Source organism: Canis aureus, chromosome 4 (genome assembly GCF_053574225.1).
Source record: "Canis aureus isolate CA01 chromosome 4, VMU_Caureus_v.1.0, whole genome shotgun sequence".
NCBI lineage: Eukaryota > Metazoa > Chordata > Mammalia > Carnivora > Canidae > Canis > Canis aureus.
In genome coordinates, this window is record NC_135614.1 from 9434512 (window position 1) to 9556407 (window position 121896).

At 40.3% G+C, this 121896-nt stretch overlaps 3 protein-coding genes and 1 non-coding gene across 8 annotated transcripts; 3 read left to right on the plus strand and 1 right to left on the minus strand.

Annotated features, from left to right (window-relative positions):
- Positions 1 to 35386: 35386 nt before the first annotated feature.
- Positions 35387 to 92720, plus strand: EGLN1 (egl-9 family hypoxia inducible factor 1). Of its 2 annotated transcripts, XM_077894516.1 has the most exons (5): positions 35415 to 36449; positions 83203 to 83322; positions 86204 to 86340; positions 88963 to 89030; positions 90209 to 92720. In XM_077894516.1, exons 1-5 carry the CDS (start codon positions 35508 to 35510, stop codon positions 90271 to 90273), a joined length of 1332 nt encoding a protein of 443 aa, XP_077750642.1. In that variant the 5' UTR covers positions 35415 to 35507; the 3' UTR covers positions 90274 to 92720. The 2 variants fall into 2 exon arrangements, with proteins under 2 accessions (XP_077750643.1, XP_077750642.1); XM_077894517.1 differs by lacking the exon at positions 86204 to 86340 and having other exon boundaries at positions 35387 to 36449.
- On the plus strand, positions 70291 to 70376 carry LOC144313187 (small nucleolar RNA SNORD35). The gene has a single exon (XR_013378910.1). It is a non-coding gene; the product is annotated as a small nucleolar RNA SNORD35 (small nucleolar RNA).
- Positions 92721 to 93377: 657 nt separating the features above from the next.
- SPRTN (SprT-like N-terminal domain) lies at positions 93378 to 115427 on the minus strand. 4 transcript variants are annotated; one of them, XM_077894515.1, is made up of 5 exons: positions 114770 to 115427; positions 113696 to 113795; positions 108317 to 108445; positions 104597 to 104861; positions 93378 to 93894 (listed from the first exon to the last, which is right to left on the minus strand). In XM_077894515.1, the coding sequence occupies exons 1-5, from the start codon at positions 114988 to 114990 to the stop codon at positions 93839 to 93841; spliced, it is 771 nt and encodes a 256-aa protein (XP_077750641.1). In that variant the 5' UTR covers positions 114991 to 115427; the 3' UTR covers positions 93378 to 93838. The 4 variants fall into 4 exon arrangements, with proteins under 4 accessions (XP_077750641.1, XP_077750638.1, XP_077750640.1 ...); XM_077894512.1 differs by lacking the exon at positions 93378 to 93894 and adding an exon at positions 102104 to 103675 and having other exon boundaries at positions 114770 to 115422; XM_077894514.1 differs by lacking the exons at positions 93378 to 93894; positions 114770 to 115427 and adding exons at positions 102104 to 103675; positions 113905 to 114761.
- Positions 115428 to 115509: 82 nt separating this feature from the next.
- EXOC8 (exocyst complex component 8) lies at positions 115510 to 120388 on the plus strand. The gene has a single exon (XM_077894511.1). The coding sequence runs from the start codon at positions 115655 to 115657 to the stop codon at positions 117836 to 117838; it is 2184 nt and encodes a 727-aa protein (XP_077750637.1). The 5' UTR covers positions 115510 to 115654; the 3' UTR covers positions 117839 to 120388.
- Positions 120389 to 121896: the final 1508 nt, after the last annotated feature.

Below are 121896 nucleotides of genomic sequence, written 5' to 3' on the forward strand. Positions count from 1 at the left end.
TACTTATTGATAATTATTTTTTTACCTTTGCTAGTCTTCGACCTCTACTTGATCTCTAACATTTCTAGTAAATTTAGACTCTACCTTGGGCCTCTCTGTATGTACTCCCTCCCTAGGTGATTGCATCTATTCCACAGCTTTCAATTCCACTGAGAAATTCTGAGACGGAAATGGTATGGATGTGATGTACAAATGGAAGGATACTTATGGACATTACTGGGACAGCAAGTCAGCTCTGCTCCAGAGCTAGGCTCTCAGGGAGTACTAGAGAATCTCTGGTACCTGTAGGATGCTCTATAACAAAATACTCAGACCAAGTCTTTTCTAGCTGCCACATAATCATTTTACAAAAAAACCAAACAAACAAACAAAAAAGGAAAACAAAATGTACTCAGACTGTCAATATTTTTTTTCATCATTTTCCCTTCCTCTCCTCTCTCTTATCAATACTGTTTTTGTCTTTATTCCTTAATACCAACAGTCTAAAGATTGTGTACCTTACTTGTCATGAGATGCTTGAAATACCTCTAATGAATCTGAATTCGCAAGTGCCCTCCAGCTTCACCCTCTCTTAGTCATCCCCTCTCACTAAATGGTACAAACATTCACCCAGTTGGTCAACAGAAGCAAAGGAAATAAATAATAATAATAATAAAAAGAAACAAAGGAAATACCTTCAGGTTTTCTCTTCAACCCCTTATTCAATCTCCCACAACAGCAAACATTTCGCTGATGAATGAATGAAATGAACTAACGAAGGATTTGTTGGAAAGGAACACATTTCATAGTGGGTTTATTGGTGACATTTTTTGATAATTTACTCATGTAAAAAATTTATTTTAACCATCTACTGTGGGTAGAACTGTTAGGGGAGCTAACAGAAGAAATAAGCATGGTACACACACTTAAAAAACATTCTAGCTAAGTAAAATAAGACAATGCACAAGGCATTCTTCAAAAATGAATTAGCTTAAACTTCACTTAAGACTGTGGAATGCAGGGCAGCCCGGGTTTAGCACCGCCTTCAGCCCAGGGCCTGATCCTGGAGACCCTGGATCGAATCCCAAGTCAGGCTCCCTGCATGGAGCCTGCTTCTCCCTCTGCCTGTGTCTCTGCCTCTCTCTGTGTGTCTCTCATGAATAAATTAAAAAAAAAAAAAAAAGACTGTGGAATGCAGAAGAAAACACTTGAAATATGAGCAAAGGAAGAGAAAATGGAAGAAGGAGATAGTGGTAAGTACAGACATACATAAAGGGAACTACTTGATGGATGGCTTTACTGATTAGCTGAGGATTTTACATCTGTCCTAGAAATAGCAGGGAGGCATTGCATTATTGTGCATGGAAGTGACTTGATATTTTACAGTAAGTTCATTGACAATCTGACACAACTTTATTAAAAGCATTCACAATGTTTTAATTTATTTTTAGATGGTCTTTAGGTACTTTTCCAGCTCCAAGTTCAATAATTCTGTAGCTCTCTTATACTGAAATAATTTGTGAATATTCATGGAATATTCATCCACACTCCTCAGCCTCCGTGCCTGATATATTTGAAAGGTGCTCCGCAGACGGACTTTTCCTTTTGGACTGATGGACGTAGGAAGCATTTTTTGTGCTTAGGTACCTAGGGTGGAAACTCAAAGCCAAGATAAGGTTTGGGAAAGGGTGGCTTGGGTATCTTGAGAGCAGAGAGCTAGCTGGTCAGCAGGGTTGACCAATATTCTCAAGTGCATTGCTGAAATTAACCTCCAAGAGGCAGCTGGAGTGGAAAGAAAAACAACTAGGCTTGCCTCTGAACACACTCAGAAATACCTGGGACTCAGCCTTTAGAGGTAGGGAGCTAATGAATCAGTAAATGTGGGTATTAATATCATTATCATCTCAATTAAATCCACAGGCTGGTGAGAGGGTGATATTTGAGCAAAGACCTAAAGGAGATAAAGAAGGAAGCCATATGGATACCTATGGAATACCATTCTAGGCAGATCCTAAAGTGAAAAGGCCCTTGTGGTGGGGTGCCTGGGTGGCTTAGTCAGTTAAGAGTCTGCTTTCAGCTCAGGTCTTGATCCCAAAGTCCTAGGATTGAGCCCCAAGGCAGGATCCCTGCTCAGTGGGGAATCTGCTTCTCCCTCCCCCTCTATTCCTTCCCTCAGCTCATACTCTCACTCCCTCCCTCAAATAAATAAATAAAATCTTTAAAAGGGTGGGGCGGGGGGGGGTACTGAAACAGAGGGTTGGAGTTGGGAGAGCATGCTTAAGCATTCAAGGACCAGCAAGGAGTCTGTGTGGCCCAGTGATACCAGGGAGGATAAAAGCATTAGGAATGTGATCCAGAGGAGGTGGTTGGGAGGTAAATCACAGTGAGCCGCAGAGATCACGATTAGTTACTTAGATTTTTTTTTTTTTTTTTTTAATGACAAGGAAGTTCACGGAAGGGTTTCAAGCAAAAGAATAACAAGATCTAACATTTTAGAATGGATCTTTTTGTCTACTCTAGAGAGCATATACAATAGGGGGTGAGGGTAGAAGCAGGAAGACCAATGAGGACGCTATTGTAATGGTCTCAACAAGAGGTAAAATGCACTTTGCACTATTCTCTCAGGAGTCGAGAGAAGTGTTAGGTTTGAGATATAATTCCAAAGTAAAGTTAACAGAATATACTTGCAGGTTGAGTGTGCTGTGTGACAGCCAGGTTATTAGCCTAAGCAACTAGAAGAATGGAGTTGCATTTTATAAGATGGGAAAGAAGGGAGAGGGGCACAGAATGAAGAGTTTAACTTTGAACACGTTCAATTTGAAGTGCCTACTAAACGGGTATCTAGGAAACGTAGAATAGGGCACTGGATATAGGAGACTGAAGTTCAAGGGAGATATACAGGCTAAAAATAGATTTCTGGAAGGTATCAGTGTATAAATGGCATTTAAAGCCGTGGGACAAAAAAAATAAAAAATAAATAAAAAATTTTAAAAATAATAATAATAAATAAATAAAGCCGTGGGACAATTACAGGTCATCAGGGCCATGAGTACAGGTATGAAAGAGAAGAGACAGGCAGGCTGGCTGCTCGCTGCTGGGCTAATAGGCAATTTTCTGTTACAGCCACAGACAGAATATTGTGTGGATTTTGTAAATATTGTGAATATTGAATTCTTGTAAATATTGTGAATTTTGTAAATCATTCAGCTGAATTTGTTCCCAAACCTATTATGTCAGTTGATCTGTTTCCATAATTACACCATACAAGTGAACATTAGAAAAAGTAATTAATACTCATCCAAAGTAAGACCTATTTCTTTACTATAGGAAACTCTTGACTATAGAGAACAAAGGGAGGGTTGATTGATGCAGGGAGATGGATGGGGGTGGGCTAGATGGGGGATGGGCATTAAGGAGGGCACTTGTTATGATGAGCCCTCGGTATTGCATATATGTGATGAATCACTGAACTCTACTCCTGAAATCAATATTTCACTGTATGTTAACTCACTAGAATTTAAATAAAAATTTGAAGAAAGAAAAGGAAAAAAAAAAAGATCTGTTTCTTTGAAAGTTTCAGATATATTCAACAATGGCAAATGGCTAAAAAAAATTTATTAATAAAAAAATGCTGTAGACTTAAGTGTGAGTAGGACAACTGTAAGAGATTAAGAAAAGATGAAAATCTGGATGAATCCTGTGTTCAAAAATGCTTCTCTTCACAGTGTTGTTGCTTTTTTTTTTTTTTTCTGCCTTTAGCTGTAGTTTCAAGAACTAAAACTGGAAATAAAAACTATGTACTTTGTGCACAAAAGATACCGTGAAACTCCAGTCAGTGAGGTTTAATTCAAAGGAAGGGTCTTGACCTTGCATCACCATAAACGGTAGTGTATCCTTGCCTTTCTGGATGGCAAAGGAGGCTAATAGCAAACTACTGGGAATTGTCACCCACATCCCCCCCTTACCTGCATGCTTCAGTTTGTAAGATAGTGAAGAGCAAAATGCAGGACAATGTCATGCTACTTAAAAATCCAGCATTTTCTTACAGCAGAAGTGACCGAGGAATGCAGCATGGGAGGGACAAAGCCAGATGTTCAGTACTTCCTCTCCCAGCACCAATCCTTTCTGACCCCAGGCTGCCTGGCATAGGGAATTTGTGAGCAGTAGGGAGGCTTAAATACCTACACTTGAGCATTTGGCAAAAGACAGATTATAGGACACGGAGGGAGCCACTGGCTCCACCAATTACAGCTGGATTTCTGTCTTTTACTTTAGCTTGCCTCTGAGTCATTCTTCAGTATAGTCTAATCAAAGAAAATTAATGTTTAAAATTTTAGTTGATCTTCACCTCAGCACATCTACAGTGTTTAAAATTCAGAATATTATGTTTAGTCGTCACATATAAATAGAGTCTCCTAACAACTTCACTGGAAATCCCCAGGAAGTTAATTTATCCTCATGACTTTGTTATGAAGCCCTACCATCACCTACCAAGAGCTATTTCTGGAACCAGATTTGGCAACGCCCCAGGATCACTGCCAAACTTTTGCAAACTTTCCTCATGATATTTCTGTTACTTCTATGTTTAAATTGTGGCAAAGTGTACATAACAAAATTTACCAATTATCCATCTTTAAGTATACAGTTCATTGTTATGCAACCTATCTCCAGAATTTTTTCAGGCCCATTACACCACAACTCCCCATTTTTCCCTCCTCCAGCCCCTGACAGCCAGTATCTTCTACTTTCTATGAATTTGACTACTCTAGGTGCATTAGATCATAATACTGTAAGTAAGATCATACAGTATTTGTCCTTTTGTGACTGGTTTACTACATTTATCATGATGTCCTTAAGATACATCTGTGTGTAGCATATATCAGAATTTCCTTCTTTCTTTCTTAAATCTGAATAATATTATTTGTATGTATAGACCACATTTTGTTGATCCATTCATCTGTCTGTGGACACTTGGCTTGCCTCTACCTTTTGGCTATTATGAATAATGTTTCTATGAACATGGGTGTGCAAATAGCTCTTTGTGTTCCTGTTATCAATCATTTTGGATATATACCTTAATTATAATTTTGATATAATTTTTATGGTTCTAAATTTTAACCTCATCTCATTATTATTTTATTTTTATTTTTATTTTTATGTATTTATTCATGAGAGACACAGAGAAAGGCAGAGACGTAGGCAGAGGGAGAAGCAGGCTCCATGCAAGGAGCCTGATGTGGAACTCGATCCCAGGATCACATCCTGAGCCGAAGGCAGACGCTCAACCGCTGAGCCACCCAGGCATCCCTCATTATTATTTTCTATGTTATTTTGTATAATTTGAATTATAGAGTTGTAAGGGACTTTACACATCTGGCCCAACTGTCTCATCTTTCAGATGAAGACACTAACACTCAGCAGACTTTAGCATATAAAGTCTCACAGATAATTGACAGCAGAACTGAGACTAGAACCCAAGCCTCTGAACTCCTAATCCAGAGAGTGAGCTATCATATAGGCCTGGCCTGTGGCCACCTGATAGTAATATCTATCCCCTCTCCTGCTTGAATCTAAACGTTGTCAAAGGCAGTCATATTCTTCCACCTATTGTCTTACTAGATATTTGAAAAACTGGGCAAAGTTTTACTTCCTGTACCTAAATTAATAATTTTTGTCTCTGAGAGATAATTAACCCAAAACTAGCAATGTACATGCCTCCCCAACATAGGCTTTTAGCGTCAAAAGCAAGACTCTCAAAAGCAGATACACTAACAAGAAACAGCTTTGTAACTGGTTATTTGTCATGACAAATGCTCAAGGAGGAAAAAGGAAATTCTAAGCTCACACTAGATGCTAGGCAAAGGTGTGCTGGAGTTTGCAGGAGCTAATTGTACCCATCTATCTCTGGTTCCTAGCTCAGTGACATCACTTTGGTAGCTTGAAATCAGCCATGTTGGAAGTATTTCCACCACAAAAACTGCGAAATGCTACAAATCACACCCATATTCTCACCAAGAACTGATTGTTAAGCATTTATCGGCACACTACAGTGCAAGAGATTATGCTCAGAGTTATGGAGTGGGGGTGGGGAGAGACAGTGTTATATAGCCAAGCTTATAATTGATAAACCTTAGTCATTTGGTTATATAAAGCAAATCATTTATTCTTTTTTTTTTTAAAGATTTTATTTTTTTAAATTATTTGAGAGAGAGAGCACAAGCAGGGGGAGAGAGAGAGGGAGAAGCAGACTCCTCATGGAGCAGGAAGCCCAATGCAGGGCTCTATCCCAGGACCCCAGGATCATGACCTGAGCCAAAGGCAGACATTTAACCAACTAAGCCACACAGGCACCCCTAAAGCAAATCACTTATTCTTATTATACTTGTTATATTTGTTTTCTCAGATGTAAAACAACAACAAAATACCCTTATCTCCAGGAATATTGTATTAAAGTAACTTGTTACTTTAAGCCAGGGTCCAAAGGAGCCCAATCTATATACTTGCCTGGCACATCAGGTCCAATTTGCATAAAGTGTAAGACTCATCAAAAACTAAAAAGCCAACAAATGTAACATATGGAAAGTAGGAAATTTATTCTGAGAAGAATGGAATTTACATACTTAGGGCACAAATTGATTACTGAAGCAAGGGGTGTTTTGGGTATGACTTTACCATGCCACTCAAACACCTTCCGAAAAAAAACCCAGAGAAATTACAAGGGAATTTAAGAATGTGGTAATGCTTTCTCAGAGGCTGATAAAGTCATAATCCAGGTGCAGAGAGAGCTTGATGGAAGTTGTGGAAGGAGTCACACACAGATCACCGGACTGGGCAGACTTAGGTAAGTCTAAGATGGAACACAGAGCAACAAATCTAGCATTTCTAGTAGTAAAACACCAAGAAAACTCAAATGGAGCCAATCAGAACTTATAGGTTACTTGGCCAAAATACAGTATCTAGACCGGTCACTAGGTCTCCATGACTCTGATGAATATGGAGTCTGAACCAAGCATTGCTTTTGTTATCTACTCTCTTATTTGTTCTCCCAGGGTGGGTGGTTTAGGAAAACAAAGGTCATAACAATTCAAGGAGGGATAAATGACAATTTTTCCCCCAGATATACCACATTTGATGTCCACATGTGCAAAGAACATGAGTGTCCTTTCTCCTCACCTTCAATATTTTTGTCTTGTTGGTCATCTTTTATAATATCTCTTAAATATAGTGCCAAGAATATAGTTGGCCCCTAATATTGCTTGTTTAATTAAAAAAAATTAATGGATCTCTTTCTTTCCATTCCCACCAACACTAACCAAGATCAGGCATAAATGAACATATCTTTAGTAACTATGGTGTTCAGGCATGTATTGAGTTAAAAAGACAAAAGTGGAAGTTCCTTTCCTCAAAGAGTTTAGGGTCTATAAAAATATATGAATCTACTATGGCAATAGCCTCATAATTGGTCTTCATTTCTTCGGTCTCTTCCTACTGCAACCCATTCTGAATGTGCCAGTTTCATCATCCTGAAATACCCCTTTGATCACATTCCCCACCCATCTATCTCAGTGCTACTCCTGTATTGATAACATATAGTCCAAGCTCCTCAGACCAACAGAAGTCAGATTACTCCAGGCCAATTCGTCTTTGAAGCTCCTTGGTGTTTCATATAACTCTACTGTATAAAATGCCTATTCCATCCATTCTAAAGTTATCACTGTTTATTAAATATGTCTCATGCTACTTTTCTACCCCTTTGAAATACATTTCTTTCCCTACAAATGCTCTTCACATTCATTTTTCATATCCAGATCCTTTCTACATTTCAAAATCCTGTTCAAATTAAACCTTACCGATAGAGTCTTGTTTTTACCTCATAGGTGACGCTCATTAATTCATTCGACAAGACATATTGAGTCTTCACTGGGTACAAAGAATATACTCAATGCTAGAGATCCATTCTTCTCACTGTACTTTCATTAATTTTTTTAAGCCATCACATTCTTATTTATTTATTGGTTTGTTTATTTATTGGGACACATGGGTGGCTCAGTCGGTTAAGCATCTACCTTCTGCTCAGGTCGTGATCTCTGAGTCCTGTGATCAAGCCCGGTGTTGGGCTCCTTGCTCAGTGGAGTCTATTTCTCCCACTCTCTCTGCCCCTCGCCCCCTACTTTTGCTCTCTCATGTGTTCTCTCTCTCTCATATATTTATTTATTTCAGAGCATGGGGAGGGGCCAAGGGAGAGGGAGAGAAATCATCAAGCAGACTTTCTGCTGAGTATAAGCCTGAAGTGGAGCTCTATCTCACAACCCTGAGATCACGACATGAGCTAAAACCAAGAGTCAGACACAGCTGACTGTGCCACCCAGTGTCCCTCCATCACATTCTTTTAACAATAATTATCTGCTGTCTTATGGCATCTATTTTGTTGTTTTATTTTAAAATAGAAATTGAGTTCTTATTATTGGATCCCCCACAGCACCTGGAAAGATGGCTCCTGTGTAATAAATTCTTAAATAATTATTGACTTGATGTGAAATAGAAATTCTGATCCTATTTAATCTTACCCAGTGAATGTCTATAAACTCATTAAAAATTTAATGAAAGGATTTAAACTTCCCTTACCCAGTGAATGTCTATAAACTCATTAAAAATTTAATGAAAGGATTTAAACTTCCCAAATTAAAGAATATTATTATATATCTCTGCCTTGTTTTGACATTTCATGGGAGATTATTTGTAATGTCTATGGAAATAACATATCTGTTCTTTTCTCAAAGTGAACAATGCTTTCTGCAGGGTGAAAAGTCTATCTTTTTTCTTACAGTGGCCAGTCTGAAGTCCTTTAAGCTTAGGATTTTAGTGCCTACCATACATTGTTCCAGTATTACATATTGCCTCATGTTTTGTGAGCCCTGTACTCTATAAGTCATGCTAAAAATAAGTTTGGTTTATTTATTTTCAGAATATACTTTGTTGCTTAGAAGACAAATATGTTGTAAAACTTTGAAAGTATTTCTATATATATTTAACAAGGGGTCTGTAAATTTCATTCATATTGCAACTTGCATGAACAGAAAAAAAAGTATATTTTCCTTTATAACTGATTTGGACTTCCTGACAAGCCCCTATTGTTTGAGTAGTATGAAATGACATTTAATTTTTATTATTTTATTATATGATAATCTTTGCCTGGTGCCATACCTTAAAGAGGCCTTTTTCATAAGGCCTTTTTCTTTATCTGTGTAAGATAAAAATCATCAGTCTCAGATTTCCTTTCTACCTTTCCCTTGCTTCTCTACAAAGGAAAAGATGTGGCTTACTGTGGCCTTGTGGCCACAAGGGATAAGCTTCCTTGGAAATGTGCTCTTTTCTCTGGCCTCTGCAGTGATGACAGCATCCTCCTGGTCGTATTTTGTCTGCCCAGTACCCTGGGGTGAGGTCTGTAGTCAGTGTAATTTATAGTTGGGGCTCTTAGCCTTGTAATGCTAGTGGAACTCCCTGTATAATTGTGCCTCACTGATAATGAAGACCCTTCTGCATTTTACTTTGTCTTCCTTTATGTTTTGACTCAGGGAACCACCACTCAGCTATGACTGTTTTCCATATATTAGGCCCCCATTGCCCCCAGTGCAGCTACCTGCCATATGCTTTATTAGGGGCTTCTAGGAACCCCTAAATCCTTCTCAGATTATCCAGACACTGAGGCTAGCTAAGGAAAGTTAAGGAGCTGCCCTTCATCCACCTTACCAAACTCCTCCACCAGGGTTAATGTGATATGGTCTTGACCCGTTTTGGTTGGCAAAAATGGACACTAATCAGGACCCATCAGCCTCTCCTTCCAGGTCTCTCCTTTTCCCCCCAACACTCCAAGACCTACAGCAAGCTTTCCCTCACTTCCATTTTCTCCTTCCCTAAACTCTGTGGTGTCTTTCCTACTAGCCTGGACCTAGAAATGCTGGGGTAAAGGGTTGAAGGGGAAACAAGACACCAGGCTCGTTAGTTGGTAGAGATGCGACACTCTTGGTCTTGGGGATGTGGGCTTAAACCCCACGTTGAGTGTAGAGTTTACATTAAAAAAGAAAAAATAGATGTGCTAAGGGGGAAATGAAAGAATTTGAAAAATCCTCTATCTTAACAAAGCCTCTCTTGCAACATTATTATCTTTGTGTCAAATTTCATCTTAAATATCACAAGCCGAATATGAACTCTACTTTCTTTTTACATGCTTCTGACACTGTCCTAACTGGCATTCCCTGATTTCCTGCAGATTACCATTTTCAGCTAAGGAGAGACACATGAATGCAGAAATATAAAAAAGAAAAATATATTACATGCTATTATCCCTGTTAATGATTATATTAACTTTGAGGTTAAGATAGTATAAATACTAGAAACCATATTGTAAAATATAAATATTTTATTGTAAAGTAGGCTAGAGTTCTAAGTCAGGTGTGGGAGACACAGACCTCAGAAAACATTCTACCTGCTAATCAATGCATACTATGGAGTTCCACATGAAGGGATCCAACCTGGGATAAACACCACTCTGGAGAGTTAAGTGATAAAACTATGAATCCTGACAGTCCCAATGGTGTTATCGTAGATCAGTTGTTGTTTTGTTTAATTAATCTCTACACCCAACATGAGGCTCAAACTTATGACTCTGAGATCAAGAGCGGCTTGCTCTTCCAACTGAGCCAATCAGGCACGCCTAGATCAGTGTTGTGGGGTTGTTGTTTTTTTTGTTTTGTTTTTTTATGATAGTCACACACAGAGAGAGAAAGAGGCAGAGACACAGGCAGAGGGAGAAGCAGGCTCCACGCACCGGGAGCCCGACGTGGGACTCGATCCCGGGTCTCCAGGATCGCGCCCTGGGCCAAAGGCAGGCGCCAAACCGCTGCGCCACCCAGGGATCCCAGATCAGTTCTTTTAAATAGTCCATAATATGGGCTAACAGTTATAAAAACACACACACACATACACACACAACAACAAAACACTAAGGCCAAAAAATGCAAAATAAGAAACTACAGAGTTCAGTAAAAAATACTAACAATATGCAATTAATTCTCACTTTCTTGCAAGCAGATTTTCACGTGGTGGGTGGTCTGAGTAAACCCAGGGGCATTTTCCCTTATTTTGACTTTCTCCCCATCCAGGCTGTTAGCAGACCATTATGAGATTATAGTCTCCAACTCTGAGCTACTACTGAGAGTTAGACAAAGCCAAGACTATGGTTTTAATCCTACACAAAGAAAATTCAGTTTGCATGGTGGAGGAAGGGGGTTGGGCAGATGTCTGCCAACATTTCAAAATTATATATCAACTATTTAATATTGGTTCATTTATTTGTTCATTCTTCATTCAAACCAATACCAATTCAATTTGAAAAATAGATATTTTCAAATAGACCACAATGGAGAGAATTTATCTCCAGCAAACCTGTATTATGAGTTTTTCAGGATGAAGGAAAATGATGCCAGATGAAACTCAATATATGCAGGAGAGAATAGTGAGCAGAAAAGGTAAACATGTGGTTTTAAAAATTGTTTCAATCTTCATCCCTTAAATATATTTTAATTTTCCTTTTAAAAATTATTGATGTTTGGGGCACCTGAGTGGCTCAGTCAGTAAAGCATCCAATTCTTGGTTTCAGCTCAGGTCATGATCTCGAGGTTGTGGGACCAAGCCCCAAGTCAGGCTTCACAGTCAGTGAGGAGTCTGCTTCAGATTCTCTCTCTCCTCTCCCTTTGCCCCTCCTTGCTCATGCTCTCTCTCTCTCTCAAATATATAAATAAAATATTTTAAAAAATTATTGATGTTTTAGGGGGACCTGGATGGCTCAGTCAGTTAAGCATCTGCTTTTGGTTTGGGTCAGGATCCTGGGGTCTTGGGATCAAGGCCCACATCAGTTCTTTAGGATATATACCCAGAAGTGGAATTTCTGGGTCATATGGTAGGTTTTTTTTTTTTTTAATTTTGCTTGATCCTTACTATTTAACAATTCTTTCTCTTGTTTATCTCTATCCATACCTTATGACAAACAGCTTAAAGAAACTGGATTAACACTTTTGACATCTGACCACAAATCTCCTTAGTTGGATCCATCACTTCACTATCTACTCCATCTATTTTCCATGTTATTACAGGTAGCAACACTGCTAACCTTTCCACCACTACATAGCAAATGTCTTCTTTCATCCAGCTTCCAATAACATTTTCTTCACTTCCTTGAAGCCTTCTCCAGAAGCCTCCTCAAGGTGCCATCAGGATTCAGCTAACCATATCTTTAAGACCCTACCTTCATCCCACTGCCACTACATATTTTATTATAGCAGCACCCTACTTTCAGTTAGCAAAATCTGTCCCAGTTATATATCCTGTATAATGATCATCCTATTCTTAATGTCTTAAAACAATAATTATTATATTATTATTTCTCATAATTGGGGGGCATGTTGAATGAGCATAGGGGTTCTTGCTTAAGATCTCTCATATAGTCAGATGGGGACTAGCATAACCTCAAAGCCTTCCTCCTTCACATTTCCGGTGGTTGATGTTGGCTGTCATCTGGACCACTCTTGGACTATTAGCTGGAACACTTACATGTGGCCTCTTTGTGTGGCTTGGGGTTCCTTCCTCTTGGCACTGAAATTTAAAGGTATACTTCCTAAATAGAAAGAGCTGGATGGGAGCTGTATTGCCTTTTATGACTTAACTTTAAGGTCTTATTTCTGAGGTCATCACAAAGAATCACCACACTCAAGGGTAAAAGACTTTCCACCAATTAATTGGATGAGAGGCAAGTATCTGGAAGAGCATGTAAGACTGGATATATTTTTGCAGTTTTGTTGTTGTTGTTGTTTTCAGAAAACAGCATAAATCTGCCTCGGATCTCATTTGATGAGGTGGTGACTTGGTCAGTTTTCAAATTCTAAGCCATTACTAGCCACCTCTCTTCAATTATAAGCAGACAACATGGTCACAGTTACCTTCACAATCAGAAGAGGATAGGATTCTCTAACATTCATAGAGGGTGGGCTAAAGGGGATATTGTGATAACTCTTTCTAAATGAAGTAATACAAAGGCCTGGATATGAGGCCAAGTTTTTGTCAGAAAGATCAGTGCTTGGCAAACTATTACTTAGGACCAAATTCAGCCCACCACACGTTTTCATAAATACAGTTTTATTGGAGCACAGCCATACCCATTCACATTGTTGCCTACAATGGTAGAGTTGAGTGTTTGCATTAAAGATCACAGGGCTGGGATCCCTGGGTGGTGCAGCAGTTTGGCGCCTGCCTTTGGCCCAGGGCGCGATCCTGGAGACCCGGGATCGAATCCCACGTCGGGCTCCCGGTGCATGGAGGCGGCTTCTCCCTCTCTCTCTCTCTCTCTCTCTCTCTCTCTCTGTGACTATCATTAAAAAAAAAAAAAAAAAAAAAAAAAAAGATCACAGGGCCCTCAGAGCCTACAGTATTTTCTATATGGCCTTTTACAGAAAAAGTTTGCTGATATCTGAGACAAATTACTCATATCTCATCATAGGAGCAGATGGTGGATGTACTTTCCCAGTCTCAGGATCTCAGGATTGGAAAGATTTGCGCCGTCTCTTTTGGTCTCATCATTTTGATTAAGGTGCATGAGGGGAGGGATACTTTATCACTAAGAGGTGGGAGGATGGTGGACATTTTGGCCACCAACTCCATTGATGAAGCTAAACAGACCATGAAACAGAGGTAGATGTTTATATAGACCTTTCTTAAGAAGACGTCAGAGTAGGTAGAGTCCTATTCACAGTCTCCAAATCACTTCTTGTCACATCTATTTAACTATGAGTCGATGATGACAGGGATGCCTGGGTGGCTCAGTGGGTTAAGCACCCAATTCTTGGTCTTCATCTCACGGTCATGATATCAAGCCCTCCACGGGTGTGGAGTCTACTTAAAAAAAGAGAGAGAGAGAGAGAGAGAGAGGGCAGAGTCCATGAAACAGTTTTTAATGAGGGTTTTTAATGACTCACAAGAATGAATCAAAAGAATCGACTCAGAGGACTTCTCTGTGGAGGGACTGGAGGATCAGGTCTTCCTGACCTTCCATTGCTTTTAGAAGCTTAGTGATTGGGGGTGTTGGGGCGGGGGTGGCAGGGTTCTTTGTATTTTATGCTGATTACTTTTTTCTTCTCTTCAGAGAAGGCTCTTTCCATAGCATAAACAGGGAGTCAGTTGTCCACGCTCTCTTAATAAGAGCAAATTGCTATTCATGGAAACTCTTTGTTTTCTGAAATCATCATGTCTTGAATTCTTCTGCCTGTAAATTTTTGTTTCTTCTGTATTGACCATTTCTGTTCATTCTTCATATGCTTCATAAATTAGTTTTTTCTTTTTAAAGAATGTCTATCTGCTCAAGGAGTTCTTTAAGAGCTTCTATTTTCAGCTAGAGGGCTTTGTATTTCTTTTCCAGTTGTGCTTTAATTAATTGTCAACTCAAAAAAAAATTGTCAACTCCTTGTTCTTGTTCTGCCCGTTCATGTGTATAACTCATACCTTATCACCCATTTTGGACTGTGATTTGAATTGTTATTTTAATCTATTATTTTCAACTATAATATCTATAATATTCATATAGTTTCTGCACATAGGATGTAAATCATGTCTTTTTTTCTGGTTGTTTAGTACCTCATTCCGATGATCTTCCAGTTGTCAATTTCCACCTTTCATTATATATTTGCCACCTGATTCAGAATGAAGATCTAGCTATTTTATTGCACAATGCAATGATTAAAATGTTCAGCTTCATTTTCCTTGTAAACAAGAGTTCTTTTATGTCTTTCTGAGACTTCTGAATTAATTGCATGTCTTCTCAGTAAGTTCTGAATTACAGGCTGCTACTTCCTTCTACATGCTCTTCAGTCTTGCACTTTTCTTCCTCAGTAGGAAGTCCTTTCACATTGCCTTCATTGCCCCTACCTCATGAGGGATATTTTTAGATTTTTGAAAATGTTGTGGAATTCTTGTAACATGTGTATGGATTTCTGTCTTTTCAATATTTTATCCCAATTCTTTACAAAGTATTCTTTCTTGGTTCCAAGATGACAAGCACATATTTCAACATGTTTTGGCCATCTTCATCAAGCCCAAGGATTGTATCTTTTTAAAAAAGATTTATTTGTTTCAGAGACAGCTGGAGAGAGTATGTGGTGGGGGAGGGGCACAGGACAAGGGAGAAAGCATTTCAAGCAGACTCTGCAAGGAGTTCAGAGCCTGACATGGGACTTGACCTTAGGACTCTGAAATCACGACCTGAGCTGAAACCAAGAGTCAGAAGCTTAACTGACTATGCCATCCAGGCACCACATATCTTTTTTTGTTTTGTTTTTTAAAGATTTTACTTATTTATTTTATTTTATTTTATTTTATTTTATTTTAGAGAGATAGAGCATAAGTCAGGGGAGTGGGAGGGGAGGAAGGAAGGGGGGTAAAGAATCTCAAGCAGACTCTGCTGAGCACAGAGCCTGACACCCAGCTTAATCTTATAACCAGGAGATCATGACCTGAGCCAAAATCAATAGTCAGATGCTTGACTGAGCCATTCAGGTGTCCACCCAAGGATTTTATCTTTAATCCCAGTCCCTCCATCAGAGATACCTGTGTCTTTCTTTATTGGTTTCTTCAAATATTTACTCTTAATATTACATCTTTTTAAAAAAATGTGTTTGCCCTCCAGAATTTTAATCAAACCCCCAGATCTTGATTTTCAAATATTTGGAAGTTTCAAATTTTCTCACTACATCAGAATGTATTTCTTTAAAGAACTGAAGTTTTCGTCCAGATTATTTCCCACATTATTGGCTAGACATTCTTCCTGGACCAATTTTAACTTTGGCTTAATTAGGACTTTAATTAGGAGGAATGTTGAGAACCAATGCACTTCTGAACTATCATATAGTCCACTTGTCAAGATGAGGTATCTTTATTATAGGCAATGGTTTCATGGAATTACTTTTTCTTTACCCTATAGAGGCAGATAATCAGGTTATATCTAAGTTCCTTTAAATTGATTGATTTTCTCTATGAATTTCTTCAAGTTCTCATGACATACTTAACAGAATTCTATGTTAGGCTTCTTAGTAAGGGTGAAGATTTTTATTTCCATGGAGTTATTTTTTAGTCTAGCAAAATTCCTATTTAGTTAACAAATCAACCTCTCTCTCCCTCTCCCTCCCCCTCTCCCTCTCCCTCTCCCTCTCCTTCTCCTTCTCCTTCTCTCTCTTCCAGACAGGAAAAAAAATAAAGGGAGTCTCAGGCAGAAGAAAGAGCATAACCAGACATAGAAATGAGGAAACTGCACTTATTTGTGGAAGAATCCACATGAGCATAATGGGAGATGTGGCAGGAGCTGAGGTTGGAAAATCAGAGTGGAGCCAGGGTGGGGAGGGTCAAATATGGTCCAACCTTACGGAGTCTAACTTGTCTTGCTGTATGGACAACCATCTAAGTCTGTTTTTTCACAGGAGCAGTATGTAATTTCTGTGTTGAGAAAACTAATTCTGAACTAGTAGTTTTGGGATGTCGGTAGATAGTCAAAGACAGGTATTGGAAGGATGGATACCAGTCAGGAGATAGCTACAATAATTTAGGGATTGTTGAGTAAGGCCAGTTGTGTTCCAGCTCAAGCAGCATCTTTGAAATACTGAAGGGTATAAAGCTCCAGTGATTCCCATATGAGAGGCCCGACCTAAAATGCCAGTGAGGAGGAGGGAGAAGTCATTGGAAAGAATTGGATGTAGACTGAATTCTTGGTAGCCTGACTAGTGCCTGACTGCTCTTCAAGACACTGTCCCGACTGGGGGCGCCTGGCCGGCTCAGTCAGTCGAGCATATGACTCTTGATCTCAGTGTTGTAAGTTCAAGTCCCACACTGGGTATAGAAATTACTTTAAAAAATAAAATCTTAAGAAAAAAAAGACACAGTCCTGACTGAATTAGATCTTTCTGACTTTCCTAACTCTTGTTACCAACCATTGCTGCTCTCGTGCATTATTTAGTAAGTCGTGCTTACATTCATATACCCCTTGTGGATTAACTGGATCTGACTACAAATGCCTTTCCAATATCTGTCAGTGCAGCCCATACACTGCACCAGGTAAAAAAAGTGGTAATGAAACCACTGGAAGACTGCAGAGCCCTTTCATCACTATGACTGGTAGAGCTTACCCACCTAAACAGATGTGAGAGATAAACATCAAGAAGCCAAAGTTAAAAAAAAAAAACAAAAAAAAAAAGAAGCCAAAGTTATTCTAACATGTCCATTTCAGGAGTGCCTGGGTGGCTCATATCTAACTCTTGGTTTTGGCTCAGGTTCATGACCTCAGAGTCGTGGGATCGAGCCCCACATCAGGCTCTGCACTCAGCTGGGAGTCTGCCGGAGATTCTCTCCCTCCCCCTCTGCCCCTCCCCCTGTGTATGTGCATTCTCTCTCTCTCTCTCTCTCTCTCTCAAATATCAATCAATCAATCTTTAACATTTCCATCTCAGACAATGGCATGATTAGCAAAGACTTGAAATGAAAGAGGAGCCTGTGGGGAAAATGAGCCTTTTTTAAAAAATAAGATTTTATTTATTTATTTGCCAGAGAGAGAACATAAGCAGGGGGAGCAGCAGAGAGAGGGGGGAAACAGATTCCCCATTGAACAGGGAGCCCAATGTGGAGCTGGATTCCAGGACCCTGAGGTCATAACTTGAGCTGAAGGCAGATGCTTAACCAAGTGAGCCACCCTGGTGCCCAAATGAGCCTTTTTTAAAAAGAGATTGTATTTTATCTTCAGTAATCTCTACACACAATGCAAGGCTTGAACTTACAACCCCAAGATCAAGAGTTGCACACTCCAGAAACTGAGCCAGCCAGGTGCCCTGAAAATGAGCCTTTTCAAACTTCCAGAGTTTAATGTGCTTGTAGCCTATCAAGGTACAGATCCCTAGTAGATAGCTGGAAGTACTGATATTGTCTTCTCCACTTGGAACACTTAATCTGGAACCAAATACACATATGTCATGTCAGACAGTATGTAAAGGCCTAGCCAGAGGCCTCCTGTCTAAAATACTGACTGAATGTGTCACATCTTCTGTTTTCTGTTAGGGGCTTTCCAGCATTTCAACCTTTTAGCTTCCCACTCCAGCTTTTGGTATCCCCTTTGGGCACTTGTTTGACCAACCAGTTTGTACTGCCTTCCCTAATTTACAGACTACCCTGTTTAGTTGCCAAATTTATGATCTGTCTCTAAAAATGGTGGTGATTAAATAATGCCTGTCTTATTTGCCTCAAAGCAATTATTGTGAGAAGTAGACCTAAGTAGTTGAAAATTGCTTTAACTGTATGCTTCACATCATAAATAACTGCATGAATTTTTAATACAAGGTAATGATGATCTTTTAGAAGTTTGTCTTTTTTATTTTTATTTATTTATTCATAAGAGACGGAAAGAGAGAGAGAGAGAGAGGCAGAGACACAGGCAGAGAGAGAAGCAGGCTCCACACAGGAAGCCTGACGTGGCACTGGGTCCCAGGACTCCAGGATCATGGCCTGGGCCAAAGGCAGCGCTAAACCACTGAGCTACCCGAGCTGCCCTAGAAGTTTGTCTTAAATCATAATGCCTTCAGCATAATATTGAATTACTGTGTTTCTGTGCAATGCTATATAAATGAAGTGATGTGACTATATATTTTATTTGCATTTATTTACACTCTGCCTCAATAATTCAAATATGGCTCCATGAACCCATGAACTCATGGTGCCAGGACCAACATGCTGAAAGTCAATAAAGAACATGAGTAGAGGAGAGATAATTATCAGCCCTGATGGGAAAGACATAATTGAAACTCACTGAGGAGAGGTCATTCCCAGAGGACAGAGAGTACCATACTATGCTTCTGTTTTCACCGATTCCAGGAAACTTTCCCTGGCCATTGCAAAGTAGATTGGATGTGCCTCATCTGCAAACTCCTGGCACTGTACGCACCGTTTTATTTCAACATTCCTTATCTATACTGTGACCATTTGTTGGCCACATGTGCACTTGCCCTTGCCTACATCTCTGATCCATTTTCTATTCCTTTCCCACATTTGTATATTTTCTATTTGTCACTTTAAAAGAAACCTATGTGTTTTATGTGTGATAAGCTCAAAGACTATTAGGACTGGAAAGGAAAAAAAAGAACTGGAAAGGAATTTTGGGTTTTTAACTATTTGTATCAGACATATAGCAATGTACAATATTTAGCACCCACCACAGCAATATATAGCACCCATATATCTGTGTGTGAGTATGTGTGTATGGCTATGGCAATCCTATTTTTATATATTTGATATATGTATATATATGTATGTAGAGAGAAATAGTATGTACAGATAGCTATATAATATTGTACACTGCTACATTTACTATATATATGCCCAGACACACAGCATATGTGTGTATCATGCACTACAGCAATGTATAATGACCTCCAATGCAAGCATCTCCACTTTGTCATAGATGCAACTATAGAGGTAATAACCAAAGGTTAAGTGTTACACAGTGTATGAGGTTCTTTAACAAATGCACCATGATTAATTGTGAGGGAAATCTTAATCACCAGCCACAACCACAACCACAGCTTCTTTGCAATACACATTGTGGCTACCCTCAGGAGATGACTTGCACTTTAACTCCCTCCCCTGCCTCTACTGTCATCCTAACATTTCAAGGAAATTCACAGGTCACTCTGAGACATTCTTTTTATAAGGATTCCTTACACCATTCCTATCAGAAAATACTTTTTTTTCTCTCATCTTTCAAAAAAAATAAATAAATCTCTTGCTCCATTCCACTACCCCTTTCTTTTTTTATTTTTTATAGATTTTATTTATTTATTTGACAGAGAGAGAGAGAACATGCAACTGAGGGAGAGAGGAAGAGGAACAAGCAGACTCCCCACTGAGTAGGAGCCTGACATGGGACCAGGACTTTGAGATCATGCCCTAAGCCAAAGGCAGATGCTTAACCAACTGAGCCACCCAAGCACCTCTCTACTACCCCTTTCAATTACTGCCCCATTTCTGCCCTTTCTAGAATAAAGGTCCTATATTCATAATCAGCAGTTCCATTCTCTCCTGAACTGGCTACAATCAGGTGTGGACCCACTCCACTCCTAAACTGCTCACCTGGAGTCATCCATCATCTCCACTTTTTCAGAGCCACTGGCCACTTCTGAAGGCTCATCTTACTCATCATATTAGCAGCATTTGTCATAGTTGGTTGCTTTCTCCTCCTTGAATCACTTGCATTTCTTAGCCTGCAGGGCACTATCTGTCCTGATCCCTTTCCCATGTTTCTGCCTGCCCTTCTTTAGTCTTCTTTTTTTCCATATTCCTCCTTATCTCTAACTTGTAAATGTTAGTTCCCCTACCACAGTCCTTGGTATTCTTCTCTTTCCTATCTATACCCATTCACTTGGTGACCCTTGTTGAATGTCATGGCTTTATATATCATCTATGTGCAAGTGACTCCCAAGTATGTGTCTCCAGCCTGGACCTCTCCCCCAAATTCCAGACCTGTGTTTCCAACCGACTGCTTGAATCACCATTCAGAGCAGTAACACACATTTCAAATTTTGCAGATCTAAAACTGATTTTTCTTTTTCTTTGTTTCTTTTTTTAATGTAATTTCTACTCCCAATGAGGGGCTCAAACTCATGAGTCACATGTTCTACTGAGTCAGGCAGGTGCCCTTAAAACTGATTTTTTGGGACACATGGGTGGCTCAGCGGTTGAGCATCTGCCTTCGGCTCAGGGCGTGATCCTGGAATTCTGGGATAAAGTCCTGCATTGGGCTTCCTACCTGGAGCCTGCTTCTCCCTCTGCCTGTGTCTCTCAGAATAAATAAATAAAATCTTTTTTTAAAAAAACTGATTTTTTGATAGCTGCCTTTCTCAAGGGCATCTCCATCAGTTCCTTCCATTTCAGTGAATGGCAACTCCATTCTACCGTTGCTCAGTAAAAAAATAGAAACATTGGTGTCATTTGACTTGGATTCATTTCCCTCTCTCCCTCTCATCCTACAGCTGATCTGTTAGTAAAGGCTGTCACTTCCACCTTCAAAATAATAAGACCACTTCTCACCAACCCTATTATTATCACCATGGTCCAGGTCTCCACCACCTCTTGTCCAGATGAATACAAAAGCCTTTTCACCATAGTGAAAGGAAAGGAGAAAGTTAAATTAAGGGTCTAAAAAACAGGTTACACCAACACTTTCACCCTCCAACACTACCACAAAATCATTTTTTTAAAAAACTATACTTCTGAGGGAGCCTACGTGGTGGCTCGGTCTTCCAACTCTTCCTTTGGTTCAGGTCATGAGATTGAGCCCTGTGTGGGGCTCTCCCCTCAGCAGAGACAATCTGTCTATAATTCTCTCCCTCCCACTGCTTTCACTCTCTCTCTCTGAAATAAATAGAAATCTTTATAAAAAATAAAAAATAGAAAAATTTTAAAATATAGAAAAAATGTACTTCCGTATCTTGGCTGAACTCCATATCCCAGGAATAGTGAAATATTAAATCAACTCTATACAAAGCAAGTTTAAAAACATGAATACAAAAAAAAAGAACAACAAACCTTTTAGCTGATGAAAATTCTCCTCCCCAAACCAACCACAAAGTAGTATACTGTAACAAAAAAACCTCTATATTGAATTATATATTCTCAAACAAGCATTAAAGACAATTTTTTAAAAAACTACTTAGAATGATAAAGTTCAACACTAAGGATATTAACAAACAAACAAATCCAGGATGAAATGCAATAAGAATTGATCAAACTCAGGAAAGTACTGGATGATAAAGGCATAAGTGTCTAAAATATAAAACATAAACTATAATGTGCCCAAAGAAGAAGAAATTCAAACAAAAAATTAAAAGAAACATTGAATTCATTGATGGATGAATAGAATATTATTCAGCAATAAAAAATCGAGAAAATTCTACCATTTGCAATACCATGGATGGTCCTTGAAGGCATTATGCTAAATAAAATTAGTCAGACAGAGAACGACAAATACTGAATAATCTTACTTACATGTGCATTCTAAAACACATACGCACACACAGAACAACCAAACTCATACAAAAGAGATCAGACGTATGGTTACCAGAAGTGGAGGGTAAAGGAAGAGGAATTGCAGGAAGGTGGTCAGAAGGTACAAACTTTGAGTTATAAATCAGTACTAGGGCTGTAATGTACAACATGATGAGGATAGCTAACTGCTGTATGATATAAAGGACATTTGTTAAAAGTAAATTCTAAGAGCTCTCATCACAAAGAAAAACAAAGAAACATTAAAGAAAATGAGTAAAACAACAAGAAAATGAAATGGAGATAAAGATATTTCAAAAGAAATCAAGAGAATGTGAGGGAATGGAAAACAGACAAACACAAAAAATCAAGGTACACATAGTTGGAATTTCTGAAGAGGAGAAATGAAACAATGGAATAAAACTAGTGTTTAAAAAATTTTTTTAAACCTTCCAGAAGTGAATTTAAATATATTTCAATATAAATATTAAAAGGACCCACCACATACATGGGGAAAATGACCTGTTATAATGAACCCTGAGACATGTCTTAGAAAAATCAACAACCTTAAAGACAAAGGAAAAAGCCTCAGAGCCTTCAGGCATAAAAATATAATTACTTTAAAGGTAAGGAAATTAGGCTGGCATTAGACTTCTCAAGAGCAACATACAGAACTTTAAAACTTCAGGGCACCTGGATGGCTCAGTGGTTGAGTGTCTGCCTTCTGCTCAGGTTATGATCCAAGGGTCTGGGATAGAGTTCCACATCAGTCTCCGTGCAGGGAGCCTGCTTCTCCCTCTGCCTGTGTCTCTGCCTCTCTCTGTGTGTCTCTCCCGAATAAAAAAAAATTTTTTTTAAGTAACATAAAAACTTTCCAGACAAACACTGAGAAAATTTCTGCCCCCCCCACCGCACATTTTTTTTTGTCCCAGACTTACACAGAGGAAATATTTATGGAAGCTTATTGTGCTTAAGAAAAATTATACCACGAAAACATCACTCTATCAAAAGAAGAAAAACAAAAAGACAGAGGAAGTAAAGGGGCACAGGAAAGGAGAGGAATAGTAGAAAATAGGAGGTAGAGGAGAAAGAAAGGAAGGCGGGAGAAGCAGAACCAAGAGCAGAATAAGCAGGTAGAGAAGCAAAACAAGCAAAAGCAGAGAGAGCCTCTCTTTTTGTAAATGAATGGGCCATGTGCATATTTTTATGTATTTCCTACAGATAGTTTGACTCCACAATAGCAGAGCTGAGTGGTTGTGACAGAGACCAGTTTACTAACTGGCTCTACAGAAAATGTTTGCTAAACTGTTGTTTATATGTCTCAGATAGAGATTATCAGACTGGATATAAAAGCAAGATTCAACTATATACTATCCTCAGGAAATATGCTTAAAACACAGAGACATAAGTAAAAGGATGAAAATGATATATCATGCAAACATTAATTGTAAGATAAAGTGACTATATTAATAGTGAAGTAAACATTGGAATAGGTAAAATTAACATGAATAAAGAGGGGTATTTCCTAAAGATAAAGGGATCAACTCACTAAGAAATAACTATTTCAATTGTGTATTTAATCACAGAACATCAAATTATAAAAGCAAAATGTCTTAGACCAAAGAGAAGAAAAAAAAACATGTAACTATAGCTGGCGATTTCAACACTCCTTTCTCAACAACTGATAATACTCAGAAAATAAGTAAGAATATAGAAAACTTGAACCCTGTCAACCAACTTGACCTAACTAGCTTGTATAGAACACACCACTCAGCCACAGTGGAAGATAGTTTCTTTTCAAGCACCATCGACCATTTACCAGAACAAACCATTTGCTGGGTCATAAAATAAATCTCGATAAATTGAAAAACAATTGAAATAATAAAGAATATGTTTCCATCCAAAACAGGATTAAATTAGAAATCAATGGCAGAAAGATACCTGGAAATGCCAAACATTTAAAAATTCATACACACACACACACACACACACACACAGAAAACTTTAAAAAATAACCCATTTCTAAGTAGCCATGAGTCAAAAAAGAAATCACAAGGGATATTATCTCAAAATACATCTTATTGAATGAAAATGAAAATACAATGTATCAATGTATATGGATTGCAACAAATATAATGTTTATAGGGGAATTTATACCTTTAGAGTGTTCATATTACAAAAGAAGTAAGTCTAAACATGTTCCCAAGTTTCCACCTTAACAGACCAGAAAAAGACAGTTAAATCCAGAATGAATTGAAAAAGTAAACTATTCAGATAATAGCAGAATCAGTGAATAGAAAATAAACAATAAAGAAAAATCAATGAAACCAAAATTGTTTTCTTAAGATCAACAAATTTGACAAACCATTAATTAGCTAAATGAGTCAGGAGAAAAAGAGAGAAAATAAAATTATCAATGTAAAGAAACTACCTAAATATTCAAACACAGAAGACTGGTTGAATACACGATAGTATATTCACATGATGAGTATCTGTGCTGTTGAAAGCAAAAAAATGAGGATGGTCTCTGGGGAAGAAATGTGCAGTGGTTTCCAGAATATATTAAGTAAAATAAATGAAATGCAAATCAGCACATGTAATATGCTACCTTTTATATAAGAGAAGAGGAAGTTTAAAAATATACGTAAATCTGCTTATAAAGAAACTTATAAATTTGTAAATTTATTATATTTATAATTTCTTTTTTCTTTAAATATTTTATTTATTTTTTTTATGAGAAACACAGAGAGAGAAGCAGAAACATAGGCAGAGGGAGAAGCAGGCTTCCTGCAGGGAGCCCAATTTGGAACTTGATCCCAGGATCCTGGGATCACACAGACTACCACTGAGCTACCCAGGTGTCCCTATCGATTTCTCTATTGAAAGAAATACAAGAGAAATTACAACTGATATCACAAAAATACAAAGGATTATGAGACACTACAATAAATAAATATATGCCAACAAACTGGATAAACTAGAAGAAATGCATAAATTCCTAGAAACATAGAGTCTAACAACAATGAATCACGATGAAATAGAAAATCTAAACCGACCAATGTTTCACTCACATGTGGAATATAAGAAACAGTGCAAAGGATCATAGGGGAAGGGAGGGAAAACTGAATGGGAAGTAACCAGAGAGGGAGACAAACTATGAAAGACTCTTAACTCTAGGAAACAAACTGATGGTTACTGGAGGGGAGAGGAGTGGGGGGATGGGGTAACTGGATGATGGGCATTAAGGAGGGCATATGATGTGATGAGCACTGGGTATTATATGCATCTGATGAATTACTGAACTCTACATCTGAAACTAATGATGTACTATACATTGGCTAGTTGAATTTAAATTTTAAAAATAAATTAAAAATAAATAAATCGACCAAGAGGTGTAAGAGGGTTGAATCTGCAATCAAAAAACTTCTCAACACAGAAGCCTAGGACCAGGCGAATTCTACCAAGAAGAATTAATGTCAATGCTTCTCACACTCTTCCAAAATATTGAAGAAGAGGAACACTCCCAAACTCATTTTATGAGGATACCATTACCCTGATACCAAATTCAAGACACCGCAAGAAAAAAAATTAGAGGCTTGATGAATGTAGATGTAAAAATTCTCAACAAAATTACAGCAAACTGAATTCAACAGCACATTAAAAGGATTATTTCACCATGAGCATGTGAGATTTATTCCTGAGATGCAGGCTATTTCAATACCTGCAAATCAATGTGATATGGCATTAATAAAATGAATGATAAAAACCATATGATCATCTCAATAAATGCAGAAAAAGCATTTGGCAAAATACATTCTTTCATGATAAAAACACTGAACAAATTGGATTTAGAAGAAATAAATGTTCCTCAGCATAATAAAGACCATATATAACAGGCCCACGGTGAAACTCAATAGTGAAAGTTTAAATCTTTTCCTCTAAAATGAAGAACAAGACAAGGATGCCCACTTTTACCACTTATCCAAAACAGTATTAGATGTCCTAGCCTGAGCAAGTAGGCAAGGAAAAGAAAAGTCATCCATATCGGAAAGAAACAATTAGTTATCTCTGTTCACAGATGGTGTGGTCTTATGTATAGAAACCTTAAGGCCCCCACTAAAAACTGTCAGAACTAATAAATGAAATCAAGTGAAGTTGTACAATAAGAATAAAAAATCAACATACAGAAATCAGCTGTATTTCTTTACATTAACAATGAACTATATGAAAGAAATTAAGAAAACAATTCCATTTAAAATTGCATGAAAAATAATACTTAGGAATAAATTTAACCACAGAAATGAAAGGCCTGTACACTAAAAACTATAAGACATAAGACACTGATGAAAGAGATCAAAGACGACACAAATAAATAGACAGATATCCCACATTCTTGGATTGGAAGAATTCATATGGTGAAAATGTCCATACTACCCAAAGCAATCCTCAGATTCAAGAAATCTCAATCAAAATTCCAGTAGCATTTATTTTCACGAAATAAAACAAACAACTCTAAAATGTATATGTAATCACAAAAGACCCCAAATAGCCAAAGCAATCCAGAGAAAGAACAAAGCTGGAGGCATTACAATACCTGATTTCATGCTATATTATAAAGCTTTAGCAATCAAAACAGTATGGTACTGGCATAAAAACAGGCACATTTATCAGTGAAATGAAATAGAGTCCAGAAATAAACCCCTACACATTTTTAATAAGGGAGCCAAAAATACACAATGGGGAAAGGACAGCCTCTTGAATAAATGATGTTGGGAAAACTGACAGCCAAAAACAAAATAATGAAATCAGACCTCTATCTTACGACACTCACAAAAATTAACTCAAATGGATCAAAGATGTCAATGTAAGACCTGAAATCACAAAGCTCCTAGAAAAAAACATAGGAAAAAAGCAATTTCCTGGATATCACATGTAAAGCACAAGCATCAAATGCAAAAATAGACATCACCTAAAAAGCTTCTGCACGGCAAAAGAAACAACAGAGTGAAAAGCCAGGATGCCTGGATGGCTCAGTGGTTGAGCATCTGCCTTCAGCTCAGGTTTTGATCCTGGGGTCCTGGGATTGAGTCCTGCAGGAAGCCTGCTTCTACCACTGCCTTCTACCACTTCTACCACTTCTACCACTTCTACCACTGCCTTCTACCACTGCCTCATGAGTAAATAAATAAAATCTTAAAAAAAAAAAAAACAGAGTGAAAAGGCAACCTATGGAATGGAAGAAAATATGTGCAAACTATATCTCTGATAAGTTAATATCAGAGATAATATTAATATCCACAATATAAAAGGAACTTCTACAACTTAAGAGCAAAAACTCCAAATAATCCAATTTAAAAATGGACAAAGGACTTGAAACATTTCTCCAAAGAAGATATAAAAATGGCCAACAGGTACATGAAAAGAGTACAACATCCCGAATCATCAGGGAAATGAAAAAGCAAAGCCACAATGAGTTATCACTTCATACCTGTTAGGATAGCTGTCATTTAAAAAATGCAATTTTCCCTTCTTTGATTCCCCCATATTAATTTGCATTTATCTCTCTTAAGGAACTTATACTTTGCCAGGGGATTATAAATCAGATCCTTTACTTTAAGTCCATATCCTGTCCCTGGTGATCTTGGAAACTATATAAATGTAAAGCAGAGATGGTAATACCTACCACAGAGGTTTACTGTAAAGGGTAAATTAGATGAGGCATGAAAAGAATCTAGAACAATGTCTGGCTATATGCTATATACTACATAATTAAAGGCAATTATTCCAAACAGAAAAAAATCAATCCCCTAAAAATTGAAAACAGAATTGAAACTAAACTAACTACATCTCAAGTTGATAGCACAGTCATATAGAGAAAATAATTAGACCAAGTGACTTTACTTTTTTTTTTTTTAATTTTTTATTTATTTATTTATGATAGTCACACAGAGAGAGAGAGGCAGAGACACAGGCAGAGGGAGGAGCAGGCTCCATGCACCGGGAGCCCGACGTGGGATTCGATCCCCGGTCTCCAGGATGGCGCCCTGGGCCAAAGACAGGCACTAAACCGCTGCGCCACCCAGGGATCCCAACCAAGTGACTTTAAATCACACTGTTTTGACTATCTGCCCCTAATGGGATATATTACTAGACAAAGAGAATACAATAAAGTCTTAAGTAGGATAAAGCAGATAAGTCATTTGTAAATGTCATCGGGGAAAAAAAAAAACCTTTCATGTGAGAAAATAAAACACAAATACAAAATCAAATTAAGAGAAAACCCTATGTTAGATTTGAACTGGAATGTAGCATGAATTCAAGAATTTTTTTCTCTTGGAAAAAAAGCAGGATGAGTCTGGTATATCTAATACCAGAAGGCAAGAAAATTGTCAAGGATTAATGTGAACATATCTAAAGTACACAGGAACCAACCTGAATAATTTCTACTGGCCAAAATATTTAAGCATCAAAAATAACAACTAAGATGATTAAGATGATTCAAATATATGAAAATCCATACATCCACAATTTTTTAGAAGGCCTTATAGTCACAACTAAAGTAGCAAGAGCACCAGTTCACATTCTAAAAATTGATAAATAAAAAGAAACAAGTGCTATCTTTCATCTACAAATTGTGTTTCAAGGTAACAAAACAGTTGATGATAAGTTCTCTATGGTAGCATTCAGCTGGTAAATTAAAAAAAAATGATAAAACTCTTTATTGTGCAACTTCTAATAAAATATGGATCACAATCATCAGTTGATGCTAAAACAATCAGGTGAAATGTTGATGAAAAACATTATAATACAGGAATCAAGCTGATACCACTTGACCCCATGAGCAATATGTCATCATGAAATATGAAACTATAACATTTTGTGCCTCAAGATGTGATGCATTAAGAAGTATACAGCAAGTCCTATGAAATTCTCTTATGCAAAACATAGAACTGAATTTAAAAATTTTAGATCTAATTACCTATCTACAGAAATAAGAGGAATATCTTCAGAAAGGAATCGGCTAAATACAGAAAATGTAATATATCATTTTTCCAGTAAACCAATGCTATAAAAACAAGAGTGGGGTACTAGTAAAATTGAGTAACCAATGCTAGGTATGAACCTTGTTTAGATTTTTTTTAAAGATTTATTTATTTATTTATTTATGATAGAGAGAGAGAGAGAGAGAGAGGCAGAGACACAGGCAGAGGGAGAAGCAGGCTCCATGCCAGGAGCCCAACGCAGAACTCAATCCCAGGTCTCCAGGATTGCACCCTGGGCCAAAGGCAGGCGCCAAACTGCTGAGCCACCCAGGGATCCCTGATCTTGAGTAGAATTAAGTAACTGTAAAGAGAATCTCTAAGACAATCAGAAAAGTTTTAGCACTTGATGGATGATGGACAGTGTTGAGATTTTCTTAATTTTGTATATGTGATAATGGCATTGTGGATATGGTTTTATTTTAAGTCCTTATAAGACATGCATATTGAAGTTGGGATATGCTTTATGGTATTTCAGCCAAAAAAAAGGGACAAATTTGGAGACTACTATGAATTATACGCCAACAAGTTGGACAACCTAGAAGAAATGAATAAATTCCTAGTAACAGACCACTTACTAAGACTGAATCATGAAAAATAGATATTGTGACTATATATAGCAGAATATTATTCATCCATACAAAAGAAGGAAATTGTGCCATGTGTGACAATAATGGTTGGATCTTCAATGCATTATTCTAAGTGAAATAAGTCAGACAGAAAGACAAATAGTGTATGTTATCACTTATATGTAGAATTTAAGTTTTAAAAAACCCGCTAAGCTCATAGATGCAGAGAATTGATTGGTTATTCCTAGAGGTGGGGGTTGGTGGGGTGCGCAAAATGGGTGAAGGTGGTCAAAAGGTACAAGCTTCCAGTTGAAAGATAAATAAGTCTTGGGGTGTAATGCACTGTGTGGTGACTGTAATTAATACTCTGTTATATATTGGAAAGTTGCTAAAAGAGTAGATCTTAAAAGCTTTTATCACAAGAAAAAAAATTTAACTATATGAGGTGATAGATGTTTTAAACTTATTGTAGTGATTATTTCACGATATATACATGTGTTAAGTCATTATGTTGTTCACAAGGTTCTATGTCAATTATATCTCAATAAAAAATAAATTTTAAATAAGGCAAAATGGGGGCAGGACTAAGCTACGAAAATGTTGATAATTATTGAACTAATCGAGGTTGAGGTTGATTATACGATTATCTCTATTTTTATGTATGTTTACATTTTTTTCACACAAAACAATGTTACAGAAGAAATTATTTAGCTGTCTCTGGCCTGTGTTGGTATAAGTTACTTACTGGGAATACACTAAATGTCAGTTCAACGTTAAGTAATGCTTGTTGGGAGGGAAAAATGCCCTCATTGTGTAATTACATTAACACATAAGATATACTATTCCATTTCTGTGAGTAATAAAAAAAATTCACAATAGTGAGGGTGTGCCTGGGTGGCTTAGTCGGTTAAGCATCTGACTTTGGCTCAGCTCGTGATCCCAGGGTCCTGGGATTGAGCTTCACATGGGGCTGTCTGCTCAGCAGGGAGCCTGCTTCTCCCTCTCCCTCCACCTCCACCCCCAGCTTGTGCTCCCTCTCTCTCTCACTCTATCTCAAATAAATAATTTTAAAAACTCACGAGAGTGAGAAATGGTTTAAAGTTTTATGTTATAATTCTTGAGATGAGGTGATCAATTTTTAACTGGATTGGTGAATAAAAGCTGATAGGGACGCCTGGGTGGCTCAGCATTTGAGTGTCTGCCTTTGGTTGAGGGCGTGATCCTGGAGACCTGGGATCGAGTCCCACGTCGGGCTCCCTGCATGGTGCCTGCTTCTCCCTCTGCCTGTGTCTCTGCCTCTCTCTCTCTCTCTCTCTCTCTCTCTCTCTCTCTGTGTGTGTGTGTGTGTCCCATGAATAAATAAATAAAATCCTTTAAGAAAATCATAAGCTGATAAAGTTGGGCAATAGATAAATTTTCCTGAATATATATAAAAAGTCTTTGAAATACGTCACTTTCTAAAGAATCCTTAGTAGACAGCAGAGCTGGCTCTGCGCACGTGGGGAAGCACACAGCTTATGTGTGCATCTGGCAGAAACCCCAGTACAGAGAAGAGCAGGTGCTATTTCCCAACGACACCTATTTGTGCGCGTCCCAAAACTATAGTTAGAAAATGGCTCAGATTTTTAGTCGCTTTCCCAGAACTCAAAGATCGTCTTCCTGTTTATCTTGGTGGGATGCCTATGTTATACTTGTGATTTTTCTGTTCTCTGTGACATATTAAAACAAGATCGTCACAGATGGGGAAACAAGAGGTCATTAGTTAACAATCAGATGTTTGATTTTTATTTCCTGAACAGCAAAGATACTCTCTTGTGAATTTTTAAGAGATTTTTAGAGGAGAAATGGGGCTAGTCCCCAGAAGGAAAGTTGTTCCTTGGGCTTTCCTCAAGAGTCAACACAGCCATTTTTAAATCATTTCCTCACTTAACTCTGTCCTGGGCATTCACTCTCAGCTTCGTCTCAGTCTTAGTAAGTCTCTTGTCAGTTTGTGGTGGTTACTGCTTTATAGTCTACCTAATAAACATTGCCGGAAGATTGAAGGGAAGCCAGATAGGTGGTTGGTTAGCTTTGGCTCAAGCCAGTGTAGTATGGAGATGGCAGCACTTTTACTTTAATTCATCCTTGGGTTTCTAGAACAGTTGATCTGGATTAGGTTGGGTGCAGGAAAAAACTTGTTATAATTCCCAGCTTTGGGAGACACAAGCCTTTGTTCTCCCCAGAGTATTAGGTAACACTCCTAATGCTACTAATCATATAATCCTGAGAATTGGGAGGGACATTCATTCATTGCCTTATTCTTGTTTCATCCTCTGTAAATGAGCATAATAAGAGTACCCACCTCATAGTGTTTTTATGAGGATTAAAGGAATATTTGTAAGATGCTTAGAACAGAGACTGATGTAATAGTAAGCACTATATAAATATTTATAAGATAAACTCCTACATGACAATGTAAATCTTCTTTGTAATATCTGAATAACTAGTAACTGCTACAATGCTGGTAGAGTTCCAGAATCTTGTTGGTGAACTTTATCAGTGACTTCTGCATTGCCAGCAGATGGTTAGTGAAACCTCACGGACTTGTAATTAGTACACAGATTACTGAGCCTGAATAAATGAAAAATCAGAAACTGTGAATCTTTTGAAATAGTCGAAATAATATTTGATATTTGCTCTGTTCATGACAATTTTGGAAGTGTTGTATTTGACTGATTAAGTATTTTCGAGGCATACGTGTTCAGTTTGTGATTTTGTATACTTAATTGGAAAAGAAAGCTAATGAAGATTTTCATATGGACATCTGTTCTTTTAACTAGGTATCAATGAGGGACGCCTGGGTGGCTCAGTGGTTGAGGGTCTCTCTTCAGCTCAGGTGGTGATCCTGGAATCCTGGGAGGAGTCTTGCGTGAGGCTCCCTGCAGAGAACCCTCTTCTCTGCCTCTCTCTCTGTGTGTCTCGTGAATGAATAAAAACAAAAAAAAAAAACAAAAAAAACAAAAACTAGATATCAATGAAAAGAGCATACAGAGATGTAAACACACTTGTTTACACACCCATAGACCTTAATAGCAATTTTTTTAAAAGATTTATTTATTTATGTATTTATTTATTCATGATAGACACAGAGAGAGGGAGAGAGAGAGAGAGGCAGAGGTACAGGCAGAGGGAGAAGCAGGCGCCATGCCCGGAGCCCGATGCAGGATCGTGCCCTGGGCCAAAGGCAGGCGCCAAACCGCTGAGCCACCCAGGGATCCCCTAAATAGCAATTTTTAACAAAATCGTTGGACTACTTTTAGTACCTACAAATAACTAAGAAGAATCAAGTGTTTGTGGAATGAGTATTCCCCAGTAATGTTCCTGCCCCTGAGAATAGTTAAGAATCATTTGTAATTACTAGAGCAAAAGGAGGCTAAGAAATATTCGATTTTACTTGTATTGGAATTATACTTACGTAATTTACGTATATCAAAAATGTTTTAAAGTTTGCCTTTTTAAGCCATTGAATAGCTTCTTTACAGTTTTTAAGAATTTAACTAATTTGCTTGGAATCTTGCTTGGCGCAAAAGGCAGAGACCTGGCCATTCCATTTTCTTTGTTCCCATCCAATCCTATCCATCACTCTCTTAGGAAACTCTGTCCAAATTCTAGGTTGTCATTATTTGTTTATAGGTCTACCTGCCCCCCCAACACACACGCACTGGACTATATATATACCTGCCAAGTGTACATAGTATAACTAGTTCATTTGTGTGCCAAGGACAGTGTGGCATGCGGCATGTTTCTAACACCTTTGTTGAAGAGCCTAATTAGCAGTATCTGAAACAATATTTTACCGTATTTAATGAGGCTCTGGGAAAGTTGGATACACAACTGAGATTGATCCAGATCTTGATTCTTTCCAGAAAGTTGGACTTTAAGTTTGGTTTGGAATTTGAAGCTGTCAGCATAACGTTTACCTCAGTCTCCCAAAGTCCAAGCTAATTGGAATTACTGTCCTGTTTCACTAGACTGGATCCCCGGGGGGTTACTGTTTGTTTATGTAGAAGAATTCTGTGACACTTTCCTGCATAGTTGATGAAAAGCTGTGATGTTTTTGATTCAGGCCAGTTTTTTTTTTTTTTTAAGAAAAAAAATCTATAAAGTCGTTTATAATTATTCCTTATATTCTTCTGCCTTGGACCCACACCTTTCAACTCTTATGTGTTAGGCTTAAAGGCTATCATCTCAAGGGCCAATGAAGTTACTTTCCACCTATTCAGATACGCAAGCCTAGCACAGCATTTTCCACATTAGCAGGTGTTCAATAAAAATCGTGCAAACCTAAATTGCAGCTCTTTTTGTTCTCGGAATAAAATCTTTGGCTTACTTCTGATAAGGTTTTTATGTCTTACAAAACAATGAATTGTATTCATCAGCGTAGAAGATTCTACCGAGACTTTTTCCAAAAGTCGTTAATGTAGTGGTTCTCGCGGACAGCAAAATGCAATTCTCAGAAGTTAAACCCATCTGTTTGAATTTAATCAGCGCTTGAATGCGGGTATCGGAGCCACCGCTGATTAACTTGAACTTGGTAGCCAAACGTTCCTTCGGAGGGTTTGACAGTCCGCAAGATTTCATGGGGCTTCGAAGACGTTGTGTTGCTGTTGTTCTAGATGAAATTTCAGTGCCCGTAACCGTGGCTCAAACGGGGCATAGGGGCGTGGACGAGCACTGCAGCAATACTTGTTTTTGTTCTTAACCACTTCAGGCCTCGACACAGAGGCCGTGCTGGTGTCATGGAAAAAGCAGCCGTGGAATCTGACGGAGCCTAATTCCTGGCTTCAGTCCCAGTCCTGCGCGACCCTGGGCAAGTGACTTGACTTCTCTGAATTTCCGTTTCCTCCCGTGCAGGGCCAGGGCTGCGGGAGCCACCTCGCAGCGCAGGCGGGGGCGCGCCCGAGCACGGCGGCGGGTCCGCCGCAAGCAGCAGCCATCTTCCGGGCCCGCTGCCGCTGCCGCTCTCCGCCAGCAGGTGTAGGCGCCGCCGCCCCGCCCTTCCGTGCTCGCGGGCCTGCCCCTCGGCGTCCCCGCGCGGGCGGCGGCGGGCGGCGGCGGCGCACGGCCTCCGGGTCCCGGGCCCGCCCCGGGCGGAGCCCGCAGAGGGGCGGGGGCGGGGGCGGGGGCACGGGCGGGGGCAGGGGCAGGGGCAGGGGCAGGGCGCCGCCGCCCCCGGCTCCCAGGCCCAGCCCCGCCGAGTGCGGACGAGCGGAGGCGGCCCCGGCGCCGCCCGCGCCGGAGCGTGTGTGCGCGGCCACCGCCCCCTCGGCCCTCCTCCGGGCCGTCCCCTCCCCTCCCCTCCCCTCCCCTCCCCTCGGCCCCTCCGCCCTCGCGCGCCGCCCGCCCGGGTCGCCGCGGGGCCGTGGTGTACGTGCAGAGCGCGCAGAGCGAGTGGCGCCCGCACGCCCTGCGCTCCTCCACAGGCCCGGCGCGGCGGCCGCGGGCGTGGAGGCGGCGGCGGCCGGGGCGGCGGGGCGGCGGGGCTCGCGCGCCGGGGCCCGCGTGCGCGAGCGGAGGTCGCCGTGCGCGGCGCGGGCCGCGGTCCCTCGGCTGGCGGCAGCGATGAGGCGCTGAGGCGGCCGCCGGCGCCGCGCGGCCGGCCCCGAGGACGAGGCAGCGGCCGGGCCGAGGGCGCGGGGCGCCGGCCTCCGTCAGGCGGGAGCGGCGGGTGCATGACGCAGTGACGGCCTCGGCCGCGGCGCCCGCTCCCCGGCCCCGGGCGAGGCCCTCCGGCCGCCACCCGCCCCGCTCGGCCTCCGCCGCCATGGCTAATGACAGCGGCGGGCCCGGCGGGCCGAGCCCGAGCGAGCGAGACCGGCAGTACTGCGAGCTGTGCGGGAAGATGGAGAACCTGCTGCGCTGCAGCCGCTGCCGCAGCTCCTTCTACTGCAGCAAGGAGCACCAGCGCCAGGACTGGAAGAAGCACAAGCTGGTGTGCCAGGGCGGCGAAGGCGCCCCCGGCCCCGGAGCGGGCCAGCAGCGGCACCCCGGCCCCGCGCCCGCCGCCTCCGCGCCGCCGCCCGGGGAGGCCCGGGAGCCCAGGGAGGCCAGGAAGGCAGCGCCGCGCCGGGACAGCGCCGCCGCCGCCGCCGCCGAGAGTGCGGGCCCGCGGGCCGCCGGGGACGCGGCCAAGGCAAAGGCCAAGCCCGCGGCCGACCCCGCGGCGGCCGCGTCCCCGCCTCGCGCGGCTGCGGGCGGCCAGGGCCCGGCGGCGGCGGCGGCGGCGGCGGCGTGTGCGGCGGCGTGTGCGGCGGCCGAGGCGGAGCCCGCGAAGGAGGAGGACCCGGAGAAGACGAACCTGTACCCGCCGAGCGGCACGCCGGGCGAGGGGCTGAGCCCCGGCGGCGGCCTGCGGCCCAACGGGCAGACGAAGCCGCTGCCCGCGCTGAAGCTGGCGCTGGAGTACATCGTGCCGTGCATGAACAAGCACGGCATCTGTGTGGTGGACGACTTCCTGGGCAAGGAGACCGGCCAGCAGATCGGCGACGAGGTGCGCGCGCTGCACGACACCGGCAAGTTCACGGACGGCCAGCTGGTCAGCCAGAAGAGCGACTCGTCCAAGGACATCCGGGGCGACAAGATCACCTGGATCGAGGGCAAGGAGCCCGGCTGCGAAACCATCGGGCTGCTCATGAGCAGCATGGACGACCTGATCCGCCACTGCAACGGGAAGCTGGGCAACTACAAAATCAATGGCCGGACGAAAGTAAGTGCGTGCTAGGGGGCCGCGCTGGACATCCCTCGCCGGGGGGCCCTCCCCGCCGGCCGCCCGGGGCCGCCCGGGGCCGGGAGCGTGGTTTCTCTTTGTAAAAGTGGTTTTCCTCTGGTGTAGCACCCCTTCGGGAGAACGGATAGAATCCACAGATAAGTGTTCCTCTGGGCAGCCCCTTTATCCGCGCCCGCTATTTGTCACGTCCTGCCCGTCTACAAGCGTCTCTAATTGCATGGTTTTGTAGCTAGACCTAGGACCCTTCCTTGCACTTTGCTTCCCCCCCCCCTCCCCTTTTCCAATTTTTCCTTTTCCAGTGCACTGTTCGTCAATTCAGACATTATCGGAGCGTTAGCCTCCCGGTGGGGGCTATTAGGCTAGTAGAACCCAAAGCAAGTGCTGGTTCTGCATGTGCCTTGTGTTTGCATGTACCCCTAAATTCTCTGTATGGTGTTGGAGGTGCTCACCAGATCTGGTTTACAGAGTGGGATGCTGTTTGGTTTAAGACTCTGCCAGCCTGACCGCGAAAAGGTAAATTTAACACAAGTATGTAGTCGAAAGACTCCTCGCATTCTGGAAGAGCTTGGCTGCTCCCCTCCCTCTCATTGCTCTTCTCCCCCTCCCTGTCTCTACTGTTCTGAAACCCACCACAAAACGGGGAAAGAAGTATTTCCGTTTTTAGACCTTGCAGTGTAGGTAGGTTACATTTTTAGCAGAGGTTTCCTTTATTTGCTTTGTTAATATAATCCTTCTGTTGAAACAACTGTGGTAGCTTCCTGGAAAAAAACAAAAAAACAAAAAACTAAACCCATGGAATTGGAGCAGGAGGGAGGGCTCATTCTAAAGTCTCAATTTGGTGGAATCTCTTTGTTTTCTCTTTACTGTTGTAAGTTTTTTCCCCCAACACGTTCTTCTGCTGGTACCTAGTCTGATCCCCCTTCCCTTCTCTCTGTGGTAAGCAGGAGACTCTTCTCTCCTTAATACTCTCCCAGTTCTTTTTCATTTTGCTTGCTTGCCAGGTCTTAATCTTTTCTTTGTATCCAGCTCCTCCCCGGGCCGCCCCGCTCCACCCTCCTCCACCATCAATCTCTGTCTGATATTTTGAGTTTTAAGAGCTTGTCTTAGGAGATCATCACGTGTGTGTGTTTGTGCACACACACTGACTCTTCCCACTAGTTCTTTTGTGTGTTGTCAGGGCATCTCTTTTGGCAGTCCTTATGGGTGACTCTCAGGCTGCCTGAAAGGCTGAGCATAAGGCAATGAGGAAAGTTCTAAACATGAACGTTTTGTGGTGGGAAGAAAAAGCCTAATTAATATATTGCCATTCATTACTGGATGAAGGCACACGTCTTAATATGCAGTTTAAAAAAAAAATCAATAGGCGTTTAACATTAAGCTGAAAGAAAACAAGAGGAGATTGTTTAGATCTCATTCTCAGTCTTCAATGAGAGTTTCATTTATGTTTTTTAAAAAAAAAAAAGAAAAACAACTTTTTTCATGGATCAAATCTGAATATAGTCATGAACTCTAGAGCAGTTCATGGGAATATCAATATAGCTTGAGGGAATATCAATATAGCTCTCTGCACACTGACCAGAGTCATTAGTTGAGGTATAAACTTAAGGCGAAGACCCGTAGAAGTTAATGTCCTAAATCTTCTTTGATCTGCTTTCCTTGGTTAATTTAGCTTTCCAAGTTAAGTCCTCTCCTGTCCCCACTGTTTTCATCTGTCCTCAGGGAGGGGACAGTAGTCAGCCTAGCTCTTAGAGGAGTTGCTTCTCATGGGGAGGTTGTTGGAAAATACCACCTTATTCGTCAGGCAACCCAGTGGCTGAAGGGAACAGTATTCGGGGTGGTAAGCCACTTGAGTGCATGTATTTTATTTAGTTTTTTGAAAGGGATTTATTTATTTGAGAGCGTGTGTGCATGCAGAGGGGAGGAGGGAGAGTGAAGGAAGAATCTTAAGCGGACTCTCTGGCTAAGTGTGGAGCCTGACGCAGGGCTGGATCCCATGACCCTGAGATTGTGACCTGAGCCCAAACCAAGAGTCATTGCTTAACTGAGCCACACAGGTGCCCCAAAAGGACAGGTTTTAAACTCTTTAGATTGATCTTATGCTTACATTAATTTTTGGCACACAATTTGAGAATCTATGAATGATTTTAGGGAATCCCTTTCATTGTATCTGATGGAGAGAGTTTCTGTTAATCGTGTTTAATCGTGTGATTTTAGTATTCCTGAGAAACCCAAAGATCTTGCTTTGGGGGAATGGGAAGGCAGTAGGATTATTAGCCACCATGTATTGAGCCACCATAATGTGCTAGACACCAGAGCAGGCCCAATACAGACATGATCACAATAATCTTACTCCTATGCAGTAGGTAGTAATATTCCTAATTCACGTTTGAGGATATTTCAGGTCAGACTTGGCTCAGGCCTACCACTTATGCCGACTTCATTGGGATTCAAATTTAGGTCATTTATCAAGCCTCAGGCTTTTTCTACTACACTCCACATAGGTAGGATATTAGATGAGCTGGAGATTACTTAGTATGCTACTGGGACTAAAATTTGATATATTTTATTAATGGCGATAGCATTAGCCTTGTATAGGAATAACTGTACTTTATGGTTGGCTTCTATAAACTTTTTAATAGATGACTACACAGTGTTTACTTCAGTATCTGAAAAGCCACTTAATTGTTAACCCATTTGAATCATGCTCATTTCAGTGTAACTTTTAAGAGAGGCAGAATATGGGTATTATGTATGGGATTGAAGAGAGGGTCTTCCGTTAAGAATTTTGTTATTCTTTACAACGCTATAGTAATTTAAAAAGTCACTTGCCTCAAATATGTAGTTTTTCTCACTTAGATTTTCATAGCAACACTGTAAAATAGGTAAGAATTGTTGATATACTATTCCTGTGTGTGATTTAGAAAGATGAGCCTCAGAAAATCATGCAGCGTACCAGGACTTGTGTTGAAGTTTTCTGACCAAAATTCGGTTGTCCTTTTTTATTTATATTATCTACTCTGAGTAGTCTTTGTGTGTATGAGGGCCTGATAATCAGATGATGTATAATTTGGCTGTGGCTTGCTCAGTGTTCGGCTTTGATTTCCCCCAGGCTTCTACTTTAGAATGCTTATCTGGCCCCTTGTTTGTCCAGCTCCTTGAAAAGAGGAACCACAGGCGAAGGATGAAGTAATACACGAGAACACTGATGTAACTGAGCTTCAGTTTCCACTTTCTCTGGCCCCTTTCTCGGGATTTTCCCTATTTTGACCTTAAACTGACCTTTGATCCTTTTTCCTTTCTCACACCCTTTAGCTGGCGGTGGTGTTCAGTAGGAAGAGATCATGGTCTGATGATTGGTGAAGAGTAGTGTCGTGTGGGCTCAAAGAAATCCTAGGTGGCTTTACTTGGGTAGAGGAAGAAAAGGAATGCAGACGACCAGGGATCATGGGAAAATGCAGAACTATTCAGTTGGAGCTTCTCAGCTACTCCAAAGGAAAAGATTGGCCTGTTAGAATATAGATACCAGAATCATATATGTATTTTTGGAATTCATCCAAAATTTACTCTGTTCAGTTAAAATGTACAAAAAGAAAAGAAGTGATAAAATGGGTTGAGTCTAATAAGCAGATTATAATCCTATGATTTTTCATTAGTGTGGCAGTTGGTCAGCTCTGGCTGATGATAGCTTTCAGAGCAAAGAGTAGGATGAGGAAAATCCTGTTGCTTTTATATCACTACTGGAGAGATGTGGTGACAGTCCTTTCAGATGTTATAAACAAAACTTCCTTCTCACTCTAGTTCTGCCACTTTCTCTATACTCTTGGCATCCACAACGTACAAAAAGGAGTGGCTTGTTTAATGTTTTAATAGCTCTATCAGTCTTAAGGATCAAAGTCTGTTATTCCATATGTGAAAAGATAGAAAACATTGCAAGTGCAGTAATAACGGTTTCTCAGAGTGCTTTACCATTTTTAAAAGAGCTATGTGTGTACTGCAACAGCAGTCTTCATAGGTTGTGACTGAACCAAGATCAACTTTGTAGGAAAACATTTGGTATAGTGAATTCATTTCCATGTAGTTCACAATATAAGGTAACTCCTTTAGCTGTAAAGGAATTTTATTTTAAATGGAAAGGGATTCTGTTTTTTTTTTTTTTTTTTTTGCATGTTTACAACTCTTCGCTCATCTGTTGCTTAGTAAGCTGCAAAAATACCCTGCAAGGACTTAGTCACATGGGAGGATGACATCTGAACATGGAAGGATGGTGGACTTTGTGCTGCTATTCCATCTGGCTGGGATCCTGGATCTACCCCTACTCCTGTGTCCTTGAGCCAATTGCCTAATAACTCTGAGCTTCAGTGACTCCATGTGTACAGTGGTGTTAAATCATACTTGCCTTTTCTGCCTTGCAGACTTGCTATGAGGAGTACATGTAATTATGCATGTAAAAGCACTTTAAATTGTAAAGCCCATTGTGAAACTGTCGTTAACTATTTACTTATCTTAAAATTTTCCTGTTTTTCTGATTCTTTCTCTAAGAGTTCTGTGCTATTCCTGTCTTTCCCCCTTATAAGCTAGAGGGGAAAAAAGACGGAGCATGATCACCCACCCGTTTTTGATCTGACCACTCCCTCCTCCAACACATACATTTATTTTTTTTTTTTTGTTAATTTTAGATTTTATTTATTTATTCTTGAGAGATGCACACACAGAGAAAGACACAGGCAGAGGGAGAAGCAGGCTCCCTACAAGGAGTCCAGTGCAGGACTGGATCCCAGATCCCAGGATCACCCCCTGAGCCAAAGGCAGATGCCCAACTGCTGAGCCACCCAGGCATCCGGATACATTTCTTTTTAAACAGAGAAAATAAGTCCCAGAGGGGTTAAGTGACTTGTTCAACAACATAGAGCTACTTACTAACAAAACTGACTGGCATTTGATGCAATAGATTCTTATATCTGCAACTTTATGCTGCACTGCATGTAAAAATAACATATTCCTACTTAACTAATTGTGGTACTATGCCATTTTTGAGAATTGCTTGAACATTTATAACTTCTTTTTTCTTCTCCCTCTTACTCCTCTCATTATATACTTTGGCTTATCTGCCATTGTAGTTTAAATTTTCCTCCTTTAATTAATTCCTCCCTAATTTCCCTAGAGTTCTTTATTCACCTTCTCTTTCCTCCAACATTAAAGCTATTTTCCTAAAGCTGGCCTTCCCTCTCTTTTTGCTTAGTAGGAACTGTCTTTCCACTCTGCATTTCTGATTTACACATTCATTCTCTCTTTTCCTTTTCTTTTTTCTTTTTTTCCTATCAGGCTGCAAATCTACCTTTGTTTATCTTCTCCAATATTTTCTGAAGCCTGTGCCTTTCTGGCATGCCATTGGATTGATGTTATCAGCTTAGTTTTTATTCAATTTTTTGCTTTAGGCCTTTAAAGTGACACTAAATGTTTCAGTCTCCCTTTCACTTGAACAGATGCTTAGATGGTTTTCATAGATGCAGTTTACTACTATGCCTGCCTTTTTCTGCTGTGCTTGTATTCTACCTCCTTTCCCACTATGCCCTTGTTCTGTACCTGAAATGCTGTTTATAATTACAGGATGGCATTCATATCATTTATGAACCATATTCATAGCTTGTCTTTGATGGTTATTGCAGCTAGAACCTTTCTGTTCTAAAAGACTAAACAAAACAACAAACAGAAAACTGACAGATGGTTAACCTAAGTCCTTCCTTAAAATACTTTTTTTTCACACTTGTATTTCCTAGTCCAAATGCTGAACTGTTCTGCCACCTTTATTGGAATGTTTCATACATCATTATCACATTTTCCCAGAACCGATCCATAGTTCTGTTTCCAAAGATCTCGGATAGTATCTGTAGCCTCTATTTGCTCATTGAGACTGCTATAAAATTTTCATGAGTTTGGAATCCTCATTTTCCTCATTCAATGTCCCAAACCCCATTTCATTGCCAAGGCAAAATGTACATACTCTTGGTTCACCTTGTTGTGTTCTCTGAGTCCTCTTTGATAGTCTTTTCATTCATTTGTTCATTCACCAAATATGAAGTGAGTACTTGCCTTTTCTAGGAGCTAGCAATCTGAACAATGACACCACCAAAAAACCCTCATTCTCATTGGGCTTAAATTCTGCTTGAGGTAGGCAAGAAGTGGGAAAGGTAGTCACTAAATAAGTGTATAAGTAAATATGTCACATGTTAGGTGGCAAATATTAAGGCAAAAAATAAACAAGAACAGGGTGATAAGGGGGTACTCTTCTCTTAGGACCAATAAAGTTATAAGATGGTATTTAAGTAGGCACTTGAATGAAGTGAGGACCTGGGTTATGTGGATACCTGCAAGAAGAACATTTCTAGTGAAGTCATTACATAACAAATACAGTGGCCCTGACATGGAATATGCCAGATATGTCAGAAAACAAGAAGGAGGCCGCTGTGGTTACAAGAGTAAGGGAGGATCATGGTAAGAGCTTCGATCCATGAAGTGGTGGGTTAGGAAGTAAGATCACATCATGTAGGATTTTGCCTTGTAAGGCATGGCAAGAACTGTGGGTTTTACCCTAGGCAATGGGGAGTAACTGCAGACATGGGTTCTGGGTATATATAGAGTCAGTGAGATTTGCTGATGGATTTAATGTGAGGTCTGAAAGACAGGAAGGAGTCAAGAATAGGTTTTTGGCTTGGACAATTGGAAGGAAATAATGATTATTTTGTCTTGCCCTAACTCTTCTGCCTTTCTTCTCTTGCCCCACTTTTTCAGTTTCCATTTATAGCAGGTGGTTGACACTTATTTTGCAGCCAGAGCTACAGAAAAAAGTTCTCTGCTCTTCCTTTGCACATTCCTTCAATTTGGCTGTGCTTGCTGCTACTGTTGTTGACCTTAGAGCCCATCCTTTGTCCAGAGGCTTCATGGCTTCTTTGCACACTGTGCTCTCAGCCCTGCCATGGGGGCTGCCTGCAGGAATTACTGCAGGAAATCTTGCAGCATTTTGGGTGCTGTCAGCCAGTGTGGCCGTTCTGTCTTACATGAATTGCTCACTTAAGATGGCTTATAGAGACCTATAGTAGTAAGTAAAGAGGGGATAAATTTAGGATAGCTTAGGCTCCATATTCAATGATCTGAAAAATGCCAGAGGTATAGGAGTTCTCATCCCCTTGCTTTGGAGTCTGACACTGGAATTAGAAATAAAAGTACCAACTATCAAACGGGAACTTGATTGTGTAAAAATTAGAATATTGTATCGAGGACTCTGAGGAGATAGGAAGCCTCACTTTTGACGCCAGAGTAAAGGAGCAGCATGGAAATATGGATAGACATTAGGTTATCACGTATGAAATGGTTCTTAAAATTTTAAACCTGAAAAGTCAACATGAGCTATAGAATCCAGGAATCAATACTTTCAATTCAAATAACTTCAATTTAAGACTGAATTTTGCAGACCTCTGTTTCAGTTTTCCTTCTTTTCGCAACTTCTAATCTTAGTTTTCTTCCTTTTTTTAAAGATTTTATTTATTTATTCATGAAAGACACAGAGAGAGACAGGCAGAGGGAGAAGCAGGCTCCATGCAGGGAGCCCCATGTGGGACTCAATCCGGGGATCACAGGATCACGACCCCAGCCAAAATCAGATGCTCAACCTCTGAGCCACCCAGGTGTCCCTGTAGTTTTCTTCCTGAAGCTCATTTCTTAACTTTCTCCTCATCATTGTCAGAAGCCACAGGCGGGAACAACTTGAAACATCCACTTGTATTAGTTACCTATTGCTACATAACAAACTACCCCAAACCCTAGTGACTTTAAACAAAATCTGGGCACAGCCAAGCTTCATACTCTCTTTCACTCTCCCTTACCCTGCTGGCCACGGTTTGTGGTCTCCTCCCAAGGCTTGAATGGGGTGTGTCTGCTTCCAGGCTCACTCTGTGGCCGTTGGCAGCATTCATTTTCTCGTGGGTTGTTGGACTGAGGACCTCAATTCCTTGCCATGTGGGCCTCCAACACAGGAGCTCACTCCATCAAAGTGTGCAAGCCAGAAACGCCCTAGCAAGACTGAAGTCCCAGGCTTTTGTACCCTAACCACAGAAGAGACACCCATCACCTATACTGTATTCTTTTGTTTGCAGCAAGTCACTAGATTGATTCCACACTCCAGGGGAAGGAATTACACAAGGATCTGAAGGCCATTTCTTAAGTTGTTTCCTCCTCTGCAGTGTCTGCCCCTTAAATGTTATTGTTTCTAATGGTCTGTGCTTTGTCTTCTCTCTTTGCTCTAGTCATCACTTTTTCTTCCTGGCTGATGTCAATGACGTGCTTGGGAAGCACAGGTTCTTAAGTTAGTTTGCCTGTGTTCAGACCCTTGTTTAGCTACTGAATTGCATTCTGATTTTAGGCACATTTTCTAACAATTAAAGCATCAGCTTCCTCATTGGTATAATAGGAGTTAATGGCACCTAATTCAATAAAGTTTGAAGAGAGACGGATAATGCATGAGAAGTGCTCAGCAGATGATCAGGCAGGGTTTGTCGGAGCTCCTTGATCTGATGGACTGATGGATGTCTCCACCTGCATGTTCTGGAAGTACTGCAAACTCAACATGATCAAGACTCTAAGTTTCCTGCTGGAGGGTATAGGGCTTTCTGATGGGGAGAGGAGGGAACAGGTTTAAAATTGATCCTGTCTGTGGACTGCATTTATTTTTTTCAACAACTGTTTACAGAGTGCCCAGTATATGCCAGGACCAGTGCTGGGCACTGGGAGTTCTACAGCACTTGAGCCAAGGTAATTCTGTCTGCCATTCTGGAGGGGAAGATAGCCTTGAGCCTGCAGTCCTCTGCGTGGTAGATGTTGCTGAGATGGACAGGATCCCATGGGAACAGGTCAGAGGGGCCCTGAATTGGTCTGCAAGCCAGGAAAGGTCTCCTGGAAGCAGTTCAGTCCGGAGGAAGTGGAGGAAATCCACTGAAAGTCTCTAAGTCTGAAAAGAGAACCATGTTTTAGAAGAGCATACCTTCTTTATCAACATGGAAATTGTGCTCATTTAAAAATTATTTCCTATCTGTGTCTGGTTTCTGTTCCCACTTATGATTTGCTGGTGAGATCCATCTTCTCTGTCTCAATTATTACAAAAGCCGGTTTCCTTTTTGTATCTTTCCTTTCCAATCCCTTCTATCCTGGTGATACGTTTCCAAAATACAGATCGTATCATTATCCTGCTTGAAAATATTTGTTTCCTCCAAAGTCTTCATACGCTATACAAACTTTAAAAAAAATGTTTTTCATTTCTCATCATATACTTTCTCTTCTAGGCACTGGAGCCTTCTTGCAGGTTCTTTGAACCTGCATTTGCTTTCTGTGTGAAAAGGTGATAGGGAAGTTTTTCTAAGTTGATTGATTCTTGACTCAGTGCCTCTAAGCAGAATTACAGTGCTATTCTATCTGTTGCTGTGACACTTCGTAGCATTGATAGAACATTGTCCACTCTGGTGGGTTTCCTCTACTAATTGTGAACTTCTTGAGGATAGGACCCATCTTATGTGCGATGCTCCTTGCATCGGGCATCCAGTAAGTATTATATTTGAATTTCTACTGCGCTATTCCAATTGAGGTTTTTGATCACTTTATACCTGGATTGTTTCACAGTGTTATTTTTTTTCTTAATTCACTCTTTTCTGTGTACCACTTATATCCACCTCACATAAATTTATTAACATTTATAAAAATCTTACTCAAAAATATTTCTGAGTTTTATTTGTAAGGGTGCAGTTGATTCTCATGCATCTAATGCTCAGCAACTGCTTAGGCCCACACCACCTGCCCATTCTGATTTGCTACTCCTCTTTGAAGAAAACCACTATTTCTGCCAGATTATGTTCTTCCCCATTGCTGCCCTTCTCCCAGCATATCTATGAATTCTTTGGTTTATGACTCCAACACCCCTGCTCCAGCAATTTAAGTCTTTTACCTTCTCTAAGATCTAGCTTAAATCTCATTCCCAAATATAGCCTTGAACTCTGTACCTCCACCAATCTCTTTTTTTCTCGAAAACTTTGTATACCTTTATTCCTGAGGAATCTTCTCCAGAAAGATGTAAGGACACAGGACTGTTCTTTAGTATTCTGTCCTAAGGCATAGCACCTTTAGTTGTCATTCATATTTTTTATTGTTTGTATATTAACACTTGGTGAATTGTACTCACCTGCCCCGCCCAGTACCTTACCCTGCTTCCCCTTATTTCCATCTAATTTCTAGAACTACACTTTTTGAAAGTCTTTGAGGATTTTTGTCCTGTTGTGACCATCTCCTTTCTGTGTTTACTGTGCTGTTTCTAGTCTATTTTCTAGATAAAAATAACCAAGGCCAATATGGCCTAAACTATTTTTAACTGCAAGTTTGGGAAGAAAGGTCTACTGTGAAGGTGGAATGAAGTTTCATGCCCTGCCTAGCTTAGAGTCAGTCGATCAGGTTACAGATTGTGGTAGAACCCTGCACATCCATGAATCTCAAGGGGGAAGGGCCTGCATATCTTCCCTCCCTCCCCCCAACCAGGGGCATGAGACTCCCCAGGGAACACATGTCACTTCAAAACAAAGCAACATAATAGACATGTTGACAGTGACCTCTTGTATCCTCTTTTGCATGACCTCAAGAAAGAAGAGAAGCTTGCGGCTAGCAAGCTGACACAAAGTTCAACATGGATATTGCATTATTCATGTACAGAGTAAAAATTTTCAAGAACAGATTTTTAAACTTCTAAAATGATCATAGTTCCGATTTGGTTTTAGGACTGTAATTTATTCAGAATTTCAAATAACATGAAAGGAAGTTTAAGAGTAATATTTAACAAAAGAAGGCATGGGTTAAGCAAGGTGAGAAATATTCCTTCATGATCAGAAAACCTTCAGCTGTATTCAGGCATTTAATCAGCTTGGGGGGAAACAGTTGATTTAACTGTTCAAAGAGGGTAGTGCAGATGACAGTAACTGGACAGTGCAATTTGGATTTGATCTTGAAATGCACTCAGACGTTTGCATGCTTAAAAAGAGTTGCACTTCCTAATTATGCTGAAGTTTGGAACTTAAAATGTATTTTCATTCTCTGAATACGGTTTTTGGGTTGGTAAGGAAAGTAGCCAGAGATTTCATATTTACTGCAGATAATTTATGTGCAAAAGAATGGTGGTAGTTTGGGGTGCATGCAACCCAGAGTATTTCATATAAGAAAATTTTCGCTAAAAATCATATATGATAATAGCATTCCTCACCAAGAGCTTAGAAGTTTTTTCCAAGATAGTTATGTAAGTGGCTCATGACTTTGTTTTGCTTCTGGACCCCTTTAAGAATCCTTTTTTTTTTCTTTTTTTTTTAAGATTTTATTGATTTATTCATGAGAGACACAGAGGCAGAGATATAGGCAGAGGGAGAAGCAGGCTCTCCATAGGGAGCCTGATGAGGGACTCCATCCCAGGACCCTGGGATCACGACTTGAGCCAAAGGCAGATGCTCGACCACTGAGCCACCCAGGCATTCCCTCCCTTTAGGAATCTAATGGAAGCTGTGTACCTTCCCATCCTAATAAAGAACAAGCACATAATGTTTTGCTTATAATAAGGCCCATCCATAGACCCTACATTAAGAACACGTTATAAGAAGAGTTCTAAAGAATAAAACAAAAAAACATTTTTAAGCATTTAATATCTGGTTATGGTAGAGTAAGATTTCGTTATTCAGTTGCTCTTCTTCTCCTGTGTCTATAAAACTATGCTTTGGATTTTTATCCCTATGGTAGTAGTCAATTTAACTTCTCAAGACCCAGATACAGGGATATATTATAACTTATTATATGTACAGACTTCTGAAAGATGTTTGCCTCATACAGTCTGGATATAAAACAAAACAAAAAGTTAACTGGTATGTACCAAGGTAGAAACCTTAGTAGATGACCTTAGTACCTCTTCAAGCACATCTTGCTAGGTTAAAACTTGCTTTAGAATTCTAGGTGTGCAGTTCTACCACGAAAGACTGAGAACCTTTATCACTAATGATTAACACTGGATTGTGATTCTTTCTCTTTTTTCGCTTCCCATTATACGGTCTTATTCCCTATTCCCATTGTATATGTTCATATGTGTTTTGCTTCTGCTTTGGTTTTTTACTTGTAGTTGGCATTTCTGTAAGATTAATTTGAATTTTTAAAAAATAAAATTCTTGGGGCACTTTGGTGGCTCAGTTGGTTAAGCATCCCAACTGTTGATTTCGGTTCAGGTTATGATCTCAGGGTTGTGACATCAAGCCCCAGGTCCAGCTCCTTGCTCAGCAAGGAGTCTCCTTGTGATTCTCTCCCTCCCTCTTCCTTTGCTCCTCCCCCTGCATGTGTATGCACACCTGTGCGCTCCCTCTCAAACAAAACAAAACAAAAAACCCTTAGTAACAGTACACCCAGTGCCCGGGATTAAGGACACTCTTACAAAAATGAAACTAGAATTCATATTGGTTGATTCTACTTATATTAAAAATAGTTCCTATAGTTGTTAGATCTGAAGCATCTCTTGATAGTTTTGGTAGAAAGTATCTTTAAATATGTAAGAATAGGGATCCCTGGGTGGCGCAGCGGTTTGGCGCCTGCCTTTGGCCCAGGGCGCGATCCTGGAGACCCGGGATCGAATCCCACGTCGGGCTCCCGGTGCATGGAGCCTGCTTCTCCCTCTGCCTGTGTCTCTGCCTCTCTCTCTCTCTCTGTGACTATGACTATCATAAATAAATAAAAATTAAAAAAAAATAAATATGTAAGAATAATTTGTTCATACTGCTAGTTTTCAAGAACTGTGTTTTGATGTGGCAAATAACAGTAAAGTATTTCTCTAATATATATATATATATATATATATATATATATATATTTACCCTAAAGACTCTTGGAGGTATTTCTTTCTCTTAGAGTTGTCCAGGGAAAGGGAGGACAGTAGGGAAAAGAGGTGATTATTGACAAAAGCCAGAAATGAAAATAGTCCTGCCAGCCCTGATCTGCTCTGGATTCTTGTTCTCTGGCTCGCTTTGAGCACTGATCAGAACCTCTCCCAGTCTCCTCTTCTTTTTTTAAAAAAATTTTATTTGTTTATTCTTGAGAGAAACAGAGAGAGAGAGAGGCAGAGACATAGGAAGAAGGAGGAGCAGCAGGTTCCATGTAGGGAGCCCGATATGGGACTCAATCCTAGGACCCCAGAGCATGCCCTGAGACGAAGGCAGATGCTCAATCACTGAGCCACCCAGGCGTCCTGCTCTCCCAGTCTCTTCATCTATGAAATGGGAATCATGTTGACCTAATTAAGAGGAGAAATACTGAATAATTGATTGTGGTAAGAAGCTTTTCATTTATTTTTTTTAATACATTTTTTTAAGATTTTATTTTTAAGGGATCCCTGGGTGGCGCAGCGGTTTGGCGCCTGCCTTTGGCCCAGGGCGCGATCCTGGAGACCCGGGATCGAATCCCACATCAGGTTCCTGGTGCATGGAGCCTGCTTCTCCCTCTGCCTGTGTCTCTGCGCCTCTCTCTCTCTCTCTCTCTCTGTGACTATCATAAATAAATAAAAATTTTTAAAAAATTAAAAAAAAGATTTTATTTTTAAGTAATCTCCATACCTAACATGGTGTTCAAACCCACAACCCTGAGATCAAGAATTGCATGCTCCACTGACTAAGCCAGCCAGGCATCCCTGTGAGAGAAGCTTTTTTTAAAAAAGCGATTATACTTTTAGCTTTCGGCAGCACCGTATCAAATTGTTGAGCCTTGGCTTAACTGCTCTTAACTCTAGACCTTTGTTCCTGTGCATTGTATTGGTTAACATTAGCATCACAAGTTAAAGTTCAGTTTTAGATTCAGAATTCTTGACTTGTTTTTAATGGCATATCAGAACTTTATTTTGTTTTTTGTTTTGTTTTAATTTCAATTCCAGTATAGTTAACATAATGGTGTTATATTCGCTTTGGGTATATAATATAGTAATTTAATAATTCTTTTTTTTTTTTAAGATTTTATTTATTTATTTATTTATTTACGAGAGACACAGAGAGAGAAGCAGAGACATAGGCAGAGGGAGGAGCAGGCTCCCTGCAGTGAGCCTGATGCTGGACTCTTCTCAGGACCCTGGGATCACAAACTGAGCCAAAGGTGTCGCTCAACCAGTGAGCCACCCAGGCGTCCCTGATTCAACAATTCTATGCATTACTCAGTGCTCATCATGATAAATGTACTCTTAAATTCTTTTCACCTATTTCACCCAGCCCCCCACTCCACTCACCTCCCCTTTAGTGATTACCAGTTCCCTATAGTTACAGTTTTTTGGTCTCATTTTTTATTCATTTGTTTTGTTTGTTCAATTCTACATATGAGTGAAATTATATGATATTTGTCTTTTCTCTGAGTGATTTACATCACTTAGCATTATACTCTAGCTCCATCCAAGTCCTTGCAAATGATAAGGTTTCATTTTTTATGGCTGAGTAATATTCCTGTGTGTGTGTGTGTGTGTGTGTGAATATATATATATTATGTCTTTTTTCCCATAATCTACTCATGGGCACTTGGGCTGCTTTCATAATTTGGCTAATGTAAATAATGCTACAATAAACATAGGGGTGCATATATCTTTTTGAGTTAATTTTTTTTGTGTTCTTTGGATAAATATCCAGTGGTAGAATTAACAGATGGTATGGTAACTCTATTTTTAATTTTTGAGGAACCTCCATACTGTTATCCATAGTGACTGCACCAGTTTGCATATTTATCCAGCAGTGTATGAGGATTCCTGTTTCTGCACCTCATCACCAACACTTGATGTTTCTTGTGATTTTGATTTTAGCCATTCTGACAGGTGTGAGATGATATCTCAGTTTTGATTTGCATTTCCCTGATGATGGGCATCTTTTCATTTGTCAGTCATTTGTACATCTTCTTTGGAGAAATGTCTGTTCACATCTTCTGTCAATTTTTTAATTGGATTATTTGGGGGGTTTGGTGTTGAGTCATATGAGTTCTTTATATATTTTAGGCACTAACGCTTTATCAGATGCATCATTTGCAAATACCTTCTCCCTTTCAGTAGGTTGTCTTTTAGTTTTGTTGCTTGTTTCCTTTGCTACGCAGAAGCTTTTTATTTTGATATAGTCCAGTAGTTTGTTTTTGCTTTATTTCTCTTGCCTCAGCAGACATCTGTAGAAAAATGTTGATATGGCCAATGTCAGAGAAATTACTGCCTGTTCTCTCTTCTAGGATTTTTATGGTTTTAGGGCTCACATTTAGAACCTTAATCCATTTTGAATTTATTTTTATGAATGGTATAAGAAAGTGGTCCAGTTTTACTCTTTTGCATCTGTCCAGTTTTCCCAACATTTGCAGAACCTTATTTTTAATTAAAATGAATCAGTTCTTGATTAGGTAGTTGGCACACAGTGCCTTGGCTCTGTGGAAAAACAAATGGTCAGTTGATAAGGGCATCTTGTGCTAAATTTCAGATTGTTGTGTTACACCATGGGTCATGAAATAACAGACGGGGGACACCTTGATCAAAGGATTTCTCTCTTGCCCCTTCTTCCCCATATCAACACTCCCTTCACCCTCCTTCAGCACCCCTATATCTTCTTAGCAAAGTGAAGTCAGATGGCAGTGAATATTTTATTTATTATTAATTTAATTATTTAAGGTACATTTTAAAAATTGAAACTCTTAGGTGTTAATTTTAAAAGCTAGTCATGCATATAAATAAGCTAGTGCCTAAAATGATTGGATTAGATCTCACAAATGAGTTTATACTTATTTTTAGCTTTTATTGATACATACATAGTTTCATGATTTATTGGTATTACTATTTCTTTTTATTTACCATATAGTCTGTAACTTAATAGAAAGCTTTTAGAGCAAAATCCTAAAAGTTAATTCTTGTTTCCCTAAAATAAAGAGGAGTATTTGGGGTTAGCTATGTTTCAGCCATGTGTTGTGGCTGAAATTTTACCTTTATCTTTAATATATTATCATCTTGTAGTTATCTCCAATTCATAGAATTAGTTTGGTGTCTGTGCTATTGAATTTGACTTGTGATAATTGGGTTCATAGTGAAAAATGCATTTTAAGAAGCTTATGTTGCCCTTGTTTTAAGAAATTGCTTGTAGGTTCCACACTTTTTTTTCTAAAATTGATTGTTCTTAACATTGTTAACAGTGGAAACAAGAAACCATTGAGATACAAACTCTATATATTGTAGTATGTAGCTTTTATTTATTTATTTGAGAGATCAAGCATGAGGAGGGGGGAAGGGGCAGAGGCAGAGGGAGAAGCAGGCTTCCTGCTAAGCCAAGAGCCCGATGCTGGGCTCCATTCAAGGACCTGAGATCATGACCTGAACTGAGGGCAGATACTTACTTACCCAGCTGAGCCACCGAGGCACCCCAGTAGGTAGCTTTTTAATATTGACGCTGGATAAGATCATTTTAGTCATTTACAAAGAAAATAAAGCTTATTTGAAAATAAGGAATGGAAGGGCATCTGGGTGGCTCAGTCAGTTAAGCATCAATCTCTTGATCTCAGGTCAGGTCTTGATCTCAGGGTTGAGTTCAAGCCCAACATTGAGCTTCACATTGGACATAAGCCTACTTGAAAAATAAAAAAAAGGAATGGAAAGGCAAGTGAAGTTAAACTTCTTGTGTTCATAACCAAATTTTTCTTATAGAAATGTATCTATCAGTGGACTGGGACATGGGCTTGGCACTGGCCGCCAGACCTGGGCTCTGGCCCACCAACTGACTAAATACATACATACATACTGTATCTATCCAGGTATTATATAGAAGAGTGATTCCTTTGAATTATACAATACTTTGAATAGTTTAATAATTTAATATAGCTTAAATGCTTGGTAATTTTTATGATTGCTATCTTTTTTTTTTTTTTTTTTTAACTTGGGAGGGACAGAGAGAGTATGCTGGCACGTACAAGAGTGTATGGCAGCAGGGGAGAAGGAGAGAAAATTTTAAGCAGAGTCCCTGTTGAGCGTGGAGCCCAATGCAGGGCTTGATGTCACAACCCTGAGATCCTGACCTGAGCTGAAATCAGGAGTCTATTAACTGACTGAGCCATCCAGCCACCCCAGTTGCTGCTATCTTTTCCAATTTGGGAATTGTGTATATATCTGAACTGTAAAAATCTTACATATAGAAAAGCATTTGCTCCTTTGTATAAAATCAGAAACTTTATACGTTTCTGATTATAAAAATAATACAGTGCTTCAAAATACATGAAGCAAAAACTGACAATAGAATAGCAGTAGCAAATTAAAAATTACAGGTGAAGATTTCAATATTGTTATAACCAAGTAGAAAAAAATAAGTGAGGGTGTAGAAGACTTGAACACTGTCACCCAACTTACCTAATTGACATCTGTTGAACACTCCTCAGAATGACCGAATAAGCATACCCGGGACATCACTGGAATCGACCATATGCATAGCCATAAAACAAGTCTCAATAAACTTGAAAGGATTGAAATAATTCACAGTATATTTTTGGACCACAGTGGCATTAAATTGTAAATAGAATAGAAATCTTGCAAATCCCACATCTGTGGCAATTTAACAACACATTCCTAAATCACCTCTGAGTCAAATAAGAAAGAGATGTAGACATCTAGGTCAATGGACAGGATTAAGAGTCCAGAAATAGACCCACAAAATATCAGATTTTTTGTTGCTTTTTTTTTTTTTTTTTTTTTTTTACAAAGATACTAAGGTAATTCAATGCAGGATAGTTTTTGTTTTGTTTGTTTTAATAGTGTCAGAATATGTGGATATGTATCTGGAAAAATGAACATGACCCTTATCTCACTCCATACACAAAACTAAGCTCAGAATGTATTATTGACCTAAATATAAGACCTAAAGCCATAAAAATTTTTAAAGAAAATTTGGGAGAATCTTTGTGACCTTTAGATGGGCAGAGATTTTTCAGGACAAAACAAAAAGATGAATCATAAAAGAAAAAAAACTGAAAAATTGGACTTTAATATTAAAGCTTTTTGCTTAAAAGAAAAACACCACTTAAAATATTTTATTACCTTTGGGGACAAAATGTTTACAAAACCTGTATCTGACAAAAAACTTGTATCTGGAATATATAAATTCTTCTAGATATAAACCTATGTTATAATCTACGTATACAGAGATAAAAGAGGAAAGAAGTAACAGTGGAAAATAACACTGTTCTCTCTGCATTGTGCTATTCTAATTTTTTATTCTTTATAATTTACTCTTAAGTGTTTATCACTTAGCTTCTGTTTTCTTTTATTAGAAAATATTTTTAAAGGCAAAGTTCAGTGGTCAGGGTGATTCACTGGATGTTGGAATCATGGAAATAGGTCAGTGATGGCTCACTTGTGTAACAACCAAGAACTGGTGGAGAAAATCCCACTGTGTTTTCCATTCTCCTGTAAATGTGGCCCTCTCTCCTTTTTCCTCCTTGCTGGTAGGTCGGATCTAGTTCCTTGCAGACTGTTGGACTGAAAGCTATAGTTCCTCACTGGCTCTTGGCTGGAGGACTTTCTTCTTTCCTTGACCTTTTATAGGGTAGGAAACATGACAAAATTTCACAATATGGCAGCTGGCTTTCTTCAGAGTGGGTGAGGGAGAGAGGTATAAATATTTCTTATAACAAAATAATAAGGAAAACAACCTAAAAGAGACAAAAAATTTGAACAGATACTTCACAGCAGAAGATATATAAATGACCAAATATGTGAAAAGATTCTCCGCGTCATTGGTTGTTAGGGATATGAAAATTAAAAGCAATGAGATAGCACTGTACATACACTAACATGGCTAAAATTTAAAATATTGGTAATACCAGATTTTGGTAAGGATGTAGTACAACTAGAATCCTCATATATTGATACATTCATTACTTGTAGAATATAAAATGACATGGTCTCTTTGGAAAATAGGTCAGCCATTTCTCAGAAAGCTAAATATAGACTCATCATATGGCCCTAAGTATCCAAGTATTCACTCCTCTATATCTGTAAAGAGAAGTAAAAACCTATCCACAAAAGACTTGAGTATTATTATTCATTGTAGTTAAAAATAGGAAATAACCAAGGTTCCATTATCTAGTGACTAGATAAATAAGATGTGGGACATGATGCAGTGGGATCCTATTCAGCCATTGAATGAAATGAACTGTACTCTCTGGGGCAACAACATGGATGAATCTCAGAAACATTGTACTGAGGAAAAGATTGTACCATAAATTATTTAACTAGCTCCTTGTGGTGGAAGTTTGTGTTCTTTCTAGGTTTTTGCTGTGACTTCAGCAGTAGTTCTTCAGTAGATCTTTGAAGATATCTATAGGTGTCTTGTTTTTGAGTAATCTTAAAAAAATTTTATTTAAATTCAATTAATTAACATAAAATGTATTATTGGTTTCAGAGGTAGAGGTCAGTAATTCATCAGTCTTCTATAACACTCAGTGCTCATTACATCACATGCCCTCCTTAATGTTCATCAGTTACCATGTTCCCCCACCAGTGCCCCTCAGTTTGTTTCCTATAATTGAGTCTCTTATGGTTTAGTTCCCTCTCTGATTTTGTCTTGTTTTATTTTTTTCCTTTATTACCCTATGATCCTCTGTTTTGTTTCTTAAATTCCACATATGAGTGAAATAATACAATAATGTCTTTATCAGATTGACTTATTTTGCTTAGTATAATATTCTGTAGTTCAATGTCATTGCAAATGGCAAGATTCTTTTTTGATGGCTGAGTAGTATTCCATTGTGTGGAATGGAACCACATCTTTATCCATTCATATGTTGATGCACATCTAGGGTGCAGGTCCCCTTTCACATCACTACATTTGTATCTTTGGGGTAAATACCCAGTAGTGCAATTCCTGGGTCACAGGCTAGCTCTCTTTTCAACTTTTTGAGGAACCTCCATACTGCTTTCCAGAGTGGCTGCACCAGCTTGCATTCTCACCAACAATGCAAGAGGGTTCTCCTATCTCCATACCTCACCAACATCTGTCACTCTAGCCATTCTATGAGAGGTGGTATCTTACTATGGTTTTGATTTGTATAGCCGTGATGCCAAGTGATGTTGAGTATTTTTTCATGTGTCTGTTGGCCATTTGTATGTCTGCTTTGGAAGAATGTCTGTTCATGTCTTCTGCCCATTTCTTGATTGGATTATTTGTTCTTTGGGTTTGTTTGATAAGTTCTTTTTATATTTTGGATACTAGCCCAGTTTTTATAAGAAAAATTTCCAAGAATAAAATTGCTGAGTTAGAGAAGATTTTTATATTCTTATATGGCCAACATTACTGAATGCTTATGTACCACCCACAATTATAAGTACTCTTTCTGCCCAGATTATCTTGCTTAATTCTCCCAACAACCATATTAGTGTGTAGGTACTTATTTTCCTCATTTTTTAGTTAAGGAAACTGAGACACAGAAAGTTTTTGTTTTTGTTTTAAACTTGTTTCAAATCACAGAACTAGGAAGTTACGGAGCCAGAGCCCAAATCAGGATAATGTGATTGGAGAGCTTTATCTGGTAAGACATGTGAAGAAGGGTTTTATTTATGCATGTTTTGAGGGTGCTGTATTTATTTTCAGGTCTCCTACTTGATCTTGCTCCATGCATGACAGAAATTTTTTAATTTTAAAAAATTGAGGAGAAGCCAAGTATTTATCCAATGAGTTTTTCTCCTTCCTAACTGAAATAATTTCAGAAATGCACCATTGGAATGTTGTTTAATTTCAACATAGACAAACTCATACTCAAGAAAAATACCAACCACTCAGTTAAAGGAACATTCTTTTGATAGTATATAAGTACAGCGTACTCTACGTGGAGCTGTTTTTTTCACATAAATACTAAAGAGTATCAATCAAATAGTAAGTTCATATTAACCTCAGACACTTACCAAGGTCCTGTCTTCACATAGGCAGTGTGTGCAGAGGGTCCTCCAGGTGTGTAAGCTTAGCATGAGAATCACACTAGTGTCACACTAGTGTCAGGGGCCCTCTGTAGAGCTTCTGAATCAGAGATTTTGACCCAGGGTGAAAGCCAGACAAGTTCTTAGAACTTCATGGAGCTTCTAATTCCCATTTGGATCTGAGAAAACTGGTATAGGGCATACTCTTAATCAGTAAGGGATCTTAAAAATGTGATGTCTGATGTATCAGATACCCAAAGGGCATTTATTGAATAATTATTCTAAATACCTCTTAACAATTGGCAAAGAAAAAAGATCTGTTATTAATGAAAACAACTGGTTTATATTTTCTTGATTGTATTAATCCCATAAATTGATATTCTCTCTGCCTTTCTCCCCATGACTTCTACAAGTAGGTGATACCATCTGCCTTTACTCATTTATCACATATTTCTTCCTTAAATTCCCTGATAATATGATGTGTGCCTTCAAGTGCTGTTCTGAAACTAATCTTTTGAAAGCTGTTCAATTAATTAACATAAAATGTTAATTTTGTCAGAGGACTTGTCCTTTTCTCTCTCGCATCTTTTCTCTCCTTAGCTGCTCTGTAGCACTTGAACCCAGAGGTAGTGTGGTGTATTGGTTAGTGTAGCATTCAGAATCAGAATGCCTGGATTCACAGCCTTGCTCTGCCATTGGCTAGTTGTGTGAAGCCAGCGGGTTATCTGGTTTGTTTTCACATTTGTTTTGTGGGAAACAATAGCACTTCTGTCACAGTGGTGGAGGGAACTAAATGAGCCGGTGTGTGTAGTGGGTTGTACCTGGCACATAGTGAGCTGTCAGAGTTCCCACAACTGCTGTGCAGTTTCCTTTTCTCCTACCTTGGGTGACCTGCTATTGCACTGCCCTGGCTTTCTGTCATCTCTGGAACCCTGTCTGCTGGCTTCCTTTCTTCTCACTAAATGTAGGTGTTTCCCTCCGATCTGGCGTCAGCGCTTTCTCTTCACGTGTAATATGGAGATTGGCCACTGGCTTTGGTATCAAGTAGACCCCGGTTTCAGTTACACCCCTGCCACATTCCTGTGTGAGCTTGGAACTTAACCTGAATCCTTTCCAAGCTCATGTTTCTGATCTGTCAAACTGGGGTGATTCCTGTACCACAGGATTGTTGGGAGGATGCGAGTGAACCCGGGGCCCAGGACAGGGTCTGCCCGTGTGGTCGCAGAGTAAATGGGCTCTGCTGCTCCCACTGCCATCCCCAACATGGCTCATCCCCTCGCTTTCACCCAGTTTTGTATCTTCGGGTAACATCACTGTGATGATGGCCCCTTACTGCTGTTTTTCTGTTGGATTTTCTTCTTGCACCATGAAGGTGTGCTTTCTGTAGGTCTTATTCATATTTTAGAGTGTTCATATCTGATCGCAACTAATCCTCCATCATCTTCCCTCTGAATCCTTATCTTGTGTTCCATTTTAAAGTTCATGTTCTTGACATCCTCCCAGCCGTGGTGCTACTAAACCTTGAGTTGATTCGTGCTCCTGTTCAGTGTGTCTCTGGTTCCTCTCAGTGTAGTTTCCGTTCTCACTGACATGGAGGCTCAACCTGGGTTTGGCCTACAATTCACACTACTGTATTTAGATCTTCATTACCTTGTTTGTGTTTTTTCCTGGTAGCCACAAATGTCATCTCCCCACTTCCATTATCCCTTGTCCTTCTAATCTATTTTTTACATTCATTTTCCCTTACCAGAGTCATATTCCCAAAGTGAGAGATCAGCAGATTTTCCCCAAAAGGCTAAATAAATAGTTATTTTAGGCTTTGTGTTCCTAAAGCCTACTCAGCTCTGCTATTGTAATGAGAAAGCAGCCTTAGACAATATGTAAATGAATGAATGTGGCTTTATTTCAGTAATACTTTATTTTAGAAATCAGGTGATGGGTTAGATTTGGCCCACAGGCCAGAGTTTGCTGACTCCTGTCCTAAATGACAGCTCAGATTGTTATCTGTGCTTGCTTACAAGACTTCGGGCATTCAGTAGCTTGAAAAATGGAGCCCAAATTCCTTAGCAGAGAATGTAAGACCTGCTATTATGTGGCCTAAGTTTCACTTCATTTCTCTCTCTCTCTTAACTTATTTATTCAAGGGAGATAGAGAGAGAGAGGCAAAGACAGAGGAAGAAGCAGGCTTCCCATGGGGAGCCTGATGTGGGACTCAATCCCAGGACCCCGGGATCACAACCTGAGCTTAAGGCAGGTGCTCAACCACTGAGCCACCCAGGTGCCCTTCACTTTATTTTTCTCTTAATAAAATTCTTTATTTTAGCAAGTGGAACTACCTCCTGTCCCTAGGATATGCCATGCTTTAATTAGGGCATCTCATGGTTCTTTTGCTGGTTAAGATCCTAGAGTAATAAGCACTCTGTATCTTCCTTAATGTTCTTCTCTTCCCTCCCTCTCTCTCTCCCTTCCTCCCGACACTCTACATATTTCTTCAAATGATTCTCTTTTTTTAATATTGATTGCAAAGTAGGGCAATCTTCTTAGTGGCCTTCAATCTTTCTTACCCTTCAATAAAATATTTTGGTTTTAAGTGTTTTGTTTCCCACTATTTGGAGAAGAAAAATGTGATGCAATTGCACAGACTCCAGAAAGACTAGTTTTTATAGCAGCTACTCTGAATAATATAGCTCCTAACTCTTAGATGCCACCAGACGCATGTGTGAGTGATATGGTGCTATACAGAAGTTCTTCGGGGAGGTGGCTTTAGGTCTGATGGGCCTGTCAGTTACTTCAGAATGTGTTTTGACCTCTGTAGAGTAGGATACTATTTTCCCTACTTCATCTCAGCCTTTCAGAGTTCACTGGGGGATGAAGGACCATCTCTGGCCCTATATGTCTTCCTTAGGGCTTGGAGGCATTCTGCTGCAACTTTATGGGCACATCCCTTATGGGGCCTTAGAAGTCTTCCTGGCAGTATTCTAATTCCTTAAGTTAAATATTTCTTAGTACTTTCTCTAGACCTGTGCTCGGATATAAAGATAAGTAAAGCACAGTTCCAGCCTTAACAGTACTCAAGGTCAAATGCAGGGGTCTGTAGACTTTCCCAAAGGGCCAGATAGTATTTTTGGCTTTGTGGGCTACTTGGTCTTTGTTGCACCTCTCAGTTCTGTTGTCATACTTGTTGCACCTCTCAGCTCTGCTGTCATAATTGAAAAGAGCTATAGATGATGCATAAATGACTGAACTTTGGCTATACCAAGTGAATTTTATTTATAAAAATAGGTGAGGGATCCCTGGGTGGCACAGCGGTTTGGCGCCTGCCTTTGGCCCAGGGTGCAATCCTGGAGATCCGGGATCGAATCCCACGTCGGACTCCCGGTGCATGGAGCCTGCTTCTCCCTCTACCTGTGTCTCTGCCTCTCTCTCTCTCTCACTGTGTGCCTATCATAAATAAATAAAAATTTTTAAAAAAATAGGTGAGGGGCCAGATTTGGCTTGAGACTGTAGTTTGCCAACCCCTGGCCTAGTGGCATTGTGCCAAAGGATATTTGAAACCACAGATAACAGGTGTATCTTCCTTGAGTGTCAGTTTTACTCAGTTATCATTTGGAAAAAGTTAAGTAGTTTTAACTGATAAGTAATTTAAAAGATTATTTTAATAACATAGATAGCTACTTACAGACTAGAAGTAAAGTTGAAATGACTATTTAAGATGAAACTGAGCCTTGCAAGAAGTTTCTTGTTTGTGGTGAGCTTCTTAGATCTGTATTTACAAACTTTTCTAAAGCAGTTGGAAAAGTTTGAAAAGTGTTGCTAGGCATTGGAGCCATTGAAAGATTTAGAGGAAGGCAGTGACACCAGATTTTAATTTTAGAAAACTTACTTGGGTGGGGCGCAGAGAAGGGTTTGGAGCAGGACGTGGCCATCCTGGAGGCAGGGAGGTGAGTTAGGAGGCTGTTACAGGACTCCAAGCAAAAGATAAAGACCTCTTTTAAGAGAGGGGTAATGAGGATGGAGAGATTCAGACAGATTCGAGACCAAGCAAGGATGTTTGGTTTAACTGATTGTGGAGGGGAAGGTACATGGAGAAGTGGTTGAACAAGGATACCATTTGGTAAAGGAAAGGGTATATGAAGCCGAGCTACCTGAAGGCCAAGGAAGACCGGCAAGTAAGGGGTTTTGGCATAGCTGAGCTTACTATGCCTGTGTTCTGCATAGAAGTAGAAATTGGTTTAGATGTCTAAGACTCCAGAGAGCCCTCTGGACTGTGGTGGTTGGTCTATAGATAGTGACTAAAACCACAGACAGGATTGAATGCAGTCCCCTGAGGGAAGAGGTTTACAGAGCAAGGAGTAATGCTAATTACAGAAGCCTTAGGGGGAACAAACTTCATTGGTGGAGAAAGGGGTGGAAGGGAATTTGGCAGTATTAGAAGAAAAAGAAGAAAACTAGAAGACTGTTTTAGAAATCAAGGAAGAATAGAGGTACAAGAAGAAGATCAGTAGTATCAAACACAGCAGAGAGGTTTCATTAGGATTGGAACTGAAAGATATGTTTTGCTTTCATTGAAAAGGGGGAGGACTTTGCCCATGGCAGTTTCATTGGAGTCCTGAGGCACGTCCTTGGAAAGCAGTGAGTTAAGTCAGAATGGTAAAAGTAAGATGGCAGGCAGGGACTCTAAACCAGCCTTCTCAAACTTTAGTGCTGTCTTAGTCATTTGGAGATTTTGTGAAAGTAGTCTGAGTCATTGAGTCTGGAGTAAGTCTCCAGGTTCTGCATTTCCAGCCACCTCTTAAGCAGTGGGAATGCTGCGATTCTGAGGACTGCCTACACCCACAGTTCCCTAATTGTGCATTGAGGCTCCGCAGGGCACTGCAGCAGACTCACAGGGATGCTGTGGAATATTTTTAAATTTCAAAGGAAATACGGCAACATCTCTCAGATGGTACAGTTATTAAATCACTGTATTCCTTTCCTTGATGTCATACCTTTGGAAGCTAGGTTTCAGTGCTAATTCTGATTTAAAAAAGTAAGTACTGCCTAAAAATAACAGTGAAACAGGAAATGAGGCTGTTGTGTCCAACTTGATTCCAAGGTTGGAAAAGTTACACAGGGCCCCCAAGGTGCAAAATTGTTAGGACTTTTATACCAGCCAAGTGGTTTGGCCCATTCTGCTTAATAAAGAGAACTAATAGGTATTTCTTTTAGCTTAGAAGTTCCATGAAAAAATTGCTGAGATATTAATTACTCTGTGAACAAAGACAGTTTGAGAACCACTGACATAAAGTGTTCTTCATAGAAACTGTGGAGCCAAGCAGTTAAAAACATTGGATGGTGGCTAATAGAGGAGGAGCAAAGGAGGGATTATTTTAAAGTAGAAGAGACAGGTTTGTTCAATGCTGGGGGAAGGAGCAGCTGATAGAGAAGCGTATGTGAAGACATAGGGATAAAATTGTTGACTTGGAGTAAAAGGTCACTGAGGAGATGAAACAAGATAGAGTCTAGATCCTATTTTTCTAAATGTTGCTTCAAATAAGCAGTATTGTTTTGTGAGAAATGCAGAATTTTCAGGCCCCAGCTTCAGACCTTCTGAATCAGAATATGGATTTTTAATATGGTCCCCGGGTGATGTGTATGCGTGTTAACATTGCAGAAGCACTGTAGGAGGCAGGATTAGCCCTGTGTACACATCAGCTTTCTGATTAAGGGAAATGAGGTGGTGGGGCTTTTACATCAGGATGCATTGAGAAACATGGGAGTAAGAAGCTGAGAAGTTTCTACCTCATTGCCTTAATTACCTCAGATAAATGGGAAACCTCTCCACCTAGTGAATTAAAAAGTCAGGGCTGAGACAGCCTACAGTAGTGCTTGGTAGGTAGCTTGGGTGTAAAAGTTACAAAGATTGGATTCATTTACATTTGCTAGTTTGCAGAGTGAGGTTAGGGAAAAAATAAAGAGAGCTGGCAAGAAATCCATCCTGGATTTGGAAAGAGATGAAGCCACAAGGAAAAAGATGAGAAGGCAGGATAAGAGGATCGAAGGTCTCCTTGAAAAGCCAGTGAGAAGGTCGCACATCCTGGAGTTGGAGGGGTCCTGCCCTTGTTCTTATCCACCAGGAAGAGGAACATTCTTTGCTGTCAGGCTACAAAGATTTAGTGGGACTCAGTGATGGATTGGCTAACAGGCAAGAAGGGTCAGTCTAGAATGATTCCTAGGATCCTAGAATTAGAAATTAGAGACCACTTGGAACACATCTTATTAATTGGTGAAGAATTGATCCTTAATGAGGGGTTTTTTTTTTTTTTTGGAGGGGCAGAGGGAGTGATGGGGGTGTGTGTGGAGAAGATAAGTTAATATGAGATTTGGCAATGTTAAATTTAAGGATGAAGACTATGTAGGTGAAGATGGCTAAACCTCTGGAAATACAGACATTGGATTTACATCAGATATGAAGATCAATTTGAGATCAATAATATAGTAATAGCTTCTACTAATTGAGTGTTACTCCTTTTTAGGTGGAGGCCAACCAGTTTATAGGCATTGTCACATTTATCCTCTCATCAACCCAGGTTTTTTTTTTTTTAATTTATTTTTAAAGATTTATTCATTTATTTCAGAGAGAGCAGGGAGAGGGACAGAGGAAGAGGGAGAGAATTTTCAAGCATAGTCCTCACTGAGCGTAGAGCCCCACACCAGGCTTGATCCTAGGATCCTGAGGTCATGACCTGAGCTGAAACCAAGAGCCACTCAACCACCTGAGCCACCTTAGGCATCCCTATTTATTTATTTTTAAGTAATCTCTACATCCAACACGGGGCTTGGACCCACAACTTAGAAATCAAAGTCGTATGTTCGGGCAGCCCAGGTGGCTCAGCGGTTTAGCCCCGCCTTCAGCCCAGGGCGTGATTCTGGAGTTCCAGGATCAAGTCCCATGTCAGGCTCCCTGCATGGAGCCTACTTCTCCCTCTCCCTGTGTCTCTGCCTCTCTCTCTCTCCTCTCTGTGTTTCTCATGAATAAAGAAATAAAATCTTTAAAAAAAAAAAAAGGTCGTATGCTCTTTTTACTGAGCCAGCCAGGTGCCTCTCTTACGAACTCTTTGAGGCAGGTATCAAACCACTTCACAGATGAGGAGGTAGGCTTAAACAGATTGCCCATGGTTCAAGTGTTTAATGAGTGGTAGAATCAGGATTAGAAACCAGATGTTGCTGATTTCAAACCCATGCCCTTTATGTCAGCTTTACTGCATCCTTGGCCACCAGCTTCTGGGAGGTGACTGATACCAGATGTGTTAGATCTCAGATGCAAATGTCAAAAACAAAATGAAAAATCCCTTAAAGGGACTTGAGCAGACCAAAAAAGATATTTATTGGTCCCCATAACTATAAATCCTAGTGATCAACCTTCTGTCACAGTTGAAACCAAGGGCACAAATAATACCATCAAAACTTGCTTTCTCAGCTCTTCTTTCCTGTTCATTATTCTCTTGCAAGCTTTCTTCATGTGATAGCAAGTTGGCCCCAGTAGTTTTAGCTTTATATCCTAGGATGTACATAAGAAGAAAGCTCCAAATAAAATCCTGGAGTTGAGTCCCACTGGTTCCAATTGGTTTGGGTCATGTGCCCATTTCTGAACTGGTTTCTGATCAGGCTTGACATGCTCACACCAGAGGGTAGAGAGTGAAGCTCACCCAAATAGGATTGAGGACCACAAGTCCATTTTGCCCAAGGATGAGGGGGAATGGGTACCGGGAAGACAAAAGTAGATGTTAGCACATGGGCAGGGATGACATCCTCCTGTGTCAGCGTTTGAGAAGCATAACTGGCAGTGATGCTAATAGCGCACATTTATTGGGTGTTTACTGGATACCAGGTGCAATATGCATTCTATTTTTTTTTAAGATTTTATTTATTCATGAGAGACAGAGAGAGAGAGAGAGGCAGAGACCCAGGCAGAGGGAGAAGCAGGCTCCATACAGGGAACCTGATGCGGAACTCGATCCTGGGTCTCCAGGATAACATCCTGGGCTGAAGGCAAGCGCTAAACCGCTGAGCCACCCAGGGATCCCCTGCATTCTATTTTTAATCCTTATAATGTCCCTTTGGGGGTGTACATTGTTGTTATGCCCACATAGAGATAGTAAGTAGTAGAGCTGAGATTTGAATCCAGACTTGCCAATTCTAGACCTTACTATACTTGACCATTATACTATATGTCGGTTACCCTGTCCATACCACTGTAACATTTTCTTTGTAGTTTTCTCACTGTATTTTCACATCTTGTGCATTAAAATTAATGGATTTATGGTGAGTGAGAGCATAGTGAATCAGACAGATCTAGGCCATTTGTTCTATATAATATGCTTAATAAATAATTTATAATATGTCTTAAATAACATTTACCTTAAGTGTTATAGTGGAGATTGCTTTTTTAAAATTAAACTCTTATTTTTTTCTCTTAAAATGTTTTGTGTTTTATAGTTTCATGTCATAGTGTTTTTTTATATTTAGCCCCAGTACTCGTTTTTTTAAGACTTTATATATCCTTGAAAATATAAAATTGTAGTTGAATTTTTGTAGTTTAGTGTGTCTCGAGATTATGAAAATTTTTCTGTTATTTGTTTAGCCTTTGTAACAATAGTTTTAAAATCTTACCCAGTATTTCTATAAATGCTTTTAAAAATAAAGAAGCTGGGCAGCCCGGGTAGCTCAGCGGTTTAGCACTGCCTTCAGCCCAGGGCCTGATCCTGGAGATGCAGGATCGAGTCCCACATTGGGCTCCCTGCATGTAGCCTGCTTCTCCCTCTGCCTGTGTCTGGGCCTCTCTCTCTCTCTGTGTGTGACTATCATAAATAAAAAAAATAAAAAAATCTTAAGAAAAAAAGTAAAGAAGCTAGGATGCCTAGATGGCTCAGTCATTTAAGCATCCAACTCTTGATTTAGGCTCAGTTCATCATCTCAAGGGTGTGGGATTGATCCCTGCCTCGAGCTCCATGCTCAGCAGGAAGTCGGCTTGAGATTCTCTTCCTTTCCCCGTGCCCCTCCTGGCCACCCTACCCCCAACTCGCACTCTTTCTCAAAAAAAAAAAAAAAAAACAACAACTTTTTTTTAAGTTAATTTGTGCTACTGCAAGTCTTTTATTACCAAATAATTTATTCTGAGGCTACCCTTGTTATTTATTAGAATTGGGTATTAACAAAATTAAAAGATAATAAATATCTTAGTGTTTTAATATCTTAATCTTTAATGCTATTTTAAGCAATAAACATTGATATTTTATAGTGACTAATAAAGAGATTTTAGAATATAAAAGTTACTAAATACCATTTGACTTTGGTACCCATTATTTTTGGACTTTGTGATACCATTTATATATTTCTTTTAATCTAGTTTAAAATGTCTACTCTGTGTCATTACAGAAGAAGCAATGTAGATTTGGAAATTGATTCGGAAACCCAGATTTTTGTCTTTTGGGATTCCCCTGTCTAAAGGGTTTGGGCCAGACCTTTGTGGTCTCTTCCAGTTTTGAAATTCTAGAATTTTTATTTTAAATCTTTGCTATATCAGAAGTGTTGCCAGATGGAACCATGTAGTCTTTGAACCAGATTGGAAGATTGTATAGTCCAGGTTCCTTATCTTAGAAGTAAAGAAACCTGGGCTCAGATGATGTGATCCAAGATCAACCCCCCCACGTACTGGCACATGGAGCAGGAATGGAGGCTTTTCTACATATCCTGTTTCCTTACAACAGTTGCACCAAGTTGAAGACTGCTAACATTCATTAATTTAATTAAGGAAACATTTATCAAACATCTTATACATATGAGGCATTTTACTAGTAGGCATGTTGTTAGCTGCTGAGATGTGTAAGTGAAAAGCCTATATACATATGGAGGCTCTAAGCTGGGCTACAGAGTGTAGCACACCTGAGTTCTCAATCTCGCTGACAGCTTAGCTCTGCAGCCTCATATAAATTAACCATTCTAGGCCTGTTTCCTTGTCTGAAAAGTGAAGATCATAGAAGTAGGCATTTTATATAGTTGGTGAGGATTAAATGAGATAATTATACTTAGCATAGTGCCTGGAGCATAATAGGCTCTCTTAGAGATTATGATGAAGGTGTGTATTTATTTATTTATTTATTTATTTATTTATTTATTTATTTATTTATGAGAGAGAGACATAGAGAGGGAGAAGCAGGCTCCTCCCTGGGAGCCTGATGTGGGACTCGATCCCCAGACCCAGGATCATGCGCAGAGCCAAAGGCAGACAGACACTCAACCACTGAGCCACCCAGTCATTCTGATGAAGGTGTTTATGAAACAAAAAAAGAATTAAGATTTATAGAACACTTTCCTTTGTTGTCTTGTTTAACTCCTAGTCTTATGAGTAGATAGTGATAATCCTAATTTTTAGAATGAGGTCATAGCTCTGGAGGCTTGGGATTTATCCAGCACCCCATAGCTGTCCAACATTAACACTGCCTTTGCACCAGGCAGTGTTGTTAAACACTTTTTTATGTACTAGTTCACTTACCATGCAGGTATACAGTTGTTATTTTCACTTTACAGACAAAGTCAGGCACAGAAAAGTTAAATAATTTGTCCAGAGTGACCCCAGGCAGGAAGGGGCAAAATTGGAGTTTGAGTACAGGCACTCTGGCTTCAGGTCCCAGTCTTCTTAATCTCAGTGTGCTTCCTTTATTTTGTGTGTAAGGTAAAAGCCATTTTGCAAACTGGAAAGCACTACGTAAAATGTGGTGCTATTTTTATCTGACTCAGTCCCTGTATTCCGGAGATTACAGTCCACCGGGAATGTGTCTTCTCCAGGCTAAACCTATTCACATCCTGCCACTGTTCCTTACTGGACACTGCCCTCACGATTTTAGCCATTTAAAAAAAAATACTCTAATGTATCCCCAGAAATGAATAGGGCCTAAGTAGTATAGAATCTAGTAGAACTATTTAAGGTAGCCATAGCTTTTTAGCAACATAGTGGCTAGTTTAAATTTATGGTCAACCAGAACTCCTGGATTTTTTGTTTTGTTTTTAGGATATCTGTTCTGCCAAATCGTCTTATCCCTTTGTATAGTTTACTCCACATGATGAGCATAATACTTATCTCACAGGGATTCTGAGAATTAAATGAAAGAACTAATATAAAGTTCCTCATGCAGTGACTGACACATAGTAATACCTCAGCCATTGGTGGTGGTTTTCCTGTAAAGTGCACTTATCTAAACTTTCCCTATTCAGAAAAGTTATACTGAGAAATCCCTTTTTTTTTTTTTCATTCAAAATCATTGATAAAAATGTAGATTAATTGGTTAGAGACTAAAGACAATAGACTCTCCTCCCAGGTTGACACAGGCCTAGATGCAGATTCAAAGAGAAGCAAACTATTAGTTTACTCAACTCACATCTCACCATTTTATCAACCAAGTTGGTTCTTCATAATTAATTTATTAAAAATTCTCTCAAATTTTATGCAAAAGGGAAGCCTCACTTTTTTTTTAAAGATTTTATTTATTTATTCATGAGAGACACAGGGATGGCAGGGAGAGAGAGAGAGAAAGGCAGAGGCACAGGCAGAGGGAGAAGCAGGCTCCATGCAGGGAGCCTGACATGGGACTCAGTCCCGGGTCTCCAGGATCAGGCCCTGGGCCGAAGGCGGCGCTAAACCGCTGAGCCACCTGGGCTGCCCCGGAGCCTCACGTTTAATACTTCACCTTAAGACTTCTTGCAACATTCTCTTCAAATTCCTATCCTTAGAGCACGGGTCCTCAGTTTTTATCTTATGGTCCCTTTGGTTAGAGTCACTGGGCCCCACCCAGAACCAAAACAAAACTTCCTCTTGTATCAACAGCACATTTGGACATAATATTGGATCGTAGTCTATAGAACTTCAGGTACAGTAGACTGACATATAATGTTGATCAGAGGAGCAGGGTAGAAATCAGTCATCAGTAGGATTCAGTAAACATTGTGACATAAAGACTGAGCCTGGGCCAGCAGAAAACTATGGATCAAAGAAGCAGGTGGCTCTAAAAAGCAGGGTAGCATAGATGATTGTTCTGGTGGCATCAGAACAAGGCTGGGAACAAGGGTTTGAGAGAAATACTGGAGGTTGCTAGTTATTGTCAATATACCTGAAAATTACTAGATATAAAGGCTTAGAGAACTTCACTTCTTAATGGTTGTTATGGAAATCTCATATTCTATTTGAATTCTTTTCCTAAACCACTCACTAGGTACATTTGAATATTCTTTTTTTCAAGTAGCCACTACACACAACGTGGGGCTTGAACTCACAATCCTGAGATTAAGAGTAGAATGCTCTATGGACTAAGCCAGCCAGCCAGGCCACCCCTACTTGAACATCCTTTTTTTTTTTTTTTTAAGATTTTTGGTGTTTTTTAAAAATTAATTTGAGTAATCTCTATACCCCACATGCGGCTCGAACTTATGACCCCAAGATCAAGAGTCCTGTGTTTCTCTCACTGAGCCAGCCAAGCATTCTCCTACTTGAACATTCTTAAAAATAAGCTGTGCCTACACCCAGAATAAAGCTATATGGTACTGAATGAAAATCGGTCTTTTGGCATAATTTAATAACTATCCTTCTTTATGTACACGTGCATGCACACACACACATATACATAGTGTATATAATATATGTGTGTCATCCTGTGCAAACGGATGGTTGTTTCCTGTGCAAATGGATGGTTGTTGAACTTCTGATTTATTACTCATAACCTGGTAAATACCTCTGTCAACTTTTAGCATAAGATGATAAAACTCAACTTGTATTCGGTTTTAAAGTATAGATGATGTCTTCTCACAGTGGTCTTCAGGTGCTCACCCTGGGCACTGCTGAGAAAGCCACTTGGCACAGCTGATGCCAGAAGAAAAAATAATCAATAAATCGTATTAAAGTTGTTGAAGTTATTCTCCCCTTTCTCTCTACCCTTCATCATTAATTGATTTACTCAACAGAGATTTGAGCACTTGTATTTAGCACAGATTAATAAGATCTGCCTCATAGGAGTCCAAAATTGATGGAAGAAACCCAGAAGAGAAATATTACAAGGGTGTCTGGGTATGGTTATTTATAAGTAATCCAGCAACTTTTCTAAGAATGATGCAGAAAGCAAAGAACATTAAACTCCTTCAAAGTGATAAAAGCAGAGTAGAGGTTAGTGTTATTTGAAACGGGGCCATCATTATTTTCTGGGACCAGATCTGGTCCTTGCAGTGATTACACTCCTGTGCAAAAATATGGCTGGCAGAAGAAGCGCTTCAGCACTGCCAACAAGGCCCAGATAGATTTATTAGTAAAATGGAGACCTCGACTTTCCCACAGAACTCATGGAGTCGTTGCAGGAATGAGATGAATATGAGATGCATCATATGGAAGCTCTGTAAAATAAATTTGCAAAGGCTGCATGTGACTTGAATCTCTGTCATTCACACCACAAATGCTTTCTAGAAGAGTTTGCTTTTCTACCTACAAAGGGGGTTGTGCTATTGCTATTATTATTGAAAAAGTCGGCTCATTATTGGAGTTACTGATTTCTTAAGAGTCTGATTTGTATGTTTTTATGACCAGTCTTTTCAGCTAAGGAGTCCTGAGTCTATGCATTTAAGTCTTAAACCAAAAAGAGCATTTTAGCAATTATTGAATATCTGTCCAAGCAGTAAGCCTGGGGCTATCTTGACACTTTTAAGTACTTCATATGAGTTGCATTCATTTGGGGAAATTTTTTAAAAAACAGCTTTTTGTTATTGCATTAATTCTGCATCAAGAATATCAAATCAAGAACAAAACACAAGCATTCCTGTAGAGAATAACCCACAAAAGGAAATAGCTGTGGTTTACCAGCTCCAGTAAGAAAAGCAGACTCATTACTTCATAGCTGTGCTTCAGAAATGTGCCTCGCAAGTCACCTGCTCAAGTAAATGAAAACCTAGAGTTGATAATATCACTTCCCTGCTGAGAACTCTTCAGTGGCTCCCTGTTAACCTGTAAGATGAAGTGCAAGTTAACTATCAAGGAGCACACTAACCTTCCAGGGCGTGGCCTTGGATACATCCTGCCTCATCTGTCACACCACTGGCCTGGTGCTTTGGGCTCCCCCTTGCTTGCAATTTACATGCAGGACATGCACATGCACACACACCGTGCTGTCTGTTGTCTTTGTGACTTTTTTCTTTTCCTGGAACATTCTCCTCTCTCTATTTTGCCTGGCTAATTCACAGTCTTCTTTCAAGACCCATTTTTCAAGAAGCTTTCTCTGACCCCAACTGCCCCTGCAGTGTAATAATATTCAGTGCCTGACCTGGTCATTTATTTTTTTAAGATTTATTTGTTTGAGAGAGAGCAGAGAACACAAGCTGGATAGGGAAGGAGAGGGAGAAGCAGACTCTCTGCTGAGCAGGGACCCTGACACAGGGCTTGATCCCAGAACTCTGAGATCATGACCTGAGCCAAAGATTAGAAACTTAACCAACTGAGCCACACAGGTGCCCCTTTGACAGGCATCATTTTAGTTGTTGGTTGTGTTAAAATGATTAGTTTTCCTTTCTGTTCCACTGGAATATAAGTTCTTTTAGAGCAGGGATTGTCTTCCTGTAACTGTACCTTACGCATACCCTAACTAAACATGTTTAGAACTGAACCCCTGATCTCCCACATCCCCCCCCGTACTCAGACTGAAATTGGATTATTTTGCTATCATTATTCGAAGTTTGACCCTTTGGAGTGCTTGTTTAAAATTCCAAGATCCCAGGTCTCATTCTATACCTACTAAATCATTATTTTAAGTGGAGGCATTGGGCATCATACTTTCAGAAGTCCACCAAGTGATTCTTACTGAACACACATGGCTACACTGGCTTGTAAGACAAAGCTCCTTTGAAAGTCAGTAGGAGCCTTCCTGCCACATCTTCTGATGCTCTTCATTGTGCACTTCATCCTTCAACACTTCTCACATTTGCATTCCTCTTAGGGTGTTCCCTCTACTTGGACTCTCTCCCTACTCTGGACACCTGGTATTTTTATCCTTCAAAATTGTGCTCATATGTCACTTTGTCTGCAGAATCTTCTATACCCCATTCCATGAGAGCATTAATCATCTTTGCTATCTAGGTACCTTGTGTCGTGTTTATTACACTGTCCTGGTTGTTTTCGCATGACTTTTCCCTGTTGTGATGCAACTTGAGCCAGTTCAGTTGTGTGGGTATTAAATTCTTTTTGAGAGATACTGCTCATGTTTGCAAGCTACAGATAAGTGAACACCATAGATCTACTCCCCTAAAACATAACTTTTAAAAGGTACATTACTATGAAAGCAAAATTCAGACTGAACTCTGCCACACATACAAAAATTTATTAGCCAGCAAGTGCAAAAAATAGTCTTACAAACTGTTTTCTAAACTAAATAAAGTCCCTCCTCTCCATTCTTCTAGGAACTCTGACCGATACCTTTTATGAAAGTTTTATTCTAGGTAGAAGTGCTAATCTGGGTGTAGGATTCAGTTTAACCTACTTGGGATCAGACAACAAAATTCCCTTATATGGAACTAATCACAGAACCAGCAGGAACCCTGAGCCCTGGGTACAATTCCAAAGAATATACACCACAGAGTTCATTAGATTCATATGTATGTGCTCATGTAAGAGCAGTGGTCCCCTTTATGGTACTATAGCCAAACCATGTATCCTGAACTCCACTCTTTTCTACTGCTGTAGTCATTTCTGATATCTATTATCCTAATTACTATATCCTCTGGATTTGAGGAGAGATGAGAATTTGACTTATCCTACTGAAGTGAGGTGGGTTTTTAAAAAAGATTTTTAAAATTCATTTGAGAGAGAGAGAGCATGAGCAGGGGGAAGGGTCAGAGGGAGAAGGAGAAGCAGGCTCCCTGAGCAGGGAGCCCAACGTGGGGCTTAATCCCAGGACCCCGGGATCATGATCTGAGCAAATGCTTAATCATCTGAGCCACCCAGACGCCCCTGGAGTGAGATTTTTTTGTTAGCAACTTCAACATGAACCAGTGATTGGTATATCCAGTAGTGGTTTTGCAAATGTTAACTCCCTGCTCCAGGAGGAATATCAGGAACTTCTAATCCATGCCCTCCAGTCCATTAAATAAATATGCATTACACTCTATGCTGAAATGATGTAAATAACATTTTAAAATCACACCTCTCCTCTAGAGTCTGGTGTTGAAACAGGTGTTGAACTTTTCATCCCTGTAGTCCCATGCAGAATGCAGTACCTGCTCAGTAGGTCTAGGGAAATGCTGAAGCAGATGTTTGTAATGTTAAACAGCTGAGTATTTTGTTCTGTTTTTATTTTTTTCTTTTAATACTAAGTTGTGTACTCCGCCAGGGAGTTATATTAATGACATAACAGCTTTACCATAGCTGTCTGAGTATGTGTCTTACCAGTGACATCTTGCATGGGCTCAAATAAAATCATGCCACTCCCTGGGTGGGGATCAAGCTGAGTCTTGCCTGGGATCCAACCTCCTCACGGGAAAGAGGTTGCTCTGTCCTCCTCCTCAATTTTGTGGTTGGTGGGGGTGAGAGGGGCGGTTGTGGGTGAGTGGCATAAATACAGAGCCCTGCTTAGGAGCCCGGGGAAGAGTTGTGCATAGTTTGTGAGATTGGAGCCAAGGTTAGCAAATTATAGGTCTCTTTTCTGACAGCAGGGCTAGACAGCTCAAATAGAAACTGCTTCATCAGATGGCTTCCTAATTTATAAAGTATAACTTTACAATTCCTAAAAGGGAAACAGAGAGTTCATAAGGCATCATTATATGAATCTAGATCACACTGCCTATTGGGAGCATTGTCTTTAAAAGCAAGTTGATTTTTAAATGTATATGGAAGTTCTTTTTCTTGGACTAGAATGAGGGCCGAGTAAGGAAAGTAGTGTGTGTGTGTGGTGTTAAGCAGTCCATCATTCCTGAGCCACTTGGGGAGTAATTTGGAACAATGCTATTTATTATCTTTGCTTTTTTTTCTCTGCATTTTTCACATTCCTATGAATATAGTCAGAAAGTCTCTTGGACTTCTTAAAACTTCAGTTTATATTAATAATTAATATGGTTATACTCTGCCTTCCTGCACAAATAATAACTATTTTGTATTAAAATATTCTGTAGGAGCATAGTAAAAGTGTTGAAATTGTTGTCATGTCACATGACAGAAAGCTAGTAGCTTAAAAAGCTCTTAAAAAATCGACAGAGAAAGAATGAAGTGAATAAAGGATATGAGTAAGCAGTTAACAGGAATTAAATGGCCAATAAAAATATGAAAAATGTTTGCTTTCACAAGTTGAGATAAAATTAAAATATTAATATAAGTTTTTACCTATCAAATTGAGTTTTTAAAAGAATAAAATTCAGTAGCCAGAATTGGCAAATGAGTGGGAGGATATGTGTACTCCTACAGACTGGTGGGAGTTTAAACTAGTAGAACCATTCAGGAGAACATTGTGGCAATAAAAGAATTTTAAAGCCTTATAATTCACTTCTAGGAATTTAATTTTTAGAAAGGTATCAAGGACATTTACAGTAACAGGGCTCCAAAACTGTTTCGGGTTTTTTTTTTCTTTAAAGATTTTATTTATTTATTTATGAGAAACACAAAGAGAGAGAAGCAGAGACCCAGGCAGAGGGAGAAGCAGGCTCCAAGCAAGGAGCCCGATGCGGTGTGTCTGGGATCACACCCCGAGCCGAAGGCAGATGCCCAACCACTGAGCAACCCAGGCGTCCCTCCAGAACTGTTTTCAATCACAGTTTTGTTTATAATGGCAAGAAGCTTCTTAAAACATTTTACGGAAACAATATAAATGCCCTTATTATAAGTCCTGTTTTGTAGTATGTATTTATCATTTATAATTCATCTACAAATAATTAGTAAAAAATGAGTCCTAAATCATTTACAGTTAGCTTTTGCCTGGTTATTCAGTGGTTTTTTGCTATGATCAGGAAAGCAAAGTTAAATGAATTTTTATTCTGAATGAGTTTATTCCATGAGACTCTGTCCCCTGTTCTCTTCTTGACAATCTCTGGCAGCCATATGGCTTCAGCTTTCCCATATGAGGGTGGCTCATAAGTCTGCATCTCCAGCCATGACCTCTTTTTAGAGTTCCAGACTCTTATTTCCAATTGCCTTTTGAACATCTCCACTGGGAGGACCCACCAGCGTGGCACACTCAGTGTTCCAAAAAACACTGGCCTCTCCCAAGCCCATGCTCCCCACTTCCATTAATGGCCTAGCCTCGGCTGGACACAAACTCCTGTGAACCATCTTTGGTTCAGCCTCATCCTCCGTTCTGTCTGTGAAGCACTTACCGAGTCCTCTCCTTTTCCTCATGGTCATGACCTCTCCCTGTTCCCCTCAGCCCCTGCTCCCTGTTCCCCACCCTTCCCAAAGCACCTCCGCTACATCAGACTGCTTCCTTTCTTTGTCTACAGTGGTTGCCTTCTGACTGGTCTTTTTCTGTCCCCGTTCCCAGATCATCTTACATTCTACTTGTTGTGTGTCTGATGCACAGTGCTGATCGTGTTGCTCCCTCGCCCCAAAATGCTGGCTTTTGTTTAATGGTAGAGTAAGAAGGCACTCAGGTTTGTCCACACAGTCTGACCCCTCTCACCTTTTCAGTTTTCTTCCTCCTTGTCAACTCTGTGCTTTAGCAATTTTGAATATTCCTCGTCACCAAATGTGTTCTGTATTTTCTTGCGTTTAAAAATTCCCTTAGGGATCCCTGGGTGGCGCAGCGGTTTGGCGCCTGCCTTTGGCCCAGGGCGTGATCCTGGAGAACCGGGATCGAATCCCACATTGGGCTCCTGGTGCATGGAGCCTGCTTCTCCCTCTGCCTGTGTCTCTGCCTCTCTCTCTCTCTCTCTCTGTCTCTCTCTGTAACTATCAAAAATAAATAAATTTAAAAAAATAAAAATAAAAAAAATAATAAAAATTCCCTTACATGGGCAGCCCCCGTGGCGCAGCGGTTTAGCGCCGCCTGCAGCCTGGGGTGTGATCCTGGAGACCCAGGATCCAGTTCCACGTCTGGCTCCCTGCATGGAGCCTGCTTCTCCCTCTGCCTGTGTCTCTGCCTCTCTGTCTCTCTCTCCGTCTCTCATGAATAAATAAATAAAATCTTTAAAAAAAATAAATAAAACTTCCCTTACATGATTTGTTCTGTTTGAAATACTCTCTCCAACTTATATTTCTTTTTAGCTTAGTTCCGATATAGCTGCTTCCATAAACTCTGCCATGATCTATCATGATACTTTCTCAGGACCTTCTTTTCTTCTCTTTCTACTTGGAATTAATGCATCTCACTCAGTGCTGATCTTCCGGAGGGTCTTTATCTCCCTGTGTGGACTAGAGGCTTGAACCAAGAGGAGCTGTTCTTGTTCCTATTGCTGAAGCCTGGTTTTCAGTGAGAGTTTCATTTTTTGCCATAATGTGGATTAGAAAAAAAGTACCTCCCAAAACATACAGTCTGAGTGTATTTACAACATTAAAGATTAGCAAATAAGTCAAGAGATTTAAATTTTTTAATGCATGTAGATTGCCCTCCTCCATTACCCACCCCATGCTAATTAATGCAATGAACAAAACTCATGACTTTTTATAAAGTTTTTAATTATATATATTTTTTGAAATGAGATTTACCTAAACAGGCATAATTGAATACTACAGTTTAAAATTAGGTTATTCTTACAGTAAATACCAACATGTTCTTAGTTCAGCTCTTTTGATGACCTATTTTTCCCCATATTTGAGTCAGATATATGGTGGTGGGTGGGTGTGCTTTTAGGATGGTCAAAGGTGTACCATAGAGTTGGAAAACGCCATATGTACTACATCTGTATGTTCAAGAATTGGGCATTATGTATGCATCCATGGCATTAGAGCAGCTGGGGGAGTCATATAGGAGCCTGTGTTCCCAATTTCATCTGAACTCCGTCATCTGAATACAAACCTTGCTGGAACCAGACATTGAACAAGAGTCCAGACAGAGCACTTTTTCTCTTCAGACTACTTCAGTTTGTATCCAACGTCTGCCACTTAGAGTCTCTGTGACCTTTGCAAGATTTTTATGCTCGTCGTAGTTCAGTTTTCTAAACTCTAAAATGGAGAGATTAATTGTACCTACCTGCTGAATTTGTTGTGAAGTCTAAATGAAATAATCTGTGCATGGCTTGCAGTAAATTCTTACTAAATGTTCACAGTCACCATCAAAAAGGGCCAATGCTATGTATTCTTAGGTTGTACTTTTTTTTTTTTTTTTTGAGTAGGCTCCATGCCCAGCGTGGAGTACAATGTGAGAGCTCAAACTCAGGACTGTGAGATCAAGACCTGAGCCTGAGATTAAGAGTCGGACCCTTAACTGAGCCACCCAGGCGCCCCTAGGCAGTACATTTTAATAGGATAAATTTTCAGATAGTAAACCATTTCCCCTCATTCAAGGAAAATAGTACTTTGATAGCCCATAAAATTTTAGTTCTCTTAGCTTTGAATCAATGTTTTAAAATAATTCTGTTCAAAAGGAAAAATTTTTTTTTAAAGTTTCCTGGTTCAACTTCATACTGAATACATGTCTTCCAATGCCAGAAATGTCTTCAGATTCCAAAGAGGTATCACAAACCTCTTCCTTCCTTTTATTCTCAGAGTGAAAAACAAATTTATGGTGTTTCTTATCTTAAGAACATCCTCAATCATGTATATTTTCATATCAAAAAGGAAAAAATACTATTTTATTGTTTTGCTTATGTTTAAATATGCTTTTCCCAGTGGGAAATTGAAATATTTAAAGCTGGCATCTCAAAGAGATGGCAGATTAGGAACATACCTCAGAATTATGAAGGAGCAATTGCATTGTTTCTTTTCCAGGCAAATGCCTAGATTCTGGGCTGTCCTCTACCCCAAACCTTATAGGAATACAGAATCATGTCTGGGCCTGCTTCTCTTGGGAAAGGACAGGACAGCCAGGGAGTATCACTTCAATCTCTAATATATCTCATTTTAATTTTGCTTGATAGACTTTTATCATGCATTTCCTTATCCTTAGAACTGGTACATCTAACATAAATCTGTTGCAACAGTTTTGTCTTTTATAGATGTAATTTAGTCCATTTGGGCTTCTATTAAAACACACAAAAAAAAACAGATTGGGTAGTTTATAAACCACAGAAATTTATTTGTTCACAGTCCTGGAGGCTGAAAAGTCCAAGATCAAGGCAACCATGCCAGTCCCCTTCTAGTGAGGGGCTTCTTTCTGATTCATGGCTAATGACTTCCCACTGTGTCTTCACATGGTTAGAAGAGACTGGGATCCCTCCAGGCCTCTCTTCTAAGACACTAATCCTATTCCTGAAGGCTTCACCCTCATTACCTAAGCACCTCCCAAAGGCCCTTCCTGTTGCCATCATCTTTATGGATTAGAATCTCAACATATGAATCTGGGGGCCCCACATTCAGACCAAAGCAGTGTACTTTATAATATCTTCCATGTAAATCCTAGAATAAAGAAATGAACTTCTTAAAAGCTACTGTACTGTCACTTAAATGTTCGCTGTATTTGTAAACTTCAGACACTTGGTTTTTCTTAACTTCACTTTTTCAAATCACATCTGTCCTTCCAAGATAAGCTTAGGTCTTATATGTAGCTCAAAGCCTCGTCCCCTTATTTTATTTTATCCTACATGAATACTTCCTTTTCTCAGAATCCTTTTTGTTTATCATTTATGCTACTCAGTTCATTATTTGTTTTGTGTGTGCTTGCTTTTTTCTTTCCACTTAAGTCCTTTCAGATAGCTACTATAGCAGCCTTTGTTGTACTGTGATATGGTAGGAATGCCATGAATACTTTTTTTCCATTCTCTTTTTTTAAGTTTTTATTTAAATTCCTGTTAATGCATAAATAATTTTTAAAGCTGCCAGTGACATCTAGACTAATAAGGTGCTCAAGCAGCACTTCATGAGTAAAGCATGAGTGGTTAGTAGTTGCTTTACCAAGAAATTATTAGAAGATAAAGTGAATTTAATAAACGTATGAATAATAGTATGCTAGTTGCATACTAAAAGCAAACAAAACAGGAACAGCAACATCAGAGTCTTCTTTACACAAATGTATATAAAATGCATCAGGAAAACATAATTACCAATTAAGAAATAGAGCAAGAATATTATTTCAAAACTGGAAAAGCTGTGTTACATTTAAGGAACTCTAAATTTTGATGATGCAGATCATAGCTAAATATGAATACTGGTTGTAAACTTAGTAGCTGCCAGATTTCATGAGACTACACTTTTCTTTAAAGTTTTTATTTTAATTTATTAGTTAACATACAGGGTTACCTTAGTTTCAGATATAGTGATATTCAGCACTTCCATACATCACCCTGTGCTCCTCATAACAAGTGCCCTCCTTAAAACCCATACCCAGAGAAATCCCTTTTTATGTTTTCTATAGTTCAAATGGAGAGGACCCTCAGTACAAACATCAGTTCCTAAATGCAGTGTCATTGTGTCATTAGGCCATTTAGTTATTTGAATAAACTCGTGACCCTTCCAAGCCTTTGCAGGTTTCCTACAGGGTTTTTCTTTCCCCAGAACCTCTAGGATGTGGCCCCTGGGTCTCAGATTTTCTGTTACAGTCTGCTTTTTTCTGGGTGTGCTTAGGCTCTGTCCTTCTCCTATAGCCTCTAATTGTTCGGGTGGAGGGGCTTATCTGCCTGTGTTCTGGGACTCTTAACTCCATCTTGCTTTCTTCTCAGTTATGTACCAGCCTGCAGAGAAGTGCTGCCACTAGTTGACGGTTGGGGCAGAATCTACTTGTTTTGTTTGGTCTCTTCTCAATTCACCACAGCCCTCCACCAGTCTCCAACTCCGAGTACCTCCTCATAACCCAGTGCGCCAAGGAAGGTGGCTCAGAAGAGACTGGCACAGATCCCATATTGAGACATAATCTTCATGTCTGTGACTCTGTTCTGTTCTGCGGTGTCTGCTCATCACGACCATTGCCGAGAAACTCTTTTTCTTCCACAATGCATGTTATTAAAACTATTCCTTCATGTTGTATTCCCGTTTTTGGAAAATGTTAACCCCATTTACTCCATTACATAGGGAGAAAAAGCCATCCTTTACTATTCTTATTCTTACTCTCCACTTCCAGTCCATTAGCAAATCACTTGGTTTTCTGCCTTCAGAATTACCCTACTTTGCCACCCTGGGCGGCCTCCTTTTGTTTCTCTCCTAGAAACTGCAGTAGCCAGTTAGCCACCTTCTTTCTGTTCAGTCTCACATAGCAGCTAATTGCGTAGATTCTGAAACCACATTGCCTGCATTTATACCTGGCCCTACTGTCACAGACATTGAGAACATTAATTAGCCTTTCTGAGCCTCAGTTTCCCTTTTTTTAAAGATTTAATTTAGTTATTTGAGAGAGAACATGAGCAGTAGGGGCGGGGCAGAGGGAGAAGCAGACTCCCCACTGAACAGGGAGCCCAATACGGGGCTTGATCCCAGGACCCTGAGATCATGACCTGAACTAAAGGCAGATGCTTAACCCACTGAGCCACCCACACGCCCCCGGGGCCTTGTTTCCTTAATAGTTAAATGAAGATGAGAATGATGATACTATTTTCCTCATACAGTTGTGTCAGATGAGTTAGTATACATAAATTACTTAGAAGAGTATGTGGCAAATATACAACATCCAATAAATCCTAGGTAGTGGGTGGTACTGAGGTTACATACTTGTTAGTTTTTATTCATACAGAATTGAAACTGACCTTAAAGCATTGATCAGATATATCTCCATTGGCTTCCTGTCACTTTTAGAATAGTATCCAGAGCCTTCACCATGGCTTGCTGAACCGCCATGGTTTGCCCTGGCACATTCCAGTCCAGCTGGCCTGTGATGGTTTTCCACTGGGTGCAGCCACTTCTGCCTTTGTTCTTATTTTTCCCTCAGCCAGGAATGCTGACCCCACAGATATTTGCACAACTTGCCACTCCCTTCATTGAAGTCTCTACTCACATCTTGATCACTATTCTAGAAATCATCTTCTTGGCATCCTCTTCAATTTTATGAGAAAATAACCACCTAACTGTATATTATACATGTTTCTTTATTGGTTATTTATTTCACCACATTAGGCTCCATAACAAATGAAAGCAAGGGACTCTGTTTTATTCGTCATTGTAGTTACTGCCCCTTTTTCCCCCCACCAAGGCCTTTCAGACACATAGTTGGTGCTCAGGAGGTGTTTGCTATAGGATGGATGGGGTTGGGTGGTGGAGTGGGGTGGGGTCGATGAACAAAGAAAAGTTTTCCCCTTTGTTCTTTGCATAAGAGATGTTCAAGTCACCAGACAGCTGGAGAGGCCTGAGTGAACTTTTTTGAGATGAGACTACTTTAGGGAAGAGTTCAGGTTGGGTTTTTCGTTTTGTTTGGTTTTGTTTTCATTCTTTTCCATGGGTAAGAATGTGTCATGTAATTTGCCATAATTGTCTTTATTAACAGATGGGCTTATTAACACTGTTAAATTGGTACTTTCTTATACTTCCTATTCCAGATCTGTTACATGTGCCTTTCCTTAGCAGCTAGTGACAGGGAAGTTGTTTGGGTTTATCTTTTGTCGAGCATTATTAAATCCACTAAACCTATGCTGTTCTGCCTGTTATTACAACTTCAAGTCCCAAGAGAAAGCATTTAATTCTATCTGGAATCAGGAAAAATAGAGACATAATAAATACTCACCAAAAATTCTGCTTCTGAAAGAGCAGTAGGTCCAGGGTGTCTATGAAAATGTCTTTTTTTTACTGAGCATTAAAGTTTAAAGTGCTTGCTAGACATTAATACTGATCGGCTGACTACAATACATGAAAAAATTGGAGAAATAAAAGATTTCAGGAATAAGTGGTAACCTTGACCATCTTTTTTGTTTTCTTCATAATTCTGAGGTTTTTTGCCTTTTAAATCACTCTTTCTAATTTCAGTTGATTATTATGTACTACAGTCCTAGAGCATGTGAGTTCTTTTGGTGCTTTTTATTTTGGATGTCTTTTCCACCTTCATGCTTAATACCCAGCAATCTTCTGAACTATATCTTGTTATAATCTGAGCAAAAAATGACTTTCTTTCTGGTTTGAAGAATTAGTCACATGCTAATTTGTCACTTAGCCTTCTTTTCTTTTTCTTTTCTTTTTTTTTCTTTTCTTTTTTTTTTTTTAAATCATGGACATTAAATGTAATGTTTGGAGTTGGCCTTCTAAATTCAGAGACAGTGCCAGATCAGGTATTTGATTGACAATACTGTAGGTGTGCTGCAGTAAGCTCAGGGAGGATAGAAGTCTCCTTCTATCCTCAGAACAAAATTCACTTGATCTTGATGATCAGTATGAATAAAGATCCTGAAAGTGGGTCCTACAATCCTTCTGACCTCCAAATCTTCCATGTGGGTTCTTCCCTTCTCTGTGAAGCAGATATCACCAGGCCTTGGATTATTTACCAACCTGCCCTTGTATTTTTTATAAGTGCCAACATAGAATATATTTGCCTCTTCTTATCTACAAAATATGATTCTTATTTAGAAGAATTTAAGTGTGAGAGTAACCAAAAATCAGATTTCTTTTATAAGTTGTCTTGCCTTTTTATTCATAATGTGTATAGACTTTTACAATTATCATCATTATTATTACAGGCCATGGTTGCTTGTTATCCAGGCAATGGAACGGGTTATGTACGTCATGTTGATAATCCAAACGGAGATGGAAGATGTGTGACATGTATATATTATCTTAATAAAGACTGGGATGCCAAGGTATGCAACTTAATTGACCATTTATTTATTTTCCCACAGCTACTAAGACTCATACTCCTCTTAGGGAGACTGTCTTTAACACATGGAATAGTTAAAACTTATGTTTGTTTCAGTTTTGAGTATTAGAAGTGGATCTTTGTAAAGTAGAACATAATGTGTTTTAATAAGTGGATTCCCTTATTTTCAGATTCTGAGGCATGCTTCCAAAATTTAACTTTTTTTTGTTTGTTGTTGTTGTTGTTTTGTTTTGTTTTTTAAGTAAACTCTGCACTCAACGTGGGGCTCGAACTCACGACTCCGAGATCAAAAATCACATGCTCCACCGACTGAGCCAGCCAGGTGCCCCCCAGAATTTAACTATTAACAAAATGTATTTTGTTGAAATATATAACTTTTAGTAGCTTTTATAAAAAACACTTTGAGAATAATTGTTTCATAATGGCTTTTGAGAGAGATTATATGTAAATAATTATTGTGGATTATTTTCTACTTATTTCTTTTGGTAGAGATCTTCTCTGGCATTGGGTTATTGAATTGAATATTGGAGGCAGGATTCCTTCTTTTCCTGATTATGGAAAAAACTAGAAGTTTATCAATACTGACAAATCCTTTAAAGCCAATTAGGGTGTACAGTACGTTTAATTTTCTCTTGTTTTAAATGTTTATTTCCTTAATATTAGCCTGAGTTTCACTTGATTTTAAGTGATCGTAACCTCAAAAGTATGTCATACTTTCTTATTGCTTTGGAGGTTGTCTAAACTAATTTTTGGTTGATTTTTAGAAAACTTTATTTATTTTTATTGAAGTCTTCAAATAGAAAAGTGAACGCAATAAATAGCCCACTGGATTTTCACAGTGTGAACATACCTGTGTAGCCAGGGCAATTCTTAAAAATCAAATAATCTTTAAAACACTTCCCCCAGCACAAACATATATACCGAAATGAAAACCCAAAGTCTTAAATATGTAAAAACCTAGTCCTAAATCATACTTAAAACTTAGAATATGCTCCCAGTGCTCCAGTAGTCTTTCTGTGTCATATTGATTTAAAGATTCTATCAGAGTTAAAAAGAGAGGTAAGTTTTACCGCTAAGTAGGTTAAATAAATTTCAAAGCATTCTGTCAACAAGCATGGTTTTCTGTTACAGCTTTCAAAGTTTAAAATAGACACATAAATTTGGTCATTCACCTTGAGCCCAGTGCACAAAACAAATTGGTGTAACTTGAGTTAAAACTTAGACATTTAGGGATCCCTGGGTGGCGCAGTGGTTTAGCGCCTGCCTTTGGCCCAGGGCGGGATCCTGGAGACCCGGGATCGAATCCCACGTCGGGCTCCCGGTGCATGGAGCCTGCTTCTCCCTCTGCCTATGTCTCTGCCTCTCTCTCTCTATCTGTGACTATCATAAATAAATAAATATTAAAAAAAAAAAACTTAGACATTTATTTTTTCCCAATTTTGTAAATATCTTGAAAGCTAGAAATATATTTGAGTAATTCCTAACTTCTTTATATTATTATTAGTTTCTTTCTAGGCTGATCTTTTAATTTTGTTAGGACCTAACCAAGATTATTAATATATAGTTTTTGAATTAGTGCATAAGCAGAAAAAAGTCCTTAGTATTTTTGTATGTAGCCCTGAAAATTTCTTTGCAAGATTATACTGAACATGTACAGTGTGCCAGACGTCGTCTTGGATGCTAGAGATAGAGCAGAAATAGAAGTAGCCTTCATAGAGCCTGGGATCTAATGGAGAGTACAGATCAGTAGATTAACAATGACAATTGCTTATGGCCAGTGTAGGGCAGGTTGCTATGGGACCACATGGAAGACTACCTAATTCAGGGGTCATGGAAGGTTTCCCAGAGGAAGATTGGAAGCTTCAATTATCTCTGTTAAATATTTTCAGCAGATCACTTGTGATATTCCCAGTGACTCCAGTCAGAGGTCAGGGGGAAGAAAAGAATGCGTTCTTGGTCACAGTCTAGAGATTCTTTAGATGTTTGCATGATTGCCGTGGGAATCAATCTGAACAGACCTGAGGAAGGTGGGCAAGGGTACAAGTAGCTTGAATTTAACTTAAGGATGAGCCTGATAAACAGCATATCTAACTACAGATTCTAGGTTCAACCTCCATGATGTCTTGATTAAATATTGAAGTTCCTTCAATTTAAGCATCTACCTGCTTAGGAGTTTAGTTCTTCAAGGGTAAAGAGTCCATCTAATCCTGAATAGAGATGGATGTGTATTTGGGTAAATATAAGTATCCTTTCTGAATGGAATCCAGTTGTATAAACAGGTAGCCATTAATGTCAGGCCCAGTCTGGAAAGGGAGAGGTACGATCTCTAATAATAATGACCACAGTGATGATGGTGGTGATGATAAGTGATGACACTTTCTACTGATAGAGTTGAATTCTTTAAATAAGAGGCATTAAACTTGTGATTGTCTTATTACTATTGAAGCTTAAAATACAATAAACCGTTTGACATACGTCACCATTTATAGTAATTTAGTCAGGGTGATTTGAAATGGACACATTTTTAAAGAGTAGGCTAATTAAGCACATCATAAGCATACCTAGATAAGAAATGTGTACTAGTTTTTTAAAACTTCCAGGTGTTATTTGGAGCATTTTGAATTCAGATAATACTCATCTGTTTCATCAGTATTTATAGAAATCCCCAAAACAAGAAATGAATTTTTTCTCATATTAGTGCATATACTTGGAATCTCAACTCCTCTTCATATCTTGTTAATTGAGGTATATCTATGAATACTCCAACTACGAATTTTGACTTTGACATGGTCTTTTTTTTCTCCCTAAATTTCATTGTGTATTGTTTTTGCTCTTATACTTACATATTTGGCTCTTTTCTGTAGGTAAGTGGAGGTATACTTCGAATTTTTCCAGAAGGCAAAGCCCAGTTTGCTGACATTGAACCCAAATTTGATAGACTGCTGTTTTTCTGGTCTGACCGTCGCAACCCTCATGAAGTACAACCAGCATATTCTACAAGGTAGTATTCCTTTTAAGAAAAAATTGGTAAAGAGTATAGTAGGAGAGGAGGGGATAGATAGGATATACTTGAGCATTTCTAGTGAGTATCTTACTGTTTTGTAGTTACCTTTATCATAACACTTCAGTCATAACTGTTTTAAGTTGAATAGTTGTATTTATTTATGATTTGTTCCCAGTTGGTACTAAATGTTTGTGACTTTGTGTAACCACTTCCATTTGGGGTAAGAAATGGAAGGATAGGCCTTCTCCTTTCCCCAGCCCTATCTCATTATTCTGTGCATCTCCATGTATAATCCATTCTGTGATTCTGTGAGAGACTCAAATGGGGGACAGATAGATTTGATAGAGAAAGAAAAGGGAGGAAAAAGAGGGAGAGGGATAATGTAGAAAAATTATACAAAACAAAAAAATAAGAGGCACCCGGAAAGTAGAAATGAAGAGGAAAAAGAGAGGTTGCCATGTGTGGGAGTTAATGTTCGAAAACTAACCCATTAGCTTTAATAATATATGAGCCTTATTATTACTCTTTTGGACACTTTCTACATTGAAATATTAAGACTCTTAAAATAGAAGATGTTGCAGACATTGTTATAAATGTTTGTAGAAAAATAGCACTATTTTGCAAATACCCTTTTTCATTATAGAAAGGACTGTGAATATTATGATAGTGAGTTACTGGCCTACAGTAGTTAGGTCTGGTTGAGAAGAGGCCTAGCCATAGATACACCAGGAGAAGAGCTTGCTTTTTCTGGTGGTGATAGGCACAGGCCAGCCCCGAGATGAGGTTCAAATTCCAAAGACTTTATAGTCACTTCTCCTTTTGCTTGCTTGCTTGCTTGCTTGCTTTCTTTCCTTTTTTTTAAATACGCAAGATGGGGCTCAAACTCAGGACCCCCAAGGTTAAGAGTCGCATGCTCTACTGACTGAGCCAGCCAGGTGCCCCTTCTTACTTGCTTCTTTCTGAACTGTGTTGCCTTTAACCCTAATTCACATAGTGAGTAGCAAGCGGAGTTGCTTGTGGCTAGAGATCCTAAGAATCCATAATTGGAAACCAGGGAGGGAATCCTGTCCCCGTCACATGATGTGCTATCCCCAAACCCCCATCTCTCCTCCTGGCATCCCAGTACCCATTTCTGCCACTACTGCTTCTTTAAAAGCGTTTCTGACCTAGAAACTGCTTCATAAACCTTCCCTTTAATGAAATCTTGAGTATGGCATGCTTGTATCATTTCTAAATAAATGACAAACATTTTTAGGTAGTAAATGCCAAATAGTTGTGAAGGATAGATGCTACAGGACTTGGAGGAGGGAGAAAGTGGTCTGAATTGAAATAGATGGAATAGATGAGCCAGGTGTCACAGTGAAGAGAAGGCTCAGAATGACCAGAAGCAAGGAGTGGTAGGACAGTGGTGGGGAAGCCATGAGTGAAAGGTCAAGATTGTTCAAGTTCAAGACTAATTATTAAGTAACTGAAAGTTTAGGGAATGGCCAAGGAGAGAAAATTAAATATCTGTGCACTTTTCCCATTCCCAAGGCCACCTGGGAAAATAGAAGAGGCTCTATGGTAAGCAGGGTGTGCTGGAGCTCTGGAAGGAGCAGAGTCTGGAAGTGAGGCTAGACTCTGACCTCAGCATTGTCACTTGGCAGCTAAGTGATCTGAGGGCCTCTCTTTCCTATTTCTCCAGAGTCCCAGACTCTGACTCTACTCTACCTCTGACTCCTTCCTTCAGGTACATTACATGATTCAGTTCTGTCACATTGACGGGCTCTTCACTCAGTGTGGCTTTTTCCCCCAAACCACCCCCCACCCTGGCCCCAGGGAACAGTGGCCAGAATCTGCAAGAGACTTTAACTAATTGTCATATTCTGCTAAGGAATTACCATTTATAGTGTGTTTTTATTTACTGTGGTATGTGTACACTTTCCCCATTACTGGTACCAGGAGGTGTAACTGTGGGCTTCACAGTATTTAATAAACTAGAGATTCTTTTATTTGTGGAACAAGCTGTACCAAATAAGTGAAATTTTCAGAGGAATGAAGTTTAGCTAAATAAACTTTAAATGTCAAAACCAGTGTAACTGTTTTGATAAAAGCCCTAAGAACTCTTAGCATCACTTAACTTTCTTGATGACTTCAGGTTATAAAATCATAAATATCCACCATTAGTCTTTGCTGTAAAACAGTGATGTCTTCAGAAGCTGCTGAAACTGTGAGCCCTCCCTTTCAAGCCCTTTTGCTTCTCTTTTCTTCTCAAGAACTTGCATTATGGATAGTGTGCTTTTTCTGTAAGGGCCATTCTTTTACCCTCTTATCATCTGTGTCTGACCTGCTGTGGCCTCACAAAACAGATAATCAAGTAGGTTCAGTAGGTATTAAGAAACTTTGCAACAACTTTGCAACAACTATTTTAGCTATTCCTGGTTCTCCGCCGTACTCTTGAGCATCGAGGCTACTGGAGAGGTGGGTTGTTTCTGAGCTCGTTTATCCTTGAGCTCGTTTATCCATTCAGTCAAAGCTTTATTTTGGCATTACACATTTTAAAAGACCATTGCAAGAGCATACCACTTTTTTTTTTTCTCCAGTGTGATCATTCTTACCCTATTCTGAATTTTCTTTTAGGTACGCAATAACTGTTTGGTATTTTGATGCAGATGAGAGAGCACGAGCTAAAGTAAAATATCTAACAGGTAAACATTATTTGGGGCCAGGGTACACCGCAAGGAGAGTGCCCACAGTCACGCGGTGCTGTCTGTAAGCACAGACACAGTCTTGAGTACCTCCACAAAGACTCGTTCCTTATTTTTGTCAGATTCCTCAGTTCCCTTTGTAAAAGAGGACTTCTCTCAAGCCATCTTCATTTTATCTTTAACCAACAAAATGGTCCAAAGATGAGGAAAGTTTGAGGCAAGAAACCTGAGAAAATTATTCAAATAGGAGCCAACTTTTTCTGTGATTACCCTTTGCAGTCACTAGCTGTCCCACTCTTGGTAACCCCCGTCTGGCTTCCTGTCATTCTCCCATTAGAAGGAAGTCAATAAATACCCTTTCCTTTTTAAACGTACATGAGCTAAAGAATATCCAGGTCTTCCACGTTGAATGTGGACGTGAAGAAAATGAATACAAAGAAGATGAATCAAAAAAAAAAAAACAAAAAAAACAAAGAAGATGAATCGAAATGCGGAAATTAGTAAGACAGGCGTGTAGAGTCCGTCCCTGCCAGCTAGTGGTGTCCGTAGATCAACACATTTGTACTAAATCTGAAGACCCTTCAGTATGCCAGCACCCCCACCCTCCACCCCACTAAACCCCACCACACACTGTCTCCTGAGAGCAGGGGGTCTGAGTTTTCCACTGGATGGACCACTTCCCTCTTTTCTTTAACCCTACCTTCGGTCTCCAAAAGTCTGCTCAGGGCTCACATTACTGATTTGCTGTATTTTCATGAGCCATTGATAATCCCACAGCAACCTTTTGTAAAATCATAAAATTGCACGTTCATTGCTTTTTTAATGTATTTTTAAAGTTCTTATTTGTGGCAGAACCCTAGCGGTGCGCTTTCAGTGATGCTGAACACTGCTATTTTATAGCAATTCAAATCGTTTTTAAAGTAAAAAGGAGATAAAATCATTATCTCTGTAGAGAATGGCTTTTCCCTTTGAAGGTTTACTAGTTCATTCAGAGTAGCGCGTTCTTTATAACAATGCTGCAGGGTAGCAAGTGGGATCGTTTTCAGATGATGTATGTTTTTCAAAGCTGAGGCATTGTGCACACTGTTAGGAGCTCAGTGGGAAGGAGTAACAGAATAACAGAAGCTCTCTGGTGCTTAATGAATGAATAATATATATATATTATTTTTACCTTGCAGGTGAAAAAGGTGTGAGGGTTGAACTCAATAAGCCTTCTGATTCAATCAGTAAAGACGTCTTATAGAGCCTTTGATCCAGCAATACCCTCCTTCACCTACAATAATTGTTGACGCTATTTGTTAATTTGTGAATATGGATAAATGAGATAAAGAAAAATAGACAACCAGTTGGCATTTCAATAAGGAAATAGAAACAACTTTGTCGTGTTGCATCAGAAAGAAGACTCTGACTATGTGACTTTGTACTGCATGACTGACTCCAAACCTGTGATTGCTTATGGGAAGAGTACAAGCTGCGCCACCAACTGAGAATGGTGTTGATATCTGGACATGAAATAAGTGCCCTAGGTAGAATTTTTTCATTCTTATATTTTGCCAGATCTGTCGTCTAGATGAGTTCATTTCATCTCTCCCTTTTTTATAGAGTCAAGTTTGAATTTGAAGTAATTTTTGTATGACCAGGTACAGTACATCAAACTGAATCGAGAAAAAATTCCAGTATTACTCCCCCAAATAGCATCGATCTATTTTTGTAAACTTCTTCGTACTATTAAATTTTGCCCTAAAAGGCCTCTTATCATGTTTGTTGCCAGTGACTGATGATGACTTTCATTTCCTTTTTACTTACCATGAGAAAAGGAGCACTTTAATCACCAACTGAAAACTCAGATTGTTTTGTCGTCCTGTCCTTTACACTAATTTGAGCTCTTAAAGATTGCTGCTGTCGTGTTTCTGACATTGTTAATGACTAAATGTTAACAGTAAACTACCAATAACTTTCAGTTCATGTTTTATAAGAAAAAATGCCCAGGCTTTATTCTTTTAAGTTAGAATTTTTAAAAGACTAAAATGACTGGCACTAAATGAACTTGAGTTTGTCCTCAGCATCAAGTTCCCAAGACAAAGGGCTCTCTCATGCTTTCAGGTATATCCTGTAGATGTAGAAGGTGATGTCCCCTTCCTACGACTTTTCCTTTTGCTTCCCGTCAAGTTGACTATACTTCCAGTTTTGCTGTTATGTTTTCTTCCTACTCCTGTGAAGCACATGATCTGCAGTTGAGAACCTGGCTCCTGTGGGCTAGCATCAGGGGAGACTGAGCGCCAGGGCTGAGCCCTAGTAGTACAGACCCAGTGTTAGCGAAGCCTCAGAGCCAAGCCAAAGCAGGTGTTCCCCAGGTGTAATGCTCACCTCTTGGTCAGTACTGAAAGCTCTATGCTTGGCTTAAAAATACAAAACAAGTCGCAAACCAGGTAATTCTGTTATTCTGTTTTATGATTTTTCCTTTACTTTTCAGAAAAAAAGAGGGACTATTACAATATCACAGGCCTCCCAGACTTCTGTTGTTTGATGTAGGAACTGGGATGGATGTCTAAGACTTCATTTTCCTGGGCTAATCTTTAGCAGAGCCCAAAGGGTGGCATCCATATTTAGCATGAATTATGGGTCTAGATGTTGCCCACTTTGGTTTTCTATCTCTGTCCTTGATCTTTGCCAAAATGTGTGTACAGAAATACTTCTGTATATTTCAACTCATGACAGTTTTAGCATCTGTATAGTTTGTATTCAATTCGAGACCTTTTCTATGGAAAGCTCAGTAATTTTTATTAAAAGATTGCTATTGTTCATGTAAAACATGAAAAAAAAAACTTGTTTAGTGAAACTGACAGTGTGGATAGGGTGGGATGAAAGATTCAGTATTGTGGTCTCACTTAGTAGGAGAACTTGCAGGAGAAAATTAGAGTTCGTTGATTTTTCTTGCCCCTGTTCGTTCTGTCCCACTTCCTCTCCGTGTCCAGATAACGCAGTGTAACATCTCTATCATAAGTGCCTCTGCCAGCCGGACCTGGGAGTGCAAGTTGTCTTTGCCATCTGGTCTGCGGTGCAGCGTGCTGAGCTAGGCCACAGCTCAAAAGTGCTATCATTTTTAGGTCTAGTAGAAATTGTGTTCTGTTGGCGGGTGGGGGGGGGGGGTTCGTGTGATTGTCAAGGTGGTACTGCAACAGCCTTTTAACCTGGGGGCCCCTGTGTCATTCACATGTGTATCTCTGCAGTTGTGCAAAGTGTCAGATTCTACTCTCTGTGGGTTGTGCTTTCCAGGCAGGTCTTAAAATTTGTATTTTTCAGAAAATTGTATCTAACTTCTTGGAGATCGTTGTGAAAGGATCAAGAAATCCAGGATAGCCATTTCTTTAATATCCATTTAAAATCTGTTCATTTTCATGTCAGTGGGACCGTTAACTTGTCACCAAGCAGGACTCTATTTAAAACAAAATTTAAAACTACTTGTGGCCTATATGTGTTTAATCCTGGTTAAAGATAAAGCTTCTAATGCTATTTTTCATTCAACACATTAACCAGCTGTAAAACACAGACCTTTATCAACAGTAGGCAGAGAATTTCAGGATTCATACACAGACGGTAAAGTCATGTACTTTGAAAAGCAGTGTTTCATTACGAAAGAGCTCTCAAGTTGCTTGTAAAGCTAATCTAATTAAAAAGATGTATAAATGATCTTGAAAAACTTATGGTTGTTATTTCTAGCTGTCTTTTTTTTTTTTTAATTCTTTATCATACACTGACTTTCTTAATGGGTCCTTACATCAGATAATGTGTTTTCTATCACACATCTCTGGCTCAGTCCAGAACATTTGGTATTACTTTTTGTAAATGATCACAAGGGAAAGAGAGAGAACAGTAAACATAGGAGTCTAACAATTTTAGAAACATCCTGGGGGTAATTGGCTTGTCCATGGGATCCACGAGCTCTTTGTTTGGATTGGCGACATTTGGACTCTTGCCCTTTCAATAGAATTTTTAAAAATTACTAACACTAGTGCTAGTGCTGTTGAGTATATCTCTTGTCACTCATCTGCAGCAAACAGGAAGGAGCCTTATAGGCATAGTTCTGTAACTGACACAGCTACCCTGTGTGCGTATGCACAGAAGTTTAATTTGTGTGGTCCTGATCAGAGACTAAAACAGAAGAGCTCTTGTTTTGTTTTTTCTCATTTTTTTATTTTTTATTTTTTAACTTATTTTTTATTGGTGTCCAATTTGCCAACATATAGAATAACGCCCAGTGCTCATCCCATCAAGTGCCCCCCCTCAGTGCCCGTCAACCAGTCACCCTCACCCCCCGCCCACCTCCCCTTCCACCACCCCTAGTTCGTTTCCCAGAGTTAGGAGTCTCTCATGTTCTGTCTCCCTCCCTGATATTAATGTAAGGTCAATATACGTGCTCATATCTCTCTAATCTAAAAAACTTCCAGTGTGGTGGTTTTGTTATGTTCTGGCCTGTCGCGGGAGCATTTGGGAAAATGCATTGAAATATAGCTGGGTGGATTAAGGGAGAGGGCAGGTGAGTCAGAGATGAAGACTAAATTAGGTAGTGTTGTAGAAAGAGCGCAGGACTGAGAAATCTCTGCTTAGTTCTGGCCCAGCCACTTAATTATGTGACTGTTGGAGCCTTTTTCATCTGAAAACAAATACCCGCTGAGCTGTGTGAGACCTAAATGAAGTACAACACGTGCACGGCCCAAGCATGAGGGCTCTGTGGTGGCTGTAGACCTCAGTGGAAAATATTCATACTGTAGGTTTAATAATGTACATGTGTACTGGAGGTTTTCGGTTCATTTAGAAACACTCAGGAGTAAATGCCCAGCCTCCAATGCTTCAAGATCATTCACTGGACTTCCAAAGTCAGGAATACATTCCCCTGATTCTGCTCTTGGTTTTAAATGCAGATTCTTTTCCTGATCACTAGCAAGTAAATTTCACCTGAAATATTGCAAGTGCCCAAGGATAAACCATTGCACAAATGACACGTATAAAGGGCCTGGCCTCATGAGCTGGGAAGAGTTTTGTAAGGAGAAAACACTTAAAGAGAAACCACTTCACAAGACAGGTACAGCCTTAACAGCTGCCCGCAGCCAAAGCGCCTTTATTAAACGGATGAGTTTTGAACTCCAAATAAGGGCCCAGGGGTCATAAAGATTATCAGGGCTTTTTGGATCAAGTCTTTTCATTGAGATTAAGACCTTTCCTGCCAAAATTAATGACTGTTTTTACCGAGTTCTATAAAACCCCTTTGCCTTTTTACCTGGGAACACACAGAGTATGCAGAACAAACTTCACCTCCATTTATAACTCAAACAGGGTGAGAGCAGTGACTCGTTCACAGCCACACAGCCAGTAAGTGGAGAGCAGGGCTTGACCATAGGAGGTCCTTTTCTTCTTTAACTTTTTTTAAGGTCAGAGTTATACATGTATATGTAGCTAAGTCAGCTTGTTCTAGAAGGGGGTTTTTAAGGAAATGAGCCTTCTTCTGAGCACAAACTTACAGTGACTCTTTGGGTTTAGTGGCCTGATTAGTTCTAAGTAACATAATCATATTGTTATGTGTTGGACTTTCAGAGTGAGACCTTATTTGCTAACCAGTTCCCCATGTGAAAGACAAGCATGTAGGGCCCTGTCCAGCCGCCAGCACCATCCGACCACACGTGGGCAGCACACCTCTGTATCCCCCTTCTTCCTCACATTGTAACTTCGATCAAGTTGATAGTTAAGACTATTGATCTTTAGAGCTTGGATGCAGAGTAAATCATGATGACTTTTCGTCCGTGATTTGTTTGTATCCTAATGTCCTGATTTTTCATACTTTTCCTGTGGCTTCTAGCCTCAGCAGTCTGGAGTCGTTGTCCTGCCTGGTACACAGCCGTCTTCCTGAGGTCTCCTTTCCCCATTGTTCTGGAGACCCCTCCACCACTCCCTGCTGGCTCTCCTGTTTCCTGGATCCCTTATCTTCCCCTTTCTCGCTTGACTTCCTCAATCTGGGGGAGCATGTTCTTCATATGTCTTCCTGCAAACGAGTACGTGGGTGGTGAATTTTTCAAGACCAGCGTCTTTGTTGGGACCCTCACACTTCATTGATAACTTGCCTGGGTTTACCACTCTCCTTTGGGAATCATTTTCTTTCAGTCCTTTGAAGGCATTGCCTCACTGGTTATAGCTTCCAGTGTGGATGCGGAGAAATCTGAAGCCATTCCTAGGCCTGACTCTTTAAACATAACCTGCTTTTTCTCTGTGGAAGCTTGTGGAATTATTTTTTGTCCCTAGAGCTCTGTCGTTTTATACCGTGCTTTGGTGTGGTGCTCTTGTCAGCCACCGTGATAGCCATGCAGACTGTAAATTCATGCCCTACATTTGGGGACACTTCCTTAAACTATTACAGTACTTTTTTGCCCCCTCCATTCTTGCTCTTTCTGGAACGACTGTGCATTGACTGGTTTGTGCCTCTTGCTCTTAGTTACTATGTGTCTTTCTGCTTTACTCTTTTAAGTCTCTTAGTCTCTTTTCCAGTTACGCCAGGGAGGGTTTTATTTCTGTTACCAGGTTTTAATATTCAAGAGCTCTCTCTCTCTCTCTCTCTCTCTTTTAGTATAGAACAACCAGTTCTGTACTAAAAGTATTTAACCTTCCTTTGTGTTCATTTTAATTTTTCTCTTTCAAGTTGCAGGTTTTGCTCACACATCTGGTAATTCTTGCTGGGTGTTCGTATCTAAGGGGAGGTACTCAGGCTTTCCAAGAAATATTGCCAGCTGCCTAAATCTGAATCTCTTTCATGATCTTCCCAACACATAGAGACAAGGAGAACCGAGTAAGTCACCTAGAATGCATACCTGCAGTATAACTGGGAGACAGAAGTTCAACTTGTGGGAAAGCAGAGCAAGAAGCATCTGAGGCCAGCATCAGGGCTCCCGGGAAGTCAGAGTCAGGTGGAAACTGTATGATAAAGGGACACGAGTAATGGGGGCCTGATGGTGGCAGTATACAGCAGCAGTGGGCAGGGGGCAGGAAGGGACTCCACCACGAGGGATGGAAATACCGACAGCCCCCAACTGGCAGTGGTTCAACTCATGATTTTTTCGACTATGATGGTGCAAAAACAATACACATTCAGTAGAAACTATACTTGGAATTTTGAATTTGGATCTTTTTCCCGGTCAGCGATATGTGGTACATACTCCCCCCTGATGCTGGGTGACAGTGGTGGCTTCAGCTCCAAGGCAGCGTTGCAATCATGATAGTCAAAATTGATGTACTTCCCACTATTCTGTTTTTCACTTTTGGTACAGTGTTCAGTCGATGACATGAAATATTCAGCACTCTGTTATCAAATACACTATGTGTTGGATGACTTTGCCCACCTGTAGACTAACCTAAGTGTTGTGAACACGTTCACAGTCAGCTGGGCTGAGCTCTGATATTTGGTAGGTTAGTGTATTAAGTGCATCTTCAGCTTATGATGGGATCATTCTGTTGTAAGTTGAGGAAGATCTGTAGTGATAAATCTGACACCAGTTCACCAGAGCACTGGCCAACTGGGTCATCAGAGAAAGGAGTTTGAAAGTTCATGAGATTGAAGGTGGCTGCTGGAAGGTACCATTTCTGGGAGGAGGGGTAGATGTCTCCCGGAGACTTAATGGTTAAGTGCAAGAAGGAAGCCAGGGTCTCATGGGGGAAAAGAATCATAGAAGAGAAAAACCCTTCTCAGCTCAAAAATAAAACTTTTCTCTGAGGAATACTGCATTTCACTGTACCAACAGAACACTCACAGATCAAACCCAGTAAGCCACACAAACCCCTCATCTCCACCTGGATAGAACCAACCATTTCTGCAAGTCAGGAAAAGAATGCCTTTCAAAATGAACAGAAAAAGGGTGCATATAAACACTGCCATAAGAAGAAAACAAAATGAGAATCATGTACAGCTTGATGAAAAGTCTCTCCTCAACCATAAGGCAGAAGAAAAGTGCAACAATAGCTAGTCTGAATCAAATATCCTTAAACAAGACTTTGCCGAAATTAAACAACCCTGGAACTTAAAAATGTTGGGCACCTGGCAGGGCTCAGTTGGTGAAGCATCTGCCTTTGGCTCAGGTCATGATCCCAGGGTCCTGGGATGGAGTCCCGAATGTGTCATGCGTTGGGCTCCCTGCTCAGCAGGGAGTCTGTGTCTCTCTCTCCCTCTGCCTCCCCCTGTTGCTTGTGTGCATGCTTACACTCTCTCTCTCAAATAAATCTTCTTAAAAATTTCAAAAGGTAAAAAAAAAAAAAAAAAAAAATTTCAAAAGGTCAACAAAAACAAAAACCTTCAGCAAGCTGTAAAAAATAAAAAAATAATTATCTCAAGATTAATTTATAGCTGGCCAAGGAAGAATAGATTCAACAGTGGAGGGCACTGAAAAAGTAAAAAGCAGCCAAGAGTACATAAAAAAGGTTACAAAGATAAAGTAGAATGGGTACACACAAGTGTGTGCTCATACAGTGGAATGCTATAGAGCAGCGAGAACAGGCAATCTGCCAATACACAACATGGAGGACTCCAATGTGCTAAGGAGCTGGACTCCGGCCTCCTCTTGTGGATCCTATGGAGGTGGCTATTTGAGTATTAGGTTTTAAGAACAGAATTGAACCAGTATGGGTGGGTCTATCTTAATTCATACATGTGTTACTGGTGGCTCAGTTGGTTAAGTGTCTGACTTTGGCCCAGGTTGTGATCCCAGAGTCCTGGGGTGGAGGCTCATGTTGGACTCCCTGCTCAGCAGAGAGTCTGCTTCTCCCTCTAGCCCTCCTCCCACTCATGTGCTCTCTATCTCAAAATCTTTAAGAAATATTTGTTACTAGAAACCGTTTATACCTGCGTCTATGTATGTGTAGGTATACGCATTTATCTACTGAATTATTTAAGATTTTATTAAGTAATGTCTCCATCTAACATGAGGCTCAAACTCACAACCCTGAAATCAAGAGTCACACGTCCTACTGACTCAGCCAGGCACCATTCTATTGATTTATTTTAAATGTATACAAACACGTAAAAAGAATCCTGTGAGGAATCTTCTGTAAAAAACAAAAACAATACCCTCCCCATTTCTTTCACGTAGATGCAGATTTTCATACATTAGTTTGCAAGGAATGCTTATGACCTGGAATGACTTGGGTCTTTAAGAGTATTCTAGCTTGAAAATACGCAACCTTGGGTTCTTCAGAGAGGTATGGAGAAGAGTCCATGTTCGTGGAGGTATTACTGCGAAAGCATAGAAATGGAACTTGAGAATGCCTAGCCACTTCAACCACTTAACACGAAGAATCTAAGAGGCTCCTCTGACATAGGGGTAAAGGACAGTGTCTTGGGAAGCTTTCAGACTAATCTAGGCGATGCGGAGCAGAATACTCTGTCTCAGACATACTCAAAGGAAGAGCACTGTAATTTCAGAAATAGTGGGAAAGTATAGGTCTTGACTTGTCTGGAAGGCTTCCTGTTATGAACTCTCCTGTTTTGCCCCATGTGTGGGTTCCTGCTTGCTTTCTTGCAGACATGTTATGTCAGCGTGTTCAGAGTGAGGTGAAAGGAAAACAAGGCTAGGGAGGCCCGAGTGCCCTGTACAGCAGCCCTGGTTTGAGCAAGCACACATTTTTGGCCCTCTGCACCCTCTCTCACAGGACTGGAGACCATAGCTATCCTTTCCTTTCTACTAATCAGAACTGGCAATATTGTTCCAGTTGTTGGTTTCTCTCATCTGTTTGGTTTGGCTTCCATGCCTTCGGTTTTTCTGAGAAATTTAACTTCCCAGGAGCGCCCCCTGGTGTTCAGTAACCAAGAGGGCACATCTTTTGGCAAGTGTGGCTCAAGTACAGAAGGAAGCAAACAGCGGCTTGTTTCTGTATTATGATACACGACATTGTAAACTTTATTAATGATATGGTTCCAGAGGCACCTAAGAGCAATCTTTTACTTTCCTAGCTTCCAAAGAGATGTGATGGAGTACATATGATATGACATTCTGGTGGAATGTTAGAAAAAACAAAGCCAGTGCTCATCTCCACGTGGCATCCTTTTTGTTAACTCCCTAGGCAATTGGTGATAATAATTGCCATATTAGATTTCACCTCAGTGGTGGATGTGCTGCTGGTCAACAACTACAACCAGTTGCTGTAAAAGCAAGACAAAAGATAACAGGAAACCAGCACCCCTCAGTAAGAACGAACAAACTACAAAAAGAGCTCAGCTTCTTCTGAGCAGCCCAATGAAGAGGTCCTGCACGTGCCCAGATGCAGGATCCCAGGCAGGCACTAAGTTTGTAGGAAAACACAGCAGCTGTTTCACTTTGACACTGAAATTTACTTGGAAGTCCTATAAGCTTTGAGGGGCCCCTGGGTGGCACAGTTTGTGGAACATCCAACTCTTGGTTGGTTTTGGCTCAGATCATAACCTCGGGGTCATGCTCCACATTGGGCTTGGTGCTCAGCGTGGAGTCAGCTTGTAATTCTCTCCCTCTGCCCTTCCCCCTTGTGTGCTCTCACTTTCTCAGTTTTTTTTTTTTTTAAACCTGTTAAGTTTTGAAAAAATAAGCTCAATGCTTTAGGACAATGGAACAGTAGTTTTTTGTTTATCATTTTAGATACACATTTATAGTCTAAAAAGCAAAACAGAGCTTTCCAAATTTAAAATTAGGTAGATAATGGATAGCCTTGAGATTTTATAAAGTTAACTACCTTTCACCCCCAACCCATCTCCCCAGAATGAAGTGATAGCATTTAAAGGCTGACCCAGGGATCCCTGGGTGGCGCAGCGGTTTGGCACCTGCCTTTGGCCCAGGGCGCGATCCTGGAGACCCAGGATCGAATCCCACATCAGGATCCCGGTGCATGGAGCCTGCTTCTCCCTCTGCCTGTGTCTCTGCCTCTCTCTCTCTCTCTCTCTGTGACTATCATAAAAAAATAAAATCTTTAAAAAAATAAAAATAAAAAAATAAAGGCTGACCCAGAATACCAGCTGTTATTAGGGTAGGGTGTTTGCTTTAAAGGGTAAAAAACTAAACCAGCAGAACAGAAAACGGTTTCTCTCATATAAATGACACAGAATGGGGTAATAATTCTTTTGGTGCAGGTTTTCTCAAAAGCCTTAACACGAACTGAAAGCTATTTAATTCCAAATTTAACTTTCCCTTTCTTGCCACCTGTTTTCATCATCCCTTAAAACTGGCCAGCTGGTGGGGAGCCTGGGTGGCTCAGTCAGTTAAGTGACCAACTTTTTATTTCCAGCTCAGGCCATGATCTGAGTTGTGAGATCAAGCCCCCTTATCAGGCTCCATGCTGTGTGTGAAACCTGCTTAAGGTTCTCTCTCTCTCCCTCCCTCCACTAAAAAAAAGAAAACAAAACAAAACAGCAGCATCTGGGTGGTTCAGTAGGTTAAGCATCTGCCTTCAGCTCGGGTCGTGATCTTAGGATCCTGGGATCGAGTCCTGCATGGGGCTCCCTGTTCAGCAGGGAGTTTACTTCTCCCTCTGTTCCTCCCCCTGCTCACTGTCGCTCTCCCAAATGAGTAAATAAGAAATCTAAAAAAAATTTTTTTTCTAAACACCTGACCAACTCTTTCTCAACCCACCCTCTCCAGCCCTGACACAGCCCTTCTGCCCATTTATGTTACCCTTCAGAGAATCCGTCAAAACACTTCTCAAATGTTCTCCACTGGCTTAGTCAACTTTCCAAGCCCTCCTCCTGCCCCCAGTGCACCACCCCGACCTGAATCAACACATGGGGGTGTTCTCCAGGACCACACAAACCAAAGTGTGCAACATGACACCACCTTCAAACTTCCACCTCCTTCTGCCATTTTACTCCTCACATCTTACTTTGTAAGATGTTCAGATGGAAGATGTTTTGTTCATTTGGAGCAGCTTAGTTCCCCCTGTAGACTGTGCTGGTCTAGCTCCAACCAACACCTTTCTTTGACTCCTTCGCTCTGCAAGCCCCTTTCCATCCTTCCTTACCAGGCTATCCTGACTCACTCTGGAAGACCCACTCGGACAGTGTCTCCTCCAGGGAACCTCCCCTCAAGTTCCCACAGCCCCCAGCAGAAACTAGTCAGGAGCTCTTTCTGTGTTCACTCCCCATCGAGGCTGTTTATAAATCCTGAGGACACGGATTGTCTTGTTTACCTCTTTGCCCCAAACCTTGTATAGTTTGGGCTCAAAAGCTGCTCACTTGCACGTAATTTGCTAAATTAAGAGACAGTGATCCTCTATGAAAGATGTAATTGCATATATTTTAGGTCATTTATCTATAAATACTAAATACTGTTTTTCAACTTCATATTTAAGAAGTTATCAAAACTTGTAAACACTCAACCAGATGAGCTAAATTTGAAGAGGACTGATCATACTGTGAAGACAGCTGAACAGCTGAAACTCTCCTACATTGCTGGCAGGAGGGCAAGCTGGCAGTATTTACTAAAGCTACACATGCACGTACCCTGGTGAGCCAGCACTCCAATCCTGGGTGGACGCCCAACAGAAACGAGGAAGCATGTTTTCAGCAGCAGTCTCCGTCACAGCCAGCCCCCGGTTGGAAATAATTCAGATGCCCGTTAATATTAGAATGGCTGAATAAACCCTGGCGTATTTGTACACTCAAAGCAACGACCTAGAATGAACTTCTACAGTGTGGCAACAGGGTAGTACTTCATGAAGTTAAAACCACACTCAAGCACCCCAGGGTGGCAGAGACGTAACAGAAACAGTGATTACCCTCAGGGGTTGTGGCTGCAGACTAGGAAGCGTGCGGACACGAATGCAGGAGGTGCACTGTTCCCTCCCTGACCCGAGGCTGCCGTCACCCAGGAGCACCAAGGCCAAGTTCACACAGAGGAGCTGGCACCTCGGGTAGGTGGAGGTCATGTCGCAACATAGCTCAGGAGAAAGAAAACCTGTGAATTCAACTCTTGGGACCAGGCCAACATGCTAGTGGTACAGCCATGAGAAAGTGAACGGACGAAAGGATCTTGGTCTCTGCCACAACACAGTAAGAATGTTTTTAAAAAGAAATCTACTTTTTAAAATGCACAAATGGTATTCCTTTTTATTGTAACGGTTACAACTTTGGCTTAAGGTTCATAATACTGTTTCCAGACAGTGTTCCACTGTTAACATAAAAGAGGCTGTTGTGATGTGACTTACACCAGCTCCTTGGCAGGTGAACCACTCATCTGGCTACATCTTGAGAAAACCACTCAACTCTGGCCTACAGGATTGCAGGAGTAGTCGTCTAAAACGTTTATTTGACTATATTCCTTCTATGCTTTAACCTAAAACCAGCTGCCACCTTTTAGTGATGACAGAAATAAAATTCTTGGAGATGTATAAAATATATTTCCTGCTGAGATTAAAAAAAGAAACCAAAAAACAAAAAACTTTGAGTACCCTACAACAACTGATACACTTTGTCCTCGAAATTGTAATTTTGGCCAATGTTTAGCTTCAGTTCTACGACTGAGTTTTAATATGAACAAAGAAATACTCAGTTTAACCAAATACCTGTCAGGATTCCAATGTATTTTGAGGAAAGGTATATAAATAAAAAGATTAACAGATTTAAATGCAATTTAAGAGCAAGGAAGAACATAAGTATCTAAAAACTATACATGTACACATGCAGAACAAACTCTGAGCTACAGGATACACAAGGCAAAAGTGAATATAGCACCTTTCGACATAGAATATTTTCCATTGCAACCTCATGTATATATTTATAAAATAGAACTACATTAAAACCTACAAATCTTCATGTTCACCAGAACTTCCTGAGTGGCTGACACTATGTTAGCAGGGTAATATAGGTGGCATGTGACACCCATTTGTCTTTCAAAGACTTCTTCAACTTTTGACTTTGATGCTACCACCTTCAAGGCACCAGTCCAAGTGCTCATTAATCTGAGACTCCAACACTTCATTCTGACAAACAGGACAATCGACCATCCTGTTCTGGCTGGATGCACTGCTGGAATCCTGAGTTGCAGCTGTAGGATGTGAACTCCACTTTGGATCATTTCCACCACTTTGTACTTGCTCTTTCTTGATAAAAAAATTGTCAAAAACAGTCTTGTCTTCTAGCCTGGGTCGTTTACTTGGGAGTTTCTCCTCAGGCCCACTCACATCCTGGGGTGCAGTCACAGATGTTGATTCCGGTGCTTTTAAAGAATTTCTCAGGGATATCTTAGAAGAGGTGACCCTTTTGTGAGATCCAGAAGAGATGGAGTTTTTAGTGATGTCACCGGTTGTTAGGCTTTTTGTTGGAGATCCATTCACACTTCGGAAGGTCTTTTGGTTGGCAACTGAGACCCTAGGAAAGTAGTTGCTTAAGACATTTTGGTGACTGGCAGTAAGAATAGGGGACACTAGAGGAGTTTTTTTACTTGAACCATTCTGTTCAAATTTCACCTCAATTTTAGAATTGGGTCTGAGAGCTTTTGCTGAATGGTCTTGACTTAAAAGATCTTGGGTTTTATTAATAGCATACGAAGTAACAAACTTTCCCGATGAAGGCGAGTTGCTCGTTTCTCCTAGAACATATCCTTTCCCACTGAAAGGGATCAACAGCTGGGTCTCACCTCTGTTAGATTTATCTACAAAAGAAGCAAAAGTTCTCTTGACTCGAAATTAATACAGTAACAAGTGTTAAGCTAATGAGCTTGGGAGAAGGACGTATCTACAGTGGTCAGGGGGCTCAGGGAGGGAGAGAACACAAAAAATAAAAATCTAGCATCCCAAGCCCACTAGCAAAGGAACTTGTACCTTGAAAATCACTTAGCATTCTTCAAGTTTAGTTCCAGAGGGAAAAGTCTCCTCCCACATTCTTTTCTTTCCCCCTACTCACACAGAATGGGGATCTATAACCTCTCCACATAAATTCTTCTCTAGCTCCTCTACTCACCATTTTTGAATTTAGGAAAAGTAGCTTATTATTAATGTTTCTGGATCCAACCAACAATTTCCCAAGGGAAGAAGTCTTAACTTTAGTGACCTGGTTCCCTCTTCAAAAGGCAGGGACTCTGAACTTCATAGGAAAGGGATAAATCTCAAAGATGAAGTACCAGCACATACATGTCATATCCTTTTCCCATTCTTCTCCCAATGAAAATACATACATCAACAGCAGAAGTCACTCGGCTAGAAGCCAACTGATAGGAAGGGGTGGGTTAGGAGTAATTCCGGGCATTGTTATTTGAATTACTGTTTTTATTTTGACAATCATTTTGCCTTCTGTTTCCCAATGACTCAGTGAGTCAAGATAGGGAAAGGGCCTTTACCTAACTCCAATATTATCCGTGAACACAATTTCTACTTTAACTCACACTACGCAGAGCAAAGTACATTTTTCTACCATCACTTCACAAACAATGGGATTTGTTTAAATCCACACTTACAAATGTCTATACTTGAAATAATCCTTAAGCTCATCTTAACACCAGTTCTCCAGAGGACAGCCCTGGCTTTTATACTGTTAGCTGTGGTCCCAGCAAGCATGGAAGAGCAGACAAAGTTACCTTTATTTTCAGCTGCTGTTGGCTGCTTTCCTACTTTTGTCTTTCCTTTGCCCTTTTTTGAGTAATTCTCTGGTTCCTTGATTTTGATGTAGGTGCCGCCACAGGTCTTCTGGTGCTCAGCCCACCAGTAGTCATGCACAGAGGGTGCCCTGTTGGTGGCACGTTTGACATAACCGTAGTAGGGTTTCTTGTACTGACAAGGCCCATTGCAGCGCCACCAGTGTCGCCGGTACTCATCCACCTCGTCGTGGAAAGTATGGTACACCTGGGTTGAGAGAAAGTGCTCAGTGTTAAAGAGGCAAAGTTAACAATTTTAAAAAAATACAGAAGCAGCCTTCCTGTGTTTAAACTTTCCAGTTTCTGAGAGCTCTCTGCAATGACACTTTGGAGAAGGCAGCAAATAGATTTAGCTTCTGTTCCCAAAGTTCATTTTAATGGGACAGCAGCAGTTAATAATACTTCAAAAACTGTGTAAAGATAGAAAGATGTGAGATTAGAAAACAAAAAACTTTTTAGCCCACAAAAGCCTGTCAATGCTAAAAGTTTTAGAAACCAAATTTTAAAATGATCAAAAATCAGGATAAACCAAATTTTAAAATGATCAAAAATCAGGATAAAGACAAAATTTTATATAATGCCATAATAAATAACAATTATTCCTTCCTACTGTTCAACTGAAATTTTCCCCTGTAAGTAACAATACCAAAGGATTCTGGACTATTTCCTAGAAATGCTCAACCCCACCTACACAAGCATTTTGCCTGATGCAGTCTCTGCTACACCCACTCCACATTCTCAAAGGTCTTTGCCCCCTTGTCTTTGTAATGAGCCTCATGGGGGCATCATTCTACCTGCTTATGGCAAAAAGCTCCCCAGGATTCAAAGGATCTTTTGTTTTTTTTTTTAAGCTTTGAGAGAGAGAGCAGAGACAGAAAGCATGAGTGGGGGTGAGGGGCAGAAGGAGAGGGAGAAACAGACTCTCCGCTGAGCAGAAAGCCCAAAATGGAACTGAATCCCAGGACCCTGGGATCACAACCTGAGCTGAAGGCAAATGCTTAATCGACTGAGCCACCTAGGTGCCCCAGGATTCAAATATTTTCATCTCTGTGTCCCTAAGTGGCTAATATAGGCTCTGGCACAGTGAAGGTGCTCAGTCAGTATTTGCTGCCTGAATGAATGAAAAGTTTCATTCATTGATTCAAACAAAATTCTCTGCGAATGAGCTTTTCAATACTTATACAGGATCATTTAGTTTCACCCTCTAGATAGAATCTTATTTACAGATGGAAGAGGTTTGACTGAACAGAAAGTTAGCCCTCCCACCTTGGGGGCCTTGTGGAAAGCAAGACACCAATGAAGACCTGATAATCCTCAATAACCCATGTACCTTTCTCTTCTGTCCTCCCAGTGGAACATTACTACTGTATAAGATAAGGGGCCTCCACAGATGAGATTTTAACATTTAGACATTTAACTAGACATTTAACTTTCTAATAAATTCCACAGAGGAAAAGAACATGAAACTTTCTATAACTCTACAGGTAAGTTTTATACTGTGTCTCCCTCCTAAGCAACAAATGTGTATGATTTGGCAAGCATGCCAACAATACATTACGTGAGGCGCAGAAGGCACTGGAGGGAAGAGGTTTGGGGTAAAGAGATATGGAATACCCTGCCTTCTCCCTTATGTTAAGAATTCTTCACTGAATTCACTGGTTAAAAAGCCAGGACATTGGATCTATTTTGCTTCCAAGTCCTGTAACTTGTAACTTGTAACAGCCTAGGGATGTGACTTCTTTAACAATGTAGTCACCAAAATAAAATTGTGGAACTAGATGCCCTGTGGAGTTTGTTATAACAGGATGTAACCTGTAAAAGCAAGGGGTGTCCATGCGATAAAACCTCTCCTAAATGAAAACACACAGACGTGCAAGATAAAAGAATATATCCTCTTCCAACTGAACAATAGGAAGTATACCAGGACTTTGCTTAAAGTGAAAACGCCAATGAGGAAACTAAAAGCCTTTTGTACCTGCAGCTCCACAATGCTTTTGCTAGTCAGGACTTTATGTGACTGTTTTTTACTTTGTTAAAAAAAAAAAAAAAATTTAGGGCAGCCCCGGTGGCCCAGCAGCTTAGTGCCACCTTCAGCCCAGGGTGTGATCCTGGAGACCCGGGATTGAGTCCCACATCAGGCTTCCTTCACGGAGCCTGCTTCTCCCTCTGCCTCTGTGTGTGTGTGTCTCTGTCATGAATAAATAAAATTTTTAAAAATTCTTTTTCTTAAGATTTTAAAAAACAGGATCATGACCTGAGCTGAAGGCAGCCACTTAACTGACTGAGCCACCCAGGCACCCCATGTGACTGGTTTTTAATGCAAGCTACTTTCTTGATGAAGTAACTCTGATAATTAAATGAGCTCTCTAGAAAATTAAAGCCAACAGCTAGGAGAAAAAAAAAATCTACATAAAGTGAGCACTTTTCATTTTCCACAAGGCTGGCTTTTACTGCCTTTCAAAGACAGGAAATAATCTGCAGGAATTTGGTTCAATCCAATACAATACTTATTAGCCCTCATAGGGGCGCTGTATCACACATCTTATACAGAGGTGTACAAAGATAAGGAAGAGCCACCCTGTGTTCAGAGGTCTGAAATAGAATAAAATATTGTCAATAGTCAAAGAGCTGCTAGGGACACTAAAAGGAAGAAGTCCTGGCCCGCTGCGAAGATGAAGGACATGTGACAGCACAGAGGAAGTGGGACCCATGAGCGAGAGGATGTGCAAGGAGCCGCACGGGGGCTGAAACGTTCACTGAGCCAAGACAAGCAGGGGACTGTGTGGGGCAGGAGAAAAGGAACAGCAAGGTCACCTGATAAAATGAATCAGTAATAATAAACATCTCGTATTTAACTTTGTGCTCAGGGATCCCTGGGTGGCGCAGTGGTTTGGCACCTGCTTTGGCCCAGGGCACGATCCTGGAGACCCGGGATCGAGTTCCACGTCAGGCTCCCGGTGCATGGAGCCTGCTTCTCTCTCTGCGTCTTTCTCTCTCTCTGTGTGACTATCATAAATAAATAAAAATTAAAAAAATAAATAAATAACTTTGTGCTCAGACAGGGCTACAATGTTTGGCACGTATTTTCTCATCTCAAGGACCCAGCAGATAAGTATCCTTGCTGCCCCCCTTTCCTGCTCCTACACGGAGGCCCCATAGTCTGCTGTCCATGGAGTGAGCACCAGAACGCCAGCAGTTGGACAACTCCTGCTTTTCTGCCCCCAGACTCTGCTTCCTACAATATTATGCAGAAATATAAATCAAGGAAAACTTGTGATGATGGGCATGACACATGAAATGGCAGCAGATACAGGAACCATCGAAGGAGGAGATGATCACAAGGAAACGAAGCTAAGGGATAGCTGTAGCAATCCAGAGGTAGTGCCGGTCTGTAGCCACTATGCACACAGCATTGCCCTAGCTGTGCTCAGAGGCCAGGGGGGGCGCCTGAGCGGCCCCAACCACAGACCAGCGGGTTAGCTTCTCTTTGCTTGTCTGTCTTGCTGTGGGAAATCCTCAAAGACAGTGTTTGTTCCTATCCAGTTGTCTATTTTTAGTTAAATCCCAGGAATTACTGAGTAAATACTAAAAATCACAAATGTTCTACCTATTTATTAATAAGTTAAATTAATGAATGTTATATTTATTATTTAACTCATATACCGTTATATTAGCTCCAGTCAGGCGATTGATGCGATGCATATGTTTACAGAACTCTGGGCCGTGCCCCTCCCGGTCTTTATCATTATTAGTGACAAATAAATAGGCATGTATCATTTCATGCAACAGGGTCTGAAACAGAAAACAATCAAATTGTTAGGGTGCTTTTGAAAATAAAAAGGCATTTTCTCACCCTGCCTGGAGTCTTAACTTTGTTTGGATCACAGGCTCCTTTCAGAAACTGTTAAAAGTCATGAACCGTCTTTCTAGAAAAATTACATATGCATCCATTCACAAAACTTTGCATATATTCTCTGAAACTCTGCAGATCCCAGGTTAAGAACTCCATGCTCCAAGAAAGCCTTTTTAACTCTTAATCAAAAACTCAAAGGAAAGATCAATGAACTCAACTACATAAAAACTTTAAAATTCTGTGTGGGGGGAGAAAAGAGCGTGGCTGAAAAAAATTCAAAATGATGTATGAGCAACGCACCTCTCAGGCTACTAATTCTTAAAATATAAAGAGCTACTAAAGTCGATAATAGGAAATGACCAATAACTCAATTTTTAAGGGGGCAAAAGTCATAGATGGGTTCACAGAAAAAGAAATAAAAGGCTCTGACAATGTTAAAAGTTTTAGAAACCAAATTTTGAAATGATCAAAAATCAAGACAAACCATAAACATGAAAAAAAATGTGCAACTCCATTTATAAAAACAAATACAAATTAATGTTACACCAATATGCTACTTCTGCTTATCTAGATTAGTAAAACTCCCAGTTTGACATTAGTAAAGCTAAGGTGAAAAAAACATTCCCATATATCTCTGGTGGGACTGCAAAATGGTACAAACCCCCTCTGAGGAGAATTTGGTAACATCTCACAAAGTTACAAATACATTTATCCTCTGACCCAGCAATACCTAGACTAATATGAAAGGTCATGTCTATGAGAAATTTTCATTGTGGCATCGTTTGTAATGTTAAGACTGGAACTAACTGTTTAGCAATAGGGTCCTGACTGAATGAACTATGGAAAATCCACATCATGGAATTCTATACAGACTATATAAAAGAACGTACCCAGTATTTTGTACAAGAAGTATGTTAGGTGATTGGGAGAGGGAATAAGAATGGATAGAAGTATTTTCAAAACCAGTGCCTGGGTGGGTGGCGTAGTCAGCGAACCATCTGATTCTTGGTTTCAGCTCAGGCTGTGATCTAGGGTTGTGAGATCGAGCTCCACACTCACAGCAGAGTTTGCTTGAGGGTCTCTCTCCCTCTCTGTCTCCCCCTCCCAGAGGCTCATGCTCTCTCTAATAAATAAATCTTTTAAAAAATTTGCAAAACAGAAAAATGAAACAAAAAAGAAACTAATAACAATATCCTATAGAAGTTGGGGAGTTCAGCATAGAGAAGGATGGGATAGGACAACCTTTCTATGTGTATTACTTTCCATAGTCTTGGGATTTTTGAATCATGTGCAATTTTAAAACAAGAAAACCAGGATACCTGGTGGCTCAGAGGTTGAGCGTCTACCTTTGGCTCAGGACGCGATCCTGGAGTTCCAGGATCAGGCTCCTGTATGAAGCCTGCTTCTCCTCCCTCTGCCTCTGTCTCTGCCTCTTTCTCTGTCTTTCATGAATTAATAAATGGAATCTTAAAAAATATATACATAAATAAATAAAACCTACTGCTCTAGTGAATAAAATCTGATGATAAATCCCATGATTGGCCCAAATTTAATCTGAATTTACATAAATCTTCTTTGAATTAAAACAACAATAGCGGGATCCCTGGGTGGCGCAGCAGTTTGGTGCCTGCCTTTGGCCCAGGGCGCGATCCTGGAGACCCGGGATCGAAAACCACATCGGGCTCCCGGTGCATGGAGCCTGCTTCTCCCTCTGCCTGTGTCTCTGCCTCTCTCTCTCTCTCTCTCTGACTATCATAAATAAATAAAAAATTTAAATAAATAAATAAATAAATAAATAAATAAATAAATAAATAAAACAATAGCCTACTGTTCATTTCCACATCAAAGATGTAGACGTGTAGGTGTAAAATTCACAAAAGTATTTAAGGCTGCTGTTTCATAATTTATCTTAAATATTTCTTTATTTTTTATTTATTTTTTTTAAGATTTTTTTTTTTCACTTATTCATGAAAGACACAGAGAGAGGCAGAGACATAGGCAGAGGCAGAAGCAGGCTCCATGCAGGGAGCCCAATGTGGGACTCAATCCCGGGACTCCAGTATCATGCCCTGAGCCGTCCCAGAAATATCTTTTTAAAGAGTGAAAGTCGGGCAGCCCGGGTGGCTCAGCGGTTTAGAGCGGCCTTCGGCCCAGGGCGTGATCCTGGAGACCCGGAATCGAGTCCCATGTGGGGCTCCCTGCATGGAGCCTACCTCTCCCTCTGACTTGGGTCTCTGCCTCTCTCTCTCTCTCTCTCTCTCTCTCTCTGTGTCTCTCATGAATAAATAAATAAAATATTTTAAAAAAACAGTGAAAGTCATAAAGGTCTCTAAAAGCAAACCTTGTTCATAATGTTTTTACAAAGAATTTCCATCAGAACTAGATTGCCATTAATGAACTGTAGTCTTATCAAATTATGCTGAACAGAAAAATGGGTGAATCAAACATTTTAACTTGGCCATTACAAAAACATCTCTTTTAAAATTATCAACTCCATCTCTAAAAGCGAATTTAATCTTTTCAAGTAAATACCACTCTTTGGGATTCAAACTCAAAGGGCCTCTATATTTCAAATGTTTTCTAACACAGTAATGATCAATAACTAATCTTATAAAGAAGAAATAAATTAAGGTTCCTAATTTTGGGTTCAATTTAAACACCCTGAAAATGGCACATGGCACCATACTGAACAATTTCTATTTTTATAGATGTACCATTTTCCACTCCACATTTAGGCCAGATTCAAGATTCTACTCAACATGGTCCCCAAACACCTCTACTTCCCACCACTGTACTGTCTGGCCAAAAGCAGCTACTTCTGGTCCTCAATATGCCTAAATTTCATGCCTCTCTTCTGTTCACAGCATGCCCATTTCTTCTGCCAAGAGTGGTTTTCCTTTACCATCCCTACTTCTCAGAATGCAATCTGTCCTTTAAGGCTCACCTCCGTGTTTTCATTAGCAGGAGTAACAATTATAAAGTGGTAGTAATGAGGCCATGTGGTATAGGGAATAGGACAAGAGCTTTGGAGCCAGGCAAACAGCCTACACCAAGGATTTATTATTGATTATGCACAAGGCTTTGGACAAGTTACAACTTGCTCCTTATTCCTAATATGGGGATATTCTGATCTTGCAGGGCTATACACACTAGATTAACTATTCACTAGATTAACACTAGTGTTAATCATAATTACTACCACTACTGGCACACAATACGTACTCAATAAATCAATAAAGAGTAGTAGAAGTGGTGATGTCAGTAGTCATAAAATACACGTGCATGGAGCTTTTCTTTGTCCTCAACCAGACAAAGTCTTTTCCTTTTCTGAATCCTACTCATTACAATTTAGGTCATACTTTATGTACAGACCAGAGTCACACTGTTCCTCTTTGGTCCTTCTTACCCCGATCTGATATTGTAACTTTCTGCCAACAGCAAATGCTCACTTGATAGCATTACCACACATCTCCCATTCTCTTCTCGCCCATTACCTTTAAAAAAAAAAATTGTTCGTGCGTTTAACCATTTACACAATAAATATTCATTAAGCAACTACTGTTATTAGAGCTCTTCATAAGGTTGACTTGGTTAATCATGTTCGAATGTTTTTTTATGCCTACTTTTTTTCCCCTGCTTATTCACTGAGTTACCAACAAAGTTGTGTTAACACCTGCAACTATGATTGTGGATTATTTCCCTTTTTGCTTCTACTAATCTACGCTTTATGTAATTTAAAGCTATATTACTACTTTTAGGATCATTATGTGTTTTTATTTAATAGATCATTTTATCATTATAAAATGTTAACCTTTTTTCCAGTAAAACTTCTTCCCTTAAAATCTTTAGTCTGATACAACAGCTTTCTGTTTTTGTTTGGATGATATATGTCTTTTTCCACCCTTTTGCGCTTAACATATGTGTGTCTTTATCTTTTTTTTTTCTAATGCAATTTTATTTTTTTATTCATGAGAGACACAGAGACAGAGAGAGAGAGAGGCAGAGACATAGGCAGAGGGAGAAGCAGGGTCCATGCAAGGAGCCCGACGCGGGACTCGATCCTGGGTCTCCAGGATCACACCCCGGGCTGAAGGCAGCGCCAAACCACTGGGCGACGGGGGCTGCCCTGTGTGTCTTTATCTTAAGCACATCTCTTTCCATCTAGTATGTCAGTTCATGTTTAATTAACGCTTAATCCATTTACATTTAATATAATTACTGATAACCGTCATTATGCCTAACTTTTTTGCGGGGCTTTGTTCCTTTATTCCTCCATTCTCTTTTATTAGTTAATTATTTCTGTTGTACCATTTTATATTTAGTAGCCACTGTCTTCTATCCTAACTGTGGTGAAAAACACATTACATAAAATTTACCATCTTAACTACTTCTAAGTGTACAGTTCTGGAGTGTTTAGTATATTCACATGGTTCTGAAAACCATCACCTTATATTATCCTTAAAAACACCATCTTTCAAAAAAAAAAAAAAAAACCACCATCTTTCATATTTCCAAGCATGTTTTAACATATTTCCCATCCAACCTCTACCACCTTATCCTCTTTTGTGCACACATTTCAAGAGCTATAACTGGGGCAAGACCAGTCGTCACACCGGGTGTGTCTTAGGGAATTTCAGGCATCTTCTAGACTCAACTAGCCATAATCTGGGGGCTCCTACTGCTCCATTTTGCTAGTGAAGCATGCCCTCACTCATGCTGGCTGGTTCTACCAGCTCAGCTAGATATTCTGGGAGGGCAGCACCACAGCACCTGAACAGAGAACCAAATCTGAAGTCTCAAAAGGAAGATATGGGTCTTAATTTTTTCTAAATTTTTGCTTCTAAATATGTAACTTAAACCAGTTACTTAGCCTCTCTGAAGAGGCTTTATGTCCATATTTATAAAATGTCCATATGTCCATATTTATAAAAATGAAGACAACACACATTGTACATAAACAGGGCTGTTGTGAAGATCGAATTAAATAATAAAACTTTATTATTAAGCCTTTAGCTGTGAAGAACTGTAAAAATATACGGTAATCATTATTATCTGCATTGCAGTTAAAGTTTGCAATGAGGAAAAACAGGTGTTTGGTTTTTATATTACAGGTTAATTCACAGCAGTGTAAATCAGTAAAAAGCATTTTTAAACTACTCAGCTAAGAATCAAGTTTATGCAAAGAATACCTCTACGAGATCCTTTCTTGGTCTCAACTTTAACAGAGGTTCACTGAGACGGATGGAACACATTCCACCCCTCCCTTCATAGCTGCATAGCCCAGCACACCTGGAAAACAACCACCACAAAAGCATTATTTACCTAAAACACACAAAAGAGAAACAGAAAGGAGAAGAATAAATCCTTATACATTCTTGGGCAGTTCACACTAGTATACCTTTTTTGTTAGGAGATATCTTCAGATCACCCCAGTGAGAGAGAGGTGTGAAGAGAACTGCATCCCTTGCCCTAGCCAGGTTGCAAGAGGCCAAAGACAATCCTGTTCTGCGGCTCCCAGTCTCCTCCCTTCAAACTATAATCAGTTTGTGGTAGTTAACAGCCAGATCTCCATCGGCGCATCTCCGAAAGCGTAAGAGAAGCCTTTACGAAGGAGATTTGTCCTTTTAACCAGTTTTATGTCCTATCTTAATCTGTCTTAGTTTAGGCTGTTTTGTATTACTTCAAAGACAAGCACCGTGGTGTACAACCATATTAAAGCTGTTAACTCCGTTCATGAGCCGGAACAGATTACTTCAAATCAGGAATTCTCTACTTTAGTGAACATCCTTTTAGAGGCATCCCCGAAGATCCTTTCGGTCCAGAAATACGGAAACGTCAGCCCCGTCCCCCTCCTAACACCTGAGCTCACTACCAAGTGGTGACATCTCAAAGGGCACAGAAGAGGACAACACACATCTCTGGGAGGCTTCGCTGCCTCCTCGGCATTCTTTCTTAGGGGCTGACTCTGGGTGCTTCTCCCTCCTGGGTCAGAAACGTGTTAATTTATTTTCAAGTGAGGGGAGATCCAAAGACATCCTTTTCTCTCCCGGTGTCCTTTACAAATCAATCGGCTACCGGAATGGGCCACACAGCTAGCTTTCTTAAAGTTGTTGGAGAGGGAGGGAGACTAGGGGAGGGAGAGGGACAGCGAGAGGAGCTGCTGGTGTCCACCACGAGACCCCCAGGTTTCACGCCCCCCGGGACCGGGGGCTGCAGAGGAGCTGCCAGCCGCTCTCGCTTCCCCAGCGGGGCTCGGGACTCACAGGGTCATTCGCAGGCTCCACTTCACCTCGACGGCCTCCAGCTGGCCCCAGAAGAACCGATCGTTGAACTGCACAAACAGGGCCTGCAAGTCCGGGGTTGGGTCCACCAGCTCCCAGGACGCGTCCACCAGCGACAGGGGCGCCTGGGCCCGGTCGCGCTCCGATCCCTGCAAGTTCCACTCCTCCTGAAGCCGCAGTGCCAACACCAGATCCTCGTCCATCTCTGCCGGGATCCCAGGCGGCGTCCGAAGGCGTTAAGCAGGCTCCACGGATCCCAGGCTCCGAGAGCGTGGTCGAGCTCCTAAGAAGTACCGGCTCTCGGGCGGCTCTCGGGCGGCTCTCGGGCGGCTCTCGGGCGGCTCTCGGGCCGGCCCGCCGATCTCGCGAGAACTCAGGAATAACTGGCTCTAGAACGAGAACTGAGTTTGCCCCAAACGCCGAGGCCAAGATTCTGGGGCTTAAAAAAGAGAACTCTGCAGGATACCTCCTAGTGGGCTCAAAACGGGGGCTCCCAGGGCCTGGACTCTAGGAAGGCGTCAGGAGACTGGCTACCGCCTTTACGCTCCGCCGCTCACTTCAAACACAAACGTCACGCCCGGCCCATGCGCAGTACCGCGTCTCGCCGCCTCGCCCTCCACTCGCTTCCGCAATAGCGCCTCCGGCGCATGGGCTCTAGGCCGCGGGCGCCCCTGCGCATGCGCGCTGCCTGCGCCCGGCCCCCTGCGCAGGCGCGGTGCCCGAAGCTCAGGCTCGGGCGCAGGCGTACTCGTCTCTCTTCCATCCTGCTTCCTCAGCCCCGGAGCTCGGCGGGGCTTGGGTGGGTCTCGACAGCGGCGGCACCGGCGGCGGCGGTAGTGACAGTGGCTTCGTGAGCCTCGGACGGAAATGGCGATGGCGATGTCGGACAGTGGGGCGAGCCGCCTGCGGCGGCAGCTGGAGTCGGGGGGCTTCGAGGCGCGGCTGTACGTGAAGCAGCTCTCGCAGCAGTCGGACGGCGACCGGGACTTGCAGGAGCACCGGCAGCGCATCCAGGCGCTGGCGGAGGAGACGGCGCAGAACCTGAAGCGCAACGTCTACCAGAACTACCGGCAGTTCATAGAGACGGCCCGCGAGATCTCCTACCTGGAGAGCGAGATGTATCAGCTCAGCCACCTGCTGACCGAGCAGAAGAGCAGCCTGGAGAGCATCCCGCTCACCCTGCTGCCGGCCGCCGCCGCCGCCGCCGCCGGGGCTGCCGCGGCCTCGGGCGGGGAGGAGGGAGGCGGCGGCGCGGGGGGCCGAGACCACCTGCGGGGCCAGGCTGGCTTTTTTCCCGCTCCCGGGGGCGCCTCCCGCGACAGTTCGGGTCCGGGCGAGGAAGGGAAGCAGCGCACCCTCACCACCTTGCTTGAGAAGGTGGAAGGCTGCAGGCACCTGCTGGAGACGCCGGGGCAGTACCTGGTGTACAACGGGGACCTGGTGGAATACGAGGCTGACCACATGGCGCAACTGCAGCGGGTGCACGGCTTCCTCATGAACGACTGCTTGCTGGTGGCCACCTGGCTGCCACAGCGGCGGGGGATGTATCGCTACAACGCCCTCTATCCCCTGGACGGTTTGGCCGTGGTCAATGTCAAGGACAACCCGCCCATGAAGGACATGTTCAAGCTGTTGATGTTTCCCGAGAGCCGTATTTTCCAGGCGGAGAATGCTAAAATCAAACGGGAGTGGCTGGAAGTGCTGGAGGAAACCAAGAGGGCCCTCAGTGAAAAGCGGCGAAGGGAGCAGGAAGAGGCAGCGGCCCCTCGCGGACCACCGCAGGTGACTTCCAAAGCCGGGAACCCATTTGAGGATGAGGAAGAGGACGAACCAGCTACTCCTGAGGTAGAAGAGGAGAAGGTGGATCTCTCAGTGGAGTGGATCCAGGAGTTGCCCGAAGACCTGGATGTCTGTATCGCGCAGAGGGACTTTGAAGGAGCCGTTGACCTGCTGGACAAATTGAACCACTACCTAGAAGATAAGCCCAGTCCACCTCCTGTTAAAGAACTAAGGGCCAAAGTGGATGAGCGGGTCCGACAGCTCACCGAGGTGCTAGTTTTCGAACTGTCCCCGGATCGTTCCCTGAGAGGCGGTCCCAAGGCGACTCGAAGGGCAGTTTCTCAACTCATCCGCCTTGGCCAGTGCACAAAGGCTTGTGAGCTGTTTTTGAGAAACAGGGCAGCAGCTGTGCATACTGCAATACGTCAGCTTCGTATCGAAGGCGCCACTTTACTCTACATTCATAAGCTCTGCCACGTGTTCTTTACCAGCCTTCTTGAGACTGCGAGGGAATTTGAGACGGATTTTGCAGGCACTGACAGCGGCTGCTACTCTGCCTTTGTGGTCTGGGCGAGATCAGCCATGGGCATGTTTGTGGATGCTTTTAGCAAGCAGGTGTTCGATAGTAAGGAGAGCCTCTCCACGGCGGCTGAGTGTGTAAAAGTGGCAAAGGAGCACTGTCAGCAACTGGGTGACATCGGACTGGACCTCACCTTCATCATCCATGCCCTTCTGGTGAAGGACATCCAAGGGGCCTTGCACAGTTACAAAGAAATCATAATCGAAGCCACTAAGCATCGCAACTCTGAGGAGATGTGGAGGAGGATGAACTTGATGACCCCAGAAGCCCTGGGCAAACTCAAAGAGGAGATGAAGAGTTGTGGGGTAAGAAACTTTGAGCAGTACACAGGAGATGACTGCTGGGTGAACCTGAGTTACACGGTGGTTGCCTTTACCAAACAGACCATGGGCTTCTTGGAAGAAGCGCTGAAGCTGTATTTCCCAGAGCTGCACATGGTGCTTTTGGAGAGCCTGGTGGAAATCATCCTGGTTGCTGTGCAGCATGTGGATTATAGCCTTCGGTGTGAGCAGGATCCGGAGAAAAAGGCTTTTATCAGACAGAATGCGTCCTTTCTGTATGAGACCGTCCTCCCTGTGGTGGAGAAAAGGTTTGAAGAAGGTGTGGGGAAACCCGCCAAGCAACTCCAGGACCTGAGAAATGCATCTAGACTTATTCGCGTGAACCCCGAAAGTACAACATCAGTGGTCTGATGCTTGGCTCTGTGTATATGTATACGTATATATTGCTTATATATTATTTATATTTATATTAAGTTGCATTAGGATACTCTTTATAGTCTTGAACACAGCTTAAAAGTAAAAGACACCCTCTCAAATAAAAATGCAGAATCAAAAGAAAAAAAGAAAGAAAAAGAGTTCAAATTAAGCCCAAATAACAAAACATTGGAATTATTAAAATATATGCTTCCTTTTTAAATTATGCTAACTCTCTAATGAATATATTGCCACACTATAGCATTTCAGTGTATCCTTTTGAGTCATAACACACTTTCTTACAGTATATATTAGGCAGCACAGAAAAATAATATAAGTATGTGGTGTTTAAGTATGTTGTGAAGTTTCCCCGTTCACTAAAATGTTAGGTATCTTTAAGAGTACAAGTGCCGTGCAAAACGACCTGCTTCATACACTCCCCCCGCCTTAAAATGTGATCAAACAATTTTGGGAAAAGAAAGGAATTGAGAAAATTGATTTTAGGGTAAATTTTGGTCAAAAGAATACCTTCTTGAAAGTGGCTAGTTTGTGGACTCAAATACATGGATCCTTATAGAATACAAGGGGAAGCTTTCAAAAAAAAAACAGCTCAGCAAACATTGCCAATGTAATTTGAGTGGCTCATTATTTTCACCTAATTAGCAGCTTTCTAATACTTGATTTGGGATCACTTACTTGAATCTTAAGGACTATAGTAAATTTTTTTTCAACATATTCCTGAACCATGTGAATTTTCAGCTGCAGCTTTTGTCTTTATCATACTAAAAAATTAAAATGATTTTAAAAAGAGAGAAAGAGACTGAGGAAACTGGCAGCCTCCCGTGATTTTTAGCTGCTTTCCCCCACTTTCCATTGCAAATTATATAGTGGCTCAGACTTCATGCAAATGGGAGAAAAGTTTTCACTGAAATATTTGTTTAGATGTCAGCATCTGGGTGCATGGGAAATTAGGAAAAATATACAAACCGCTATTGTTCTCAGTACGACTGCTTTGAGCAGAGATTTTTGTTTTTTTAAGCAAAGTGAAGATAAAGGTGAGATAATGTACCCAAGGCCAAGGGAGAAAAAGAACTTTTGGTGACTCCCACTAAAATGCTACGTGCTGCCTTTTTCTCGTTTTATTTTGTATTATCCTTTGTTCTTAAAAGTAAATATAATGCTTCGGATTGTTTAGTAAAACGAAAAGAGCTAAAGAAATTTGAGCTTCCCAAGATTTCTGAACGACTGCTTCTATTGTGCATTGATTATATTAAGATTCCTCATACTTTGAGAGAAATTATGCTAAGATCCATTTTTTCCTCTAGCTTCCAGTTGTGATTCTTGTCCAAACGTGCCATTTGATGCCAAGGACTTCCAAAGGTCATGTCTTTTATCTGAATTAAAATAGTGGTATTAAGACTGGAAATTATGTAAAACTGAAAATACCTTCCAAGAGTGGCTTAGGGTTTCTGAAGTTCCCTGACTCAGTTACTTACTGCCTGAGGAGCCCTTTTATTTATTTTTAGCTATGCATTTTCAAGGTTGAAAATTATCAAAATTACAGATTTTCTTTAATTTTTCACATAAATTTAGGATTTTCTAGATAATAACCATAACTGGGTATCTCAGCTGAGCAAAAACAGTTATAATTTGTGTTTTTTTTTAAGATCACTGGAAACTTGAATTTGATAAAAAAATTATTATTTTGTGCAACTTACAGTTTCTAAAATTATATTGTATAAAACACATGTTGTGTAAATATCTGATGCTAGGTCCATGAAATACTTCTGAAATCAAAACTTAAGGCATGAAGTTGTAAAAACTTAAATGTGTATACTCAGATATTTAAATGGTTGCTTCTTCATAGAACTGTCTGCTTTTTAAAACTGGAAGTACAGAATTTTCTTTGGGTAAAATTTGTGTATTTCTCAATCAAAGATGTAGCTGAAGGTAGTCTGCTGGTGGTGATTGAATTAGTGTGGGAAGTTGATCAAAGAGCACCAGTGTTATAATGTATCTTTGTGCCAACACAGAGCCATTGAGTAACATCCTCAAAGTGGAGTCAGAGGTCTTTTCTCTAATTCTTGTTTCTTCAGACTCCAAAACAAGTCCTAAAAATCAAATGCAGTTAGAGATTGTCCAAAAATATAGTACATTCTGTAATATACCACTTAAGAGTTGATTGCCTTTTCTTGTTTGCTTCAAACATATACTGTCTGTCACTCGAGCTTGGAATCACAGACTTGATTGAATTAATTATTGTTGAAAAAAAAAAAAAAAACACCCTGTGGAATTAAGTCTCTTATTTGATTAAAGCCTCATTTCACTTAAAGTGCTGAACACTCACTTATTTTTGTTTATAATACTACCGATAGTTAAATTATTGGCACTAGTATTTTGCAACTTGCTTACCTAGGATTGGGAATTTGGAACTTGACATGTATAAAATCAGTATATGTACATTTTGCTTATTGATATGCTGTGATATGAGGGAATCTGAAATGTTTATCAAAATAAAGCTTAAAATTTTTCTTACACTGGATAAAATTGGTGTTACAATGTTAAATCTCTCTTCTTTAGTTAGGATTCAATATTCTTATGTTTTCATTACTGAAATACTATCTTACGAGTCTAAATGGGTTTTTTTGTTTGTTTTTGTCTTTATGGGGATGACAGGTAGGAAACTGTTAGCTAATTTATATATGTGTTCTGCTTACTATCAGAATTGTGATTAAATCAGATCTCAGTTCTTTTAGGACTCCCTTGAATGGGAAATTTCAGATATACAAAATGTGAATTTGCTCTAAAAAGTGGATTTTATATCATCTGCCCATCCATAAATGAAGAAAATAAATGTAGGCCATATGGCCTAAGAACTAGGAGCATAAATGACAAAGGAATGTTTTTCAATTCAGATAGATCTGAGGGAACTTTCACATATAATTGATTTAAGAGTATTTATTGAAAAATAAAAGTATTAAATGCTATGCCTCACACTGACTATAATGTGGGGTGGGGAGGACAAACTAAATTTGAGTGTGCTTTCTCTGAAATGCTTGAGAATTGGAAAAAAAATAGAGGAAAAAATTGGGAAAACTAGAGAGTAAATTAAATACACAATAGTGTGTTGCAAATTACAATTAACGTAATGTTAATTAAATAATTGGATGCAGACTATGTTGCAAAAAAGACAACAACCCTGTGTGTTGTCATTTTCATAGTATTACGTGGGAATACTGACAAGGAAGAGGGCAACATGTTTTTGAGGAGTTTGGAGAGTCCTCATGGAATTATTGGCGTTTGAGCCAAAAAACATAATCAGAATATGATATGATATGATATGATATGATTGATATGATATGAAAAAAATTCAAGTATGATAAGCAATGTGGGAGTCTTCCTTTAGGGCGTCATTTACCACTGATTACTGTGTTCCAAACAGTGTGATGAGCACCTTTATCAGGTTATTTTATCTAATCTTCGCATCAGTTGACAAAAGAGTTGTTTTGTGAAGTAATTTGCAAATAATTCAACCTACAAAGAGTTACCTAAATGGCCCAGATGGGATTTGAACTCAGGCTTTCTCTAGGGCTGGCTTCTGAGCCACTGAACTGTATCATTGGATTATGGCTGATGGTCGACATCTCTCTAGTACAGATTGCTCCTTATTTCAAAGGCTTACCCATTCATAAGTGTAAGTATTCTGTTAAAGGTGTTATGTCACAGGAATATTTTTTTTTTTTTTTTTTTTAAGATTTGTTTGAGAGACAGCACGAGCAGGGGCGGTGATGAGGAATAGAGGGAGAGACAACCAGATGCCCCGCTGAGAGGGACCCCAAGGCCGGGATCAATCCCAGAACCATGAGATCATGACCTGAGACAAAGGCAGCCACTTAACCAACTAAGCCACCCAGGCGCCCCTGTCACAGGACATTATAATTTATAATTTTCTTTAAAAAATAAAGGGGCAAGTTTGAGTTAATGGGATAGTTAAAACCAGATTATTTCCATTGACACCAATTTGGTTTTGTTTAAAACATTTCATTTAGGGGTGT

Excerpts from the sequence above, each read along its gene's own strand:
- EXOC8 (XM_077894511.1), top strand. The coding sequence starts at position 115,655 with ATGGCGATGGCGATGTCGGACAGTGGGGCGAGCCGCCTGCGGCGGCAG.
- SPRTN (XM_077894512.1), bottom strand. The coding sequence starts at position 114,990 with ATGGACGAGGATCTGGTGTTGGCACTGCGGCTTCAGGAGGAGTGGAAC. Across the intron at positions 113,796-114,769 it reads TGGAGCCTGCGAATGACCCT|GTGTGCTGGGCTATGCAGCT; the intron begins GTGAGTCCCGAG and ends GTTGTTTTCCAG. Across the intron at positions 108,446-113,695 it reads CAAGAAAGGATCTCGTAGAG|ACCCTGTTGCATGAAATGAT; the intron begins GTATTCTTTGCA and ends TTTCTGTTTCAG.
- EGLN1 (XM_077894516.1), top strand. The coding sequence starts at position 35,508 with ATGGCTAATGACAGCGGCGGGCCCGGCGGGCCGAGCCCGAGCGAGCGA. Across the intron at positions 83,323-86,203 it reads ATAAAGACTGGGATGCCAAG|GTAAGTGGAGGTATACTTCG; the intron begins GTATGCAACTTA and ends TCTTTTCTGTAG. Across the intron at positions 89,031-90,208 it reads TAAAGTAAAATATCTAACAG|GTGAAAAAGGTGTGAGGGTT; the intron begins GTAAACATTATT and ends TTTACCTTGCAG.